Consider the following 144,179-nt stretch of genomic DNA (forward strand, 5'->3'; position numbering starts at 1 on the left):
TGTTCCTTATCTCTTTCCCATATTGGTTATGGAGAGCATGGGAGAGTGTTGAAGACTTTTTGTGAGAGTTGTTCTTGCAAGTTATTGATTTATGTATTGTGGATGTCCTTGATACTATATAGATTCACTTCTATGAGATGTTGTGAGTGGAATGGTTATAGATTTCACATTATTTCTTGCAGTGGGAGCTTCTTAGTATATATCTGGCAGGTATTTCTCTTGAGACTTGTGATTGCATGTACAAATTGGATATGTTGATAATGCGAGATTCATTTGGTATGCCTTTAGAGATATGGATAGTTGGACAGGTTGGAACTTATTGTGTGGGTGTCATTTTACCTATGTATTTTGACAACTATAGATACATGCGATTATCTTTGGGTCATGTTTTTGTGCTTGGCATTTTAGTTGGTATAAGATTTTGTGATTCTTATGTGATAGGCTAGGAGACTTTCTCTTTGGATGACTTCTATGGCTAGTGGTAGTGGCATAATAGGAGGTGGGATCATTTATGTTCAAGATGCTGGATACTTTGATTTTGTTACAACTACCTAGATGAAGCACATGGTGTACTTTGATCCATGATTGTAGATGTGCTAGGAGGGATTATTCCCTTGTTCATTTATGTGGCTACGAATTGACCCTATTTTTAACATACACAAGAAGTGAGAGATTGTTGAGATTATGCCTGTTGTGATATTGCTATCAGTATTTAACTGTGTAATTTTTGAGTCAAACTCGTTGACCCATGTTTCATGAGCAGTGATTCAACATGAATCCATCTCTCATGAGAATAAATGGAACACTTAGGACTCATTGGATCTAGGTGATGCTCACAGGGGTGAAGTATTGGAGTAGTACTGGGATGGGTGACCTCTCGGGAAGTCTCGGTACTTCACCCCTGTGAGCATCACCTAGATCCAATGAGTGCTAAGTGTTCCATTTATTCTCATGAGAGATGGATTCATGTTGAATCACTGCTCATGAAACATGGGTCAATGAGTTTGACTCAAAAATCACACAGTTAAATCCTGATAGCAATATAACAATTTGACTTGCTGTGGAAATTATCTCCTACTTATTATGCATGTTGTTTGCATTGCATAATATGGTTTATATTATGTTATTTTATTTTATTATGCTATGTTGCACTAGGAGCACCTAGATGAACATGCAACACGTAGAGATTCTAATAGAATATTCTTGATGAGTTGTAGTGATAATATTTGATGCAATTATTTAATGTTAAGAAAGATGAATTGAATGTCCAATATTAAATGTGGGTTAGTGGGGGTTTGGTAGCACATGGTTTTAGCACATGATTTATAGAATACCACTTATTGGTTTTATGGGAGCTTGCTACTATAAAAGCAACCACAGGAGTAGTTCTTGAGAGAGTGAGACAAGGTGAGATAGGTTAGTCAAGAGTGCGTTTGTGAAGGTCGGAAGCATGACATGAGATGTGTGGATTAATGCTTATTCACCTAGATTGTTTGGTTGTGGCTATGGCTTTGAAGGCTTCCATGGTTGTATTATAATGGTTTTTTCCTCAATAATACATGGTGATGGATGCTTTTGAGTATGTCTTGTGTCACATTTTTTTGGGTATGTTGTCTATTCTCATGCATGTGGATTTTAAGTGTTTATTTGATTCGGATCTATTATGGGTTATATAGAAATGGTAATTTTTTTAATCTTGCAAGTTTCTTTACAAATGATCCCTGAAACGACGCATCAGGCCCAACGGGAAATGCGGGTACAGGATTTTTTCCTAGGTATGACATTTTCATCCCTCGCCCATCCTCGAGATGACACGTCGCATGACAATAAAAATGCCAAAATACATTTATTTTTTATTTTTTAACTTTGATCATGGGCCCCACATGGCTTCTAGTGGTTTCTAAAATATGTAAAACCCTATTCTAAGCTTCAAAACACTAATATTACAAGTGTTTTTTTTTTTTTTTTTTTTTCTCATTTGTGGTTTTGTCAAACTTGCTAAGAGGAAGAGGAAAGCATAGAGAAACAATAATTGTAAGTTAAAATTGCATTTTGGAGTTGCAAAGGAAGGTATTGCATTCATATCTAGGTATGTATTTCTTTTTTCTTTTATTTTTTCAAACTTTGTAGCTATTTGTTGTTGTTTTTCAAAAAAATTATTACATAGACAACACATTTTGAAGGAAACATTGAAATATCTTTTTCTCCAATAACTTGCAACACTATATTACATTGTAAAATCTTATAAATAAGACTAGTAGTAGTGAGAGTGAGTATGAGGAAAGTAGTGGTAGTCATAGCATGAAAGTTATGGAAGAAACTCAAAGTCATAAATCACAAATAAAATAGTGTAGGGAAAACATTGGGGCTTCAATTAATGTGGATGCACTTAGTATTGCCATATTTTATGGATAGGTGGACAAGGGGTGAAAGGATGTAGATTGATCACACAAGAGGAAAAAAATGAGGCCACTAGATTGCAAATGGAGGGGAGTTGGGCAGATGTTGAAAATGGAGAGTCCAAGAGAGAATGTGTAAGCCAACATGCCTATGAGTAACACAATCCTCACAAACACAACCACTACTAGCAAAGGAAAGGGAAAGAAGAGCAAAAGAGAAACTAATGTTGTTGAATTTTTATTATTATGGCTACAAAAAAGAAGGTTGAATAATCTATTGGTAGGCTCCTTATTGCTCATGGTATACCACTCCATGTATCACATTCCTCATTTTATAGGTAAATAAAAAAATTAAAATGTTGTTGGTCTGTTATTTGTACCACCCAGAGAGACAAAAATACACATCATTGTCCTTGATAAAGAGTCTTCAAAAGTAAGTATTTTAATGGAGGATATGAGACAAACATGGATGATGGATGGATGCTCTATCATCATGGATGGGTGGACCGATATCAAGCACCAACCACTTATTAATATTATTGTCACTAGCACAACAATCTCTTATTTTCTTAGAACTATTGATTGCATAGGAAATAAGAAGGATGCACCATTCCAATTTCATAGTTTGAAGGATGTTATAGAAGAGGTTGGACATTCAAATGTTGTGCAAATAGTCACTAATTTAACCCAGGTGTGTAAGTTAGTTGGAATGATGGCGGAGAGTACTTATAGACACATTTTTTGGACCCCATGTTGTATACATGCATTGAATAACACCTTGAAGGACATTAGTAAAATTGATTGTATTAAGGCTTTAGTATGTGAGGTTAGAGATGTGCAAATATTTATTTGCAATCATCACACATCTCTTGCATTATTTAGGACATTTTCAAAGAAAGAATTCCTCAACTTAGTGGAAACTATATATGCTAGCTACTTCATTTTGTTGGAAAGGATGCTTGAGGTCCAAGAGACCTTACAACCCATGGTGGTCAACAGAGAGTGAAATATGTGGTGTGAATCAAGAACCCCAGACAGAAGATGTGTGAAACAAAAAACATTGGATGATAACTGGTGGACCACAATGAGGTAAACAACTTAAATAATTTTTATCACCAATTTGATAAAATTATTTCTAATTTTAGTATTTTTTGAATTTATTATTTATTATTTACGATGTTTCTCATATATAATTTACTAATTTACTAATCACTAATTACTTGCATTTTCAATTACATTTGCTCCTTCATTCAACCTATTATGGAGGTCATTAGATATGTTAATATTGACTCTCCTATCTTTGGAGAGATTTATGAGAGTTTTGATAACATGCTTGGGTAGATCAAGCATATCAAGAACACCAATTTGGCATTTTACGAGGAGCATCTAAGCCCATTGTGATGAAGAGATGGAACAAAAGAACACTCCACTTCATATGGAAACCTATGCTATTAATCCTAAATGGTATGCACCAAGGCCTGATAGAGTGCCTTCATCTAGGGATGAGGAGGTGAGTCTCAATTCTAAAATCTCAAGTATTTAGTTTTACTTTTGAATTTAAATTTAAATTTCTAAATGCTATTGTTGTTATATGGAAGTGTTGGGAAACAGATTTGTCCTTTCTTGTTTCCTATGAAAATATGACTCTTAATGCCTGAATGATGAACAATATCTGTTTACAACAGTTGAAAAGCCATTCTCTGATTATTGGCTTCTCTCTGAATTGGTAGTTACAACTCCCTATGTGAATGATGTTCAAGGAATTATATTTTGTTCCTAAAACTAATGCGGGGTATGCTCTTAACCCGAGAGCAGAAGAGGCAAACCAAATTAAGTCTAACCAGAACTTAATTTAGGCAAGAAAAACTTACTAATCTACAAACCAAGCAATAGAACTCACAAATCTTATGAATCCATATACTCAGCATCAACTAAACTACAAAAACTATCAACAGAAATATAGATGAAATGATCAAGAACTTCCAATGAATCCTCTCCTGAATATCCCAAAGCACATCCTACTTTGGTTAATTCATATCCTCGTAACAAAAGAATGAAACATCTTTTCTTTCCTTCTATAATTCAGATTCAAAAGAAAGAAACATAGAAGCAACAATTAACTAACTAAATGGAACAGAAAATCATTGATATAAAACACCCTTCTATTGACTCTGCAACATCAAGTCTATTACATCAACAATTTGTTGACCACCCGCCACCCCCCCCCCCCCCCCCCCCCCCCCCCACCTTTTTGAATTCAAAAAGATCAGCAATAAATAATTTCTCAAGTGATTGGTTGATTCTCCCATGATCATTAGGTTCCTCTACCTCTTCGGTTATTAAAATTTAATCTTGACAAGCTCTTCATTTTCTGAGCATGCCACATGTCACTTTGAGATTTCAAAAGCTTTCAAAAATGAATCACCATACAATGTGTCGGCTCTTGTTAATTAGCTCTGATGTAAAATGTATGATATTGGCATCTGCCCAATTCAATCCCTCTTTAACTTCATCAAGACACGTGCCTCTTCAAATGTTACGACTTGTCAATATATTATATGCAGATTTCTTACTATTAGAGACATCTCGACATGTTGGAGTGATTAATCCATGATGGAAATCCATTACTTTTATGAGCTTTGGTAACTATTTTACATCCCACGAGCCTGCACTTTTATGAGAACTTATATCTCACTGATCATTATATGTCTCTTTTTGGAAAATGATGTTGCACACAAGGCATATTGTCAAACAAATAATTGCATTCTCCTCATGCGGGCCTATATTATGTGTTTGTAGATCCTTTATGGCTCTGAACAACTCCAGACACTTATGCCTGAGAAGATGTTTCGACAACATGATGTAGGAGAATCACACAATGTGAATATGCAGATCACAAGCAATATAAACTCGTATGCCATGAGCTTCCTCATGAATCTTCCCTAGGCTAGTATTGGCATTTGGTCGAACATTTCCACCATGTCTTCTCTATCACAATCCATGCACTTTGTCTTCACTCTCCAAATAGAGCTAGGCGAATGCTAAACTCTTGTTCACATGTGAAAGACTTTGAAATTTTAAGATTTTCTTTCGTGGTTTGCATAACTTCACTAATTGTAGGCTGATGACTATGGCTTTAGATTTGGGTATTGAAATTTTGCACCCGCAATCTCATGCTCATCCTTCTCCACGACCTCAAGCAACAGAGGCATCTTTCTTAGTATACTAATATCATGCGAAGTGCATGTTCCTTAGCAACCCATAGATGTTATTGCATGATTCCTCCACTGGTGGCTCTGCAGATTTGTCTAATGCATTTGTACAATGTGTATTGTGTATGATTAGAGCATAATCCTCTTCACATGGTCGTGGGTCTTCCGTGGTCTTCAATCACATTCCCCAAAACACTGAGGCTGATTCATCCTTTGTATAGCCGCGGGTCTCTTGCAAGCTTGTATTAGCATTTGGCTAGACATATCGACCATATCTTTTTAATCATTTGATTCTTGTATTGTGCATCATTGGTGCTATGAACTTCGGGCTCGAGTATTGAAATTTTGTACTCGCAATCTCATGCTATGGCATCCATCGAGTTTCACATGTATAGTTTTGAATTTGTGCAGGTGGTTAGTATGAGGAAGAACATTTTGCTATTCCACTATGGACTTGTTTTAAAGCTCCTATATACATTGAATTAACTACCTGATGGAGATTATAGGCATTTAGTCGAACACTTTGAGCGACTCCTTTATGTCGCTCATACATGAATCATCCTCACCTCAAAACAAGATTCGATGGGAGTTTTTCGATTCATCCATGTCTTCACTGGTTGCGAGTATATTCTCTCAGACATTAGTGTAACAAAACAGAAACTTGCGCAAGACAAAGAATGAAGTCAAAACATTGGATCTCGATCTCCTTTGGCTTGCGATAATCCAAATAATAGTAATCATAAGGAAGCGGTGTCTTAGTTGAGGCTAGCTTGTCCACTTTTACCTGCGGCTCATCACCCTTGAAGTGAAGATAGACATTATCCATATCAATTGTTGGCACACCTAGCATTTTATTCTCATAGCCTCTGCACATTTCCAATGGTTGTGTATTTCAACTAGCATATTGTGGAGTACACCTGCATGGTCTTCTCTTTGGCGAAAAATGAACAAAGAGCTTCTCCTTGTGAAAAATGAGTAAATAGCTTCTCCTTGCGGAAAATGAGCATGTGAGTGCATTTTCTGCCAAGGTAACCTCTCTATGCTTGAGTCATTTTATTTGCTATTTTAAATGCCAGATTTAAGTGTAGGTTTTGCATATGGTCAAACATTTTGACCCTTTCCCATTTACTACAACCTTTATATCTTTATGGCTCTCATGCCTTCGCTAGCCATGGGTGTGTCTCTTTGAGCGTGATTACTGGCAGTAGGATCCGCAAAGTTATGAGGAGAATTAATTTTACCAATTTCAACTATTGACCCAATCCTTATGTTTTCTCACTAAAAAATCGAGGGTGGATGTGAGTACCTTCATTGTTAACATTATCTTTTATGTCTAAAGTCCAAGAATTCGGTTATGCCTCCATGTCAAACTGTGCTGGAAAGATGTGCTCGACATCTTCATAATGTATTCGATGCCCTTGATTATAGTGAGCATGGACATTTTCACAAATGAGTATAACATGGCTTATCTAAATTTTGACATTGAGAAAAGAGACCATATCATCTCAGGGACCGGCTCATTGAGAGATAACTTTTACTTCAAAAACATCATTCCCTCTTTAACTGTATATCCAAACTTGTTTTAGAAACTATACTCTTGAACTGGCAAAACTATACTCTTGAAATTGTGAACTGCAATGATCATATCTTGAGAAGGAATTGAACCTGAATCTGCATTATTTGAACTTTGGGAAAGCTTGCAATGTACATTTTTCATTGAAGGATCCCAACGGGAATATGCACTTTTACTTCTCTACTGGCAAAATTTTACCTTCAGAGTTCATTTTCCATTTTCTCTGTTATAAGTGAAATTTGAATACATATCCATAGTCATTATTCTTTGATCGTCAAATCTAGAAGCCTTTGATTGAAACCTAATATCAAACACCCTTGATCTTGGAACTTGCATTAATTCTGGTAATTTAAGCCGTGAGTCTAATCTTTGAATTATGAACTCCTCAAACATGAAGAATTTGGAATTTTACATTTTGGATCTTCAAACCAATTCGACTTCATGAGATCACATTAGTAAAATCAGAGAACACATTAAGGGAATTTCTTTTCATGGGAAGTGAATTTTAAAGTTTAAAAATGGTGTACTGAAAGTGCACCTATAGGAAGCAAGCTTTAAGTTTTCACTTTTAATTTTAAATGCTATTGCTATCATTAACCATGATTTATTATTTATTTAGTAGACATTTGGTAATTTTACTAATTTAATATATATTTTATTTGTTCAACATAGGTGAAGGATGACTTCTTCAAGGCCCTTACAAAAATGCATAATGATAGAGATGCTAGTATTCTTTAGGAGCAGTGGCTTGACTTAGCCAATCTTCATGGTACAATATTTGGTTGGCTTAAGGCCAAGACAAATAGAGCTCCATTAGCTTAAAGGGACCCTATTAGATGGTGGACGTGGCATGGTAGAGATTCGCCTAAGTTGAGAGTTTTTGCCATCTATCTTCTTTCACAAGTCACAAGTTCCTCTGTTGTAGAGAGGAATTGGTCCACATATAACTTCATCCAATCATTTAAGAGGATCAACCTTACATCTGAATGATAGGAGAAGTTAGTGACTATTCACAATGTATTGCACCTATAGGATATCAAACTCCCTAGTATCGTCAGAGTCCAACATTACGTTGGGATGTTCATCTCGAGGATGCCATGTAGGTTGAGGAGGATGACACATCTCCAAGATTGGTTAGAGTTCCATTGGATGAGAACCCTCTGCATATAAGATGCTGATGTTGATTTAGATTTAGACTTAGATTTAGATTTGTAAAGGATAATCATATACTTGACAATGACATATATTATTTCACATTTGTAGATACATTATTGATTTTGAACCACGATTCTTGAATCATGATTTTTATAGACATGAGACATTTCTTATTAGTATTTAAATTAGATTACTATTTATATCATTTGATTCATGTATGATACTTTGAGCCTTTAGACATTTCTGTGATATGAATGACATATATATCGTAATCAATTATGAATATACATAGTATTTTAATTTTGTTGATTTCAATTTGTTATGTTACATGTACATTGTATCAATCTATTGAGCTTTTCCATTTTAAATGTCTATGCTGAATGATTTATTATTAATGTTATGTTACGCATATTCGAATTGTTTTATACATAGAAAAAATCAGTTATATTTTTAATCGCCATCTGTAAGGCCTCGTCCCTTGAATATGAAACACATCCCGTCTCCTAAACAGTTCCTGTGCCAAAAACTCTATAGAGCATAGATCTAATAAAAAAGCAGGTATAGAAGATACATAAAACTTCAGTGATAGAAAAATAAAATAAAGCAAAGCAAATTAGGGCCCGTTTGGTTGCAAGCATAGGAATTGAGAATTAGAATAGAAAATTTGAATGAGAATGGAGAATGAAGAATAGGAATGGAAAAATGCAATCCAATCTTGTTTATCCCTTGTTTGGTTATGCAAGCTTAAATTGGAATAGGGTTAACTTGCAATCGGCACCATTTGAAAATATTTCTGAAGATGCAATTGGTGCCATTGAAAAATTGCTGAAATATTTGAAAATATTGAAAACAAAGTTCCAGCGCTCACCCCAGGTCAAAGCGGATTTGAAAATTTAATCAAATTTGAAAAAGTTAAAATGAATGCAGGAATATCAATTCAAATTACAGGTATTTTTTAGAATGGACAAAAGCTCATTTTGGGGCTAAAATGAGAGTACGTATTCCTATTTCCTATTCCTATTCCACGCACCAAACAAAGAATACAAATCATATTCTAATTTCCTATTTTTATTCCAGTTGTATTCCAGCCACCAAACGGGCCCTATAGAACTTCGGAAATTCTAACGTTATAAAAAATTGTGCACCTTTGGAAAACCAAAGAGAAATCTTTTTTATATTTCTCCTACGATTTTATTTCTACGATCTTTCCATTCCTGACATTTCGAACGATGCAGATGTTATGGAACAAAAACAAGAAGCGCTCACGCCCGCTGCCCCCGCGCCCATCAAATCTCCCTTTCGAAGATGAAAACGAAGCACAACTTGAGTCTCTGGCTTCTTCACACCCTCAACCTCCTCATGATTCAGAGCAGAATTTGGCGTTATCAAAACAATTTCAAGCCCAAGGCGACGGTTTAGCTGAGGTAAGTATTTATGTTCTTAGCTTCAATTTTCAGCTTTATAACCCTGTGGTAAGTATTCATGTCCGAATCATAATTTCTTATCGCGATGGAAAAAATTCAAGCTTTAAAAGGATCATAGTAGGTTTTGGACGCAGGGAGTGGAGGAGGAATCCTCCGGTTTGAAGTGGATTTTGTAATTCTGATAGAAAAATCAGGCAGAAAACCTTGGTTCCGGGAACTTTGATAAATTTTTAAAAGTAAAGAAGTCTGGGCTTGGCCTAGGGTTCACTTTGGAAAACAAGTCAGCTTACAATAATGCCAAATAAGCTTCCTTTTCTAGATTCTCTAAATGAGTTGTAAAAATCTACCCGATCAGTATTTTAAACAGAGTAGTAGGAGCCAAGCTGAGGGTATCTTAATTATCCGACGGTAAAAGCATCGCCGTTAAAACCGAAAAGACATGTGTAATCAATTTAGAAAACAGACAGGATAATGGTGACCCAAACACATTTTTGAAAAACACGCTAGTTGAACTGGCAAAAAAAACAGTTACAGAAGTTATAAAAGAATGACAAAAAAGTTAAAAAGAAAAAAAAGAAAAAAGAAAAACAAGAGATTAACAAATGGAACAATATTGAAAGGAGCAGAGCTCGTATGATGTTTAATCAGTTTTCAACTGCATAGTTTAGTCCTGTAAACAAGACCAAACGGTATTTTAGTTGGGTTTATTTGTGTGGCCGCTATGCTTATCAGTTCTGATGTGGCCCTGTCAATTGTCACCAAAATGCTCTTCAGGGTTCTGGTTTTCTTGGAATATGTGGGCGCTCCACTCTTTCCAAACTTCCCAAATTGCCGAGGAGGGACTTACTTGCCAGATACCAGAGAAAGTAGTCGCCTTGTGGATCCAAAGCCAACTTTGGAAGCATTCAACAGTGTTCCAAGCAAAGGACGTTACCAACCCAACTTTCCTGTTACAACTCTCCAGCACTTCTGAGTGAATTCACAATGAAGTAACAGTAAGTTCAGAGTTTCTTCATTCTTGTTACGTAAGACACACCTAAAAGGGCTTAATCTTCTTCAATCTTTACCCATTGAGATTCCTTCTTTGCAAGGCCAACCATGAGAAAGATTCGGGCTTGGGTAGACAATGCTTATTCCGTCAAAGAGTGGATGATCATCCTTCATTTGTTAAACCTACCTCTAAAATTTAATAACCTATTTCAACTGAATAATTACCTCGTTGAGAACCACAGAAAATGATATTATCTGGTTCTCCTGTTGGTTGTCTTATGAATGGTTCATAAGGCACAACACTTGGTGAAGGTTTTGCAAATGGGGTTGCAAGCTTTGGGTCTAACCATGGAGGAAACTGCGTAGTTAAGTGCGCTCAGGTTGGAGCAGTACTGGGATGGGTGACCTCTTGGGAAGTCCCGGTGCTTCACCCTTGTGAGCATCACCTAGATGCAATAAGTGCTAGGTGTTCCATTTATTCTGATGAGAGATGGATTCATGTTGAATTGCTACTCATGAAACATGGGTCAATGAGTTTGACTCAAAATCACACAGTTAAATCCTGATAGCAATATCACAAGAAAATATCTTTTAAAAGAGCAGCATTACCTTTGTTCAGACCAAGTTCCTTTACTGATTTTAATTCTCTTTTAATTCTTCCATCCACTCGAGAAGATTTCAAAAAATCAGCAACCTTTGATCTCTGTTGATCCTTACTGACTTGCTTCATGAGGTTGAAATTTGCATCTGTTCGAAGGATCTCCAACCCATCCCAAGAATCTTCCCAAAAATATGCCACTTTACCATCTCCAAGCATCCAAAAAATGTGCAAAATTATTAGTGGATGACATGACAGCATAAAATCCCAGATATCAAACCCTTCGATTGAGTCTTGAATGCTAAAAATTCTCTCCCTTGCTGAGCTGTCCAAGTACTTTACTTGCAAAATTTTAACCCAATTCTGATTGGGATTTCTGTACATGTTCCAAATAAGTTCATCCCGTTTTCCAGTTCCCCAAACTTGCACACCCTGCTGTCTTTGGTTGACAAATTTTATCGCAGGCCAAAAGTGGGAACTTCGCATTTCTGTGTTTAATAATTCTGACCACTTTAGAAGGACTTTTCAGGCACATCATGCAGAAAATAGTAATCGCTGAAATGACCGATTTCAGTATTTAAATCTAGCCAGTACATATTACAAAGTAATTGGTAAATACTTGCTTGATATTAACAGAGACTGAAAGGTCAATTTATACAAAAGAATGAGATGATGTTTCGTTAGGAAACGATTGTAAAGAATAGAAACATTCTATTCTAAAGAAAGCAAAAAATGAAAGCAAACTAAAGCGTATTAGATATTTACAATAGATAACCATTAACTAATAATAGACGACTTATCTATTATTATAATACCCTCCCGTAACGGTTTATCTATCTAACACACCAAGCTGTCCTTTGAATTTGACAAACTTATCAGGACCAAGAGGCTTGGTGAAAATGTTTGCAGTCTGATTTGTGGTAGGAACATATTGCAAATCTATAGTCCCGTCTTCAACTAGTTGTCGTATGTAATGACAGTGAACATCCACATGCTCGGTTTGTTCATGGAAGACTGGATTTCGTGCTAACTTGATAACGCCTTCGTTATCAACAAAGAGAGTAGTCGGTCCTATTGGTGACATCTGCATATCACCAAGCAGCCAACGAAGCCAAACAGCTTCACATCCTACCTTAGTAGTCCCTCTATATTCGACCTGTGTAGAAGAGCGAGAAACTGCCTATTGCTTCTTACTTGTCCATGTGACTGCACCGGATCCCAAACTGAACACATATCCAGACGTTGACTTTTTATCAACAGAGCTTGCCCAATTTGAATCTGTGAACTTATTGAGTTTAGGATTAGAATTTCGAGAGTATAAAAGTCCATAATCTGAAGTGCCCTTCACATAATGAAGCACATGCTTTGCTGCCATCCAATGATCAGCCTTAGGAGCTGTCATAAAGCATGAAATATAGTTGATTGTGAAGCTGATATCAGGCCTAGTAGCAGAGAGGTAGATGAGGTTGCCTACTAGATGCCTGTATATAGTATCATCAATGGAAGGAGAATCAGACTTTTCGGATAACTTGAGACCTTTCTCCATGGGTGTAGATGCAGGTTTGCAATCTTGCATACGGAATTTGTCTAACAGGGCCTTGGCATATTTGTATTGACAGATGAATATACCAGAAGACTATTGCCAAACTTCAACACCTAGGCAATAATGCATGAGCCCAAGGTCAGTCATATCAAAAGATTGACATAGATTCTGTTTGATTCCTTGAATCAAAGATGCCAAACTGCCAGTGATGATCAGATCATCCATATAAATAACCAGAAGGATAATGTCACTGTCAGTAGTCTTGATGTACAGATTTGAGTCTGAAGAATTCCTCTTGAAGCCTTGATCACTGAGGTACTTATCAATTTTTATGTACCATGCCCGAGGGGCCTGCTTCAAATCATAGAGAGTTTTTACCAATCTGAGAACCTGATGGTCTTTACCAGCAACCTTGAAACTAGGAGGCTATGTCATGTAGACCTCTTCATGGAAATCACTATTCAAGAAAGCACTCTTGACGTCCATCTGATGGACCTTCCAGCGAAACTGTGCTGCTATGGCTAGGACTAATCTGATGGTGCTGATCTTTGCAGTAGGAGCAAAGGTCTCCTCATAATCAATGCCCTAACGCTGAGAAAAGCCCTTTGCCATTAAACGAGCTTTGTATTTATCCAAAGTACCATCCGATTTGTATTTGATTTTGTAGACCAATTTGTAGCCAATGGGTTTCTTCCTTGGTGGAAGATCAGAAAGGATCCAAGTGTTGTTCTTCAGCAGGCTCTGGTGTTTAGATGTTTTGGCCTGTTCCCACTTTGGAATTCCTTTAGCTTCGAAATATGTTTGAGGTTCAAACACATTGTGAATGTTGGCCATGAGAGCAAAGTTAACAGAATCTGTAGTTTTGCTCTTTTTCCGAGCAATTCTCCCATCAATGAGCTCATCATCATGAAGATCAGTGTCTTAGCCCACCACTTAGGCCGGATAGGAGAATGACCAACATTAGGACTAGGAGATGCTTGATCAGCAGGATCTTCATCAGAAGAATCTGGATCAAACTTAGGTGAAGCATCTACAAAACGAGGTGATCCTGCAGGAGAAGCCAGAGGTGTCTGTACAGGTATCACTGGTATAACTGGTGTTGTAGGAGCTACTAGAGACCTCTCATCAGGTGGACCTAATGGAAGCCAAACTCCCAAATCATGAGCCATCATAGGTTGGTCTGCTGGATCAGGAACAAGAGAAACAGGCATGAATGGTCCTCGTTGCTCATCAAAGACTACATCTCGACTGTAGATCAGACAAGATGTCTCAACATCAATCAGGCGATAGGTTTTGTGAAGACTGCTATATCCAACAAGCGTGGGTTTCTGACTCTTGGCATCCAACTTGGTGCGTGATGCATCAGGGATCCAAACAAAAGCAAGGGAGTCAAAAACCTTCAGGTGACTGATTCTGGGCTTGCAACCTGACCAAGCCTCTTCCAGAGTTTTACCTTTGACCACCACTGTGGGTGACCGGTTCAACAGATAAACTGCAGTGTTAACTGCTTCTGCCCAAAACTGCTTCGGAACATGCTTGTGTTCGAGCATGGAATGAGCCATCTCGTTGATTGTCTTGTTCCGACGTTCAACTACACTGTCTTGTTGTGGCGTGTGGGGTGTGGTTAATTGGTGTTTGATGCCATGTGTATCCAAGAAGCTGGAGAAAGCATTAGAACAAAATTCCCACCCATTGTCTGATCTAAGGGTAATAATAGATTTCCTAGACTCTTTTTCAACTAAAGTTTTAAACTTCTGAAATACAGGAAATGCATCTAATTTCTTTTTAAGGAAATACACCCACTTTTTTCTATTGAAATCATCAACAAACAATAGAAAATACCTGGACCCAAGAATAGGAGTGTCCATAGGGTTGTAGATATCGACATGAACAAGCTGAAGTACCTGAGAAGCTTGCCATGAATCGCTATTGGTGAAAGGTGTGCGATGTTGCTTCCCAGCTTGGCATGCGTCACAAACTCCAAGTTGTTGAATCTAAATCAGAACAAGCTCATCTCGAGCAAGCTGTGAGAGATAATGCACATTTAAGTGCCCATATCACTGATGCCAAAGTGTGTTGACAGAAGATCGCCGAGCAGCCATAGCTAAGTCCTAAGAATCACTAGAATCAGTAAGTTCAAAAAGACCATGATCCTCAAGACCCACTGCAACAGTAGACTTAGTCGCTCGATCAGTGATGGTGCACTGATGTGAATTGAAGGTGACTGCCAAGTGTGGAGAATGTCACAGTAGCTAACTGATTGAGAGTAGATTTAGTTCCATCCCTAGAACGTAGTACACATCAAGGAATATGAGATTCCTCTCAATAGACTGAATCTGAATGTTGCCTTTATCGACAACTGTGTACTCTTCTCCGCCACCAAAAATAACAGAGTCTAAATAAGGTTGGTAGTTAATAAACTAGTCCCTGTGGTGAGTGAAATGACGAGAGGCACCTAAATCAATGTACCAAGTAGATGATTTCACATGATTTGTAGGTCTTTTAGCCATGAAGGCATAAAAGGCAGATTCCGCTTGCTCAGTGTGCTCTGCACTGTTCGCTTTCGGCTGCGAACCTGATTGCTTAGACTGTGCAGCTAAGCGCTGCATGTGTCCAAACTTGTGGCAGTAGTTGCATGGAATGTTCTTCTTTTTGGAACCATCTGATGCTTGAGCATAAGACTTTTGCTGAGATGGCTGTTGAAACTTGCTTTTATGTTTTTGAAAGGATTTTGCAGCAAAGGCTTGCTCTGTGGAGGTGGAACTGGAGCTACTACCGAATTGTTGTTTTCATCGATCTTGCTAAAGCAGCAGCGTGCAGAGATTAGTGAACTTCAAATCAACACCAGAAGATGTGATGTTGAGAGTCTCGATAAAATGCTCATAGGGTTTTGGTTAACTCCGAAGAGTGATAACCACAATATCCTCTTCCTCCATCTTGCGACTGATGGCAAGTAATTGATCACGGATTTCTTGAAGCTGATTCAAGTGTTCTTGGAGCGAGGTGCGCTCATCCATGACAATAGAAAACAAAGTGTTTTTAAGAAAGAAGGCTTTGCTTTTGTCAGAAGTCTCATGAAGACCTTTGAGATGTGTCGAGATCTCGTTTGCTGTCTTGCCGGATGGAATCCGAGAAAGCTGATCATTAGCCACGGATAATTTGAGAAGCATCACTGCCTCTTGATTATTCAGATCCCATGTATCTTGATCAGGACTCGGAGAAGTCGGACATTTCGTAACACCCATAACAAGTTGATCGGTGTTTCTATATTCAAAAATAGCTATGATTTGCTGCTTCCAGGTGTCATAATTGCGATCATTGAATTTGGAGTTATGCTTGAGCAGAATATTTGTCAGAGATGCCATGTCACATTTTTCAATGAAAAACTGTGAAAATGTGTGAAGGCACATTCTTTGAGGCAAAAATACGGAATACCCAGAAGAATCAGAGAGTGACCTAGAAGAGAGCTGAAAAAACTCAGAAGGAATATACTATCGGTTTTTGATCCGCTGACTTGAAAATTGAGTCACAAAAATCGAGGCACCCAAAAAAATGGACGACAACCCAATTGAGCTCTCGAAAAACCCACCAAGAATTTGCAAACAAAAATAATTTCCAAGCTCAAAATATAGGGTTTCATGCAAAACCCTAGCCGACGGATTAGAAGGTTGGATTTGCAGAAAGAATGGTGGTTTTCTTGAAACAGATGGTTGGTTTTTGTTCCAGAAAGAGACCCTCAACTAGAGACGTCTGTGTAAGAGAGAGTATGAGCAAAAAAAGGCACGATTTCGCTGTTGCAGGTGCGCGAAAGAGCCAAACCTTGTCTACAAAAAACAACTACAAAAAATGCCCAAAAAAACTCACGACTTTAGGCGGAGACTGTGCATGAGCTTGTTGGGATGTCTGTAGCAAACAAAAAAGGGCACATTCTTGCTAAGAAATGATGGTAGAAATTCACAGTTGAAGACCAGATTGCAGCACAAGGAAAACCGATTTTGGTTTAGGCAGATTTCTCAAAAAAATGCGATTTTTATCATAGTGGGATTTCTCAAAACTAAAACCCTAAACAAGTTGTAGAGAAAGTTGCAGAAATGATTTCAAAAAAACTTAGCGAATAACTTCGAAAGAAATTATAAGTATTGGCTCTGATACTATACTATGAAGTAATTGGTAAATACTTGCTTGAGATTAACAGAGACCAAAAGGTCAATTTATACAAAAGAATGAGACGATGTTTCCTTAGGAAACGATCATAAAGAATAGAAATATTCTATTCTAGAGAAAGCAAAAAACGAAAGCAAACTAAAGCTTATTAGATATTTACAATAGATAACCATTAACTAATGATAGATGACGTATCTATTATTGTAATAGTACAAGTGAGCCATTTACTCTTCCATCTTTCCATCTTGCCAATATAGTTTTCCAACAATCTCCTCCATACAAATACAATTATCCAACAATCTGCTCCATACATTTGACTTACAAGAGCCAACAAACAGAGGTATCCCTAAAATTTCCCAGGCAATGAACCTGATTTGATGTCAAAGATTCTCGAGATTTTCTTGCCTTTTTCCAGTGTTGGAGACTTCTTCCAGTTAATCTTCTTCCCAGAAGCGCTACTGTAACATTCAAGAGCAACTCTCATAATGCTTGCTTCTTTCAAAGAAGCCTTCCCCATTAAGAAAGTGTCATCTGTGAATTGGAGGTAGGAAATAGGTTCAACCCCCCTTGCCACTTTCACAGATTTTAAGAGCCCCACATTTCTCTTTGTAGTTATGAGCCTGCCCAGAACCTTCATTATGATAAAGAGAAAAGTGATAAAGGATCACCTTGTCTCAGTCCCCTTGATGCTAAAAGGTACCTTTGGGGGCTACGATTGACAAGAATAAAGAAACATGGGGTGTTGATGCAGTTCTGGATCAATGAAATCCATTTTGGCCAAAAGCAAAAGAACTCCAAGGCTTTCAACAAGAATGATCTATATGATCTATCCACTCAGTCATAAGCCCTCATAATTTATAATTTCACAAATATTTTTTCCATTCTGGTTGTTTTGATTGAGGGGATAGCCTCATGGGCTATAATTATTCCTTCCACAATAGATCCATTGGTGGTGACACCGCTTTGCTCCTCTGAAATGATTGACCCCAAAGTCTTCTTAAGCCTCTTTGTAGCAACTTTAGAACTAACTTTGTACACTATGTTGCTCAAAGAAATTGGTTTGAAGCCATCAAAGGACTGAATCTTTTTTTTGTGGGAATTAAAGCTATTTGTGTTATTTATAGTCTTTCAAGATGTAGCTGACTTTTGTTGATTCCTCTAAAATTGCATGTAAGTCATCTTAAGTCCCAAAATTTGTGGAAGAAGACAACCAGGAAACCATTAGGTCCTAGGGCCTTCTCACGATCCATGGAAAAGAGGGCTTTTATCACTTCCTTTAAAGTGATTAGTTCCTCAAGCATATTATTTTGAGCCTCTGACATCAACTTGGGAATATTAAGAATATCTTCATTTGGCTCCAAGTAGTCATTGTCATCCATAGATAAGAGATCACTTCCTTCTTGATTTCCATGTTGTCCTAAATCCATTGACCATTTGAATTCTTGATTGAATTGATCTTGTTAATCAACCTTCTAGCATTCACTAAATTGTGTTTTTTTTTTTGTATTACAATCTCCTTCCTTGAGCGAATTTTGTCTAGTTTTTTGTCGCCAAAAAATCTCTTCCCTTTTAAGAATTTCAGAATATTGAGAATGTGGGGCCTTTCCTTCAAGAAAGTGAGCCTCTATTCCTTCCCTAATTACTTTGTTGTTTGAAGCGTCCAATTGCTGCTTTGAGTGCAATTGAAAGCTAGTAGTGGTCGAGTCTTCCATAGACACAGTTGAGTGGCTAGCCAACTGAGATAGTTGATGCTACAAGGGCGTTGGTACAATAGGAGATGTCGAGTGAGGTGGTTGAGGTGACTGAGCGAAGTGGTAGGGACAGAGCTGGTGGAGCAACCAATATGGATGAGGGTACAGATGGTGCCGGATGTGAGCACTTGGCTCAGCTGCTTCTAACTTACACCTATGGGCCTTTTTGGAACAAACATCCTATCTTTGCGATGCCATACACCATAAGATATTGTGGACTTGGAGGAAGAGAGTTCACCTATCGGACAATTGGTGGAGAGTTCACCTCTCTGATAGTTGGTGGAGATTTTACTGGTGGTCAGATAATTGAGAGTTCACCTATCGGACAATGGCCTTGACTCAGGTACAGTGTTAGGCAGTAATTGATCAATAGGTGGAGGAGTTATTGAAGTTTGTTAGGACGGGGTGCACTCAGGGTTTCTACGGCTTCTTTTAGTCCCAAGGGTGGCCAGCCATGGAGAATTTAGATATGTTGGAGAGTTGGGGTCTTCCAGAGGCTTGGGGCCATTTGCAAAGTGGGGAGAATCATATTCAGTCTTTATTGCAAAAGATGGAGCAGGTCTTGAGGTAGGGCTACTATGAGTTGAGGACGACTCAACACATTGCATTTGGAGCTGAGGCCTAGCGGGTGGCAACAGTGACAGTAGGGAGGAGTTAGCCAATGGTCCCCAAGAGATTAACGAGTACTGTTGAGATAAGTTGGCCTTGGAGAGAGCTGCATGGACAATTGAGAGGGTAGTTTTGGTAGCTTAGTTGGAGGTGGAATGGAGAGAGAAGGCTGCTATGGCAATGTAGTTGGAGGAATAGTGAGTAGAGAGAGCCATGATAGAGACCCACTTGGCTAGTGCTTTGGAGGCAACTGAAAAGAAGGATAAGAAGGTTCTTGAAGCAACTTTTATGATGCAAACTGCTATGGAGCAGTAGATGTTGGCTAAGCTCATCCAATAGTTGAAGACAGATTGCGTGTATGAGTTGAGAGATCGACTCGCAACATCGTCACTATTGCCAACACCCTCTTCATTAGGGAGGCTCTCTCAACTAACTTAGCCTTGATTTTCTTCTTTTGTATAGTTGCATAGTTATTTTATTCCCATTTTGTTGTGTGTTATCTGGATTAATTTCTTTTTTGGGGGCATGATGTTGTCGGGTAATTACATATTATTAGTAGTTGTTAGTTGTTGAAGGGTAGGTAGTTGGGAATGGTCACGATGGTTGGTACTAGCGTCCCTTTGACCCTTATATATGTTATGTACTACATTCGATGGATATCATTATGGTTGTTGACATTGTTGTGTTGTCATTGTTGTCCATTGTAAAGCTTTTGATGGAAATTGGAATTAATGAATGAATGAATGAAAGATTTTTAATGACATCCACAAGGCCATAAGCCTAAGGGACCCACATAAAACTCCTAATCAGTTTGATGTGATTTCTCCAGACTATCTCTTTTGTTGTGAATCTGCATAAGTAAGATGGCCCCCTTGAGGAGTCTCGGTCCTTCGAAAAGGTCTTTTATGTTGTTCACTTTTAAAGTTTCTCGGTGCTGGTTGCGAATGTCTTCATATGCTGTACAATCCTTAGAATAGTGTCCTCATATGAAGAAGCGATTATGAGTTATCGGATATACTGTGTTCAGTTACATTTACTATTATTCTCGAATGCTTTGCACTAGTTATCCTATGGGACAAACAAATATCTTTGAAATGGAGCCTATTCGTGAGATGTCCAAAGTACTGATAATAGAAAAACACAAAAACATTACAAGTTTGTAGGCACAATTTACATATCAATAGATTAATAATATGCTGTTGCAATCAGATTTGTCGATGCAATCAAAATATATATCCGATGATATAGAGCGATAGGTCTTCCATGATTGGTATCCATGTTAAAAAGCATGGATACAAATCGATATGTTGAACAAACTTCTAAAGCAATCAAACTATTTGGTTACAAGACCTCCAATTTGATGATATGAATGAAGTGTTGTCGAGTTGTGATGCAAGATGAACTTTGATAGGGCGACACAAACGATATTGTAGGTTATGAATGAACTGATGTGGATGCATCATTGATGATATGGTGAATTACGATCAACACAAAGGTGGAGTCTATCAATAGTCTAAAATGTGTTGCATAGAGGTGTCTTCGGATGTGTAGATTGTTGTATGTCGAATTAGGATTTGTGTAATCCTACTGAACATGGTGATAAGGGGGATGCTTGTTATGACACACCAATTGTTTTGTTGCAAGGATTTTAGAATGTTAATGTTGTAGATCACAAAGGGATGGATGCAATGCGGAGACTAATTTGGTGGCGCCATAGTTGATGCGAATTCATGAGCTACATATTATAGTTTACTGTAGGTTGAAGTATGTTCGCTCGAATGACACACTATGAATGCTTCTTTTGATTGCAAAAGATATTATTGTGTTTGCAATGTATTGTTTATGGAGATCAGCTAAGAGGATCTCTATTGTGAATGTTGTCGTCTTAGTTGTGGATTGGAATTATTGTTTACTCTACAAATATGGAGCTTGCTAACGACATCGCAGTGTAATTGTAGAGTATGATGCTGTTTGTTGTTTGATGGAATCATAATGATAATGAACGCGATCTAGATTTCGATGGTGAAGCTTTGCAAATGAAATGAATCTCCAATGTAGCACCACCGTTGATTTGCATAAAACAATTATTTTGATTAGTCCAATAAGGTTATGAAGTGACTTCACCTTGCTAGAGAATCCAATAGGCTAGGGAGGTTCTATTACCTTTGAAATTGCTTTCCAATCCTAATGCCTCAATCAGAATTGTTAAGACAAGAAATAATATGCTAGAATTGATGATCATGAACATCCAACATGTTTATTTAAAATATGCTATTCTAAGTGTTAAAGAACTCAAATTCGGTGGTCCCAAAAGTGGGCACCTAAAATCAAAATATGGAAATATGTCCTAATTAAGACAAGGTGGCACTCTAGTGCACTCCCTTGAATGGGCTCCATAGTGTGGCTAATTACCTTTCAAGGGACCAAAAGAGCTAATAGCAAAATAAAATAGGTGTAGCCTAAAGACAAGACATGACAATCTCCTGTTCTCGAGATTGCTTGCCCTTGAGCAATTTCAAATTAGGATACATCAAAATCTTCTTGTTTGCCCACATGACATCCTCAACTGAGAAATCTTTCCATCAAACAAGGTACTCCTTGATTGTGCGTGCCTGAGCTTCCTCTCCTTGAAGTCAATGATCTCAACAGGCTCCAACGCAAGTTTGCCTCTCATCAAGAAGCTCATTGGAAACTGACATGCTGCTTGACCGTCTTCTTAAAGCAAGAGACATGAAATGCATTGTGGATCTGATTGGAAGCTTCAAGTCATAAGCAACCTCGCCTCTTCTCCATATCAACTTAAAAGGCCATTACAAGTGAGGATTGAGCTTTTCGGCCCTACTTCTCTTCAAGGATGACTGTCTATAGGATTGCACATGAAGATAGACCAAATCTCCAATCTCCAAACTCTTTTTTTGATTTCAGCTTGCTGTAGATTATCTTTGAGGGATCAAAGTATATCTATACTCTCTTGCAACCAATTCTTAGCCCTAGGTGCTCGACTATCTCCCAATCAAATCAACCAATGATGCAACCTTATAAACATAGCGTACTTTGAAAGGCAACATGCCCATCGACTTGTGGTAAGTAGTGTTGTAGTCAATGGGTCCATGTCTTCTCCTATGTTGCTACATAGCTCCTCAAATAGCGCTTTAACTTTTGTTCCATAATCTCTGTTTAACCATTTGTCTAGGGATGGTAGCTAGTACTCAGAGTCAACTCAGTCCTTGGTAATCTGAAAAATTCCATAAAAAAACCACCCAGGAAACAATTGACTCTATTATTGACTATATTCCTTAATATAGTCAATTCAAAGTATCTCTTGAAAGAACAACTCTGCTTTTAAACTGCTTGAAACTCTGTAGGAATGGGAAAGAAGTGAGTGTACTTGGTCAACTTATCAACCACCACATAGATGCAATTCTTTCCTCTATCTTGGGATGCCTGGTGATGAAATCAATCGAAATGCACTTCCCCTTTTGTTTGGGAATAGGTGACGACTGAAGTGGTCCTGTTGGATAGTATGCTTAGATTTGTTCTGTTGGCAAGTGGTGCACTCCTTGGCATATCGCAACATATCTTCTTGAGGCCCTTCCATGAGAACCTCTTGTGAATCTGCCTATATGTCTTGAGGTACCTAGATATCTTGCTAGGGACGACTCATGAATCTCCCTCAAGATTTTCTCATTTGTCTTCTATTTGGGCACTAAGAAAATCTTGTCCTGGTTGTAGTTGACATCATCCACCTTCTTTTGTAGATCATCTTGATTTTGTCCATCCATATACTGACAGGAAAAAATGTTCTTAGAATACTCCACCAAGAAATGAGCAATCCCTTGACACTTGAGACAATGAGTATATGTTGGGTCTCTTGAATGCATTGGCCTCCACGTTTGTCTTCCCTTTCACATACTCAATGTCAAAGTTGTGGGCCTGAATTTTGCTCACCCACTTCTGCTGCCTTTCATTTACGTACTCTAAGGAATGCTGTAAACTATTGTGGTTAGTCTTTGCCACAAATCTTACTCCAAGTAGGTATTATCTGCACTTGGTCAACATGCATGATATCATCTTCTAATTGTAGATTGAGTATAATCGCTCAACTCTTGTGAGCTTTCCATTCTTAAAGGCAATGTGACGATGATTCTGCATCAAGACTTCTCCACTGCTCTCCCCAATGTATTGCACCCAAGAACAAAGGCTTGAGAGAAATCAGGCAATGCTAGAATTGGGCAAGTATTCACAGTCACCTTCAACTTGTCAAAAGCTTGCTATGTCTCATTCTAATGAAAAGCTCCCTTCTTCATGAGATCTGTCACTGCCGCTCCAAGTTGTAAGAATCCTTTCATGAATTTCCTATAGTAGTTACATAAGGTACCACACAACTCTGTGAGCATCCTAGGTGTGGCCCAATTAGGAATTGCTTGAATCTTCTCCTGGTGCACCTAAACTTCTCGCACACTAATGATTGACACATGTATAGGATTTTTGTCATTTCAAATTTAAATTTTCTTTAACATTGACTAAAGCTCATTTTCATGATAGTATGCTTGCTATCCACTCAATGGTTTGGTGGGGAACAAACATTGTGTTGCACAAATGACCTCATCATGTCTGAAAATTGCCTTCATGTGCTTTGCTGAATTCTCCCTAGGGCCTCCAGTGGAATATCGCTATGGGGGTATCCCTGGTGGAATATTGCTAAATACCAAACTGTGCCTGCTCTACATTGATTAAAGCTCATTTTTGTGATAGTATGCTTGCTATCCACTTAATGATTGTGTTGCACAAATTACCTTGTCATGTCTGAAACTTGCCTTCATATGCTTGGCTGAAATCTACCTGGGACCACCAATGGACATTCCTCTCAATTGTAACAAATGCTTGGCTGAAATCTCCCTGGGACCTCCAATGAACATTCCTCACAATTGTAACAAGCACTAAATTATAACAAGAAGTAACGGCTAGTGTAACTTATAGATGATATCGAACTTGAATAAGACTTGAAAAGTAAATTACACTAACATGCTAATATATATATATATATATATATATATATATTTTGAAAAGCAATTTAACAAACACTTGAAAAGCAATTTAACAAACACTTTCAAAATAATAAAAGAAACTTTCTAAAAGTATTCTATTTATGTAAACATAGTTATCGTCGTAGAAAAATTATAAATGAAGGAAAGATTCTTTCTATTCACATTCAGTGTCTGGTATACATTTGTCTTTCATTCTTTCCATTTTGCAACATGGGGGGGGGGGGAGGTGTGGGGAGTTATTACTGGAGTGTTTATCCACCCAAACTTGAATCAATTACTGATCTCCCTTGCTCACTTCCTACTCGAAGTGGCCCACCCCTTCACAAGGGATGTAACTGGTTATGTCAAGTCATGTGGGAACTGTTGTAAGACCTTACAACTATAGTTGGTCACACCCTATAGTTAATGCTATCTTAGTATGACTCTTGACTAGGATTGTATCTGGAATCTTAAGAACTGACAAGTAGTAGCACATGGTTAGTGCACCTTGGCCAAGGATTCACTCTATATGTTATCATATCATCTAAGTTCTCACCCTATCCAACTTGCACACTTAAGCACACAATAGGCTAATGGAAAGCTCAAAGGGGAAGAAAAGTTTTCTTTCTTCTGTCCTCTATACATTCTGACACACTTGTCTTGCATACAAATGTTTGATCATTCTTTATTTGATTTGTTATTGTTTAAACTAAACCAATTATAGAAACGTGACCCACTCAGCATGGAGCTGCACAACGTACTCTGTCAAGCCCATGTACTCAATCATGATCCTTGATCCTAAAGAGTACATGCACTTCAGCTCTTGCTCAAGTTGTGCTCTGTCCATTCTAATGTGCTCATGGAGTAGTTCTCAAATCAGAAAGTTTAAACCACTGCAACAGTTTCTCAAATTGAAACTACTAAAAGGAAGTCTCTTATTTAAACTGTTCTAATTCTGACAGCAGATATTGGGTGAGATATCTCCTGTATCTTTATCTCAAGGTAGAGCTCGAACCCTGTCTATAACAGCAGAATTATCCACTTGTTCTTTTAATGTTGAAAGAGGTGGTTCTTATGCCTACATAATTAAATCTTGAGAACATTCACTGTACTTTTCCTCCTAAGTCCTTAAGGAGATTGCAAATCTTATTTAACATTTCAGCTATGTCACTATGCAATGAATGACAGTCTATAGGCATACTCGACCAGCTGTAAGGTTTGCTATATTTTGTACTCAATACACAATTATTTCCTTATGAGAATTCATCAGAACTTTAATAGCATGGTCTAGATAGTATCTTAAACAACTATTGAATTTAAAGTCCGAACCTGCACCTATGTTTCCAGAATTTTGACTTTCACAGAACTTGTCACTTAATAAGAGAGTTTTGCTTGACAGTAAAGATAAACCTTTTCTTCCATTCAAGTTTCCAATTCAGTTTGGTGCAAAAAAAATATTGAAGTTCTTTTAGAATCGAGAGAGTCAGGAAATTCTTAGTTCTTTCTTGCATGCAAAAGCTTTACATATTTCATGAAGCTAAAAATTCTTCTCAGTTATAAAAGATTATGCAAGCAATTTCTAGCTATACCTTAAGCTCACTAAGTAAGGAGAAAGATAGCAAAATCTCAACGTGCCTGAGTCTGAAAACTGCTGTTCGAAAATTAAATGGTAGTCTTGTCTCTGCTACACTGGCTGGAATTCCTTAGGCTGAACCAGCTACAACTTCCTCTCTAGTGCATGAGTCAAGAACTTCCTCAGCATAATCCTTGCTAAATTATCATTGCCATTCTGGTTCCAGAATGACAGCTGCTAAGAATGTCCTGTGATTTTCATTCTATCAAAAGCTAAGCAAATGAAATGGATGAATTGTTCAGGAAACCATTCTCCTATATACATCCCGCAGATATTCTCCTACACAGTTTCGATCAGTTGGCTCCACATTCTTGCCACTCATACATGGTGGTTGATGAACAAATGGACCTTCAGCATATCTGCATGGTTTAATCGCTGCAGAGGGTTATATAAATTAATTAATGTTTCCTTGCCAAAGTATATAGCCGAAATTTTATTGATTCTTCACTGGTTGGTGTTCGCAATATTGAAGCCATTGAATAATTTCAAATTTAAAACTTCTTTTCCTTATGAATAATAAACTAGATCAAAGATCTAAGGTAGGCAGTGGACTCAAATGCTAATTTGATAATTAGTATCAAAATTTTATAAAATTATATGAATGTTTAAATGTTTTAAAATGACCAACAAAAAAAAATGCAAGATAAATTCAGGAATGTTAAATGTTAACTTCTACAATACAAGTGGCAAAATGAAAACAAAAAATGCTTACTCGTGAGGGGATCTTGACTGCAAGAGGTTGGAGGCACATATAATCTTGACCATGGACGCACCATTATGTAGTAGCATCCATTTTGGATTGGTCCTTGACAACACAAGGAGTATGATTTTTCTTGAGACAAACAAGCCAAATTCTTGCCTAACACTTGTCTCCACTTTTGGATCTTTAAAGAGTCTACCATTCCCCGCTTGTACACATTAGCAACATCAAAATCTCTATATAGTGGTACTCTCCATGGGATAGAAATTACATAATTGCTATAGTACCTCATAGATAGGGCATATGCAAGAAGGTGCAATGGTGTGGTCATCTTGTCCCAACGATAAAGAATGATCGCTTCCACCCTTTTGAAAAAGGTTTCATTAGGAACGTTCTCTTTCTTTTGTATTACTGCTTTTATTTTCTCCAACATCATGGCGATACCATTATGGACATGTCCATACCATTTTGGACATCCCCCAAGCATGGTGCACCTGTTTTAGCAAGCCAAAATAAAGACATGATAGGTTCGGTGAATTCCAATACATATTCCACATGAACTCACCAATTGTCATCCAAGATTAATGACTTAACCTTTTGGGTGCTCTTTGAATTTGATTGCTTCTATTTAGCTGAAATATCCCTAATCGGATATTTACTCGATTAACCTCAGAATAATGTTTAGATCATAAAAAACATGAAACTGTATCATAAATAAAACCAACAATGTAAACCATAGGAAATAACCCAACTGATAGTTATCTGGTTGTTTCCTAAAATTGATATTCAACATTTGAATACAGGCAGATGTATTGCAGAACACAATAGAAAATAAGAAGATTTACCATAAGATATTAACCTGTTCTTCTCATAATAGTATTCATTATTCAAGCATGAAAAATGCGTTACAAACCAGTAATATAAAAGACCCGTAAACTCTTATACAACTCCTTAGAACACGCTATTGCATTATACAACAACAATACAATAACCGACTTCCAACATCCAATCCTAAATATAGCTTAACAGTCAGATTGGAAAACTTAAGAAAAGAACCTGGTAAGCACATGCAAAACACTTGAATTGATGTCCCCTCAGACAATGGGTTTGCGTCCATTCTCTGTTGGAAGAGGGGCTACGTCCTCATACTAGTTGAAAGCTGAAGCTTTCCAAATACTCTTGTAAGAGAGAAACTGAAATCTGAAATAATAAATCCAAGCATGCCTAGGAATGAGCCTCTTTCCCTTTTTTATACACAAACTAAGACTCTTCGACTTCCCTTTGGCTTTCGTCCTATTCTCTTGTGACTATTCAACTTCCCTTTGGCTTTTCGTCTTATTCCTCCTTGACCTTTTTGCCTCTCTATAACATTAAATTGGCCTTTTTGAAATTTGAATCTACACTCTCCTCGTCAATTTTAACATTATATATAATAAGACTTCAATATTTCTAATGTCCCAAAAAGGGGACATTACAAATCTCCCCTCCTTAAAATTGCTTGTCCTCAAGCAATCAATACTAGGATCCCATATGAATTTGTATGTAGCCCTGTAGCCCAATTTGAAAACAAATTTGGCCATCCTGCGAAGCAATGTGTCACTCTGCAATCCCTCCGGCAACCGGATCCCTAGATCCCATATAACTCTATGAAATAATGCTGCACCTGTAAATTGTACAACTCTGATGATCACTATATCCAACCTTAGACTGAATAGAATTACAACAAGGTCCTCAACAAGCCATAAATACATACGATCAACACGTGGATCCCAAACCCTATTGTCATAACCAACCGATATGATAAGATAGAAATGTATCAATGAACTATGCATAACCCAGTAGATGTCGACAACTCGACCTAAATAGATGATGTAATAAACAAGCCGCTCAAAAACTGAGTGTAACACCCTGGGCGCAACAAATACTATACTGTCATTTTCAATCTGGAGAACCTCCGAGTACATAGGTACTAAGAATAAGAATGAAGTTGAAAAAGCATTTCCTATGATCAACACATAACTCTCCTCAATACTACACCAAAAATTATCCAAAGGCTGATGTATATAATTCAACCAACTCCTGTATGGTGTGAAATCAAGAACCCTATGTGGACTGATCCAATGATGCACAATTGTAGTCGAATCACCACTCCCATCTTGTGACTAGGTTTCGCTGTTAAGAACTGTAGCTTGATCCGAATCTCTTAGGGCCCATTTGGCAACGTAAATACAAGTGGAATAGGCATATGTATATTCTTAAAATTTTGAATTCTTTGTTTGGATACACCAAATGGGAATTGGATTAGGAATAAAATTGGAATACATATTCCAATTTTGGCCAAAAAATGAGCATTTGCTATTCCACTTAAATAGGTGGAATTGGAATACGTATTCCTATTCCAATTTTTTTATTTTAGAAAACATAAATTTTTGAGTCTGTGAATTCCGCATCAAATTCTGGGTGAACCAGACAAGAATAGGAATACGTAACCCCATTTTTTATTCAAGAATAAGTATTCCTATTCCCATTTTTATATTCCCACAGCTAAACGGGCCCTTAAGTCAAGATCATCCTCTTCTTGGAATCCAAGAGGAACTCTCTCCTCTATCGGAAATCCAAACAACATCTACCTCAAACAGAGGGTTGTCTATAAGCTAAATGTGTTCTAAAGTTTTGGAACTTGATCGCTTGGGGCAACTATCCAAAGCATACGTCTGCTGAATGCTATCAAGTTTATCAATTACCTCTAGGAAAAATTCCTACCTCTCTTTATCCTCTTGTTCCTGAGAGTGATTCATGATCATAATCTGATTTTCTGCTTCCTGAAAGGAAATCCGAGCATCGTTAAATGCCTCTTGAGTTTCCTTAAGCTCTCTGTTGAGCTCCTTAATCTCATTCCTTTATTTATTCAGCTGATTAACGTGTTTCAGCAATCTTAAGAATGTTATCCTTGTCAGAAAGCAAATACAAATATTCTGATTTCATAGTTTCAAGAGCTGTTTTGATCACTTGCAAATCAGAAACAAGCCATTCTTCTTCCACTCCCTTTTGAACTTTCTTGTAGAGATCCTCAACCATCTTGTGAGTGCTGTCATAACATACCAAAGACACCACAACCATGTCTTCACTAACCTTCCGCTGGTTCTTTAATGTATGCACTTTATTATCGTCATGTTGGAACGGTTCATCGTCTTGCAACGTCATCTTAGATTGTTTCACCAACTTCATGTCATGGACATCAAGAATATATGGTTCATCACACCCCTCAAAATCATAGGCCTTCTTGCCCTTGTTCTCTTGATTTGTATGCAAAGACCCGAATGTTACCATGTTATCATTTGTAAATAAAGGCTCATCAAACCAAGGCCCCAATCTATTCATACTTCTTGTGCAACCGTTCTTCTCAACTTGCTTATCAAAGCTAACCTCCAAATCCCTAACGTAGAAACTTGCATCCTGTGTAACATGTCCTACGTGATCACGAGAAGGCTGTAAATCACTGGTAATTGGTTGCTCTTTTGTTTTAAATCTCTTTAAAAGCTGTTTATGATCTGTTGGAAACTCTTCATACAAATTTTTGCACTGGTCTTTTCCAAGGAGATCCTGAACCAATTCAAAGTACTTTCCTTTTGCCTTATCCGTCTTATTTTTCTGTTCTAGATGAAGCTCCATGTAATCATTGAATGGTAAATCATTTTGAATTCGGGTAGGAAGTTTCTTATACTCTTCATAAATGTCGAGTATTTTTGCTCTTATAGCGGATTCAAAATTTTGGGCTAACTACTCTTGTGGCTTCATAGTACTCTTTCTGATTTGTCCAAGTCTTCTCCTAACGCTGAATGTTGTTATCATGTTACTGTAAGTCTGACATAGCTACATTCTGCCCCAAAATTGCAAATAGTCAAACTATCTTGATTGCCATCTTTGTATTGAAATGCCTTTCGGTATTATGGTCACTTTGTTTAGTGTCTAGATGTTTAAAGTTACTGCTTATAAAGTCAACCACGGTCCTCTAATCTTCATTATGCTCATTATACTTCTAGCCTTTATTTGGTTTTCTTTTGTAAGGCTTTTTGTTCACAACCCTCCAACATTGGGTGGTATTGGCTGATTTAATTCTCTTGGATGCTAAATACCCTGCTTTTGGTCTTCTTTGTCTCACCCTTAAACTACTGTTTGCTCGGTACTGGGTTACTTCAGTTTTGGATATGAACATAAGAGTTAATCTCGGTGCAGTGATGGTCCCTTATGGAGTATATAATCTTACTGCCTGTGTTCACGCACAACCTTGTTATGTGATTACTTGCTGTGAGTGGCCCGATTTTCCAAATATGTCCAAACTGTAGTCTTTTGAACTCACGTTATCTCTCCTTACTTGGCAATGGAAAGTCCGCCTATTTGGCCTACCGTTAACCTCTTGTGATTCTAGCTTGTCTGCCTTAGATGCCAACGTGGACAATTGATGGTTCCTGTTTGCATACGTTATTAAGTTACTATTTTTAATCCTTACTATTGGTTACATCCCCGCTAAGACATGTTACATAACTTATGCCAAAGAGGTTTGCATACTTATTACCACCTCTTGTTGCAACCAATCATCAAGCGCTTCCACTGGTGACAATTACCACTTTAAATTCCGTTGATGATAAGGAGATGAGACATGCGACACCAGGAACGAGACCCGACTTCACCTTCCGCTTATAGTCTAGGTTCTTCTTGTCTTGACGCCCAATTGATTGCCGTCATCAATGCTCAATTCAAAACTCTGAACGTGGCTGCAGGAACTGATAGGACACCCGTAATCTTCATTACCCAATACAATAGCCAAGCAATGCTTCCCAACTTTGGTTAATGTGTATACAACACGTTCATAGACTTGAATCTCGGCAAGGATTAATTGGTGTTACTTTCACAATATTATTTCCTGTTGTAATTGTCAAACAATACTCCTGACAAAATATATCAGAGTGAATGCATAAAGCCCGTTGTTGGTTCCCAAATCCGCAGATTGGAAATCCAAGAGATTGCCACTTCTCCGATAGGACTTCTCAATCAGTTCTGGCCAACGAACAGGAATACTTCCAGATTCCCCTGCACTTTAGGCTCCACTACACCCAGGCGGGTAAACCTTCACCTGAAACGCTGACTATTTGGTTCAAGGCTTTTATATAGTGAATTTAAACTTTGCGAGTTCCTCGACTGGCAAGGTCCTTGAACTCGATCAGAATGAAACTGGATGCTGAGGATTTGGATAAAATTTTAATAATAATGAATTTGATTTTTTTAAAGAGGGATATTTTAATTTTTCTGAGTTTAATAACAAAAGACCAGTGCTTTGTTAATCTGGGCGATAGAGTCAACTTCGGTGAGCTTTCACATACAACTTCATAATGTTCAATGCACTTATATTGCCAACAATTTTAATAATCCAGATGTGACAGACCAATTATAATGCAATTTTAAATTAGTCCAGATTGAATTTTAACTCCACTGAGAAGGAGACAAACTGGACAGAGGTACGGAAACAATTTAGTATTTCACAACACCTATGATGATCAAATCTAAAATGCTAATTGACCATGTCCACTTATCTGATATCAAAATTATATACAGAATTCTAAAATATAATTATGAAGGACGATCCGCCTGTAGTTTAAATCTCCATGCCATTAATGATAAACAAAGAACATTTTTATTTTATTATTAAAATAAAATAATTTTATAATAATAAAATAATGAAATTTCATTATAAAGTCATATTGAGCCCTTATTCCTCCCTTATTCCTCCTTACAAAATATATAAGTATAAAAATGCTTCTTCTTAATATTTGAATGGATGTGTATGTTCGAATGTTCGGATATGTCTTCTACAAAATGAATAGCTCTCCTTTTATATCTTGAGAACAAACAAATATACCTCTTATTTTAAACAGGTGCACCGCTTCACCTTAAGAAACTAAGATCATTTACATATAATAAATATAATTATATTTGACTTTAGCACCTTGCCGTAATTAATTTTAACATCATCGGGCTTTATTTCTTTATCCTTCACAATAATATCGATTAGATGCTATTTTTAGTTCCTGCCTTTGGCAGGAATACTTATGCATTCATGTCAGTGCTAATATGACATTAACACTGATCAATCAAATCAAAGAATTTAAAACATTATATAAAATTTCAAATGTTTATATATTTTTTAAATTTTTCATTATTTTATAAATCACATTTTTCAATCATTCTATTGGTCCATACTATTTTTGGTGGGGAAGAAAATTAATTTTCCTCAACAAAAGTACAAATATTTTCTAACAACTTCATCTTGCATTAATGAATGCATTAATTACAACTTTATCCTTTCAACATTTGTGACAAGTTGATAAGATTTTTTTTTTTTTCAATCATTTTATCTTCCACCCCACACATGTCTAATCAATATTAATTCTCAATAAAAATATAATTTCAATATTTTATATCTTTCTATTTGAATTTCTCATTTTTTTAAAACTTTGATTTTTTAATAAAAGTTGTTAAATTATTAGTGTTATTTTACTTTTGTACAAATAAATTAAACAATATTATTTTTTAATTATATTTTATAATAGTGTTTGTAATATGTATAATTGATAAGTGTTACAACAATTTGTAAATTATATCATTTATTATTATTAATATTTTATATTTAAACAATTTAGTTTAAATATATTTAAAACTTAAATATATATTTTGGTATTAAATTAATAATCATATTTTACATAAAAAACATACTGAAGGAAATAACCACAAAAAAGAAATAATTCAATTCTAAAAGATATGTAAATTATTATTAAGTTTTTATAAACTATGTATTAAAATTAAATAGTTATATTCTATTTCTTATTTATTATATCATATTTATTCATCAACATCAAATTTATATGTATTGATCGTTGGGGGGGTTTTTCCAACTACTTATGGTTCTCTAGTAGCATGCATAACATGCTTAAACATATAATGTGATACTCCAAATGCTTCATCACTTCTTCACGTTCTATAATTCAAATATTGGTATGGATAACTTTCCTCATTGCACAATGTAGAAGGTGCAAATTTGTCTAAAGCATATGTATTGATCGTAGTATGATATTAGGTACTTAGTGCCATATTGGGGACTTTGGCCTCTTATTCTTGGGCTTAAATGCCCAAATATATAATAACACGAGAACTTAACAACAAAATATGAGCCATCCTATCAGATCACAAGTGCATTTCTAGGCAAAAATTAATGCATTCGCAATGTTAATTTAGAACTATTTAACCTTGTTCTCACTCATCTATACCTCTACAACCATTATGCATTGGGCAGGAACTATGACACATTGCGTCTCTTGTCATATTAATGTCTCCAAGAAAATATCGATTGGAACATTATCGATTTTTCTCCCTATACCTTTATTATCCACCATATGAGATTTTATATGATTTCAATCTCTAAAAATCATAGGTATTTGGTATTCAATATATTTACTCCGTAGTAGTAATCCACCGCTCCTGACATTAGTATATTTTCTTTACTGAAAATACCTCTCTGGCATATCCAGTCTGCATCTCCAGAAATTTATTCTTTCACAGGGGCGGCTTCTTCAACTCGATATTGTGCTTGAAGATTCTCGTGCATTTAGAAACAGCATGCTTATTCTAATGCCTTCGTGTACTATCGCAAAGGAGAAATATTCCATCATTTGTAGTTTGAGAAGAATTCTGAATAAGTGCCATGGACTGGTGCTTTTGTGCGGAATAAGGAAAAGTCTGCTCCTAGAGATCTCCAGGTCATCGTTGCTGAAGAATAAATCGTTTGTGAATTCTTTATCGCTGCTATTATCTGGAGATTATGCACCATGCGATGATGGGTTCCAGCGACTCCTTTGTATTGTCAAAAACAAGTTAATGGGTCTTTGCCGTGGATGAGAAAATGCCCCTCTTGCATATTGCAAGCATCCAGTCCTTGCCTCTATCATTTCATCTATTGTTTCCATTTTGAGCCCACTCCAATATTCCTTCCGTAGATGCATACTTTTCTATTCAAAACTCCTTACATATAGTTGCTGCTGAATTGGTCCTTGTCACCATTGACGTTGCATGTGGAGTGAATATGATGATAAATAGCTAAACTGATCTGAATTCAGAGGTGCTTCCAACAGTGGGACAAAGGGCTGGAAGCATTATTTGAATCAATGGTGATTCATGTAAGAGATCTGCCTTACAATCACCCAACCTGTGATAAATAATAGGCTGTGAAGAACAAGCAGAAGGAATGTGAAGTAGTCCCTTTCCTCATACTTAGCAAATTTTCTGGTGCTGATGCCACAAATCTTCATCACATTCCAAACCAGAATGCCCCAATATCACACTTGCTGTTAATACTTCTCAGGCAGTAATCTATATACAGATAAGATATCTGGTTATTCTGCAACAGGGATTAGGTCTGTCTGTATTGGTATTTGTATTCTCTTCATATAAATTGTTTGATGAATTGCACAAGCCACTTTGGATAGTGCTGAAATGCATGCCTAGATCAAACAACTTCCTTTCCCATATTCCTTTAACCATAACCTTTTGTATTTTGAAGCATATTGTTTGAATGGGTAAGGTCTGAAAATTAGCCCCTTGACGTGGTGGTTGGGACTCTAAATTTGCCAAAATTTAGAGTTCCATCACCCGTTATGGGCTTAATAATTTGACTTCAGTGATGCTCAGGATAACTAATCGCGTGCTAATTGTAACGGCAATGACCTTTGGATTTCCAAGGTATAGTTCGGTCTCAAACATCAATGTGCCTTTCATAGCAATATGGGCAGCCCTCAACTGTATCCAATGCAACGCTGCAATTTTTATTTATTCACAAAGCACAAATTTGTCTATAGTCGCAAGCTCTGGTTGCAATAATTTGTAACACTTCAATAAACAATCCATATAACATAATTTTCCATGGCAAAATTTGAGAGGTCGAATGAATTATTAAATTTCCGACAGCCCATAGAGATATGTGGAATGCGACATACAATATTAATATAGTCTTTAAAATATCGGCCCAATGAATGTTTCTATGGGAGTGCGACATACAATATTAATATAGTCTTTAAAATATCAGCCCAATGAATGTTTGTGGCACATAGTATCAAACATTAGACTACAAGAAATGGAACGGGCCCACAATATCATCAATCATCTGAATAAATTGAAATGTACCTCCTGACAAATGGAATTCTGGTTTCATAATGAATAGGCATGCAACTATAATCTTGAAGATTATATTTATTTCCTTCCAAATAATGTCCCACGACTATAATCTTGGCTCTTAAAATTCATTGTCCAGATTGAATATTTCATTAATTCCAAGTCACCGTGGCAACAACAATAATCAAGCAAATTAAATAAAATCTCCGCACCTGCTCTTGATTCTTCTCTCCGCATAGTAGATACGAATCAACATTGCTCCATTTTGCTAGAATATTCAGAGTTTATAACATCCTTTCAGACTATCCAAAATTTCTCTAGTCGGAATAATGCTTGCAAGGGCAGACTTCAAAGCTGAAAAACAGGTTTTGCTTGTCGAACCTAGATAAGGCTAAGAGAATTGTAAAACCTTTGTGTTGTTAATTTGAAACTCACAGGCAACCAAACTTGTTCTGATAAGCCTTTTTAAAATCTACCTCTGCTAAAACTTTGGTATGCAAATCTGACCCTTAAGGATGGCAGCATGCACGGCTTTGTTATAATTTCACAGGGTGGTAGAAAGACCAGCTTTGGTACCACTGAAATATCCCTAACTAGATATTTATTCGATTTCCCTCAGAATAACGTTTAGATCATAAAAAACATGAAACCGTATCATAAATTAAACCAGCAATATAAACCATAGGAAATAACCCAACTGATAGTTATCTGGTTGTTTCCTCAAATTGATATTCAGCACTTGAATACAAGCAGATGTATTACGAAACACAATAGAAAATCAAAAGATTTACCATAAGATATCAACCCGTTGTTCTTCTCATAATGGTATTCAAGATTCAAGCATATAAAATGCGTTACAAACCAATAATATAAAAGACCAGTAAACTCTTATACAACTCTTTAGAACACGTTATTGCATTATACAACGGCAATACTATTACGAGGTAATTGGTAAATACTTGCTTATTAATAACAGAGACCGAAAGGTTAATTTATACAAAAGGAAGAGACGATGTTTCCTTAGGAATTCAGATTGCATGGCCTGTTCCCACTCTGGAATTCCTTTAGCCTCGGAATATGTTTGAGGTTCAAACACACTGTGAATGTTGGCCATAAGAGCAAAGTTAACAGAATCTATAGTTTTGCTCTTTTTCCGAGTAGTTCTCCCATCAATGAGCTCATCATCATGAAGATCAGCAAGTGTCTTAGCCCACCACTTAGGCCGGAGAGGAGAATGACCAACAGTAGTACTAGGAGATGCTTGATCAGCAGGATCCTGATCAGAAAAATCTGGATCAAACTCAGGTGAAGCATCTTCAAAACGAGGTGATCCTGCAGGAGAAGCCGGAGGTGGCTGTACAGGTATCACTGGCAGGACTGGAGCTGTAGGAGCTACTAGAGCCCTCCCATCAGGTGGACCTAATGGAAGCCGAACTCCCAAATCATGAACCTGCATAGGCTTGTCTGCTGGATCAGGAACAGGCATGAATGGTCCTCGCTGCTCATCAAAGACTACATCGCAGCTGTATATGAGACGAGATGTCTCAACATCAATAAGGCGGTAGGCTTTGTGAAGACTGCTATATCCAACAAGCATCAATTTCTGACTCTTGGCATCCAACTTGGTGCGTGAAGCATTAGGGATCCAAACAAAAGCAAGAGAGCCAAAAACCTTCAGGTGACTGATTCTGGGCTTGCGACCTGACCAGGCCTCTTCTAGAGTTTTACCTTTGACCGCCACTGTGGGTGACCGGTTCAACAGATAAACTGCAGTGTTAACTGCTTCTGCCCAAAAACGCTTCGGAACATGTCTGTGTTCGAGCATGGAACGAGCCATCTCGGTGACTGTCCTGTTCCGACGTTCAACTACACTGTTCTGTTGTGGCGTGTGGGGTGTGGTGAACTGGCGTTGGATGCCATGTGTATCCAAGAAGCTGGAGAAAACATTAGAACAAAATTCCCCCCCATTGTCTGATCTAAGAGTAATAATAGATTTCCCAGGCTCTTTTTCAACTAAGGGTTTAAACTTCTGAAATACAATAAATGCATCGGATTTCTTTTTAAGGAAATACACCCACATTTTTCTACTGAAATCATCTACAAACAACAGAAAATACCTGTACCCAAGAACAGAAGGAGTGGCCATAGGGCCGCAGATATCAGCATGAACAAGCTGAAGTACTTGAGAAGCTCGCCAAGAATCGCCACTGGGGAAAGGTGTGCGATGTTGCTTCCCAGCTTGACATGCGTCACAAACTCCAAGGTGTTGGGTTTGAATCTCTGGCAAACCAAGAACAAGCTCATCCCGAGCAAGTTGTGAGAGATAATGCACATTTAAGTGCCCATATCGCTGATGCCAAAGTGTGTTGATGGAAGATCGCCGAGCAGCCATAGCTAAGTCCTGAGAATCACCAGAATCAGTAAGTCTGAAAAGACCATGATCCTCAAGACCAACTGCAATGGTAGACTTAGTCGCCCGATCAGTGATGGTGCAGTGATGTGAACTGAAGGTGACTGCCAAGTGTGGAGAATGTTGCAGCAACTGACTGACCGAGAGTAGATTTAGTTCCATCCCTGGAACGTAGTACACATCAAGGAATATGAGCTTCCTCCCAACAGACTGAATTTGAATGTTGCCTTTACCAACAACCGTGTACTCTTCTCCACCACCAAAGATAACAGAATCTGAATAAGGCTGGTAGTCAATAAACCAGTCTCTGCGGTGAGTGAAATGTCGAGAGGCACCTGAATCAATGTACCAGGCAGATGACTGCACATGATCTGCGGGTCTTTTAGCCATGAAGGCATAAAAGGCAGATTTCGCCTGCTCAGTGTGCTCTGCACTGTTCGCTTTGGGTTGCGAACTTGATTGCTTAGACTGGGCAGCTAAGCGTTTCCGACATGCAACCTTCATGTGACCATACTTGTGGCAATAGTTGCATTGAATGTTCTTCTTTTTGGTACCATCGGATGCTGGAGCAGAAGACTTCTGTTGAGATGGTTGCTGAAACTTGCCCTTATCCTTCTAAAAGGATTTCGCAGCAAAGGCTTGCTCAGTGGAGGTGGAACTGGAGCTGCTACCGAACTGTTGTTTCCACCGATCTTGCTGAAGTAGCAGGGTGCAGAGATCAGTGAACTTTAGATCAACACCAGTAGATGTGATGTTGAGAGTCTCGATAAAATGCTCATAGGAATTTGGTAAACTCCGAAGAGTGATTACCACAATATCCTCTTCCTCCATCTTGCGACCGATGGCAAGTAATTGATCACGGATTTCCTGAATCTGATTCAGGTGTGCCTGGAGCGAGGTGCGCTCATCCATGACAATAGAAAACAGAGTGTTTTTCAGAAAGAAGGCTCTGCTCTTGTCGGAAGTCTCATGAAGACCTTTTAGATGTGTCCAGATTTCGGCAGCTGTCTTGCCGGATGGAATCTGAGAAAGCTGGTCATCAGCTACGGAGAGTTTGAGAAGCATTACTGCCTCTCGATTGTTCAGATCCCATGTATCTTGATCAGGACCTGGAGAAGTCGGATGCTGCTTAACACTCAGAACAAGTTGATCGGTGTTTTGATATTCGAAGATTGCGATGATGTGTTGCTTCTAGGTTCCATAATTGCGACCATTGAATTTGGAATTATGCTCGAGCAAAATATTTGTCAGAGATGCCATGGCACGTTTTTCAATGAAAAATTGTGAAAATCTGTGAAGGCACGTTCTTCGAGGCAAAAATATAGAAGACCCAGAAGAATCAGAGAATGACCCAGAAGAGAGCTCGAAAAACCTAGAAGGAATCTGTTGTTTTCTGAATCCGCTGGCTCAAAAATCGAGGCACAAAAATCGAGCACCCAGAAATAACGGACGGCAACCCAGTTGAGCTCTCGAAAAACCCACCAAGAATTTGCAAACAAAAATTTTTTTCGACCCAAAAAATTAGGGTTTCGAGCAAAATAGCAGTCGGCGGCCAAAAAGGTCAAAAACAGCAAAAATGGTGTTTTGCAGGGCAAAAAATGGTCGATTTGGATAAATGAACACCCGAAAAAGGAAGACATGCTGGCAAAGAGGGGCGTGAATGCTTCAGCAGTGATCTTCGGCGTTCGAAATAGTCGTTTTCTGCAGGCGTTTTGCGGGTCCAGAAAATCGCGTCGTTTTCTGCATATATTTGTTCAGATTTGCGCTGCCATGTGACGCGATTGCATGAGGAGACAAGGTCGCCAATGGAGGAAGGATGCTTGCAGGCCGCAAATCTCAAAAAAAAACACCAGGAAAAGAAATCTGCGATTTCAAAAAAACGCCCAGAAAAATATCCGCAAGTCTGCCAGAAAAAATCTGCGAGTTTAAAAAAATCTCAGACAAAAAACTATTCTGAAAATCTCAGGGTTTTTAGATTAGGAAGCAAGGTTCACATAATAGTTTCGAAAATTGGTTCCGATAATTTCAGAAAAGAAATTATAATTTTCGAAAAAATTAAGAAAGATGCTCTGATACCATATTACGAGGTAATTGGTAAATACTTGCTTATTAATAACAGAGACCGAAAGGTCAATTTATACAAAAGGAAGAGACGATGTTTCCTTAGGAAACAATCGTAAAGAATAGAAACATTCTATTCCAGAGAAAGCAAAAAACGAAAGCAAACTAAAGCTAAAGATATTTACAAGATAACCATTAACTAATAATAGACGTCTTATCTATTATTGTAATAAATACAATAACCAACTTTCAACATCCATTCCTAAATACAGCTTAACAGTTAGATTGGAAAACTCAAGAAAAGAATCTGGTAAGCACATGCGAAACACTTGAATTGATGTCTCCTCAGGCAATGGGTTTGCATCCACTGTTTGTTGGCACAAGGGCTACATCCTCATACTAGCTGAAAAATACTCTCGCAAGAGAGAAACTGAAATTTGAAATAATAAATCCAAGCATGACCAGGAATGAGTCTCTTTCCCTTTTTAATACACAAACTAAGACTTTTCGACTTCCCTCTAGCTTTCGTCCTATTCCCTTGTGACTCTTCAACTTCCCTCTGACATTTCATCTTATTCCTCCTTGACCTTTTGCTCTCTTTATAACATTAAATTGACCTTTTTGTAATTTGAGTCTACGCTCTCGTAATCAATTTTAACATTCTATATAATAAGACTTCAATATTTCTAATGTCCCAAAAAGGGGACATTACATTAGCCCATTGGTTACTAATAACCATTTGATGCAATGCCTCTCGGACCTTCTCAAGTCATCTCATAACAATTGTATGAGACGCAAAGTGGATTTCAACAACCTAAGAACATGTTAGTAGTAAATTAATAACACATTAAAAATATGTAAATGACAATTTTTTTTAATTCAATTTTGTAAAATATGACATAATGAAACTAAATAAATTAAATTTACCTTCAACAATTCCATTATGAAAATTGCTTGTGGCATATGGTGGTTCGTCACAAACATATGGATCTTTTCGGCCTCTTGGTGTATTTCTTTCACTCACTCTCTTTGGGTGCCAATTACACTCATCACCAAGTTGAGGGAGCGTACGATGTATAGTACCCAAAAAATGTGCTCATATCTTGCCTCCACCAAAGCACATGTATCCTTGCAAACTTTTGCATTGCCCATAATTACTTGGACCATATTCTCATTAGCCATCATCTCTATGGAGTCAATTAGGAAAATGAACTGGGCATCTTTGACTTCCCCTTTACAATCAACTATCCTCAAAAACATTGTCCCCTTCAGGGACACCGCAATAACATTTATCAATGGATGGTTTTTGCAACCATTCCATCCATCATAAACATTAGAAACACCTTATTCAATGCAAGAAACACTAATTGGTTTCAGTTGGGCCTCTACATAATTCTTCTCTTTTTGAAATAAGGTATTACACATCTTTTCATACCCAAGACCCTTGAAACCAGGAGTACCTTTTCATGCCTAGGACTTGTGAATTTAGGAGGTGCACTATTTATTGTTGACATCATGTCCTGTCAATATGGTGATCTCATCATGTTGAATTGAAGATCATTGGCATAGATGCAACATGCAAGTATTTCTTTAGCAATATCTCTTGCTTCCATTTTAAATGCCCTATCCAATGGACCTCTCTTGTGGGTTGGAATTTCTTCATCTTTGTCTTCCTTTAGAGCGCATAAGTAAGAAGGGATGTTTGGAGGCCATTAGTGTATGAGAGAGTACTTTCATTGTTTTTTTTTTTCAGAAGTATAAGTGCTTTGTTTTCCTTTTGCAACCAATTTGTCAGCATCTTCTTGTTCTTTAATGAATCCTGCTATTTCTAAAGGAGGCAACCCCTTCTTATTTGGGTCTTCACACATATTAATCCCTTTGCCACCAAGACCCATAAAGTGAAGTTTCACTAGGGAATAAGAGCTGTTACATTGTACATTACAAAAATCACACTTCCAAATACATCCCCCACCTCTAGGAACTTGTGAAACTCTTGTGGTATGTCTCCATAAAGGAGATCCTAAATCAATCTTGAATTTTTGGCTTTTTTGCACACTCGCTAAACTTTGACAACTAGCCATCTAGCCATTGTTGCATTATATAAAAAAATAATGAAGATTATTTGAAAAATTTCTTCACAAAATTGAAAAAATTCATCAAAAGACTAAAGAATAGGGTTCAAATGATTACCTTGGACACTTAAATCTCCTTTCTGGAAGTTGGTACTCTACAGATGATTTTCTTCATCAAAACCCACCTCGCTCAAAACACCAAAATGGAGAGAGAATATGTTGGCAGCAAAATAAGAAGAAAAATGATATATTTCTGTTTTGGAAGGCCTCATAAAGGGCCGTTTTAGGGTTGAGGAGAAAAAACAGAACACTTTTTTATTACTTTTTAAAGTCACTTTTTAGCTCACTGCCTGCGGATGCGTCTGGGTGTGGGCTGGGTGTACACAGGATGTGTGCCCAGCCCTGCACCTGAATGTGTGGTGCTGCACATCTTGGCGCACTTGCAGGTTTGGGTGTGTACCCTGTGCGCAACCAAAAAACATGCTTGTAGATGTATCCTGCAACATAGCTATAATGGATACTGGTATAACTTCCCCTACTGATGTTTAGGAAATTTTTGCAAGTTAGTTGCCCTTTTTCCTGATAAAATGGTCCCAAGTTTTTCAAAAAGTTGTCAGCAACTCAGTAGAATTGCTTGCCTCATGATTACTTTTGAGTTCTGTGAGTAGCTAGGTATTAGATTAATGGATTTCAATCCAAGTTTATTTGCTTGCAGAGTTCCAGAACTGTGTGACCACTCGCCAGGTGTGCGTAATCATGAGCTAGATATGCAGGCAACTTGCAATAAAACTTGGTATAGAGTAATATATAAAATTCACTACCAGTTTTTTTGACATTTCTCACCAAAACACAAAGAAAAATTGTTATGACCCACAACCATGGCAAACTTGGCCAGGTATAAAATGATTTCTTGCTGGACTTCAAACACTTAACAGGTTTGTTTTTTCTTAATGATGCATGAAAAATTTGTAGGACATGCATTGAATGAAACATGGTCAAATTTATCAGAGTGCTGATGTATAGGCTGCAGTGAAATAGATTTGGTTGTGGCTCATATCAAATTGCAGGCATGTATACTCCATGTATAGGTAACATAAAGTTTGGCTTTTATTGGTATCCTTTCTTTGGTGCTGGAATGAAACATATTTGAACAAATATAAAATTTTGCTTATATCAGTCTCCTTTATACAATGCTGAAACATAACATATTTGAACAAACTAAAATCTTGATCACATATTGCTTTTCATTCAAAATAAAATATTTGAGCAAATTAAAATTTCTTTGTCTCGTAGTTGTGCTCATTACTTATACCACAAGGTAGACATTATAGTAATAGAAGTGGTTCACATTTTGCTTAAGCTGTTTCAATATAAGTACTGATGTACAAGAAAAAGTTATGAAAGAAACTTAGTTAATGAGAACCTTGAATTGGTAAATTTAAAATTTCAGTTTTCAGAAGGAAAATTTTAGGAAAGGAGTCAATATTAGACAGCAAACAATTGACTGCAGATTTTGACAAAAGAATATTTAAAGCAGAAAATTTGCTGCAAATATTTTTAACCAAGAGAATTCCAGAATGAAAATGTGAAATCTGCAATCAACAAGGCCAATACCTGTATTACTGTATTCTAAAATCCGTTAAATACCTATGTTGATTTGTATCTTAGTTGTAGTGCAAAGAAACCAACTTCTAAGCATAAATTTGAAATTTTGAAATAAACAATTTTTTAACAGAAATGGAAAAAACTTGTTTGCTAGGTTATTGGTGTACTTGATATATGCTGAGAATATATTGAAGGCCGAATAATCTGAAAATTGATAGCCTAACAAAAATTCAGATACGAGGAGGGTTGTTTATTAGGCTTTGTGGTGGATATATGCAACGAGGATATCAAACACTTGGCAATTTGAAATTTGATAGCTTGCAGAAGATTTAAGGTATGGAAAGGCTTCATACCAATTGATATGATCATGTTGTTGCTGAATGCTGAATGTGTTTCTTTTTGTTGAAATTACTTAAGTTACCAGCTTGGGTTCAGGCTCTAGATTGGGTTTGACGGTTGGGTTAAATTGTTTTGGGTTATATATGTTGATAGATATGTGTGTGTGTATATATATAACTTCATTGGTGGGTACTACTATATCTAATCCTATTGGCTCTCAAACATGGACTCAACCTTGAACTAGGACTGGGGACCCTACTATTGAATCTATATCTGTATCTGGGGAACTAGCTTTTGATCTAATTTGAAAAGGAATGCTGCCTCTATTGCCTCTCTTAATGTTGCCTTTCTTTCTTCCAATGATTCTTCTATATATATACATATGAGATTTTTCTCTAATAAATAATAAAATAAAAATAAGTAATATCTATTGTATAAATATATTTAATATAATTTAATATACATATGAAATATTAATAATAACTTATTAAATTTTTTTATTGATATATTAATATATGAAATATAAAACTATTTAAATATAAAATAATATTAATAATATGATATAGTCAATAATAAATATAATTTATATTTGCATTAATTGAAACTTAAAGGACTATGCTTCCAAATAAAATGTACTATTTGGAGGCATGCATATGGGATTTCAAACCTTGGAGATAATGGAGACAATACATTCCTTTGATTTAGAGGATCACAAAGGACAAACTTTGGATGTGATGGTGGGTGAAGTTGAATACCAAAATGTGGAGTTCGCATACCCATCGAAGGTGGAGACCAAGATTTTCCACGATTATAGGGCAGAGGCAAAGGCTAAATATTTGAAGGGCAAAGGCAACAAAAGAGATCTGGTTATGAAGATGACTGGATCTAGTGATGCATCAATAATATATTGAACAAATGACGAACAAATAACTACCTAAAAATAAAATAAAATAAAAACAGGCTAAATTTGGCATTTTTTTCTTTGACAAAACCAAAGACAGGTTACGTTTGTCAGGGTGAAACCCACAAACTGTGGCCGAAATTTGCTTCGGATCCACAACGGATTGGACATGGAGCAGAACTGGGTTGATATCAACGATAATGATTCAAATTTCCAGTGAGATAGATTGGTTGTGGGCTTCTAATTTGATGTATTTGATTCTCAGGGAAGTTGACAAGGGTAAAAATGATTTTCGCATAGGTGAGGCTCATGAACAAGTGCTTAATTCCACATCACCTCAGAAGATTGAAATCTTTTAATCGATTCTTTGCTATTGTTCTAATGGTTCATCTACTTTTTAGTTAACTACTATCTACTCTTGACAGTTGTTCCAATTGAACTTTTAACCTTACAATTGTTCCATCTTTTTATCAACTTTTTATCTTGTTGCAATCTATACTTTATGGGCCATGGCTCTTCCATTTGTAAACTTCTTTAAATCTAGCTACCCATACAATTCTTACATTGTTACTGCATGTGGACCGTAGTTAAATTTCTAACTACATAATATGTCCTTTTCAAATGATTAGACTTTCATTGAGCTTATGCCCAGAGTTGACAACCTATATATTAAATAAAAGGATAACCATGATGTAATGTTCCCTTCTACAAAGTCACTCCTAGAGGACTTACTAGCACTCCAGGAGGATTTAATTCAGTTAGGCCGTTGTTGGGATTAAGGGAATTAATTCATTTAATTATTTATTGTTATCCCTCAAAAGTAACTAATTTAATGAAGTTATAAAAGCAACTTTAATGGTACTTGTTGCAATCTATACTTCATTGCTCTTCCATCTATAAACTTCTTTAAATCTAGCTACCCATATAATTCTTACTTTTACATTATCACTGCATGTGGACTGTAGTTAAATTTCTAACTACATAATATGTCCTTTTCAAATGATTAGACTTTCGTTTGAGCTTATGCTCAGAGTTGACAACATGTATATTAAATAAAAGGACAACCATGATGTAATGTTTACTTCTGCATACTCACTCCGAGAGGACTTACTAGCTCTCAGGAGGATTTAATTCACTTAGGCCATTGTTGGGATTAAGGGAATCAATTAATTTAATTATTTAATGTTATCCCTCAAAAGTAACTAATTTAATGAAGTTATAAAAGTGACTTTAATGGTAATATAAGTGAGAATTTTATAAAGTCACTTTATTAATTTGCCCAGCTCAAATTTGAGTAAAAAAGAGAGGGTAAACCTAAAAAGTGTCTAGAAGCATCTCTGGTTGTTATAAGAGAGCAGCTTGGGCCTCATTTCAGTTGTGCTTTATTATTTCTTATTTTGTTTTGAAGAGCTTCTTGGAGCTCTTAACACTAGGACAAAAACCCTGAGGCATTGCTGATTTCGATAGTGAAACTATCTACCCTAGCCAGAGTTGGAGATATCATTTAGTTATTCAACAATGCATTATGGACAGAGTTTCTCAAATTTGTGAGGTCCCTGTCTGATACAAATTTGCAGATGTTGGAGGTTTATCGATAATTTAAAATTTTCCTATTCATCTAGTGAGTAAATTTTGGATGAATGAGGAAAATAAAGATTACCATTTATTAACACAATATTGTAAGAATTGATTTAATAAAGGGCAGACTTATTATTGAGCTGAATACTCCTTTGTCATGTCTCCCTAAAGAAAGGTTTGGGCGGCTTCTTTTTTTGATCGATAATAATTGATTTTATTGAAAGATAAGAAATTTAGTACATAACCGGACCATCCAAATACTACTTGGCCATAAGGACTACAAAGCATCACCAAAAGCAAACCCCACTAAATTGGCAGATTCACCTATACAAACAGTACCCACAAGAAAATGCCACTGAATTGGCCGCATACAGTACAAAACCCAATACCCGTACACATTGAATACTGCAATGCATGCAAACAAACAATGGTAGACGAAATAGGAACAAGAATACTAGCTTAAAAAGTCCCCATCACCAAACCACACAATCGATTATTTGAACCAGCCGGCCACTTCCTCCCTAGAAAAGCTCAGACTGCCCACCATTGCAGGACCTCCACCCGCCTCTACACCACCGTTACTTCCAACAACACCACCACCTGACATCACTGTCTCCCGAGCCGAGCCGCTAGACTCCCCGACCTCACGAGCACACTACCACTTGGCTTCTTGCCATCCTGAGCTCTCACCTTGAGTTGCCTACACAGCAAGGGCCTACCATTAGCTCCACGAGGTGTCATGGATCTCACTGGCATCACTTTTTGCCTTTTCCTCGCCACCAACACCACAGCCCGATCCTCCTCCAAGTCATGCAGAAAACTCAACAAAGCATGCCATCCCTTACGAGCATTCACCATATGTTTCTCCTAAGGCCGAGTGGAAGTGAAAACCACTAGAGGCTGAAGTTCTCCTTTGCCGCCCCCAATTAAACATCAAGGTCGTTGGTACATGTGGAGACCTGCCCTGACCTCAGCTTAGTTAACAATTCTTTCCAACCCTCCAACCCACTTCGGCTCCAAGAATGCCCGAGCCACCCTGAGCACTTCCTCCCAAGATGAACCAACTAGAAGCACCAAGCCTAGAAACATTGATGAAATATTCAAGTTAGTCCTCGGGCATTCGTACGACGTATTTAGAAATTCATCTCCCAATATTCCCACTGCCACTTCCGAGAACTACACTTGATCAAACTTGAAAACATTTCTCATTGTGTGGACTGAAATGGGGCCGGTAAAACTAGGGATTTGGCTAGAAGTTTCTAGCGAAAAGTTGGCTTCCATGGCGATAGTGGAGGGCACAGATAATGCAAAACTAGATTCATTGCTTGACGAATGAAAATAACCTCCAAATCATCCGATTTAATGGCGGAAGGTTACCCTTGCCAAGTACAGGCTCTAGTGAACCGATGCTGCCTGACGCATCAATGAATGTATGTCATGATGACCACCATTAGTGCCTCGACCTTCCCCCCTCCACACACAATGTAGCCATCACATCGCCCACCTTGGGAAGTACAGACCCACCTCCATTTACATAAAAGCCATCATCACTCAATGAGGTAGGAGAGATTGCCGCCTGTACTGCTTGAAAGATTAAATCAACAAAAATCTTCCATATCCAAAAATTGAAAATCTTCAAGAAGTTCAAATTTTTCCTCTAGGGACCCATTGGCTTCAATGTTAGAAAGCTTAGTTACCACCTTGTTCGCTTCTCTCAACACATGGGAAATCTTGAACTCATCAAAGCAAGCTAGCAGATTTCTAATTCGCTTGCTGTGCTTGTTAAGATACCAAGTATCCATCTGACCTTTGGTGATGCTTTTCACAACCAATTGAGCATCTCCTTCTAGGTGCAGTTTTTGTATCCCAAGTCGTTTTGCAAGTAGTATTGCTCCTACCGCAGTGAGACATTCGGCCTCACTGTTTGTCCCGTCTGACAACCTCTTCGGGCCTACTGCAATGGAGCCCTATGGGTCACGAGCTACATACCCCGCCCCAGATTGACCCGGATTACCTCATCAAAGTTTATTTTGTTCCACCCTTCCTCCGGAGGGCTCCAATTGCAGATTGAAACCTGAGACTTAGGGTGAACCCTTGAGGACCCATTAACGGGTGAAAGGTTTGGGCTTCTTGAAATATTCAAATAATGAACTGAGGGAGGATATCTGTGTCAAGTTTGAATTCTGCTACTTCATTGCTGGAAAGTAAACACATATTTCCCTGCTGTTTGGATACATGGTGGCTTTGTGAAGGATGACATGAATATGCTCAACTTGTGGGAGCTGTTGGAAGCATTTGGTATATGTGGTGCCATTACTAGTATGAATATTGTGGCTCTAAAGGGGCAATTGAATTACTGCTGCTTTAAACTCTGGTTGCATCCTCAATATAGCTGCTTCAAATTTCAGTACTTACCTTTCTCATTCCATCGTGGGTACCTTGCTGATTATATAATTACATGAGGATAAGCAAAGGATTTACTTGTTGATCTAGCTCCTTTCAACTCTGCCTTGGAGATATCATTGTATGAGGACATCACTATCAAGTAATCTGCCTTCTCAGTTTTTGATATTCCCAATAGAGAGGTCAGATTTGTGTTAACTCGCTTATTCTGAAATAGTTTAATATCTGACCGCTCCAGATGTTGATATATAATTGTTTTGAAAATTATATTTGTTGCCTCTGTATTAAGTTTGTAGAACAAATCCTGCTCAAACTAAAAACATCCTTAAATTATAAATCTGCGTCAGCAAGAACAGAGGAACATATGGCAACAGAAATCAATGCCAATGTGAGAAAAATTAAAATGGCCTGAAGGAAATTTTACATGAGATATGTTGTTTCAAATTCATTTTGTAGATCTCAATCTCTTTGAAGCTACTTGCACTTTTCACTTTGGTCTCTCTCCAGTTTTTTAATTAATTTCTTGCTCCTTTGATCAATACTACAGGATCCTAAACAAGCCAGATGTGACGTAGAATAAAAATAAGGGACCAGTCCTTCCTTCCATTAAAACTTTGTTTTGCTAGGCCATAGTCTAATTTCTGATGCCATTTAATGGTTCAAGTTTAATTTCACATTGTGCTGCTGAAGTCTGGGTATACTGTGGCTGATTTATCTTGGAACTTGTAGGGAGATCTAAAGCTCTGTTCGAAACTTTTGAGCAAAAAGTGGGATAAAGCTAATAAATAAAAAGATTTCATTTTCTTGAGGCTTTATATCCCATAAGGCATTGTAAGAAAACATCAAAATAAATGACAACAAATTTATATAATTGTGAGGAAGTATGATTAGATGAATGAGTGTTGAACTGTCCATTTATCTTTTTTCTGTTGCATTGCTCTTGAACCTTAATATCCCATAAGGCATTGTAAGAAAATATCAAAACAAATGATAACAAATTTATATGATTGTGAGGAAGTGTGATTAGATGAATGAGCGTTGAACTGTTCATTTATCTTTTTTCTGTTGCATTGCTTATGAAAGTCCAGCATTATTATTTAACCTCTTCAACTGTGCAGAATGGAAAATATGATGAGGCTCTTGGAAAATGGGAGGCGGCAATTTCAATAACACCTGAAAGGGCAGTATTGCATGAACAGAAAGCACAAATCTTGCTTGAGATTGGCGAAACATGGAAAGCGTTGCAAGCAGCCACACGTATGTCTTTTCCATCAAGTTAGGCTTCATATATTGTTATCTTTCGGTAACTCAACTTCATTTCAAGAGCTTTATGATTGCAGCTGAGAGAAAAACATGTTAAAATGCATAGAAGTAAGACTTAAATATAATAGATCAGATTACAAGTTGTTATGGATAAGAACTAATCCTAGAATAAAGTACAAACTGAAATCATAAGTTTGAAGAATATTATAATAATTTGACATGTTTCAAGTATTTTAAGAAGCAGATTGCCTTTAGCATATATCTCTTAGATAGCTGTAAATTTTAAAGTTGGATTTGGCATGAGAATTAGTAGTAAGTTCCTTTTCTGCTTCTTAACTTTTTTGAAGACATGTAATATGAATTGAATGATGAGAAAAATAAATTTCTTTAGGGCATTGAATGCTTTAAACATGGGAATTTGTAGTAAGTTCCTTTTCTGCTTCTTAACTTTTTTGAAGACATGTAATATGAATTGAATGATGAGAAAAATAAATTTCTTCAGGGCATTGAATGCTTTAAACACGGGCTGGTTTGTAATGATATTCAGTAGCAGAGGAGTGCTAGTCAAATTTGAAGAGCTGAATCCTCAACACAAATACAACAAATACACCAATAGATTTTAGAGCATATGTTAATCTAAAATCTTATAAATGGGTGGGGGACAGATACTATTAAGATTTTCTACGGTTTGTTCATTAAAGCTTTTGCTAAATGTACCTTTTAGTGAGTTGCATGTGATTTTTGGGTACAGACCCACAAAATTATGTACCACTGCAAAACTAAGTTTTTATTCCCTTTTCATCTCTTGTTAGTCAATCTTTAACTTTGCATCAATGCCAAGATAATTTTTGTGTTCTCATCAGTTGCCAAAGATTGCTTTGTTTGGATCTTTCTTCTAACAACTTTGCAGGGTACAAAGGGTCATTTGAGCTTGATAAATGGGAAACAATGATGATATTCAAGGAACGAAAGAGAAGTGGGAAACGATCAAAATAAAAGGGTAGAACATTGGCAAGTTTTCAAGGGCAAAGATGGCATTCACTTTCATTGTTTTAGCCATGAAATTCCACCGCCATACATCAGCAAAATAAAGTCATATTTAGAATGTGAACTACAGTAATTTAAGGAGAGATGGCAAAGCTGGTAGAAAACCATGCCTAGAACTTGGCAAACAAGTTAATAATCAACACTCAGCAATAAGATCCTAAAACAGCTCAAACATGGTGCAAAATGGATGGAAATACCATGGTGAATGTGTGCTAAAGGTGGTAGATAGCTAGGGAAAGTGTGCCAAAGGAAGGAATAATAAACTGTATAAGCAAATTGCCATTTTGAAGTGGTTCCAAGTGAAAGCTTTGTAGTTTGTGTACGATGCTTATTTTAATGGTTGATAAAATTGGTTATCCATCAATCTATTAATTGTCTATTGATTGTCACTCTCAGGTAGTTGTTAGTGTTATTTGGTTGATGGTTGTGTCTCTTGGTGACCATTGGGTCCTTTAAATATGTTGTGTACTGCTAAGGAAGGTAGTAATGTAGAGTAGAATGAAGTGTAATTCTTGGCTGACCATCTTCTGTCTTCTTCTTTGTAAATAATTTATGAGCTAGTAAATATATATTTTACTACTATCTGGTATGCACTGCCATTTGTATTATTATTTCATGTATGTAATTTACCTAGTATAACATGAATGTTTGGCGCCATTGCCTTAAAGAAATCAGGTTCATGCTCTTAGATCTCAATAAAGGCAAGAAGAAGCCACAAGGTGGTCAAGACCAAGTGATCAGGTGATCTTTAAGGATTGTAGAACAAAGAGAATGAAGAAGAAGATTCAGAGAAATTGCCAGAAATTTACCAGTCCAATGAAATGTACTGTTGATGCATAGCTTCGTTCAGATAAATTGGATGATAGTATAATAACATACATGCACACATAATACATGTTGCTTATTACTCACACACACATATTAGAATGCAGGTTATTATAGTATCAACTATCTTCCACTAAATCTGTTTTTCTCCTTCTAGTATATTGATCTGTTCATACGGATCTATTAGTACGACATTTCATGTTCTTATACTGATCAAGTCATGATCATGTAATCTGCTTATAAGTATATATATAATCAGATTGAAGTCTGATTAATTTCTTTATGGAGATAGGTGACATTATGTAGAGGTTTGATTAAATTCAAACAAAAAAACAAACACCGATTGAAATTGGTTTATCTGCATAATTAATTGCACTTTATGAAGAGTCATGTCTTGTATGGACATGTTTCTACTTTGTGGAGACACGTCCATCCAAGATGCGTCTCCCATTAGATATATATGCTTATAATCGGCCAAGCAATAGAGCATAGAAATCAATAAATACTCTGCTCCATTTAGACTTGTGCGATCAGACTTTAGAATTCAGTATTTATAAATATTGAATCAAATTCACATGCAATTGAAATATTAAATTCAAGAGATTCAAGACCAATATATTCTGATCATAATCTGCAAACAAAAGACAGAGATTAGTTATCACAGAATTCTGATATAAAAAACTCAATCTGATATAGATTTAATTCACATTCACATGGTATCAGAGCCTAGTTAAGGAAGATCCAAATTAAATTGAGAATTCAGATTACAGAAAACAAATCAAGTAACCTCCTTTGAGCAGATTGAATCTCTTGTGATACTGCAAGATGGACAGCCTGCAACGTGTTTGGGGTGAGTCATAGTGACGTTTAAATAACAAATCCCTTGCTACCTGGAAGTGAGCAACATTTTTCTGCACCATCAAAGCCGCAAGTATTGAGAGTTATTTCGGAATTCATCCCAGCACATGGGCAGACATAACACCTTGTGGAACTAAGCTCTCTGGATTCATTATCGAAGATATTATTTTCACAGCCAACTAACTTTGATATGTAACTGTATGTGCCTTTGTGAGACTAGCAGAGGAAATGAAACTGCAAAGTGAAATTACACACAGACGGAGTTTCTCTGAACACATTAAATGGCATTCATTGTTGGGATGCCCCAAATTGGAAGATCAGGAAATTCATACCACAAATTTGGGATAACATAGAAGGTTTGTAAGGTCACAAATTATTTTGGAGCCTCCCGTGCTTGAAATGGTAATTATATAGAAGTTTGTGAGGATAAATTGAATCATTGAATCGCATTTTTAGATATGGATGTAAACTAGAACACCTACGTTTATGAGACCAATTCCTGCCATGTGTGTATGAATCTTGCCTTAGGAATCTAAGTCCAGAGAAACAACCACAGGCTTGTAAGAGGAGAACATACCTGTCAATGATGAGAGGGGGCCACTTCATCTGCACACTTGAGGCTACAATATGGATTGCTGGATGTCAGAGATGAGTGGCATCAGTCTGATGCAGATAGTCTGAGATCTTGCAAAATTGTTAGATGTTCACTGGACCAGTGATTGCTCCCTTGTTGATGTCGTGACTACCAGGTGGACTCATACAAGATGTTTCTCAGTCTGTGTTAACTTTACATACAGTGTTGTCTCCACATATCTTGGGTATTTAGTGGTGGCTTGGGATGACTTCCCTCACTCCTTCCTACAAAGGAGGATGAAATCTCCATCTGTCACCATGATCGAGGAGGCTATCTGAATTTTCAATTTGGGTCGAAAGAATTGCTGTGGAAAGACCGTATTCAGGCATTGCTGTGTGACTGGGAATGTATCACCTAAAGCATTGTTCTGTGTAACATTGGGAGTCAAAATTTAGACATCCTATGAACAAAGTATAGGACTTCCTAAGATGGCTGTCAGCAACTGGATTGATCTCATGTAGAAACTGGAGAAGATGCCTCCTCACATCGTTTGTGATTTTAGGGCCTTTTGTGATCATGATATATTTTCTATAATAACAGGTCCACTCATTGTCATATCAGGGGTATTTTACTATTTTTCCATAGAGAGGATGCCACCATCTAGGGGATGTGCTAGACGACCTTGTGGCTTCTCTTTGTAAATTTACAATTCTTCTCAACCCATCTGTTTTTGTTGAAGAGAGTGCTCTTGCCCTTTTCGATGATAAAATAAAAGTATATTATTCTGCAGGATGTTTCAGATACTGTTGTTAATTCACCTATGAACAAAGCAGCAAATCTATGAACAATAACCAATGTTCCATTTCCATTTGAACCATCCTTAGATGACGACGTACTCAAATTGTTTGACAAATGCCTATATGGAGGTATTTTTGGATTTGATGCATATGGACCTTAATTGGAGCAACTTATATCAAGGAGGATGATGGATGTTCTTATAGGAAAAAGAAGAATGGTGCATTAGGTATGCTATCGAGGCATTGTAGAGGACTCAATCTTAGGATTGTAGCTCCAAAGTGGCTTTTGAACTTAGACGTATGTTGATCATGCTAGAAGATGTGAGTCTATTAAAGAAAACTATCTTCTACGATTGGAATTACGTAAGAAGGATATCTTTCCATGACAAGAGGTAGTGTTAGAATCTGAAAAGATTAATAACCCAGAAAACTAGCGCAAAGAATAAAAATCTAAACTATGAATGCAATATTGATTAAAAACTCCAAATATGCAAGTTGGTTGTCAGATTTGAGATTGAAACCCCAAAAAAAAAACATTTTTGTCAAAACTTTTTTGATTCTCAAGATCATCCAAAGATGCAAGAGAAGAGGATACTTCATTTTTCAAAAAACTACAATAAAATTTATTAGCCCCCCTTGAATCTCTCAAATAAAGAAATTAAAATCTACTCTTGCACATAGAAAAGCTCTGATACCATGTTAGAATCTGAAAAGATTAATAATCCAGAAAACTAGTGCAAAGAATAAATATCTAAACTATGAATGCAAATGATACAAAATCAAAATAGCAACACAGAGTTAGTCTCCAAGAGAGTAATGCAAATGCTAGAAGCAAAATAGCATTAAGAGGATGCAAAAACAAGAGATGCAAGTACAAGCCAGGTAGCATGCTTATATAGGCTAGGAAGAGGGAGGAGGTGGCAACACCAACTAATGAGGAGCAACCATCTATCGGACTAAAGATAGCAAAGTATCTTCTCAAGATAGCTAATGGATGCTCACATGTAGGAAGGTGACACCTCACAACCATTCACCTAATAAGACATGCTTTATTAACCTAAGCGAGATTATTAAAAGTGTAGGAAAAACCTAGCAAAATAGGAAAAATAAAAACTACACTAACAGGTAGTAGCTAGAGGATGTGATTAAATTGATCTTCGAGGATAGATGGATACTTAAAAGCCTACAGTTATGAGACTAAATTGATGGCTGAAACATTTTCGAATTTACAAGGACTCTAACATTACATTAGAAGCAACCTTGGACGAGGTCAAGAGGTTGTCGAATGTACTTGAAGCTTTAGAAGGAAGCCAAATTAGCATGAATGCCTGATTTAGTCAAATTTGGGGATAAATCCACAGTTCATTACATTCACTCATGTTATCATGGAATTAGACAAGTATATTTGTGTATGAGAAGTTGCTCTTGTGAACAATGTTGTGATTATTAAACTAATAGATCATGTGCCTGATGACGAGTATCTTGGAACAAGATACTTTCCACGATTGGAGTATATTAATAGGACATGCCTCTGTGATAGAGGGAGCAACTTAAGGATCTTCATCTATTGACATCCAATGATATGGATTTAGAGGGAGTAGACCATGTCGAGATGGTTTCTCTAACTTTCAGTTAAGGTATATTATCACTAAAGAACAGACAACCAACATTCTTGCCAAGCCTCATGCTAGACAGAACAAGCTTGACACGTTAGAGAATGAAGCCTTTGCTGAAAAAGGAACTTCAACATCAATGATCTATTATTCGTATCCTTGCATATTCTTTCCTTTGAGAGAAAAGTTTGACTGGCATTGTTTTCATCCTATGGATTGAGCCCATAGTGGATCCACCTTATGATATGATTCATGGTGGATGCCATGTGTCTGAGTCCATGACTTTATGGGCCCCTTTCTGTCCATTATTAAAAGGTGACGATCTTTCAGATAATATACACTTGTATCTAATATTGTAAGGTGATGACTTTACAATGATTAGTTCTCTATCATGATGAATATCATGTGACTTGATATACGTGACATATCATGATAGTATCTCTTGGACATTTTGATAGATATCATGTGACTTGTTATCAGTTGTAGATCATTATGTTCTTTATGAGATAAAATCATGGTGGATATGCAATGAGTTGTTATGGTAGACATCATGAGACGTGATGTTAGTGCACATACCATAACTTGGATATATATAAGAAGAATTTCATGTGACTTGATATTCATTATATCCTCCAATATCACGAGTTCGGTGATATCTCTTTTCAATATATGTATGTGTATATACATATACATATACATATACATATATGTGTGTGTATATATATATATAATAAGCAAGATGTATTATGTGTGCATGTATGTTAGTTTTTTTTGATTGGTAATATCGTTTTGTATTGATATTGAAAAAGAGAGTACATTATACTGGTATGGCATTAAGCCTTGCATTTACAACTACCCTTCCCCCTATATATACCATTAGGTAAATATAACACAAAAAGGAGTATTAACACTCCGATAGAACAAACACCCACCCATACATTAACCAAACCTTAACCTAAAAAGTAGTGCCACCACCTCCATCGTTAGCTACACCTTGAACCAATTGGCTACTTCCTCTCGAGTAAATATTGGGGTAGCATGATCATCCTCCACTGAGAGTCCTTGCCGCAACCTGTGACACTTTCTCTTGCTTTTTTCCTCCTCTGGCAGCAAAGAGGCATCAACCCACATCCCCTCTGTAGTTGACACCCCTTCTTTCAGTTGAGATTTCTTCACACGCTGGTGGTGGAATTTTTGACTAGGGGCCAGAGTGCTTTTTTTCACCGTCGCCTTCATAAAAGCACGCCCCTCCTCCTTCGGTTCCCAAATGTTCGTAGCCATGTAATCCAGGATCAATTTCCATCTCTCCACAACTTTTGGGATATGCACTCCTTGCGGGTTTGAAGACGGCCAAACCACCAACGGTTGGATAGAGGAATCGCTTACGCCAATCAAATGCCCGACTTTGGTGCCCATTTCAATTCCCACTCCTAGAACTGCTCGTTCAATGATTTCGTCTGGACCCAAAAGCCATTGCCTGTCAACGCTTGCAGCAACCACCCTTCGAACTTCATCTTTTGATTCCCACACCAACAGAGCATGCGCCACAAACAAAGAGGCTACGTCCAGATTGGACCACCTCTTCCAAAAATAATCCAAATACTCTGGCCCAAATAGCAGCTGAACACCCTTCATAAAGCTTGGATCCTCAATAACGAAAATGTGTTTCAGTCGCTGAGAGAAATCCGACCTTCATAAGTTTGAATTTGCGAATCTGAACCAAGAGCGAAATTCGCCTCTATTTTTGTCTCTGTCAAAAACAATGACTTTTCCTTGTTTTCCACCTGGTTTTAACACCCTCAGAACTCTTTGGAAACTTTGGAAAACGTACCAAAGCCAACCAAACATTGCTTTGCCATGCGTGAGGGATGCTTTGGTATCATGATTGATTTTGCTTACCCTGGGGTGGTTAATGCCCTCGTGAATCTAAATCATAATGTTTCAGACATCCAAAATGCAGTACCATGAGTGGGATATTTACTCTAATGGTCATCTACTTTTCTTTCTTAATTTACTCTCAAAGGTGGCGAAAGTCCTGACAAATTACATATTGAGGACCCAATGTTGAATTAGCACTTAAGTTGGCTAGCCGATCCGCCACTTTATTCGCTTCCCTGTAACAGTGAGAAACATTAAAATTCTCAAAGTCCAACAACAACTCCTTGATTTGCCGTATGCTTTGATCCAAATGCCATGCTTCCATCTTTCCTTTCTTGATGCCATTGATGATGATTTCTGAATCACCTTCCAAATGTATTCGTTGACCTTTAATTTTTACTCCTAATTCCAAGGCTTCCTTGGCAACTAAACATTTTGCAATATTATTTGTTCTGCCCGGCAATCTTTTGGCTCTAAATGCAATGATATCGCCTTTTATGATCTCTTGCCACACATCCATACCCAGATACACCTGGGTTGCTCCTTGCAGCCCCATCAAAATTAATTTGACCCATCCCTCCTCTGGAGGTATCCATAACCCCTTCTCCCTTTTCGAGATTGATGTGCATGTATGTTATTATACTATCATCCAGTTTATCTAAACAAAGCTATTCACCAACAATCCCTCTTAGCTAGGGAAGTTAAAGAATTGAACCAAGTATATGTGTGTGTGTGTGTGATCGTCTATATATATATATGCCTGCTGGCAATGCCACCTAGCCATCTTTTTTAGTTGTTCGAACTCGACATCTCATATATTCTCTACGTGACACACCCCTATCCATAACGCCCTCTGCCTTTTCGAGATTGATGTGCATGTATGTTATTATACTATCATCCAATTTATCTAAACAAAGCTATTCATCAACAATCCCTCTTAGCTAGGGAAGTTAAAGAATCTAACCAAGTATATATATGTGTGTGTGAGTGTCTATATATATATATATGTATATATATGCCCGCTAGCAACGCCACCTAGACACCTTTTTTAGTTGTTCGAACTCGACATTTCATATATTCTCTACGTAACACAGCCCCTGCATTTGCAATTCCATACTAGGGCAGTGACATTATGAGTGGCCCTAACGCCTTGCCTCGTAAGCCCTTTGCACCTATAGAATGGTAGGGCATTGGCATTTAGGTCTATACAATTCTACGGGCCCTACTATTCTAGATAATTCTAAATAAACGCCCCCCTACAATTCTATGATGATCTTAGGATGAAGAGATGTCTTTGCTTACCGGATAGATGTCGCCCCGGTCAAGCCCCAACAACATATTTGCTGAGGGGTAAGGGGGGTGGGTGGTAGGATATAGGGCTAATCCTCTCATTGCACCTGGAATCTCCCTACTATGATATATATAGACACACACACACATATATACTTGGTTAGATTCTTTATCTTCCCTAGCTAAGAGGGAGTGTTGATGAATAGCTTTGTTTAGATAAACTAGATGCTAGTATAATAACATGCATGCACACATAATACATCTTGCTTATTACTCACACACATATATATTAGATTGCAGGATATTATAGTATCATCCACTAAATGTGTTTTTCTCCTCCAACAATATCGATCTGATTATACAAATCTATTATATGACATTTCATGTCATTATACTGATCGAGTCATGATCATGTAATCTAATTATAAGTATATATATATTCAGATCGAAGTCTGATTAATTTCCTTATCTATGTAGAGGTTTGATTAAATTCAAACTAAATAACAAACACCGATTGAAATCGGTTTATCTGCATAACCAATCACACTTTGTGAAGAGACATGACTTGTATGGACATGTCTTCACTTTGTGGAGACACATCCATCCAAGACATGTCTCCCATTAGATATATATGCTTATAATCGGCCAAGCAATAGAGCATAGAAATCGGTAAATGCTCTGCTCCATCTATATTTGTGCAATCAGACTTTAGAATTCAGTATTTATAAAAATTGAATCCAATTCACATGCAGTTGAAATAATATCAAGACCAATATATTCTGATCATAGTCTGCAAACAAAAGGCAGATTAGTAATCAAATAATTCTGATATAAAAGACTAAATCTGATATAAATTTAATTTATATTCACATGTAACTCACCAACCAAGCAAGACAACTATTTGTATAGTTAACGTCAAACAAGGAGTGTGAACAAGGAAAACTTGAAATGATGCACATATTGCATGAGATTGAGAATCTATCCATCTTAATAGAACCAATGCTTAGAGTATTCTAATTGAAAACCCTCTGTTGAACAGGGCACAAGTATGAGTTAGAGTCAAAAAGTACTTGAGGTGATAGGGCCAGTTGTTGGAATAGTCCACACACAAGGGAGCAAGCAGGCCGGAAAGATGGTGACTCCTTCAACAAGTCCAAGCTTGGATTAACAAAATCTGTTGATGTTCACAGGGAACGAGTTAGGAGACCCTTTGAGACATAGGAAGACGCGCAAGACCATCTAGGTGCAAACAATCAAGTTGACAAGGACTATTGGCTGACAACATTTCTTGCAATGCTATAGGGTACAATCATTGACTAGTTCATAGAACTAGATGCTTCATCCATAGCCTCTTGGGATGCATTGAAGAGGGTGTTCAAAGCCGATTTTAAATTGCTGCAAGGCAACAATGTGAGTGTTGCCTAAAATATAATACCAAACAAGGGAAGAACGAGATTGTATAGGGTTATAATAGTAGGCCCAAGGAATTGCTATGCAAGTTGGAGACTCAACTAGCTGATGGGTTGACAAAGAGGTGATTTATTGAGGGGTAGATTCCCTCCTTGTGCAAGAAGATGAAGCTAGTGTCCCCACCCTCGTACTCCGATGCCTAAAATCAGGTGATGGACATCAAGAGTGAAAAAAGACATCTTCCTAGGGGAAGAGGAAGGTGCATGATGACAATATCATTGAGGGTAGTAGCAATGATGAATTGACAACAGTCTAGGCCCTATGACGAGATGTGATGAGAATGATGAAGGAACTGAAAGTCAAGAAAGAAACCAATAAAGAAAGTAATGAACTATGTGAAGAGCACACGATTATACTGAGAGGGGGGGAGGGGGGCTGAATCAGTATAATAAAAACTTTTGCCAATTTAAAACTTTGTATCCAAATAACATTAAATGCTGAAATGATCAATTATGCGCATAACACGATAACACAACATTTTACGTGGAAACCCAATGTGGGAGAAAACCACGAGAATAAATGCTTTTATATAGACTTTGTTCTTTTACAATGTTTTGTAGGCTACGACCTACTAGAGGCTATAACCTCTATGTTTATGAGCACCGACTCAGTGGAAGCTCCAACTCCCACACTTTGCAGGCACCGACCTACTGGAAGCACCAAATCCCCACTGTCGTCTTTGTGAGCACCAACTCACTGCACATGATCTTCTTTTCCACCTCGTTCATGTTGCTTGTTCAACTGATGATGGATATTGTTAATCTCTGATTCTGTTATCCACACTTGTCCTTCCTTCAAATCAATTACAAGTCTTCTCATAGAGATCTTATGAAATGACTATAAGTCTGTCATAATTTCCTTCATTGATTTGCTATAAATCTGATATAAACTTGTTCACAAATATGTCATAAGAAATCACAGTCTGTTCTCTTTAATCTATTCTTATATGAAAACAGTAGTCTTTATAATATACTCCCTTCAATGTATATCTTCTATAAATTCTCCAAACACATTTTTATAGATCATATATATATATATATCACGTCTCTGTTTTATCTCAATTTTCTATCATATCCTTTTCACAACTTATTTCAGTCTTTTATTCTTTTTAAAATTTTGCATCCACCGCTCTGCTCTGCATAAATCCACTGTTGTTAATCTTCTATCATTCACAGCTTGCACTTTACAATCCTGAATATATATATTTATATATCAGACTAAAATCTGAACATACAAACAAATATCTTTATCTTCTCTTGTTTTTAATCACTGTTATCTCTTACATGCTTTAACACACATCTCTGTTTTTTCTAAATTTTCTATTATATCCTTTTCACATCTTATTTCACTCTTTTATTCTTTTTAAAATTTTGCGTCCACTGCTCTGCTCTTCATATATCCACTGTTGTTAATCTTCTATCATTCTCAGCTTGCACTTTAGAATCCTGAATATATATATTTATATATCAGACTAAAATCTGAATATACAAACAAATATCTTTATCTTCTCTTGTTTTTAATCACTGTTATCTCTTACATGCTTTCTTCTGTTTCTATCCGCTTCATTCTTCTCAAGAATTCATTCTATACTTATATGTATTATAAGGTCACATCTCTTGCCCAAATAAGACATTGGTTCAAACTAACTTTTTAATTAATCTTCTTAAACTATAAGTGTAGCCTTTGTTTTATCGACCAAGTACTGATGTTGTGGTCTTTTAAAAAAATAAATCATTTTACTAAAGATGGGGCTTATGTTTATTACTTGATATCACCGTGTATTGCAAGTGTGCAATTCTTATTTGATGGCTGAAATTATTTCGTCCAAACTTATTTTCTTTGTCTACTTCATATCACTGGCTGAAACTCCATTTAGATTTCTTTGTCTAGATTACGTTGATTGGAATTTTGTTTCATATCGATAATTATGGGTTTGTCGTAAATATTATTGCGAGCTACCATATCCTTATTCAAGTAATCTTCATGTATACAATTGTCTGTCATATTGGTGTATGAAAGAAAACAAACAAACTGACTTTATTCTACCTCTGTGAATGATGTGGCAGCCTTATTTGTCTTTAGTGAACCTTTATTTGATTCTCTCCTTCCTGGGGGGGGGTTTCTTGTGTGGGTCACATAGGCTACTCTAGCCTCGTGGACGTTATTAAAATCTTTCATTCATTTGCCACTCCTGGGTGATGTGGTAAATTTTTTGTTTTTGTTTTAATACTTATCGCTGCTCTTTCTTTGACTGAACAAGGTGCATGAGACAAAATTGGTATAAGACAAATTTCATCTTTTATGACTTCAGAATTTTGTTTTGTATGCTTCTCTTTCGTCTTTGCCTCTTACAACCAAATACAGATATTAATTAAATCATTTCATGCTGACTTCTGCAATATTGTTTCTGAATTATTCCTTTGTCTGAAATGCTGAAAAGTCACAGCTTCTTATTGTATGAGTAACTCCATATATCGTTGTTTTTATTGTAGTGATGATTAAATGCTGTCTTTTGCTGAGTTATCATCTGCCATTGATATTTAACACTGAGGTATCTAGTTGTTCATTGTTCCTCTGTCTTTAATTGATTATCGCTGCTGCTATATGTTATCATTTCCAACTCTGTAATGGCTTCTTCAATCTTAAGTATCTATCACTGCCAGTATTTGTTCATGAAGTCTTTCAATTTGGAGATGCATAGTTATATCCTCACTGTTGCTGAAACTGCTACATTATAATCCCCACTGTTGCCGAAATTGCTACATTATAACTTCCTCTTGATGTAAGTGGTTGTTATGATCTGTAGCTTACATCAGGCAAACAACATCGTATTATAAATAGTTCAATCACTGTCTTCTATTTTTTTTTAACTGTAGCATATTTATAATTAATTATGTATATATATATTCTTGATGATCTTGTGTACCATATGTCTGAAGTCTTTTTGACATCAATGACTGTCGTCGGTAATTATTGTGTAGCCGACAGGGTGTGTTTCAAGATGTATCCCGTTGGTATATGCCCTTCAGGAAGGTTCTTGTTATGTAGCCGACAGACGCCTTTGGGAAGGTTCTTCGGAAAGTATTTATACATCCTTGGGGATCATTGTAATCATCATCAGAAGCATAATGTAATTGGCATATGCGAATAATAAAAGGAGTACTGCTGTGTTACTCTTCTTGTCTATTGTTTGTATGCATTAAACTGTTTACCCCGTACGGTAAACATTTGGCGCCGTTACACAATGACAATGTCCATCATTGTGGTATATTGAGTGCAAAATTGGAGGGCAAACGAAAGGTAATTATCCTAAAATGATATTTTGTAAGATTTTCCAAGTGATCGGTCATTCACTAAAGGAGTTTCCAAATCTAATTTGCAGACTGGAAGCACACAAGTACTCTTCACATAGAGAGAGGCTATTGCATTGAAACAACAAAATGTATCACCAAGCAATTACAAAAATCAAGGGTGAAATTAAATAGAGTACAACATGAGAGGACATCCTCTTATACAATACCGTAGATGCAACATATGAGGTCACTTTGTTGCGGGACTGTTAGAGTGGGTAGAGCAATGGGAGTTTTCTATGCAAATACTGTGGTCTAGGTGACAATGAGGACACTTGTTGCCCAAAGAAAAAGGGAATAAATATGCTAGACATAGAAGACTGAGAGGAGGAAGTATTGGGGATCACCAAACTCCAAACCAAGAAGGTAGTCTATCTCAACCCTCCTATGGAGAAGGAAAGACTTTAGGAAGCAAGAGGTGACATTGTATAGGCCACAAATGATGTCCGCTAGTACCCCACTGCGGTCTAAGTTTGAGAAAGTGATCATGAGACAAATGTTGCAAGCCTTTGTGCCCATACAAGTATTCAATCATTTGTAGACTATGCCATAATTAAAGATGGCCAATTGAAAGATTCCTAATTCCGGTGACCATAGAAATTACCGTTTGTTTCAAAATCTGAATCTATGACTAGCATTTGTTACCACTGAATGATCTTAGCTTAATTCTGATTTCTTTTTTTCTTTTCCTTGTTTTTGAGTTTTTTGGGGTTTTTCGGAAATAAATTAATTGCATAACAAATAGGAAATAAATAGCACTTAAAAAATGTAAACATATGCTGCAAATTTTATCATTATTGAATTCTGAAATAGTACATACCCAAACCAACCAGCAACCTGATATATTAACTTCAAAGAGGTCACTGCCAATGTACAATATTGTCTTAAACAGGGATCAACACCAGCTATAGGGAGATGCTTTGAGAATGATTCAACCCTAAAGAAATTGCTGCAATGAACTGTCCAACGCCAAAGGGAAGCTATGGCATCCAATGTTGAAAAGACCTCCAACCCCCACGTGAGCTGCTGCAATGAAATGCCTGTTGCCAAAAGCTGGCCGCCCAGTTGCAAGTGCCCTACTCCACTCAAATGATAATGCCAAGGTAAATCGACCACCTCCTCTGTCAATCTGAATGCAATGAAAGACAACTCTAGTACCAAGACTTGTTGAGATTTGTGTCCCAACAGTCCAGACTCGAGGGTTTTGTCCCAAGGCACAAATCGCCCTTCCAGAAGAATTTCACAATTAATAACAAAATGCCAAAAGATAATGAACAATTAGGTCTTCATCTCCTTATAACTCCTCCCAAGTGCAAATCGAACCCTAAATGAGAATTACACTTTGCACTTTATAATAAAATAACATTTTCCCAAATAAAGGCTTCTAGGCTATAGGAAAAACATTACTTTATTAAAATGTCATAACTCAAAAGCGCCAAAGAGTCTCCGGATAGCGAAAATAGTTTATAATAATTCAAGACCTTTCCAACGACCTATAACACAAGGGCACATTTGACCTAACGAAGCCATATTCCCCTTATTACTCCGAAATGGCTTTATAAATAGCCTTATTATAAATTATTTAAATGCTAACTTAGGAAATATTTAAATATATTAAAATATCCCCCATTTTGTTTTTGAAAGCCCAAACCACCAAATAAATGTGAAATTGACCATGTCACTTGTCTGTGACTGATACCGGACAAGATGGGTCAACTGGCAGTCCCTTCCCTATAATCTAGGGATGCTCCTATAAACTAGGGAACGCATCCTGAAAGTGAAACCATGGAATGGTCTTGTGGAACCTCACATCTGGAAATTGCCACATCCTCTTAACATGTAGGGATAACCCCTAAAATCAAGGAGATGCACCCAATTGGCTCTCAACTGCCTGTAAAGTCAAGCCTGGTAACTGAATATCCTGTATGAGTCTCTATCCACAACTGCTAGGCAACAAGACCCCTATGATAGGCTAAGTCCCATAACTTTGCGAGTCAGACTAAAGAGGGGACATGGCACCAATATTAACATATTTGGCAATGACACAATTGGCTAGGACCATGGCAATCCAATGGAAGTGCCAACAAATGGTTTGGTCATTGACCCAAATGCCATTGATGGTAAATATTAAGAGGAAGCTGATTGTCATCAAGATGGAGATAACAGGATGAAAGATGACAAACACCATTGTTGACAAAGGATCTAGCATAAACGTACTACCCAGCGGAGACATGGATGTGTTGATGTGCATTTTATGACCTACCAACAACGGAACAAAATATTGAAATATCTTGATAAAAATCATGTGTATGCTAAGATTGTGTACCATACAATTGATTCCAAGGCTCCTTTTATGCAAGTTCTTGACTGTGGATAAGCTTAAAGGTAAATGTGATATGCTATTTATCATGAGGGGCCTTACATTTACATTAGTCAACTTTTGCTGATATTGGATATGGGAGTTGTTAGATGATTTGCAATGGAGTACTTTGGATTTACATGCTTTCGCAGAAAGCAAAAGGGAATAGGGTTGAGGAATTTTATTTTACTTCTAAGGTTAATGACATTAATAGATACTGTTTTGATGGTCAAATTTCAAATTAACCAAGCTCTACTTTGCCAAGATCAACTACAACTCTACAAGAGCTGATGCAGTCTTCAGTGGGATATGCAAAGGATTTTCATACCGCAATGAACACCATTAGAATGAACAATGCACATTTAATGACAAAAGTTAAGCATCCATAAAAGGGAAGGCTTAGGCTAGCTTTACACAACTACTTACAGTCAACAGACCATCAGAAGTATGAGTCATATAATTCATCTGACATCGCTAGATTCTCCATAGAAATTAAAACATTTTATCTAACGAATCTAATCTAATGGGAGTACAAAGAGAACATGCAAGCACTAGGAGAACAAAGAGAACATCCAAGCACTAGGACACATCAAAGATCACCAACTTCAATGATAACTTTATTATCTCAGTAGCCAATGCAGCAATCTCCAAATTACATCTTTTAGAAATGGGAAATTAGGCCTTTAATTACAATGAGTGGCCTGAATTGAAAGCAAAACCGATGGTCCAAATTGTGCAACCTCAACCCTAATTAGGGTTAGAGCCCGAAGAGAGTATCTATAATTAATTCACGGGTCCATATGGATCAATCTGAAAGAAGACCACCTTCTTAGTGAGTAATAAATGCCCACTATGCACGTCCATTCAGCAGGGGAGTTGGGCTACATGAATGTCCACTATGAGCAGGGGAGCATGGCTACATGAATGTCCACTATGTATTAAATGCTCCTTTGCCGAGAATAGCCTATGTTTGACTTTTCCGTTTGAATGTACAAAATCTGTCAACATGGTCCCCAACTCATCCACATTGACACTTGGTGCTGTTTCCTGCTTGAACTTCAGAACTGTCATCTCTTGCTCACGTTTGGTCAAACCACTCCCCCAATTTGGCAACGAGTCCTAGGTTGTGTGCATGACATTTGAAAAAATATAAAAATTCTCAAAATTGTCCTTAATGAAGCAATGCAACCAAAAGAATTCCTCTAGTTTACTTCTTAGGTTGTCCACAATTATTTCACTCTTAGCAAATCTCAATGATGAACACATAAATCTATCAATTGAAGACTTCATCCTGGTTCATTCTTGAACCCACTCAGTTCAAAGGTTTAATAAAAGTACGATTACAGTCGAACCTGGATGAGAAAAACAATTTACAACATCAATAGGATCTGTTCTTTGACTGCTTGTCTTATTGTCACTGTAAGATTGCAAGAATAAATACTCATTTCAGATTCAGCAGCCCCAATCAGTATCATTGTCTTTACAGGTATATAATTAAGGATTGCATCAGGCCAGGGGATATAATTGTAAGAAACATATCACAGTAGCCATTACACACTAAGAAGAGAATTAATTAATAAGATCATCTCATTAAGATTGCATCTAGTTGTCTAAAATCAGAGATAGTAAGTGGCTTTGAGGCTTGTCATTTGGCAAAACATTGATTGTTTTGGTCATCAATTCACAGAATTGATAGTAGATTCGTGATTATACTTAATAGTAATAATAAATAATTCAAGTATGGTCCCTTAATTCCAAGGTAATCAGACGGGACATTATAATTGCCTATTTTATTTTGAAATACACTCTCCTAGTTGAGCTAATAATTTGTATTTATTCAAGTAATGTAATGTTTCTTTAATGGTCATCTTAGTTTAGGTAGCTTCTATTTATAATTTCTGTTATGTTTGTTTCTTCCAACAACATCGTAATGTCATTGTCTGTATATTGTAAAATCAATTTTCATTCTTTGAATTACCATTACATTGCATTAGGGAGTGTCGATGGGTTTTTTTAGAGTTTGGCAAAATTTTAATAAAAAATCATTTGTGGAAATCCCAAAAATTTCTTGAGTTTTTTAGTTAGATTATTTTACCAACAAAATTGAAGGTTGTTTATTACTGCAAATTGCGAAACTATATTTTTGCTTTGAGGTTTTTGTAAACCCATGTCTTTTCAGTCTAAAAATTGCATAGGAGATTGAAGAATCTTGCACAAGGGCTTTTGCGGGCATTTGACTAGGTTTTTCTTCTCTTCATCATGTTGCATTTTTGTGTTCTGCATTTGCAGAGGAAAGGGTTTTTAGATAACACATGTTTTTTGCTTGCATCAAGAGTGGATTCTCCAGCCTGCAAAGACTTGTTTTGTTTTATTTTGTTTAACTCTTGTTTTTTAGCACATGAGTGACCTGATGTTTTGTTGAGGCAGCCTGCAAGCAAAATGCGACCTGTTTAGCCTGCCAAACTTTTGTTTTTGTGGCCCATGTTTTTACAGAGCTCACGTCTGGTTCTGAAGCACATATGATCTACTTCATGTCCAAGTTCTGCTTTCAACAAGGTTTTGTCCTGCTCTATTGGGCATTTTTTTCCCCTGCAGGTAGGGGTTTTGGAGCTATGGGTTTTTCACATTTTCCCCTAAAAATGTGCTGTCTTTTTTGGGGTTTTATAAAAATTACATTGGGGTTTAATATTTTTTTTCCTCAAAAAATTATGCTATGTTTTATAAATTTTTCCTTAATTATTCTGTGTTTTTCTTACATCATCTAATTTTGCTCGATTTTTCCTTAAAAATTATGATCGCACATTTTTTTGTTTTTTGCCTTTTTTTCATACAAAAATCATGTGTTTTTCTTTGTTGGAGCGGTTTTTTGATTTTCTTCCACAGACAATCATGTCTGATGTTTCAGTGTCTAGTTTTCATAGTTTTTCCTTCAAAATATAACTGTAAGGTTTTATAATTTTTTCCTAAATAAATCACTATCGGGTTCTACAAATTTTCCCTCAAAAAATTATTGTAAGGTTTTAAAAGTTTTTCCTCACTGCTCCTGCTGGTTTCTTTACTTCACTGTACTGTTGTATCTTTCAGTCCCTTAGACCCTTGTTGATCTCTTGTTGGACATTAATATCATTATCTTATCTTATCTTATCCTCAAAAAATTACTGTTGGGTTTTATGATTTTTCTCCCTAGAAATCAGGCAGTTTTTCATAAGTGATCTGAGCATTACATCAAGTGTTTGATGATTTCTCCACAAAAACTGTGGTTTCTTGCAGTTTGTTTCGGCTTGTAATGCTCATCTGCAAAAGGTTCTGGTAAATATTTGATCAAAATCGTGGCTTTTTTTTTGAAACAGTTCGGGTTTTGCAATTTTCTCTTCAAAATTGCGGTTTCAGTTTGAGAAGGTGTTCTTGGTATCTTTGCTTATAGGGAGAGTGATTTTTGTTTCCCAACATCAGGTTGGAAATTTTTGGTTATCTTGGTCATTTATGGAAGTTTTGCAGGACCAAGGAGGGTCTTATCAAACTCATGCCGTAGAGCATTCTGCAGAGAAGGGGGCGACCACCTATGTATTTATCACCATAAAACTTGCAGATTGTCTTTTGTAGGGTTTGTAGAATGATGACCATCGTGGTAGTGTATTAAATTAATGTAATTCTTTAATGGTCATCTTAGTTTAGGTAGTATTTATATCCAACCTCTGTTTACGTTTTTTTAAGAAACATCGTAATGGAGCTGCCTAAATATTGTAAACTCCATTTTCATTATCGAATATACAATTACCATTATATTATTGGTCCGCACTCATTCAAATTTTGATTGCTTTTGTTTTCCAATACTTATTTACTTTGGAAGCTATTGGATTGTACACATTTTATATCTGACAGCATGTTACCTAATGTTTGTCTACGCTTTTTAAAAATTATGTCTCTATCTTTGATTTTGCCTCAATCACATGCCTAGTTGGTTTAATACATTGAACATTGCAATAAGATAGTAATATTTCTCTAGTTGAAAAGGTGTCGGTGCTGTATCTTTTGTTATGTCTCACAATATCATTTGGAATTAGTGGCCTTAGCAATTTTTTAAACAACATTCCTTCCAGAATCCAAGTCTTGTGCTTCAAGTGTTCTGTTGAAGCTTGCTTCTCTTTCAACAATAAACATTCCAAATTGATTTACCATCAAGTGAGTATATTGGTATCTATGTTGAATCTCCCTGTGCTTGTTTATTTATTTATATTTACGTCTTGCAGAAAAATGCTAAAAATTAAAGTGTAAGTTTCTAGTGCCATATTTCTGTCATTATGATTCATTCATGCAAAATATTGCATAATTAGTGAATATTCCTGATAACTTCAGGGATAACTGTCTAAGGCCATATTTCCCTGCTAAACAAATATCTCTTGAGAAAACTTAAAAACTGTTTTGCTGTAACTCTTTTGGGTTCCATCTTGAAGCGTGTAAAGAAACTTTGATTTTTTCAATAATAGGTTCAATCTATCTACTTTGTTTCCAGTCTTGTAGATTGCTAACACATCTTGTGTGGTGGTATTTGTGTTTTGCAGCTGCTTGATTTTTGATTAGGCTATTTCTCCTTGTGTACAGGTGCTACAGAGCTGCAACCGTCTTGGCCAGAGGTGAGCAAGGTGATTTTGTTCTGTTTGATTCTTTCCTTATATTATTTGAATGTCAGGGGTGCAAATGTTTTTGTCATTCATCTTTTTAAAATTTTCTGTAAATTAATCTGGGTGAATCTATGCTTGGTTTAGGCAATATTGCATGGCGTTTGGTCATTGTATGTTCTAGCAATATCTCAGTGATTGTTTGCAGTGTGTCAGTGAGAATCTTCTGGTTCAGACTGGTTTTCTTAACTAACTGTAAAGTCAATCATTCTACACTAAATCAACAATGAATAGATTGCATGATTTATGTGTTGTATTCATTTATCTAAAATGTCCCATTTCACGAAAGAGAAATGAAAAGCTAAGTTTATGGAGGCAGAAATGACCTGGAGGATTTGTTTCTGTTGGAATTGCATCAAATTCATCAAAATTGTTATTTGTCTTCACTTCTTAGTAGCAAATGCCATCTTTTCTTCAATTTTTAAAGTATTAGTTATCTTTGTTAAATGATCAAAGAAATTTTGACTACGGTCTTGGAAATCTCCACCTTGAAATCTTTGAAAGACGCACATCAGATAATTTATCTATGCTAGTACATAATTATAGTTATATAAGATGTTCTTAGTGTAGGAAGAGACTGTGGAAGGCCAATTGGTTGAAAAATTACTTGTAATTACATGCCAAACTTGGAATAATTAGTTTCATCACTAGTTGTGAATTATCTTTTGTTTTCCCCTTTTTGTGCTTGTAAATGAAATAGATAGCATTTAGAAGTCATGGAGCTCCTTTTTAAGGTTGTAGGCTTTATTTTTTATTTTTCTTCAAGTTTTTTTCTTCTTTTCCAACACTGTTCTGGTTGCTGAGTCTGGGGCTACAAATTGGGTCTGAGTCCATGGGACTTCTTTTATGCTGCTCAAGTCTCTGTCTAGTCTTGTAACCAGTGTTACCAGGAGACGGGGAGACTTAGAGGTCTCCGGTACTGGTACTAGTACTGGTACGGCTATTTTTCAAACAGGAGATGCAGGTACTTTTGGAGACGTCTATTTTTTTAAAAAAAATTTAAAAATTCCTAATAACTACCATAGATTCATAAATAACATAGTGCTTTGAAAACAAGAATAATGAAAAGTTATAAATATGAACATTCAACATAAATTGAAAAAGTTATGAATATGAACATTCAACATTAGAAGTAATAATATTGTTATTGTGAAGGCAATATTAAAACACACAAAAGAGTAAAACCGTAAAACATTATGTTTTTTTATTGTATTTTATATAGGAGACGTGCGCGAGACTTCAAATTTCCTGATTGGAGGTGGGGAGACTGTGGGAGACTCCATCACGAAGTCTCCACATGTTTACAGTGTGTCCGGAGACTCTAAAAGTCTTGGAGATGCATCTCCATCTCTGAGACGCATTTTGGAGGGGGGGAGACACATCCCTCGGTAACTGCTTGTAACCCTGTATTTAGTCATTTCCATGTGAATAATTCAAAAGGAGCTGAAACTCTACCATTTGCTCTCTTATCATGGTCATTTTGCGTGAAATGACTATTGCAGTCTAGAGGATGGTAAGTAAAATTTTTATTTTCATTGGAAGCATACTTAAAATCATTAGCTGCTTAGGATTGGACAATTATTAGCAAACAATTTCTGTGATTTCTGTTCATATGGAGGACGATAAACTCATGAAGATAATGGGAGAACTACATTGGAGTTACAATTACTATAATATCAAATCTAAAGAGTTAGTTTGACTTACATCTCATTTGTTTACCACACAGGTCTATGATCATCTTTAAGAGGGCTCCTTCAACTTGGCCATCATGTTTTAATGCTGAGAGCCATTCTCAAATGGTAGCAAGGGGTGGGGTGAAATAGTGTGTGCGCTAACAAAATCTTTGTCTTAAATATGAAGCAATTTACGCATCAAAATATTAGTATTTAATAATAAACATAATATTTCCAAAATAAGCAGTACATAAAATTTGTATTTTCATAAATGTAGTAAATAAAATGGCTCCCAAGCATATATATATATATATGTTAATGTAAAATAGCTCCAAATTGATGAATCTCTCAGCATTTTTTAGATAGATGCATTTAAGATGCATATACTAGTTACATAGTATGCAAGCCTTTAGGCTTTATTAATCAAATAATCTTCTGTATGTGCTTTTTTTTCTAGTGCTTATGTTTAGAAACTTATCAGTTATTTTATTTGTTATGGTGTAGCTTGAACCATGAAATAAATGTTATTTAGTTTTACAAGAAAATTGATACATATGGAAAGAAAAACAATGGGACACAGATTGCAGCTCATGAGTTCACACATCCCTGCCCAAACCTCTACATCAATAAATGTAATTAGCCAATAGGCTATTTACTGTGGGCATTGCCCACCGGAGTTCAATTCCTCATGCTGTTAAATAATTCTGTCATTAAACTGTCAAATGGTTATTTTTTTTGTAATCACGAGTCTGCAAGGTTTATCTATTTGCGAACACCACTGCCATGGAAATTTTATATGCGTGGACCAGTTTTGACCTTTGTATTCTTCACACAAGGGGACGCTGAGTTGCTACAATTTCTTGGGCTTAGCGTAAACCACTTCCAGGAGAATGTTTTTTTGTTTTTGTATCCGACTTGATAAAATTTGTAAGTGGAAGCTTGTGTCAAAAGAAGTGTTCTTAAAACTCTTACCAACTACTCCAATCTTAGAGGCCTCCATTTCAACGAGACTTTGTCAGGGGGCATATGAAAGCTTTCTCAAAGCCCATCAGAATTGTACTTGAATAGGAATCGTACAATTGGTAATATACCAGAAGAAATTGGAGATGCATGAATGGAGATTCGTTCTGTGGGTGAGGGCCATATCAGGTTTTATTTGACATCAAACAATGTTGCAACCCCACTATTCCCAACATCGCCCCTCTTCCGTCCATTCTTTCTGTATTGGTTGGTACATGGAAGTGGCAAGATCATATGCATCAGGAAGGGCTTCTGTTCTTGAACAGGAAAGGCTTTCAGAATGTTCTGATTGGCTGTGAAATGGACAACTTTGATATATGAGTAAACTAGATTCTGTGAACAAAAAGCCCCAATAAAATTTGGGATTAACTAGTATTTTTTCCCTGGGCTTTGAACATCTTAATACCTATCAACGAAAAAAAATAGAGAGGCAAGAATGATCCGATTGCCATGGGCATGGCTCTATGAAGGCTGTCTCTCATCGTGATACGTCTTGGAAAAATACCAACAAATAGATGGTTTTTACCTCTTTTGCTTTTCTTATGTTTATTTTTTCTATTGACTCTATCCATTTCTTCTTGAATTGCTTGGTGGAGTGTGGGGGCCTTTTTTCTTTGTCAATTTCAGTTCGAAGTCACATCTGTTATTTGTAACAGAGGTATGACCTTTTGTTCAAAACTCGATGATTTTTGTGTATGGACAATTGATTGTTGGGGAAAACTGCCTGCAGATTAGAGAGGATACATTCAACAAGCAACGGGTATACAAATTATGATAACATAGCTAATTTTTCTGATCATGGGGTGTGAATCTGGATAACATACTGAAACCCTGATCAAGATTAAGGTTTTGTTTCTTTAATGGTGCGATAATTTTTTGTTGTTCTAGCACATATGGGGAAGAGGAAAGATTGGCAATTTTTCAGATTCCTTAGTACGGTGGAATTGTTGGGATAGTGAATTATTCGAAGGATAACCAAAATGGCTGTAAGACATTCAATACTTTTAGTATTTTGTTAAATTCCCATTGTCATTCTCATCGACTGTGGAGGTTATTATTTTTCCTTGTATTATTTTCCAATTTGAAAGATTAATGAAAATTGCAGAAGAGTCCATTAGAAAAATAACAGGATGTTTACTTTTAGGGTTTGGTTTATATTGACTTTCTACAAATTAGTGTTTTTTGGATCAATCCACCGCGAGAGTAGATAAATGCATTCCCACATCACCCACAAAAGATTTGAATTTGCTAAGCTCACGTTTTCTCAAAATTACCTTATCAGCTTGTATGTGAAGTGTGGTAGTTTGGTTGGTACTCGTAAAGTGTTTGTCAAATATATAGAACGAGATGTGATCTCATGCAATATTATAATTGCTGCTTATAAAAGATATGTGTATCCTCATGAGCCATCGACATTGTTTCTATTATAAATTATAATAGATAAGCTTCTATTATTAGTTAATGGTCATCTGTTTGTAATCTATTATAAATATTAGAATGTTTCTAATATTTAGTTAGCTGTAGTTTTTTGTCACCTTTCTTCAGCTTTCTTTTAGCTAGAATAGAATATTTCTATTCTTGATGATCGTTTCCCAAGGAAACATCGCTTTATTCTTTTGAATCTTTAGACCTCTCGGTCTCTGTTAATAACAAGCAAGTATTTTACCAATTACATCGTAATATGGTATCTGAGCCACTTTAAATTTTTTTGAAAATCATAATTTGTTTTATGAAATTATCAGATCCTGATTTCAAGCTTTTTACAGCCCAAGACTTTTCTATTCGAAACCCTAATTTTTGGGCTCAGTTTTTTTGTCTTCTAATTAGAGATTCTTGGTGGGTTTTTCAAGAGCTCAACTGGAATGCTATCCAATTTTTCTGGGTGCCTCAATTTTCCAGCCAATGGATCCAAAAAACGACAACATATTCTTTGTGGGTTTTTCAAGTTCTCTTTTGGGTTACCTTTCAAATTTTTTGGGTCTTCCATTTTTATGCTTTGAAGAACACACCTTCATAGATTTTCACGCTTTTTCATTAAAAAACGTGTTATGGCATCATTGACTAATATTCTGCACAGTTACAAATTCAATGGTCGGAATCATGACACTTGGAAGCAGCGGATAATAACAATTTCTAAATATCGAAATATCGATTAGATTGTTCTGGGTTTTACATAGCGTTCGACTGCCCCTGGTGCTGATCAAGATACATGGGATTTGAATAATTGGGAGGCGATGATGCTTCTCAAATTATTCGGCAAGACCACAGGTGTGATATGGACACATCTCAAAAATCTTCATTAGACTTCTGACAAAAGCAGAGCTTTCTTCTTGAAGAACACCCTATTTTCTATTATCATGGATGAGCAAACATCGCTCCAAGCTCATCTGAATAGGATTCAGGAAATCCGTGATCAGTTGCTTGCCATTGGTCACAAGATGGAGGAAGAGGACATTGTGGTTATCACTCTCTGAAGTGTACTGAAGTCCTATGAGCATTTTATCGACTCCCAACATCACATCTTCTACTGTTGATTTGAAGTTCACAGATCTCTGCACACTTCTGCTTCAACAAGATCGGTGGAAACAACAATTAGGTTGTCATGCCCAAAAAAATCAAGGCAAAAACACACCAACACTTTTTTTTAATGGTAACAACAACTAAGTTTAATACTTACTAGCATCGAATACGTTGTAGAAAGATTGTTCTGGGTTTTACACAGTGTCCGACTGCCCCTGGTGCTGATCAAGATACATGGAATTTGAATAATCGGGAGGCGGTGATGCTTCTCAAATTATTCGGCAAGACAACTGGTGTGATATGGACACATCTCAAAAATCTTCATTAGACTTTTGACAAAAGAAGAGCTTTCTTCTTGAAGAACACAACATTTTCTATTATCACGGATGAGCAAACATCGCTCCAAGCCCATCTGAATAGGATTCAGGAAATCCGTGATCAGTTGCTTGCCATTGGTCGCAAGATGGAGGAAGAGGACATTGTGGTTATCACTCTCCAAGTGTACTGAAGTCCTATGAGCATTTTATCGACTCCCAACATCACATCTTCTGTTGTTGATTTGAAGTTCACAGATCTTTGCACACTTCTGCTTCAACAAGATCAGTGGAAACAACAATTCGGTTGTCATGCCCAAAAAAATCAAGGCAAAAACACACCAACAATTTTTTTTTAATGGTAACAACAACTAAGTTTAATACTTACTAGCATCGAATATGTTGCAGAAAGATGACAACGTTATAAGGTTAGATTCGAGTCACAAGGTTTAGGCAACAATTGAATTCCGATTACATTTCATAAGGATGCAAAGTCGGTATCCAAACATACTGAACTGGTTCAAAACCATAAGTTATAGTGCTACAGGAGCACTTAGTTCAAGTTGATTAAGTTTGATAGATTAAACCATAGGTTCATGATTACTAAGGTATGACATCATGTTTGAGAAACATTTTAGGGTTTCCAAGTTCTTAAGTTGAATTCAAGTTAGATAGGTTTAGTTTTAGTAAGGTTTGATTCACATGTTTTCATTTCCGACATGAAGACAGGAAAACACCACAACATAAGTAAAGGAAACCTATGATCTTTGTAATTTATTTTTGTTCCTTGGGATTAAAATATTGTATAGATAAAATAAAATGGTGAGTGAATAGGAATGTAACACTTTAAAAGTATACAATGTTATCAAGCTATTGGGATACCTTTGACCTATTATGGGTTAAAATGTATTGTTTTAGTAATCTTTGGAAAGCAAAAAAGAGCTCAATTTAAATCTGCAAGTAACCTTTGGGAACCTCGAACGATATGATAAATTCAAGAAGCTAATTCAACAAGTGAGTTAGTTAGGAGTATCTCAGTCTATTATGAGGAATAGAACCCTAACAGAGTAATAAATTTATATGAATATGATGGTAAGAATGTAGCTAAATGGTGAGAAGTATGTAACATATAATTAACATTTTATTTAGTGCTATTAGGCTATGTTGACAACTAGAATCAAATATTATTAGACTAGTAGTATGAACCTTCAGTGCATAATTAGTTTCTTCTAGTGGATTGACCTAGTAAAGTGTAATAGGGGATAGTATCGGATTCTAACCTAATGTAACTTAAGTTATTGATCAAATCAAATGATGTGGAATGCATTATAGTTAAGTAAGGTTGACTTAACCGTTTAGGGTTTCCAAGATCTTGAGTTCGAGTTAGATAGGTTTAGTTTCAGTAAGGTTAGGTTCACATGTTTCATTTTCCGATATGAGGACAAAAAACACCTCAATCTTGACACATTCGGGTTTTATAAATCGAACTAAATCAACTCGAACTAAGTGTTCTTGCAGCACTATAACTCATTGTTTTGAACTAGTATAGTAGGTTCCAATATTGACTTTGCATCCTTATGAAATGTAATCAAAATTCAATTGGTTAACTAAACTTTGAAACAAGAACAAAATCCTTTATGAGTACTTCAACTTACCCTTACCCTAATCGAGGGTTTAATTAGAGACCGAAACCCTAGAACTCTTTAAACGAATTGTGCAACCTTGTGACTTGAAACTAATTTTATCATGTCGTCATCTTTCCGCAACGTATTCGATGTTAGTATGTTTTAATTATAGTTGTTATTACCTTCTTTAAAAAAAAATTTGTTGGTGTGTTTTTGCCTTGATTTTTGGGCATGACATTGGTAGCAGTTCTAGCTCTACCTCCACAGAGCAAGCCTTTGCTGCTAAATCTTTTCAAAAGGATAAAGGCAAGTCTCAACAGTCTTCTCTGCGGAAGTCCTTTGCTCCAATTTCAGAAGGCTCCCAAAAGAACATTCAATGCAACTATTGCCACAAGTTTGGTCACATGAAGGTTGAATGTCGGAAACGCTTAGTTGTCTAATCTAAGCAATCAAGTTCGCAGCCCAAATCAAACAGTGGAGAGCACACTGAGTAGACAAAATTTGCCTATTATGCCTTCATGGCTAAAAGACCTGCAGATCATGTAAAGTCGTCTGCTTGGTATATTGATTCAGGTACCTCTAGTCATTTCACCCACCGCAGAGACTGATTCACTGATTACCAGTGTTACTCAAATTCTGTTATTTTTGGTGGCGGAGAAGAGTACACTGTTGTCGGTGAAGGCAACATTCGTATTCAGTCTGCTAGGAGGAATCTCATTTTCCTCGATGTGTACTACGTTCCAGGGATGGAACTAAATCTATTCTTAGTTAGTTAGTTGCTACAACATTCTCCACACTTGGATGTTACCTTCAGTTCACATCAGTGTACCATGACTGATAGGGCGATGTAGTCTGTTGTTGCAGTAGGTCTTGAGGATCGTGGTTTTTTTTGACTTACTGATTTTGTTGATTCTTAGGACTTAGCTATGGATGCTTGACGGCCTTCTGTTAGCACACTTTTGCATCAGTGGTATGGGCACTTAAATGCGCATTATCTCTCTTAGCTTGCTCGAGAAGAGCTTGTCCTCGGTTTGCCAGAGATTCAGACTCAACAATTTAGAGTTTGTGATGCATGTCAGGTTGGGAAGCAACATCGCACACCTTTCACTAGTGGTGATTCATGGCAAGCTTCTCAGGTATTTCAGCTTGTTCATGTCGATATCTGTGGCCCTATGGACACTCCTATTCTTGGGTCCAAGTATTTTCTATTGTTTGTTGATGATTTCAGTAGAAAAATGTGGGTGTATTTTCTTAAAAAGAAATCAGATACATTTCTTATATTTCAGAAGTTTAAACCTTTAGTTGAAAAAGAGTTTGGGAAATCTATTATTACTCTTAGATCAGACAATGGGGGGGAGTTTTGTTCTAATGAATTCTCTAGCTTCTTGGATACTCATGGCATCAAACACCAGTTAACCAAACCCCACACACTACAAAACAATAGTGTAGACCAGAATAAAACAATCACCGAGATGGCTCAATCTATGCTCGAACATAAACATGTTCCGAGGTTCTCGACAGAAGTAGTCAACACTGTAGTTTATCTTTTGAACTGATCACCCACAATGGCAATCAAAGGTAAGACTCCGAAAGAGGCCTGGTCAGGTCGCAAGCCCAGAATCAGTCATTTGAAGGTTTTTGGCTCCTTTGCTTTTGTTTGGATCCCTGATGCGTCACGCACCAAGTTGGATGCCAAGAGTCAGAAACTTATGTTTGCTGGATACAGTAGTCTTCACAAAGCTTACTGCTTGATTGACATTGAGACATCTCGTCTCCTATACAGTGGTGATGTAGTCTTTGATGAGCAACTAGGACCATTCATGCCTATTTCTCCTGTTCCAGATCTGCCATACCAGCCTGTGAAGGGTAATGATTTGGGAGTTAGGCTTCCATTAGGTCCAATTGATGGCAGGGCTCCAATAGCTCTTGCAGCTTCAGTTATACCAGTGATCACTGTACAAACACCTCTAGCTTCTCTTGCAGGATCACCTCGATTTGTAGATGCTTCACTTGAGTTTGATCCAGATTCTTCTGATGAGGAGCCTGATCACCAAGCATCTCCTGATACTAAAGTTGGTCGTTCTCCTCTCCGACCTAAGTGGTGGGCTAAGACACTTGTTGATCTTTGTAATGATGAGCTCATTGATGGGAGAACGGCTCGGAAAAAGAGAAAACCTACAGAGTTTGTTAACTTTTCTCTCATGGCCAACATTCACAGTGTGTTTGAACCTTAAACATATTTCGAGGCTAAAGGAATTTCAGAGTAGGAACAGGCCATGACATCTAAACACTAAAGCCTACTGAAGAATAACACCTGGTTCCTTTCTGATCTTCCACCAAGGAAGAAACGCATTGGCTGCAAATAGGTTTACAAAATCAAATACAAATCTAATGGTACTTTAGAATCTTGGATAACTACAAAGCTTGTTTAGTTGCAAAGGGATCTTCTTAGTGTTAGGGCATTGATTATGAGGAGAACTTTGCTCCTATTGCAAAGATGAGCACAATCAGATTAGTCCTAGCCATGGCAACACACTTTGGTTGGAAGGTCCATTAAATGGACGTCAAGAGTGCTTTCTTGAATGGTGATCTCTACGAAAAGGTCTACATGACACAACCTCTTGGTTTCAAGGTTGTCGGTAAAGAACATTAGGTTCTTAGATTAGTGAAAGCTCTCTATGACTTGAAGTAGGCCCCTAGAGCATGGTACATGAAAGTTGATAAGTACCTCAGTGATCAAGGCTTCAAGAGGAGTTCTTCAGACTCAAATTTGTACATCAAGACTACTGACAATGACATCATCCTTTTGGTTATTTATGTGGATGATTTGATCATCACTGACAGTTTGACATCTTTGATTCAGGGAATTTATGCTAGTCTTTTGATATGACTAACCTTGGGCTCATGCATTATTGCCTAAGTGTTAAGGTTTGGTAATAGTCTTCTGGTATATTCATCTCCCAGTCCAAATATGCCAAGGCTCTGTTAGACAAATTCTGTATGCAGGATTGCAAGCCTGCATCTACATCCATGGAGAAAGGTCTCAAGTTATCAACCAAGTCTGATTCTCCTCCCGTTGATGATACTACATATAGGCAACTAGTAGGCAACCTCATCTACCTTTCTGCTACTAGGTCTGATATTAGCTTCACAGTTAGCTATATCTCACGCTTTATGACAACTAAGGGTGATCATTGAATGGAAGCAAGGCGTGTGCTTCTTTATGTGAAGGGCACTTCAGATTATGGAGTTCTTTACTCTCGGAGTTCTAATCCTAGACTCAGTAGGTTCACAGATTTAGATTGGGCAAGCTCTGTTGACGATAAAAAGTCAATTTCTGGATATGTGTCCAATTTGGGATCAGCGCCGTCACATGGACTTGTAAGAAGCCATAGATAGTTTCTCTCTCCTCTATAGAGGCCGAATACAGAGAGATAGTCAAGGTAGGCTGTGAAGTTGTTTGGCTTTGTCGGATGCTTGGGGATAGTGGATGTCACCAATAGGACTGACCACTTTGTTTGTTGATAACGAAGGCGTTATCAAGTTAACGCAATCTAGTCTTCCATGAACGAACCAAGCATGTAGATGTTTACTGTCACTATATATGACAGCTGGTTGAAAACGAGACAATAGACTTGTAGTATGTTCCTACTACAAATTAGACTGCAAACATTCTCACCAAGCCTCTTGGTCCTGATAAGTTTGTCAAATTTAGAGGACAACTTGGTGTTGTGGATAGATTAACCATTAAGGGAGGATATTACGATAATAGGTAAGCATCTATTATAAGATAATGGTTATCTGTTTGTAATCTATTGTAAATGTTAGAATGTTTCTAATATTTAGTTAGCTGTAGTTTTCTGTTAGCTTGCTTTAGCTTTCTTTTAGCTAGAATACAATATCTCTATTCTTTATGATCGTTTCCTAAGAAAACATCGCTTTGTTCTTTTGTATATATAGACCTATAGTTTCATGAGTCAACGAACAAACGTCCAAACCGATCAGTTCAACTTTGTCAACGTCCTACTTGCTTGTGCCAAAATAAGGGATTTGAAACAGAGTATGGACGTCCATCAACGCATAATGGAAAGGGGGTTTGTTAGTTTTATGAGGATCGCTGCAAATGTAATTGCATTGTCTATTCGGTATGTGTTTTTTAAATGGTAGCGACCTCTTATATATATAATGAGAATAAGCCATGAAAAGACATGTCCCTTCATGGGACATGTCTATTCTTTAATCAAATTATTAATATATTAATAAATTTAATCATATATATATATACACCATAATTATATTAATTTCTCTCATATATCAATATACTTGTATCTCAATTACATCTCATATAATTATATATAGGTTTATTCGATAGAAGTTATCAAACTTCAACACTCCCTCTTAGCTAAGGAAAATAAACACGACATACATTACACCATTGGTAATATTAGGAATGACAAATTTTAAGGATATCTTTGATCAGAAGATATCCACCATTTTGATATCACATTTGATACAAGAGTATTGTTCTTCCAAAATATCAACACATGATATTCACTTAGTACTCAAATAAGGTTTGATATCACATCTGATATCATGAGTATTGGTCTTCAGAATACATGATATTCACCAATTACTCAAAAATGTTTGATATCACATCTGATATCATGAGTATTGGTCTCCTAGAATAGATGATATTCACCAAATACTTTGAGTAATTGCCTTCCAAATTGTTGAGATGCAAGATATTTACCAAGTACTGTGAATAATGGTCTCCTAGAACATCAAGTCGCATGATATTCACCAAGTACTCCATGTAATGGTCGTCCAGAGCATCAATTTGCATAACATTCACCATGTACTCAAAAGATGTTTATAAAGTATGTGCACACATTCTCATAATGATTACCATATAAACATCCAACATGTAAAGTATAATCTATCATGATTTGCATAGACTTTTGCGAATACAAGCGACATCTTTTGGAAGTCGTCACTTCCTCATGATGTATACAGGGAGTAGGCCCATTAAATTATGCAGTCACACACATGATACCAACAATTACATGAAGTCAAAACTCCCTTTGATTCTGATATTGTTAATTCTGTAACTCTATAATCATACTGATTTGATGAAGCAGACCCTACAGATCTGATTATAGATATGATGCCTTTGAAAGGCCTATAAATATGTTATACTGTCCTCTAGGATAATCGGCGTCTCTCTTAGGTTAAGTCTTGTTTTTTTAAACACTAACAAGATTAGTTAACTTAATTGTTATTTTGTCTAACTCCTAAATGGGCACCGATTTGGAAGAGACAGTATTGGCCGACCTAGAGAGGGACATGTCCCTTTTAGGGTCATGTTCCTTAAGCGCCATATTTATAGAGGTATGTTTGTGGATAAAGAGCACACAAAACATTTCAAGTTTGCCTCTTCAGCATTCATTCCCTCAGCGATTTATTGCAAGATATAAAATATTATTTGTAGAACTATTATCAGCAAAGGAAGATCTCATATTCAATCAGAAATTGAACAAGACAATCTCCATTTAGGAAAAGGTATTAGATCAGAGATAGTTGCAGAATATTACTGAATATTTTCCATTGAAATTTGCAGAAACTTTACATGGTATCAGAGCTTTGGTAGTCGAACCTAGGCTCTGCAAAATTCAATAATCAGACTTTATATATATCTAGCAACTATCTCCTATCTACAATGGCATACACAATCAAACCCGAGGACAAGTTTGATGGGAAAGAACACTTTGATGCTTGGAAATTCAGAATCATGATGATTCTTGAAGAGAATGATGTAAAACAATTTGTTGATAGAGCATCCAAACAACCTCCAATTGAACCTCGTAAATCTATCTGGAGCAAAGGAAATAGAAAAGCCATTCAAATTATATTAGATGGAGTAAAAAATGATATCGTACCCATGCTTACAAAACATCAAATTGCATTTGATATGATGAATGCATTACGAAATGCATATGAGGTCAACAATACAACTAGGGTTCTCGCACTCAAAAGGCAACTAAATCACATTTAGATAAATAAAGGAGAATCAATAAATTCTTACTTCCTAAGGGTTGCCGGCATTAGAGATGAACTGTAAAGTATAGGAACCATTATTAGTGATACCGAATTAACACTAATGGCTATAGATGGATTACCGGATTCATGGGAGACTTTTTCACAAGGAATAAGTGCCAGAGATAAACTTCCTGACTTCAACAAACTTAAGAACGATTGTCTTCAAGAAGAATCCAAAAAATTAAAGGAAGGAGGGAAATTGAAACAAAAGATGAAAAACTTCATATTCTTAATACAAACTCTTATAAGGGCAAGAAGAAACATTTCAAGAAGAAAAGGGGAAATCAAAAGAATGGAAAATCCAAGAAAGATCTATCCAAAATAAAGTGTTTCAAATGTGAAAAGTTTGGACACTACAAATTTAATTGTCCTGAGAATTCTAAACAAGTGAACTGTACAAATGTTACTAGGGAAGAAGATAATTATGATCCTGAGAATTGTGTATTATACTCATCACTATCAAATGAAATCTCAAATAAAGCATGGGTAATTGATAGTGGATCTTCTAGACATATAACAGGATACAAAGAAGCACTATACTCTATTTTAGAAAAGGTCAATGATGAAGTTACCGTTGGTGATAATTCAGCACATCCCGTTGAAGGAATTGGAAATTGTACTTTGAAACTAAAATCTGGAAATTCTCTTCTTCTCAAAGGTGTACTCTACGTACTAGGAATTAAAAGAAATCTAATCTCAATTACAACACTTGAAGATGATGGGCATAGTGTTGCATTTGTGGACGACAAAGTAATAACTTGGGCAAATAACTCCTCAATCAAGAAAGCAAAGTTGATTGGTCAGAGAAAAGGATATTTGTATGAATTGAATTTTGAATCTAATCGACCTATTCAAGCCTTAATTCATGAAGCTAAAGACATAAATGAAATTTGGCACATAAGATTAGGCCATCTAAACTTCAAAACTTTATCAACTATGGAGAAGATGGTTATTGGTTTACCTAAACTCAATAAAGACCACTCAAGCATATGCAAAGGGTGCACACTAAGTAAGAACACTAGAAGTCCATTCCATGATAGCACTAGAAAAACAAATAATGTTTTAGAATTGATTATTCAAATTTATGTGGACCTATGTCTATTCCTTTTCTTGGAGGATTCTGGTACTATATTTTGTTCATAGATGACTTCTTTAAGAAAACATTGATTTACTTCTTAAAATGCAAAGAATCAGAAGAAATCCTAAAGAGATTTAAAGAATTCAAAACATTAACTGAGAACTTATTAGGACATAAAATTAAAACTCTTAGAATTGATAATGGAGGGGAATATACTTCAGATTTGTTTAAAAGGTTTTGTAAAGAATCAGGAATTAAAAGGGAGTACACCTTTCTTTATAATCCAGAACAAAACAGGGTAGCAGAAAGAAAGAATAGAACAATTATAGAAGCTACTAGAGCTATGATATTTGGTTAAAATCTAGAATATTATCTTTGGGTAGAAGCCTCTTGCACTGCCACCTATATTCAAAATAGAAGCCCACATTCTTACATTAGAGATAAAACTCTTGAAGAAGTATTTACTAAGGTCAAACCTAATATAAGTCATCTTAGGATTTTTTGGTGTCCCGTATATATCTATATTCCAAAAGAAAAGAGAACTAAACTAGAACCCTCTGGGAAGAAAGGTATTTTTGTAGGGTATGGTGAAACATCTAAGGCGTATAGGATTTTCATACCTGGATAGAAAAGTATTGAACTTAGTAGGGATATAATTTTTGAAGAAAATCTAGCATTTAAAAAAGCACTAAGTTCTGAAGAACCTTCTCCTTTGCTTAGTTCTGAAAGAAATAGTGAGTCTGAGTCTTAGAGGGAGAACTTAGAAGAAATTGAAGACGAAATTCAAAATCTAAATCTTGAAGAAACTCAAAATTCAAAGAAAAGACCACTTTGGGCCATTAAAATAGTAGAGGAAGCACAAGACTTTGCTGCACCTTCTAGAACAGTCAGAGAAAGCAAAAGACCTAAAATATTTTTTAGTTATAAAACAAACATGAGTGATTTATCCAAAATAGAACCAACCAATCCTTCTGATGCTATTAAACATACAACTTGAAAAGAAGCTATCACAGAAGAATACCAATCTATTATGAAAAATGATGTTTGGGAAATTGTTCGAAGACCTAAAGGAAAATCTGTTGTTTCTTCCAAGTGGATATTTAAAATAAAACATGCTGCTAACGATAGCATTGAGAAGTATAAAACTAGATTTGTAGCTAGAGGATTTTCTTAGAAAGAAGGGATTGATGATGAAGAAACCTTTGCTCCTGTTGCTAGATAGGCCTTCGTAAGAGCAATCATAGCAATCGCAACATCAAAGGGATGGAAAGTACATCAGATGGATGTAAAAATAGCATTCCTAAATGGAAAGATCACAGAAGAAGTATATCTGGAGCAACCTGAAGGATTTGAAACTCATGATCCTAATGTTTTTGTTTGTAGGCTCAAGAAAGTTCTCTATGGGCTTAAGCAGGTTGCTAGGGCTTGATATGAAAGCATTGATAAGTATCTCACTGGCTTAGGATTCTCCAAGAATGAAGCCAATCCAAATTTATATTATAAAAGAGATAAAGATGATATGGTAATTCTGATATTGTATGTTGATGATTTACTAATAATAGGTGATGATCATCTTATAGATCAATGCAAGAAAGATCTAACTAGAGAATTCGAGATGAAAGACCTTGGACTCCTTCATTACTTCCTTGGACTAGAAGTACGACAGAATTATGACAATATCATACTTAATCAAGGGAAGTATACATCAGAGATTTTGAAGAGATTTGGAATATGGAATTGGAAGTCTATGTCTTCTCCAATGGAGACTAATCTACATAAACTTAAAGAAGCAACAATAGAATCAACTTCCATAGATTCTACTCTCTACAGACAGATGATTGGGTCCCTTATGTACTTAGTAAATACAAGACCCAACATTTGCTATGCTGTTAATGCCTTATGCCAGTTTATGTGTGAGCCAAAGGAGATTCACCTAGTTGCAAATAAGCACATTATGAGATACTTACAAGGCACTCTTAATTTTGGACTCAAAAATGAGAAAGTTGATCTAGATTTGCATGGATTCATTGACTCAGATTGGGGTGGAAGTGTTAAAGACAAAAAGTACTTCAGGATGCTGGTTTAGCTTAGGGTCAGCGATGATATCTTGGATATGTAGAAAGCAGTCTTTAGTAGCTCAGAGTTCCACAAAAGCCGAATACATTGCAGCAACGATGGCCTCTCGAGAAGCAGTTTGGCTAAGGAAGTTACCTGTGGGATTATTTGGGCAAATTATGAATCCTACGATTATTCATTGTGATAATTAGAGTTCCATCAAGCTTTCGGTGAATCTAGTGTTTCATGACAAGTCCAAGCATATTGAAATTCCTTACCATTATGTAAGAGATATGGTAGATAGGAAAATTGTAAAATTAGAATACATTTGCACTGCAGATCAGACAACAGATATACTCACCAAACCTCTATCTAGAGTGAAGATAGATCACTTCAGGAGAAGACTTGGTATGGTTGACTTGTAATCCATTTGTATTCTTTAATTTATTAGCAAAATAATTTTATTGTCAGGCTATTGACTGTTATGGGCTCCACCATTTGTATTCATTATTTAAGAGGTGACTATTTCTGATATAATGAACACTTGTATAAAAGACATTATGAGAGATGATGATCTCTTAGATAATGTGCTAAACAATAGAGTTCTACTGTAAGATCTAGATGAGTTCAAGATCATATTGTGATATAGACATTGCGATGTCTATCGCATTGTCTATAAGTCACAATTTGGATAAAGGAAGAATTTTATTCTCCGGGGTTTATCCTGTGTTCTGGTAGATCTTAGCTCAGGAGCTTGTTGTGATATAGAAGAGCTAGTACCTATGAATCACAACATGGATAAATGAAGAATTTCATTGTTCTTTGGATTTTATCATGTATATTGCTTTCATGCAATATCATTCTATAATACCTCATGCTTGAGGATTCAGATAGATATAGAGTATCATTCTATGCTTATTCATATTATTTGATGATGCTAGATATGTTATCTCTCAGTATGATTATCAAGTTAAGAGGGAGTGTTAATTCTGTAACTTTATAATCATACTGATCTGATGAAGCAGATTGTACAGATCTGATTATAGATATGATGCCTTTGAAAGGCCTATAAATATGTTATACTGTCCTTTAGGATAATCAGCATCTCTCTTAGCTTAAGTCTTGTTTGTTTAAACACTAACAAGATTAGTTAACTTAATTGTTATTTTGTCTAACTCCTAAATGGGCACTGATTTGGAAGAGACAGTCCTGGCCGACCTAGACAGGGACATGTCCCTTCTAGGGTCATTTTCTGTAGGCGCCATATTTATAGAGGTATGTTTGTGGATAAAGAGCACACAAAATATTTCAAGTCTGCCTCTTTAGCATTCATTCCCTCAGCGATTTATTGCAGGATATAAAATATTTATTTATAGAACTATTATCAGCAAAGGAAGATCTCATATTCAATCAGAAATTGAACAAGACAATCTCCATTTAGGAAAAAGTATTAGATCAGAGATAGTTGCAGAATATTACTGAATATTTTCCATCAGAATTTGGAGAAACTTTACAGATATGGTCAAGATCTTCAAGGATCAACTGAAACATATCATCTATATGCTCCTTTAGATGGATGTGTCAGACTCCCTCTAAACATCAATCTTCTGAAATCCTCATCCAATGTTGCCTCTGATGAACTGTCTGACTTTCTTTCTTTTCCTGTAAGAACATTCTCACAGGAAAAGATCAAGGCAAATAATTCTTATAGTACGTATAAAAGTAAGAGAGAGACTGAAATAGATAAATGTAATATTTAAAGAAATATACTTAATCTCATATGAGTCAAGTCATAAACTATCTCCACATGTGTTATATAAATTTCAGTCTTTGGATTAATATAAATTTTAAATTTCCCGTGTCATTTTTCAAACCTTAGTCTTCAACATATATAATATCATCATCTTTAACTTAAGACTGGAATGATGTGACGAGGTATTGATGGCGGTCCATTGTTATGCCCTCCCTTTTATTACTTTCACATAAAACCGGATCGGATCAACAATTCACATGGATAAAGTTGCATTTCTTACCATGGTTTTATTGCTTGTAATGTGTACTTATATTTTACTTTCCTTTGACTATTGTCCACCTTCCATAGGCTGCCTTTGGGTATTGGTTTGTTATACTCTTTACTAATGGTGACTTCTACACACATCAAACATGTCCACCAAACTCTGACCACATTACCAGTCTCTTTGTTACAATTGGCGGAAGGAATGTTGTGTTTATATAACCAAACATATAATACCAACGACAGTTTATACAGTGCCATACTCTTATTTTATTGCCACTCTTGTCATCATCGGATAAGATTAACAAGTTTATGCAAGTCCACTTCTTCATAATGATTCCTTACGTAAAATTGCTTCATTTGTTGTCATATTTTACTTCCCATTATTTTGGCATACGTAAAATTACTCCATTTGTTGTCATATTTTACTTCCCATTATTTTGGCATACTCGACACTTGTCGGGCTGTTTTTGACTTCACATGGTTTTGCCACCTATTGCTGAGACCTTCAATACTTCGCTAGAATTATTTTCATCGCAATGAATGTAATGATTGTGTACACGGCAAAACCAAGTATTAAACAATCACTACCCACTTTGAATGGACTCTTTAATGACGTACATTATGACAATCCATGAATCTGTCATTCTAGACTACACAAGAAAATTTATATATAGAACAACTATAAATGTGCCTTGGTTTATTTTTTCTATGCAGAAACCATCAAATCCTCGAGATAGGAGATTGATAGACTACCCAAAGACTTCTTGGAAGAAGAGTGCATCTGTAGAGAAGACATGTATCTTGACGCTGATCAATCCACCTGTCCAAATAATTTCTATGAAAGATGTGACTGCATTTACAAAGCTCTCTTATTTCATCATCTTTCTCAAAGAAGTTCAAACAGACTGCGCACAAGACTTCTTCCTCAATCTCCCTAAATTTCTCGGCAAATATGAGGAAGGACAATTTTTCTCTGATGATTTCTCTGTACACTGGAATTTTCAGATATTTCTTCCGAGGAAGATTCTTCCACTAATCCAAGTCGAGAGAGAAGACAGAAAGCCGCTTTGTTCACTTTTTCTAAAATAGAGATATAACTGAGTAGAAGTCTTGGGACCAAAAGACCATTCAATTTATGAACCAACAATCTTCCGTGTCAGTAGTGGAAACAAAGAAACTTCCTTCAGATGAGAAATGTAGTACAATTGCAGCTTGGCTCTGATACCATGTTAGTTTTATGAGGATCGCTGCAAACGTAATTGCCCTACCTATTCGGTATGTGTTTTCAAAATGGCAATATTCTCTTATATATATAATGAGAATAAGCCATGAAGAGACATGTCCCTTCATGGGACATGTCTATTTGTTAATCAGATAATTAATATAATAATAATTTTAATCATATATATATATACATATATACATACAATTATTATATTAATTTCTCTCATATATCAATATACATATCTCAATTATATCTCATATAATTATATATAGGTTTATCTGATAGAAGCTATCAAATATCAACACTGATTTCGTCAGATGTAGTAATTGTAAATGCCTTGATATATATGTATCCAAAATGTGGAAACATACTCAAGCTGCGCAAACTGTTTATTAAAATGCCTGAAATAGATGCAGGCTTGCAAAGCTGTAACTTCTCTGATATACTTGTATAAAAAATGTGGAAGCCTAGACAAGACATGGCAACTGTATGATACAATGCTTCAAACAAATGTAGTTTCATGAAATGGGATGATTGCAGGATATGCACCAAGTCGATTTTTTGATAATTCTAGAAACTCTGAAGCAATTGCAATCACATTTGCCAGTGTCCTCCCTGCCTGTACCAAAACAGGATTTGCTGAATATAAGGCAATTGAAATGTTTGACAGAAATAGCACAAAGAGATGTCATCTCATGGACTGAAATGATTGCATGATATGTACAAAATGGTTGTACACAAGGCCAAGCAAATGAAATTAGCAGATGTAAAGCCAATCGTAGTGGCTACCAAGGCATCTCAGTGCATTTTAAAGTCCAAATTTGTACCAGCTCATTACCTACTTAAATTTTTAACACTTTTATACAAAAATATTGATTTTAATACGAAGCTTAACTTGTCATGGATAGATTAGCACCAATATTGATAAGATAATCAGCCAAAGCCAAAATTCAACGTCTGATCGTGGCAGATGAAAAAATAGTGCCGCAACATGGGTGAAAAAGTTGTGGCAGTGACAAAGCTGAATCCGGTGCTGCCTTGGACATTTAACCGCCCTTAGAATTTGTCTGTATTCAATTAAGGCATCCACAAATTCGTGTTTCTAGATTAGCAATGCTACAATCGAGATGGATTTGAGGGTGAGGGCTAATGAATGTGAGAATGTACAATGGAGAAGAATGAGATGCTGGTGTGTTTCTATAGAAGATGTAGAATGGATAACCGTATCTTGGGAGTGTATGCAAAGGAACACAAAACAAGTAGAGTAGATATAAGTTAACATGCAAAGGAACACAAAACAAGTAGAGTAGATATAAGTTAACTGAAAAAAGGTTTCGAGGTTTGAAGATATCCATTGGTGGAAGATTTTTTTTGTTAGTTTTTTATTTGCAAATGTTTGATGGATTAAGATACGAACAAAATGGATTATCCCAAGCAAAACAGCCAACTGTTTGTAATAATGTCTCAAAGTTATATTAAACAAAGAAGGATGTGACTTAGATGTATGGAAGTTGTGGAAGGACCATGCCCACGAATTGTCTGAAAGAATGTGTACAAGAGATGTGATTTCTTGGATTGGTAGAGGTGAAAGCCACATGGCCTTTGAACTGTTTGAAATAATCTGCTATCTTTGTCGGTATAGGGAGTTTTGTATCAAGGTATTTGGTGTCAGATCTTAATAGCAATTGCCTCTATGTTCATGTATGCACAACAAAAATGTTTAAAATGAGTTTCTTGAAGACACCTGAGAAACATGGAAGTGTTTGACAAAACGCCTCCATGAATTGTGATATCATGGAAATGACATAGTCGCAAAATTGCAAAATGGATTCACCACAATTTTGATGATGATGATGCATATTTAAATGATGGAACCTTGACTATTGGTGGGATGATAACAACATGCCTCAATGCTAATTTACTGAAGGTAAAGAATGAATGAATGATTTTATTGACATTCACTAGATTGAAAGGATCCAAATTTTAATGAAGGTAAATGAATAAATAATTAATTTATCCATTAATTTATCAGTTAGTTTTTGAATATAGTTGTGTGTTTTTTAATCAATATTTCAGATTATTACTTTGTATTTTATTATCAAGATATTAAAAAAGAGACATGAAATCAAATTCAAAAACGACTAAATGAAATAAATAAAAGAATGTATGTTTTTTGGAATTGATAATCATTGTGCTTCTGTTGACATTTTTGTGCTCTTGAAAATTTTACAGAAAGCATATCTTACTATTGGTGTAACGATTGCACCTTGTTGGTGCAAGCACTACTATAGTCTCCAAGAAGATGGTACATGAGATACACGACTCCTAGGGCATCTACGAAGCGTGAAACGTTCCTACTAAAGAAGGTTTTGATATTAAATAAAACCCCCAAAAGAGTTTGAAGAAAACAAAGGATTTGGACTTGATAAAATTTAAGCTGCTAGTTCAGATTTGGGTTCAACATTCGGGTTCAAAATTTGTTCTACTGTTTTTTGGGGTGGGTTTGAATTTGTTTTTGGTTCGTCCGTGCAAAAACATATGTTTTTTAATACACACACATATGTATGTATGTATATGCAAAAGCAAAGGTTCATACACTAATATGCTAATAGTAAAGTAACATAGGAAAATACACCACCATATATATTAATGTTTTAGTCCAAATAACATTTGTTTTACCTTTTGGCCTTTATAGTGGTCTATTTTAGGGTTGGATGTATAAGATTAATATCTCCAAATTTCTTATTTATTATTCTTTTAATGGTCAATATTTTGTATCTTGTAAAGATTTGAATGTTTCTAATATTCTATTATTCTTTCATTATTAGAATGTTGTTAATAACAATGATTGCTTCGTAAAAGAAACATCATGTTTGTAAACTTATATGAGTGTCTTGCTCATTCATTAATCGATCTATTATTTTACCAATTGTCTATGTAATATGGTGTTAGAGCTGAGTTATTTTTTTTGAAAAAATTATAATTTCTTTATAAAATTATTCATCTCTATTTTTTTGAAATTCTTAGTTAAGACTGCAAATCTTGATCCTTCTATTCATGGCTAGGGTTTCTTGCACTCTTTGTGGGTTTGTAGGGGTTTTTTTTCGAAGTTTGCAGTTCGTCTCTCAGGACAATACTTTCTCCAGCAAGCAAAACCTAGTAAAATGCCTCATTTTTTAGGTGCCACTTCAATGTAATGTGACTCTCTTTTGAAACTCTGTGACAAAGATCTTCAGACACAACTCGTGCATTGAGTCACATGACTTTCTTTTGCATTGTTTCTCAATGCAACGAATTTGTCTCTATGCATATACCCGTTGCTAGTCCTTTCTCATTCCGTGACCATCAACAACCCTCACAACGCTCCTCTTTGTGATCTTTACAACTAATTTCAGCCTCTCTTTTCCTATTTGTTGACAAGTCATTGCTCATTACAAGATCCTGCAAACTTCTTCTTGCATCCGTCTACCTTTTTTTGACTGGTATTGTGGTCATCATTACTAATAAGAAGGCTTATCTTAACTACCTAGGATCTTTATAAACCCTATGTATTTCTTCTGTGGCCAAGATTTTGGACAATCAACCAGGGTTTTTCAAAATCCTTGTAAATTTTTTGTTGGATTCTAAATCTGATTAGAGATTCTTGGTGGGTAGTTGGAGAGCTTTTTTGGGTCACTCCAAATTTTGTAGGTCTTCTAAAAATTTTGCCTTCGTCCATGCCTAGATATTAAGTCTCAAAATTTGTGATTGTTTTTTGCCTCGTCGTTCCACGTGTTTTTTGTGTTACTTTTCTTTTGCCTCAATATTCATGCCACTATTCAGTCAACCATCTTTGACATCAATCTTCTACAATGGCATCTTTGACAAATATTCTCCTCGAGGTCAGTAAAAGATTCAATAGAAGAAACTACAATACTTGGAAGCAATGCGTGATGATGAGTAGGATCTTTGAATACAAATGTCTTGACAAAATTGTATTGTGCAAGACTACTTGTCCTGCATACAAAGTAAAAGGGCAGGATAAATTTGATGAGCAAAATCAACTAGATGTCATGCTGATGAAACTCTCAGCCAATGATGATCAACTACCTTAGGTTCCTTTTGGCAAAACAAATACAAAAAATTGGAGCTATCTAAAAGGTTTGCATGAAACACCAGATAAGAGTTGTGCATTCTTCCTGAAGAACATGCTCATCTCGATCATGATGGATGAACAAGTGTCCTCGCAAGATTACCTCAACAAAATCAAGGACATCCAAGATCAGTTGAAAGCCATTGGATGTAAAATCAAAGAAGACATGGTGGTCATCACTTTGAAGAGTCTACCATCTTCCTATGAGCACTTTGTTGAAACTCTCAACATTGCTTCCACTCATTTTGATGTTTTTTTCTTCTGATGTTTGCATAATGCTTCTACAACAAGACTGTTGGAAACAAGAGTCTGGCAATGGTACTAGCTCATCTTTAGACACACGCCTTCTCAGCTAAATCCATAGGCAACTAACCATAAGTTTGGTCATGTGAATTAGGAATATCGTAAACACTTAGTTGCTCAAGCCAAGCAATGTAGTTCACAACTTCCAAGCACATGTTGTAGAGTGCATTGAGCAGGGCGATTTTTGCTTTTATGCCTTTGTGGCTAAAAGACCTACAAATCATGTAAAATCCTTTTTTTGGTATATTGATTCAGGTGTCCTCTGCCACTTCACTCATTGTTGGAATTGGTTCTCAATTTTTCAGCCATTTTGAATTTCAGTTATTTTTGTAGGGAAGAGTATACTATTGCCACAAAAGGCAATATAAAGATTTAGTCTAGAGGAAGGAAATCGATTTTTCTTGATGTGTACTATGTTCCAAGCATGGAACCTAACCTTCTCTCAGTCGTTCAAATTCTGAGACATTACCCGTATTTAGACACCACCTTTAGTACACATCACTGCAATATTGTTGACCGGGAGGCTTAGCCTACTATTGTTGTGGGACTTGAGGATCATGGTCTATTTAGACTTGTTGAGTTTGGTGATTCTCAGGCTCTTGCTAAGGCAACCCATCGCTCCCTTGTTAGTACACTTTGGAATCAACGATATGGACACTTAAATGTGCACTATCTTTCTTAGCTTGTTTGAGAAGATGTTGTCCTTGGACTACCAAAGATTTAGACTAAGATTTGTGGAGTTTGCAGAGCATCTCAAGATGAGAAGAGGCATCGCATTCAGTTTTCTGATGGCAACTCTTGGAGAGCTTCTAAGGTATTAGAACTGGCCCATGTTGATATTTGTGGACCAATGGTTACTCATTTTATTACTTGGTCCATGCATTTTTTACTTTTTGTTGATGATTTTAGTCGTAAAATGTGGGTATTTCCTTTGGAAAAAAATAGAGGTGTTTCAAAAGTTCAAAACATTTGTAGAAAAAGAGTTTGGTCAACATATTGTTAATCTTAGAATTGACAATTTTGGGGGGGGGGGGGGGAGGGGGTGGGGGCGGATTCTATTCCTTTGCCTAATCCCTCTCTTGTGAACATGGCATAGAGCTCTAATTAACAACATTCTGCACGTGTTAGCTAAACAACGTCATTGAGTGTAGAAAAATGGCCTGGTCTATGCTTGAAAATGAGTGGTCCAAAGAAATTTTGTGCTGAAGTAGTCCACATTGTTCTCTATCTTCTCAGTCGCTCTCCTTCAGTGGTTGTCAAGAAGTAGACTCTGGAAGAGGCCTGGTCATGCTATAAGCCAAGAATCAATCATCTCAAAGTTTTTGGCTTCATTGCTTTTGTTTGGATTCCTGATGCTAAAGGCATGAAGTTAGATGCCAAACAATAATATTCACAAAGCCAACTAATTGGTTGACATTGAGACTAATCGTCTCATCTTCAGGTGTGATTTTGTCTTTGATGAGGAAGGAGGGCCATTTCAACTCCTCTAGTTAAGGATTTAAAGGACCTCGAGATTCAAGACTTGGGTGTCCATCTTCCATTAGGCCCACTTGATGTGAAGGCTTCAACTTTGAAGGTTCCAATTCTTGTTCCTTCCTCTCCACTAGTCTTTTCTCCCACAAGCGCATCCAGACATGTAGCTACACCACTTGATTTTCCTTAGCATACATCCGATCTTCTGTTCGATGGTGATGATTCAATTACACCTCCTACTTTTGATGTTGGCACTTTTACTCTTAGGCCTAAATAGTGGGCTGAGACAATTGGTGATGTTTATGATGATGAGCTCATCGAGGGCAAAACTACTCGAAAGAAGAGCAAACCTTCTAATTTTGTAAATTTTGCTCTAATGGCCAACATTCAACATGTGTATGAGCCTCAAACATACATAAAAGCGCGAGGAATGCCTGAGTGAGAAGATGCTATGAACATTGAGCATCATAGTATATTGAAAAACAACACTTGGGGTTTGACAGGTCTTCCTTTAGGAATGAAACCTAATTGATGCAAATGGTCTACGAAGTCATATACAAGGTAGATAGTACTTTAGATAAATATAAGGTTCATGTTGTTGCCAAAGGCTTCACTCAACATGAAGGGATTAATAATGAGAAGACCTTCGCTCTGACAACAAAGATGAGCTTCATCAAATTAGTCCTAGCCATGATAGCTTAGTGTAATTGGAAGCTCCATCAAATGAACGTCAAAAGTGCCTTCCTAAATGGTGATCTACAAGAAGAGGTGTACACGACACAATCTCCTAGATTCAAGGTTGCGGCTAAAGTACACTTGGTACTCAAACTGGTGAAAATCACTATATGGCCTTGAATAGGCTCCTCGGGCATTGTACATGAAAAATGATAAGTACCTCACAAATTACGGTTTCCAGAGGAGTCCTTTTGACTCTAATCCGTGTGTGAAGAGTACTAGCAGTGACATCATTTTGGTTATTTATGTTGATGATTTGATCATCTTTGATAGTTCAACATGTTTGATTCAAGAAATCAAACAAAATTTATGCAAGTCTTTTGACATGACTGACCTGCATTGTTGCCAAGGTGTTGAGGTTTGACAATAGTCACATGGCATCTTTAACTCTTAGTCTAAGAATGCACATGCTCTTCTTGACAAATTCAAAATGTAGGTGTGCAAACCTGTATCTTCACCTACAGAGTTTGGTCTAAAGTTGTCAATTAATTTTGGTTCTCTTGTTGAGAATGAATCTGCATTCAGGCAACTTGTGTGCAGTTTGATCTATCTCACCACCACACAACTTGATTCAGCTTTGCAGTGAGTTACATATCTCTCTTCATGACAGCTCCTATTTTTAATCATTTGGCTGTAGTGAAGCGCATCCTGCGCTATGTCAAGGGCACACCAGACTTTGGTATCCTCTATGGATGAACTGAAGATCCTCAACTCATGGGTTAAACAGACTTGGATTGGGGAGGCTTTGTTGATGACAATAAGTCCACTTCCTGGAATGTCTTAAGTTTGGGCATTGGTGCTATCACTCGGACTAGTAAGAAGTGACGGGCAATATCTTTTTCCTTGTGAAAGTTGAATATCGGGGTACAGTCAAAGCAGGTTGGGAGGCAGTTTGGCTTCGCAGGATGCTTTCCAACATTTATGTCTAAGGCAGCCTCTTACCTCTCTTCCGTGACAATCAAATGATGCTTAAATTTGCCAAAAATCCTGTCTTCTATGAGCAAATCAAGCATATTGACCTTCATTATTACTTCATCTATCAGCTAGTTGAAGATGGATCCGTGGATTTGCAGTATGTTCCTACAGGGGACCAGACTGCCAATATTCTCACTAAGTCATTCCTTTTAGATAAAATTTTTAAGTTTAGGGGGTTCCTTGGCGTAGTTGATAGATTGACCATTAAGGGAGGGTATTAGAATAATATCTCTGGATATCTTATTTATTATTCTTTTAGTGGTCAATATTTTGTATCTTGTAAATATTAGAATGTTTATTATATTCTTTTATTCTTTCATTATTAGAATCTTTCTAATAATAATGATTGTTTCGTAATAGAAACATCGTCTTTGACCAATCATAAAAAAAAAGAAACATCGTTGTTGTAAACTATTTATGAGCATCTTGCCCATTCATTAATCCATCCAATATTTTACCATTTACCTGTGTGATAGGAGGGACCAATTGACTAAAATGGACCAAAAAAAACTTGAGAAAAGTCCAGAAGGTCCATTTTTTGGCCAAATTCAGCCCAGGTCTGCCACGGATTTGCAAATTAGCTGTAAAAATGACAAATTTTGTGCTGCGTTCGTCTGACAGAATCTGGAACAGATTTTGGGATTGCCAGGGAAGAATTTGGCAACATAGGATAAAATTACGCATGGAGAAGAAATTTGTTATCCGAATCCCCCTTGAGACACAATTGGGATGAGAACCATCACAGATGTCGTGGTTTCTCCAGGCTTTTATTTGTGTTGTTTATTGTGCTAAATGCAATATATCATATGGTCACTAGTAATTATATGGTTTCCACAACATTTCTTTGGTTACAAAACTACAATGTGAGAACATCTAAGACATGAGATTTCTTTGCAAAATGGGTGGTAACAGAAGCAAGTAGTCTGGTACCTTTTTGGTTTGCATCTGTTATAAACAATTTAGAAATAAGAAGTTTATTTCTTAAGAAGAGACTCAGTTTTGAATTGGCCAACTTTATTCTGAAGTACTGTAGTATTTCTCAATTTTATTACTATTTTCCCTGGTTCTATGGGGATGCATCCCCCTCGAAAAACATGGTGTTTCTGAGATGAGGACGTCATTGAGATGCGGGGGCACTCCTTGAGAATCTCCCCTGTCATGCCTCCACCACCAAGCACTCGATGCCGTCCCTGAGATATTTCCTCTTCTAGGGGACATCTCTCAGACATTTTGTGCACCAGAAATACAGAAGGGGATGCTGGAATGCTCTCAACACCCAGGCTATGTGACTAAGTATCCTGTGACAATGCCCTTTAAGTAGTTTTTTTAACTTTTTTTTTTAAAGTGGACACAAGTCACTTAAAAGTGACTAATCCTAACCCTAACTCATCCCTGACCCTCAAGGCCTCTCAAATAAGTTACGAGACATATTGTCTCATTCTTAATCACAATTTCATACAAAACTGGTGGCTGCAGTCTGAGGAGGAAGAGTGAAGACTGAGTTTGAACTTTGAGCTGCAAGGAGACTTATAAGAGAGCAAGCCAAGAGTATTTTGTTCATTCTTGCAAGAGGAAGAGGGCAGCGAGATTAAAGGTAAGCATTTGCCTTTCTTTCAAACATTTTAATTTTTTGTTCATTGATCATTCACATTTTTCACTGCAAATTGCAGCTGTTAGAAATGATGATTTTCGATGTTCATTTAAATTTACGAATGATTCTCATTGAGAGATCAACAATGAACATTGAAAATTAAAAGTTAAAACCCTGCTGAATTCATGATTTTCATTTTTTTGTGCCTGAATAATGCACTCTTGTTCTTTGTTCAAAATTAATAAACTCATTGCAATGTTTTTAATTTGACACATTTGAACTTAATAAACTATGACAACAGCATATTGGTTTTCAGATTTTGTTTTATAACATTGTTTCTTGCAGTTTACTTACGAGTTCTCACAACAAGAGTGAGGATGAGGGTCAAGAGGCTGATGTAGAATTTGCATAGGAGTGGGAAGTGACTCTTAACACTCAAATTGTATCAAGTTCTATTGCAAGTCAAACTTATGGACGCCCTTCTCAAATTCTCCAAAAATAGGCGAAGGGCCTCTTTGATCTAAATTCACCTCTAATAATACAGTGTGCATTTAAGGTACCAGCAAAGCCTGGGACAGCTGGGGGCAATAAAAGTGGAAGTGCTACATGTGCAATCTTGAATGGTTTGGCAGCATTACTAGAACTAATGCTCACTTCTTGTTGGAGGCAAAGGTGTATATGTATGAAAAAAAATAGGAAGGAACTGAAATATAGGTCTGAATTATTAAGATCATTGTGTTGTAATAAAGATGAATTACCTGCATCAGCTTCTTTGATACAAAGGAGTAGGGACAATTAGATTTATATTGTTTCTACTTTTACTTTGCAGAGTCTAAGGCCACTGAATCCATCTAGTTCAGGGGCAGAGCCCAAGGGAAAATGTAAGATGGCTAGTCTGTTTTCGCATCCATTGGCAGATTTATTCAATGTGCAAACTGATGATGCTATTGGCAAATTCTTCATTGCCAACGGCAGTCCATTCCATGTGGCTTCCTCCTCTTATGAGGAAGCTGTGTCAAAGATAGTAAGGATGGGACCATCATATGTCCCAACATGGAAGATGAAATTGTGGACAACAATCTTGCATTAGTGGACAGACATTAGGCATCCTCTGCTTAGCAATATCATGATTATTTCTGCAGAAGGCCCTTATTTTAAGCTCCTCTCAAATAGAATGATGAGTGTTTAATTGTGGTACACTTATGTTGTCAATGGCACCCCAATAAATAAAGCCTCTTCTCATGCATGACTGAAACATGAGAGACCACTGGCTAGAATATTCATGATCATGTTGTGATTAACTTGATGCTTCTTGATTCTTATGCCAATTGGCCTTATATTGTTTGATTATGCTTGATCTGAGTCACTGACATAAACACCTCTTAAGCTTAACAAGATTTTAAGATTTAGTTTTTTGGTGCTTATGTTGTCATTTGTGTTTTCAATTGCATGGTTTGTCAATATATTTTAGCTCTACATGAACCATCAAATTTTAAGTATTATTTCCATATTTCTCTATGGACTATAGAAGCTGTATTTAACACAGAATTCCACATAAATATTCAAATCTTTTTTCATCTCAAACTGTATTGAGCCAGATATGCATTGAATGGATGCCCGATACGTGAATTTGAGCTCCCCTTTCTGCCATTAATTGCTTAGTAATTTTACAGATTAGTTTGTGGATGATTGATAGACACGTGTGAATGATTTTGTACAGGCATGGGTGACCCTCTCCCGAGCTCAGCTAAATTTTGGAGAGCCAGAGCTTTCTATCCAAAGCTCTAAGAAAGCATTAGAACTGCAGGTATTGTTAAAACTAGTTCATATAATCTAACAGTGATTTTCTGATTCTGTATATACTGCAAAATACTGACATTGGCGAGTTCTTTTATATAGCCAAATTTCAAGGATGCTCAGGTGGATATGGATGTTGCTATGGATCTTATTGCTAACAAGAGACGGCTTAGACAGGCAGGTGTAAGAGTAGCTGAATATCGTTATACTGTTGGTGACTCTGAGAAAAGACCTTCCAATTCAAATGACGATTCAGAAAATGCATCACTTAAATCTCTAGAAATCTTTTCTCCAGAATCAGCTGAAGAAACATTATATGTAGCAAATATGGACAGTCCTAAAAATGCAGATGAAAGTTAAGTGAAAGGAAATTTTCAAAATAATGGAAGAGATGTCCTGAAGAAGGATGATGTTGAATGCAACCCATTGGAAGTGTAGAAATTCAGGAATGTAAATAATGCAACCTGAATATGATTTGTGCACTAACACATAATTTAGAATATTATTATGACCTACCTATGATCCATGCAAAATTTCAATATAACCTTCTCTTCCTTTTAATTTGGTTTTAAGTTGCTGATCTAATTTTCCGCGTCACATCCTTTTTCCCATGGATGTTACCGCTTATTTCTTTGCATACTTCACCTCCTGTTCAAGTTTTTTTGGGGTTGTTGTCCCTCCCATCTTCCATGTTCAACTTCATTTTAGTTTTAAATTTTTGGTTTCTGTGTTTCGCAGGTTCACCTTCATTTGGCATCACAAGCACTCCTTGTGGAGTTTCCTTACAATCCTGATCTCATCTTTCTCATTAGTCATTGGATTCAAAATATTGATGTTGAAGTTTAATGTACAATTTTTTTTTTTGGGGGCTTTCTAACTTAATTTCGGGCACCTTGGAAATTTTATGTTTATTTTTCAAGTGTAAATATGTGGATCATTGGTCTTGTACCTTGGGGGAAAGCCCTTGTTCAAAGTTATTCAATTAATTTTCTTAGAATGTATCTTTCTAAATCCATTGTTGGTTCTATTGGTATGAAGTGATTGGTACTGATTTTGCCTGAGTAGCCTTTGTATGCCTTTGTATTGGAGTAAACTTTTTGGTTTTGTATCTACATGAAAATAAATGAAATGAAAGGATTTTAATGATGTCCACGAGACCACCAGTCTAAGGGACCAAAAGATCAACTAAGCAGCTTGCTGCAGAAGGTACATATTCTTTCTTCCTATGTTCCCCCAAGTTTTTGGTACAGGGACGGCGGGACGGGTTTCCGGGATAGCAAATTTCTTTGGCGATTTTGGGGACGGGGGGGGGATGGGGACAGCTATATATATATGAAAATTTTAAAATATAGTATATACATTGAAATTTGTAAATATACATGTCATTCATATGAAACTAAGCACAAAACATGTCATTTAAACATTATAGAACCATAACATACAACATTTGAATGCAATCTATGAAATAATATTCGATTTTAGTATTTTAGTATTTAGTATTTTAGTATCCAATTCTCAAAATGCATATCAATACAATATCAGAGAACATTGAACAATGAACATTAAGTTATTAACCATTATCAATATCATAAGACTCATAATGATAAGCATGATAAATCATAAATTTGAAAATCAAAATCAAAACATGCCCAAAGCTATAGGCTGCCATAAAGTAATAAGTATCATATAATCAATGTATCATAATCATGTTCATGTTCAACATAAAAAGAAAAACATAGAAAATGAAGCAGACTGTTGCTCCTATTTTGCCTCTACTAATTCATGGCATCAAAATCAGAATCCTCCTCACTGTCATCCTCCACAGGAAGCGTAGTCTCATCTAATGGAACTCCAACCAGTCCTGGTGCTATGTCATCCTCATCTATTTGGGCCACATCCTCGAGCTCAACATCCCATCGCAAAGTTGGTGTCTGCCTATACTTTGGAGTCTGGCAATCGGCAAGTCGAAGAGCATGATGCACTGTCACTAGCTTCTTCGCTATTTTAGAGGTAAGTCTATTCTTCTTAATAGAGTGGATATATGAATATATTCTTAAAACAAAAAAATCACATGTAAGTAAACTTATAAATAATTTTTTAAAATAACTTAAAGTTAAAACAAACTAAAAGTAAACTATAATTATAATTGACATACCTTGTCTCGGCTGGTTTGAGGAACTCCTTAGAGAAGGACCTGAATAGAGCAAGTGAAGTGTGGTGGTTGCAAACAAACATTTGCACTTCTCTAGCTTCTAGCATCGCTTGTTTCACCCATTCAATCTTCCCTATGTCCTTCAATGCATTGTTCAAGGAATGAACACAACAAGGGGTCCAAAATATGTGCCTATAAGCACCCTCTATCATCAAACCTGTTGATTTGAACACAGGTGCAAAATATGTGATAACTTGTACAACATTAGAGGGCCCAATCTCCTCTATGGCATCTCGCAAAATGGTGAATTGAAAATCTGCATCCTTCTTCTTTCCTGAGCAATCTATGGCTCTCAAAAAAAAGAGCCAGCAGGAGATGTGACAATGATATTGATGAGTGGTCGATGTCTAACATCGGTCCACCCATTCATCACAATAGAGCAGCTTGTCTTAACCCAAGTGTGTCTCATATCCTCAAATAATAAAGCAACCTTTGAGTACTCTTCATCTAGGATAGTGGTTCGTAGCTTATGCTCACCGAGGGGCACAAATGAGGAATTCATGCTCATAATATCTTTCACCATTTGTTTATAATAAGTGAAACGAGCTACATTATATGGGATACCATTAGCAACAAAGAATCTACCAATGGATGCCTCACACTTCTCCTTTGCCTGTGCATTAAACATACTTTCCATCAAGCCCTTTTCACTACTAATCTTTCTCTTCCCTCTAGACCCACTAGGGCTGCCACTAGTAACAATGGCGGATGAAATATGCCTAGATGATTGTGAGGGAATGGATGGTGATGTCACTGTCAAAATTTGCCCCTCCATTTCAGCCTCTAAGTGCAATCTTTGACATTCTAATTTTTGTTCATCGGTTAGGTTAGGACAAGCTTTGACTCCTTGGCATGTAAAACCTTAAAAATGTGACTTCACTCTTGTATAGCTGCCCCTAAAATTATCAAGACAAATATGACAATTCCACACCCTAGTCCCTCCCGAATTCTTTTTATTTTTTGGCCTAGGTGTGACATATTGGAGAAGATGTTTTTTCCTATTGAAAGGACCCTTTGCAAAATTCTTCATAATGTCGGAAGGGCATTTAAACAAATCAGCTTTAGGATTGGGTTTTTGCCTAGTGTCACTATTAACAACATCAATCTCTACATTTTTTTCTTCATTACTACTACTTGTACTCCCACTGCTACTCATTGTGTTTAAATATGCAATTGAATAGATATATGAGCTGAAACAATGAAAAATAAAAATAAAATCAGACTTTGCAAGCTACAAATTTATTAAAAAAATGATAGATGAAAGCACAAAGAGTTTTATACTTACTTGGTGGATAAAATAGAAGATCAAACCCTTGGTCAAGCTCTTGGAAGCAAAACTATTACTTCCTCTACTTGCAAAATGAAAACTTCAACCGGCTACAACATAAAATGAAAATCAAAGAATGGTTAAAACAATTTAAATGTGTTGAGTTATATACATTTTAGGGTTTTTGAAAGAGTGGGGCCCACTAGCCGACCAAAAAAGACACAACAAATATTTTTTTTTTTAATGTTTTGAGCTTGCAAAAAAGGGGGACGGTCGGTCGTACCTGGTACGGTCGAGGGACGGCTAGACGTCCCCTTTCCCCAGTCGTCCCCTTTTGTCCCCCCCCCCCCGTCCCCAAGTTTTGGGGACGTCCCTTGCAAAAAAAGGGAATTTGGGGACGGCTGGGGGACGTCCCATACCCGTCCCCTTGTCCCCGGGACGTCCCTGTCCCCAAAAAGGGGGGTTTTAGGCCGGGTACGTGTCCCCGGGGAACATAGCTTTCTTCCCACCTCTCCTTAGGCACCTTCCATCTACTAGTTTCACATCGTGAATGATGAGAGCTGGTTCTTAACTGGGCAAAATTTTTTTTGGCCTTGCCTTTAATTGTGGATCCTAGATATGCTTTGTCTCCATGTTCTCCTGTGTGATTAAATTATTTGATGTAATATGCTTTTTTCCTACCTAACATATTAGTCCACATGACAGATCTGAATTTCTCTAACATATATTTCTTTATCTCTATATTGGTGCATTCCTATGGTTTAATGTTCCATTTGTTCAACTACTTGTTGTTGTGTTTCCAACGTTCTAGCTCCTCCTTAACCACCAGTTTAGGCCATCAATGATTGTCCATATTTCCCACTTTGTTTAAATAACTAAGCATTTGGATAATAACTGATGCTTCAACCGGAAACATGCCCGCCTCTGCTAAAAGGATCTCATAAGACACCATTGACTTGACCTTGAGGTTAGACGTAATGAGATGCTTTTGAATTCTTTCTATTTGCCACCATTTATGGTTTGATACACCGCTCCCCCAAACTTCACACCCATAAAGAATATCCGAAACCACCAAAAGACTAAAGAGGATCTTCCCAGTTTTCTAGTCCCATAGTTTTGCTTTCTTGCATCGTATTTTGAAGGAGGTAAGAGGCCTTCCATCCCCCTTGTATTCTTTTAGATTTGCATGTCTCCCAACTTAATCTATAGTGAAAATTGATTCCCAGATATTTGTATTCCTCGACCATTTCTAACTTGTTGTCCTTGAATATGAATGTGTTGTTGTTTGTTCTTTTTCAAAGAAAAGATCACGTATTGACTTCCACACCGACTTCCAAGCAGAAGGTCTAAATTTTTCAGATGCTCTCTCAAATCGTGTGCAGATTTTGCAAAAAGGATAAGGTCATCTGCATAAAGGAGCAATTTTATCACATAATCTTCTAGCTGCATGCTTTCTCGATTAGCCTTGTTTAGCCACTCTTCTAGCTTGTCAATGTATAGACAAGTAGTGTAGGGGACACATGGCATCCTTGTTTGACCCCGATGCCGCTCCCAAAACATTCAGACATACCCTCATTAGTTTTGATTTTTTCTTGAACCCTCTCATACAGTTCATAAACATCACCCCTATAATCTTTTGGTACATCTAATTCTTCCATTCATTGCCAATGATATTGATTTTTTTTGTTTGTGATGCAAGGGAGATTTAGGTTCAAGGTAACATCCTAAGCTTATTGTGAAAATATTTGCAACAAGTGAGAATGAACCTCTCTCTGGATGCATACAAAGAGGAAAAATAAATTGTATCCAAGCAAAACAAGTAATCACTGTCCTCACTTTGCTTTTCTAGTGCTTGTACACTCCTTGTTTTGATCTATACATGCTTTTTGTTTGGAGTTAAATAAAAAACATTTTGATTTAATGTGTATGCAAGTTTTACTTCGCTTTTTACCTATAAATGCATGCTATAATCCTCTTTCGTAGTGCATAGTTTATCTTGAAAGTGCCACTTAAACATTGAAAGATTACTGCACATAATTAATGCCAGCTAGTGGGTAAGGTAGGACCTACCTCCTATGTTCCTTATCTAAAATGTGATAAGGCATTTTGATGTGAAACATCTTTGGGTTGAGATTGAAAACTTTATATCAATTCCATTCTTTTTTGCATTGCATTTCTTGATGGTTGTTGTCACATCGCTTATTTCCTTTGGGACATTGGTGTTTTCTTTTGTGATCAACCAAACATACATCATGGATGAGACTTGTTTTCCTTTTGTTGATTCTCAACGGCATTTGCCATGCTTCCTCATTGTCTCTGCACTATTGGTCACCATTTTTATTTAATGTCTATATCCCAAAATTTTCACCACCTTTTTAAATATTTGTAACACCCTTTGTGTATCCTAATGATTTGTGTCCTTCTTGAGATCATGTTGTGTTTATTGGATATTGTAATGCCTTGCCAAGGGATCCAAAAGAACTAACCTAAAGTTTCACTAAGTTTGTCAAACATTTAAAAAAAAAAGAAGATAACATATAACAAAAAAATAAAGTGGAAGCAATAACATACAATTGCTCATAAACAAACATAACAGATTACATTCTTTAAGGATCCCAAGATGTTGAGTCATATTTCATTTTAATTAATACTAAGTCTAATAAATAACACATCTACATGAAAGAATAATGACAAGTCCAAGTCCATTTAAATAATATACATTTGTTCCAAATGCCACTTGGCAATAAAATTCGAAATGCACAATCATCCACTGTACATGTCACAGGGTAAAGGCTGAAAGAATATATATTTATAGAAATAGAGTACATCATCCGTTTCGGATCAATTAAACAAAGTACAATACAATAAGTAAGAATCATCCACCATAGAGATATAACAATCCATCATAATACGCATTTGCCATAGAGATATAACCATCCATCATAATACGCAAAGAGAGAATGAAAGGAAAAGCAAACAAGAAACTCCAGCCACAGCAACAACAGACGGATCTCAATGGTAAGAGTAAAAAACACTACCACCCAACCGCGTGGTAATTGAAAAAGTCCACTCCCACCGCGCTGAGGAGATAGTCTCAAGTCCCAAACAGGATATCAATCTGAAAATCAAATGTAATAACTAAGTCAAAGAAAACTTTAAAAGTAATCTAACTCAAAGGTTCCAAGAGAAAATCAACATCTAGACCCAGAGGCAAATAAAGACACATAGGAAATCTATACTGCTAGTGGGCAAGTGTCATCGCACCAACCAACTCTAGGGTTACCCAGCTAGTCTTTTAATCCTCTAGCCCCCTAGTGACTCTATGCGGCACTAGTATCTTTTTGTACTGACAAGGCATATTAACGAGTCAATTCTAAGGTTACTCGACTAGTCTTTTAATCCTCCAGCCCCTTAATGACTTCCTGTGGTACCAATATCTTGTTAATTCATTTTAAACCCATTTAATGAAATGTTATCACTTATTGAATAACCTACAATGGGTTACCTTTGCAGCCACTTTGGGCCCCAATCTCCATTGCAAGCAACTTCCCAAGTTAACATACATATTACCTATCCTAGGCTAATAAAAATACAAATCAAAGAATCATAGTATTTCCCTTAGTCCTATACAAGTGTGGAAAGCATCAAAAGATAATTCACAATAATTCATCAGTTCTTTACAAGCAACTAGAAAACATTCCAAAAATGCTGATCAAAGATTTCAAAAGGTTAAGTCAAATATGTCATACCATCTCTCTCAGTTTCACACAAGAACACAAAAACAATAACGAACAATAAATCCAAACTCATCATAGAGCATACCAAACACATTACTATGGTTGAGTTTAAAAAGATCAAATCATCATCATGACATCACAAACATAGAACTCCCGAGCCTCTGGTAACATCCTAAGATTTGACAAATCTAAGTCAAACGCCGAAATCCAAATCATAAACAACATACATGTAATAGTGTAGGTTTCATAGTTTGGTTTAATTTTGAAAACACATAGTTTTAGTTTACAATAAGGTTTCAATTTTCATTGTAGTATAAGTTTTCGAGTAGATAAGACTTAAAGTTTTACCCTTGCAATTTAACTCATTCTCGTTTTTCGAACAATTTGCACAATTTACCCTTAATTTATGAAGTCACAATTAACCCCATTAAATATCGCATGATAACTTAAGACAATTATCTATCAAATTATTAAATTAATAAATATTGATTATTAAGTAAAATACTCACGATTCTATTAATAATCAATTTATTAAATAATAATAAGGTAAATATGATTTAACATTATTAATTGAAACTCATCAATAATAGTCCAACTTACTAATTTAATAGTTATTAATTAATTAATAATTAAAACTTTTAATAAAATTTCTTTAATAATTAATATTTATTAACTATTAATTAATTTAATAAATATTAATAAAAACTATTAATAAATTTTATTAATAAATCATATATAAAATTATAATAAATAACAATTACAAATTTTAAATAAAAAATAAATTTAATATAAAATAAAATATATAATTAAAATTATTACCTTGCATATCTTTTAAAAGCCCGTCGACTTTAATGACTGTGCAACTGCCATAGGAGCCTGCGGCCACGACAATATAGAGTACTCCCATTGTCGCAGTACCCTGCGGTCAGCGGCAGCTAAGGTCGTAGGAAAGGTAAGGGGGGGGGGGGAGGGGTAAAACCCCCTCCCTTTTTTATTTATTAATTTATAGATTTTTAGTTCATGCCATGGGCAGGAATACTTATGCATTCATATTAGTGCTAATATGACATTGACCAATCAAATCAAAGAATTTAAAAGTTTATATAGAACTTACAATGTGTATATCTATTTTTAATTTTTCCTTATTTTATAAATGACATTTTTTTTTCATTCCATTGGTCTATACCATTTTTGGTAGGAAGAAAAATCAATTTTCCTCAACAAAAATTCACATATTTTTTCCAACAATAATGATGTCATGCGTTAATGATAGCTTTATCTTTTTCACAATTGTGACAAATTAATTGGAGTTTTCCAAAAGTAATTATTTTATCTTCCACCTCACTACCTAAGACATAAATGCATGTCTAATCAACATTAATAACTAAATCATTTTTCACAAAAGATTGTAAATATATCAATCTATTATTTTTAACATCTTGTGAGTTTAAGTTTATTTAAAATACTAATTATCATATCATTTTAAAATACATTTATTTAATTTTTTCTTTACAATAATTTAAAATTATTTTATTCAAATTTTAAAATTAAATTTTTATTCTAAATTATAATTAAATTAATAAATAACAAAAATATATTTTTAAGAATATAATTATTTGATAAATTTTTACTAAAAATATTTATAAATTTTGTTACAAAAAAATTTAAATTTAGTTTTTAATTTTTTATATTTTCTATTTTAAATATATTTATTATTTTTACATTGTTCCTTACTTTTGTTAATCGTAAAATGCTAACTTTTTTCACACTATGTTTAACTAGCTATTTTTTCCAATCCCGTTTTACTTCTTTTTTGCATTTTAAAATCTGTAAAACTAATATTGTTCTTCAAACTTACTAACTCTTTTGTTGGTTCGGATCAAGTAGTCAACAATTTATTTTTTAAAATTTAATATTTGAACTTATATTGGAAAATGTAGAAACAAATACTTCATTGATTTAACTCAATTTTATAATTGTTATTTAAATATTTCTTAAAATAACATAATCCTTGATTAAAAAAAGAAATTCTCTTCCAACTATCTCTATTTCGTATCCCTATGATAACATGTCATTCTCTCTCTTTTAAATCTCTTCATATCCTTCATATCTTTCATTTCTATCTAGAAATCTCTGTTATCATTATCTCTCTTTTCAATCTGTTATCCTTCTTTCCTAACTATTGGTAGGAACTTTGACGCAATGCGTCTCTTGTTTGCTATTAAAACGTTTTTTCATAAACAACAATACCCCTCCCCTAATAAAATTAAAAATAAAATAAATTTTTTATAAACATTTGCAATTTTAGTCTGATGGGAAAAATACAATCAACCATTCGAATTCCCAATCTAAAATTTTCATTTCTTCAAAACCCTTCCCGGTTTAATTTTCAATTTTAAAGTCTACTAAAAGAGGGTTCTAATGATATTTTAATCTCCACATATACAGAAGAAACCCACATGCATACCAATAATTCTAAAATACAATATTTAAGAATTCGTCACAATGAATTTTAGATAAACAATTCACAGTCACGAAGAAGACATAAATATTTAAATAATGTAATTAATTGGGTGATCAAAACACAAGGATCTACTTGGTTTTGATGCTAAATTCGCAACACCCAAAGATTGTGAGAGAATTTTTTTCTCTCAAAACCTTATCTCTGAAAATTCCTTCTCCAAAATTTCTGGTTCTCCCAAAACTTCCGTCCTTGGGAAATGAACTATAATTTGTTGATAAGTAGTTCTCTCCTAAATTCGAGGTACTGATTGTGCGATCACCCGAGGGAACTCCTTGATCACAACCTTTTTAACTCTTTATTATCTTTTCGAAACTTCATGCATACTTTATGCAATTTTAAATATCTTTATTAAATTGATTTTCTCTTTCACTTTTTAATTAATATTATTATATTTTAATCTCATGCATAAACTTTATGTAATTTAATTAAAATAAACTTTATTAAATGATTGCTTACTCTCTCTTATTAATTTTCTGAAACATTTTTAATATAATATTTATTAGCTTAAGTAATAATAATATTTAGCACTTATTTAAAAATGATCACCTAAATATTTTATTATTAAATTAAATAAATATTATTACGCCCTCTAACTAGACTATAATTTTCTCTTAATATTTAATTCTTTTTATTTAATTAATTTCTTAATTAATTAAATATAATTAAATATTGAAAATATCATAACAATCTTCCATTAAATTAAATCATTAATAAATCTTTTAATTTGACTTAATTAATAGAAAAACCACCAAAGACCTATAAGATGAAATGCAAAAACCCATCATAAAATACCACATACAAGATCAAACTCAAGGGTTATAATCATGAATTTACATCATACGACACATTCAAAAAGGTAATCATCTCAGATACTTGTTCTAATATTTTAAGACAATTGGTTTAAAGGTTGGGATTTGGACTCAAGAATTTATCTCCCCTCTCACCATTGAGATATTGCGATAAGGTACGCTCATCCTGGCAATTCAGGGAAGTCGATACCCAGTACTTATAATCTGCATAAAATCCATACATGTACAAACACATATATTCTAAACTAAACAGGCAATGGTAGGAAGTATTGCATCATGTGGATCCCGATTAGCAGGTGATTACAACTCCCTTCCTTAACTACATCAAAAATGTCATACATAAAGAAAACATACACACACACACACACACACACCATACACATGCAGTATGGGATAAGTATCCATAAGAAAACACGTATAAATAATCCATCTAACTAATATCATCAAATAACTGAAATCATTGTAATAATCACCATCAAAGTATAATCATGCATACATGAAGTAAATAATACCAAGTAGTCTCATCATAAAATCAACCAAGTGTGAAACAATATCTGATAATCTGAAAGATAATGCTACTAATCATCAAGAATAAACTGACCTAAAAGAGTTCGTCAATAATAACAAAATGCAAACTGGGGGCAGACACTACAAATATATTTGTCCAAAGTTCCAAGGTACTCTCTTGTGTAGTCTTGTTTTTATCTCCAAAGTTCCAAGACACTCTCCTATGCAGTCTTGTTTTTATATCTATCATAGTAAATTTGGTGGGTTTGTTTAATTTGTGAGTTTTATCTATGTGCTCTGGTGATTTTTGTTGACTTTAGGAAGCCCTTTGTCATTGGGGCAATCCTTGTATTAGGCTTTATATCAATCCCTTTGCTTTTGCCTTTGTTAATGATGCAACCAACTACAAATCACAATATATTACATCAATCTGTGTAGTCTTTCCAAACCTTTTGATAGGATTGTGATTGTCTTTGGGAGTGGCTCATGTAGAATTTGTAAATCCAAATATGGGTTGTGATGTGCATCTCCCATGTAGATTTGAAATAGAATAGCCAAAACTTAATGAAGAGTTTTTTCATTTAGAAAAAGACCTAAGGGTCACTTCAAAAAGACTTATTCTCCCCTTTTATTAATAATTTTTTCAAACAAACTAGCCATGAAGGCATGCCGAAAGTTAATGTACTCTTTAGTTTTTTCAGTTATTCCCTTTGAATATATTTGTCCTTTTTCTTCCCTCCTCTTGTCCTCTATATAGAGTAATGCATGTATTTGTGAATATTTTGTGGATGTAGTAGACTGCTTTGTCAATGTAAATTGTCCGAGTAGTTGATTGGGTAGAATTGAATGCTCACATCGAGGACTGCCAATGTGGATGTAATACCCCCTCTTAGGATATGTTGCAATATGAGGACACTTACTTCAATTCCTCATGCTTACACTATCTAACCCTAGCAAATTAACTATGTAATGGAGGAACAATATCACTTTCTATTTCTGATATATACAATAATATGTATGCTGAAAATAAATTGATATTATTGCACCAAGTGAAATGATCTCTTAGGATCTTTGCTATGTCAAGTATGAAAATATGAATATGCAATGAGATATGATGTTGGTTGCAACAACTTGTATATGCTGGCTTTGATGTAAACTCTTAGTATACGACATAGTTGAAAAATTCAGTTTTGGCAATATCTCAGTTAGCTCAATTTTTTTGAGAAACTCAAAATCGACAAAAACTCCCAAAACAATTCGGCAATAAATCAACACTTTTATCAAATATTTGTAAATATATAATTTTTATCAATATACATTTATAAATTATGAAGGCTATAAATAAATATATTTGTTCTCTATAATGAGTTTATAATTTATAAACACTATAAAATTATAAATGTTAATAAAAAATTTATACTAATTTATAACTCTTTATAATAAATTTATTAATATATAATATTATACTACTTTAGTATTAATATATAGTATTATAAATCTGTATTATACAGTATTATAAATTTGCAAATCTAGTTCAAATAAATTAAAATTTGTATATTATAAACTTGTCTTTAAATTCAGGATCATCAATTCATAATTTATAGTTACATAAATTTTCAACTTATAGCTCTATAAAAACATAGATATTGATGTTGATGTGTATACATGAGCATAATAGTGATGTGTATATGAGGAGATCTGGCTACTATGCGTTGACTTTCCAAGTCATTCATTGGGGATGAATTCAACATTCTTGGACAAATTTACATTAAATTTCCCATGTTAAAGAGCAAAACCATTATGTGTGTATCCTACAATCAACACTCCATGTGATGACATCTTTGAGGCATATCGTCAAAATAGTTCCCGTGTCTGAATATGTGCTTTTACTTTTTCTCAATAGTCTAAATCTTTGTGCCTTAATAGTCCTCAATAATCACACCTTTCCTCAGCAACCATTGCAACCCTTTTGTTAGTTGTTGCAACCTGCGGGAAAATGGAAAAAAATTAAATGTTTTTTAGAAAACATTATTGTTTTTCAAGTCTACTTGATCAACGGTTTTTTGAATAAAAAATCGTAAAAATCGTATTTTTCATTCCAAATGTAGTGTGATTTTTTTCAAAATATCGTTAGCGATTTATTTGGCAATTATATCGGCTAGCAGTTTTGCTCACAATATCTCATGATATTAGCAATATATCCCAGCTTTTAAAAACTATGGTATACACAATATAGTTGCAATGTTTGATTCTGCTATAATAACTCGCAATGTGGTTCATGTTGTTTCTAATACATGCTTTATTCACTTGCATCAGTAGTAGTGCCTTCTTCCATTTGTAAATATGTGCTTTCAATTGATAATGATTTTATTTTATCTTGGACATGTGGATGATCGATTTTCTTATTGCTACTTGACGATCTTCACTAATAATGCTAGTATCAATGATACATCTATTTTTGTCTACTTCTTAATTGATGGTTGACATGGAGTCTCCTCACCCTTCAGTTGACATTGTTGTTGTTCTTTATTGGTGTTACCAATTTATCCTACCTCCTAAATTGCTAAGTTAAGCTTGCTTATATATTGCACTATGTGTTTTAAGTTGCTGATCACACATATTACATAATGGTTTGGATGCTGAATATGAAGTACATAAATCAATAAACAAGAAACATTGATCATTTTTTATTCAAGATATATACAAGTACCAAAATAATACACTTTATTGAAATATATTTCAGAACTTTTTTGATAAGGTACAAAGTGCTCAACTTTTAAACAATACTTGATACAATGCATTTAGATACCACACAAGCAGTCACAACTTCTAATACAATATCTGAATAAACACATTACATAAAAAGAAAAGAACTAGAGAAATAAGGGGAAAAGCCTCCATTGCCTGAATGGAAGCATCATTGATTTGAACGTTGAAGAAGGTTTGAGTCCGCATCTCCATCTGGGAATATACCTACAAAATGTAAAAGAAAGGCCAGTTCATACAAACTGAGCAATGGAAACCATTCCAATTATCTCTACACTACTTAATGTTCCTACAACATGGTTATTTAGATAAAAACATTAAAAGATGCAAAGACAAGAGAAATATCTAAAAGCAAAGCAGGTTTATGCTAATAAGTTTGTTTCATGTGCAAGTACAAGTATGAAGTTTGAGGTTGTTGAAGGATCATGCATAAGTTACACACATGAAGCCTTTCAACTGAGATTTGTATAGGTGAAGACTGAAGACATGAGGAGACTATCGAAGGGAAACACATAAACTACAAGCGCGAAACCTTTTGGTCAAATTATGTAGAGGAGAAGACTGAAGACATGGGGAGACTATTGAGGGGACACACATAAACTACAAGCGTGAGACCTTCTAGTTGAACCATAGTAGAAGATTGAAGAAACAAGGAGATTGTCAAAGGGACATACATAAATTACAAGTATGAAACCTTTCAGTTGAATCATAGAGGGATTGGAAGTCTACAAGTGCACAATCAAAAATTAAGTTTTTCTGTTAAAAGGGAAAAGCTAATTATAACAAATTGGATTAAATTTGATAGCTGGTTCATATTAGTAAAAATACAATAGCAGACATATTTCAACATTCTAGAAGGAGGTTTCAGTACTCCATAAACAAGGGACTATGGTAGTAATAGGAGCAATATTATTGTATCAAATATGTTAAGGCATGAGTTATTGATGACTTAGTAATATAGAGACATTAATCTTCATAGAGAATCATCACAAGCAGACAATAACAATAAGTTCATATTGAAGAACAATGTTCAGTTTTATGTCAATGACCTTATGGTTTGTAAAAAGCAGTAACACATCCTACAAATGACTGAACCATAATCATAAAAGACATGGTGAAGTAACATCTATCAATCTATGCAGATTACAACTAGCTTATATATATATATGTTGTGAGTCATCCTTCTCGAGGCACCTACTTTAATTCATATCCTTGATTTTTTTTTGTAGGTTAGGATTTAAATAAAATAGGTGCCTCGAGAAGGATGACTCTCAACATACATACATACATACATACATACATACATACATACAAGCTAGTAGTAGTCACCGTGCACCATGGAAGATATTTTTAAAAGAAATCTGGATGGTTATGGTTAGGAGCAAGTTACTTCTTTATTATTAAATATAGTTGTATAAAGTTACTATAAAACTATTCAACATTTTATATTTGAATTCTATATATGGTGTTTTATTTGCATAACTTTATTTTGTTTTTATTTTAAGGATATTGTTATGTAAAATGTTACAGTTATGAGTAGAGTTATGGTTAGCGTTAGGGTTAGAGTTATGGTTAGCATTACAATTAAAATTAGGATTCAGGATAGGGTTAAGATTAGGGTTAGGGTTAGGGTTAGTTATAGGGTTAGGGATACAATTAGAGTTAGAATTAGAGTTGCGATTAGGGTTAGGGTTAGGGTTGGAGTTAGAGGTAGAGTTAGGGTTAGGGTTAGGGTTAGGGTTAGGGTTAGAGTTAGAATTAGAGACAGAGTTAGAGTTAGGGTTCAGGTTAGGGTTAGGGTTAGAGATAGAATTAGGGTTAGAGTTAGGGATAGAATTAAGGTTACAGTTAGGGTTAGGGTTAGAATTAGAGTTAGGCTTTGAGTTAGAGTTAGAAATAGGGTTAGAGTTAGAGTTAGGATTAGAATTAGAGCTAGCATTAAGGTTGGAATTAGAGCTAGGGTTAGAGTTAGAGTTAGAGTTAGAGTTAGGGTTAGGGTGAGACTTAAGGTTAGAACTAGGGTTAGGGTTAGAGTTAGAAATAAGGTTAGGGTTAGGATTATATTTAGAGTTAGGATTAGAGTTAGGGTTAGAATTAGAGATAGAGTTAGGATTAGGGTTAGGGTTAGGATTATAGTTAGAGTTAGAGTTAGGGTTAGAATTAGGGTTAACATTAAGGTTTGATTTTGAGTTAGAGTTAGAACTAGAGCTAGAGTTAGGGTTATAATTAGAGTTAGCGTTAGAGTTAGAATTAGAGTTAGGGTCAGAGTTAGGGTTAGAATCAAGGTTAGGGTTAGAGTTAGGGTTAGCATTAGGGCTATAGTTAAAGTTTGGGTTAGCATTAGGGTTAGGGTTATAATTAGTGTTAGAGTTAAAGTTAGAGTTAGAGTTAGAGTTAGAGGTAGAGTTAGGGTTAGGATTAGTTATATAATTAGAGTTAGAGTTAGGGTTAGAGTTAGCGTTAGAGCCAATGTTAGAGTTAAAGTTACACTTAGAGTTAGGGTTAGGGTTAGGATTATAATTAGGGTTATATTTAGGATTATATATAGGGTTAAGGTTAGGGTTACAATTAGAGTTAGAGTTAGAGTTAGAGTTAGAATTAGAGTCAGAATTAGAGATAGAGTTAGAGTTAGGATTAGGGTTAGGGTTAAGGTTAGAGTTAGAGGTAGGGTTTGAGTTAGAGTTAGAGTTAGAAATACGATTAGAGCTAGAGTTAAAATTAGAGTTAGAGTTAGGGTTAGAATTAGAGCTAGCATTAGGGTTGGAATTAGAGCTAGGGTTAGAGTTAGAGTTAGAGTTAGGATGAGAGTTAAGGTTAGAGTTAGGGTTAGGGTTTGTGTTAGGATTAGATTTAGACTTATAGTTAGAGTTAGGGTTAGGGTTAGGATTATGGTTAGGGTTAGAGTCAAGGTCGGGGTTAGGGTCAGGGTTAGGATTAGGGTTAAGGTTAGAATTAGAGATAGAGTTAAGATTAGGGGTAGGCTAAGGATTAGAGTTAGAGTTAGAGTTAGATTTAGAATTAGGGTTTGAGTTAGGGTTTGACTTAGAGTTAGAGTTAGAATTAGAGATAGAGTTGGGGTTAGAATTAGAGTTAGGGTTAGAGTTAGAATTAGAGTTATGGTTAGAGTTAAGGTTAGAATCAGGGTTATGTTTAGAGTTAGGGTTAGCATTAGGGCTATAGTTAAATTTTGGGTTAGAGTTAGAGTTAGAGTTAGAGTTAGAATTTGAGTTAGAGTTAGGGTTAGAGTTAGAGTTAGTTAGAGTTAGAGTTAGAATTAGAATTAGAGCTAGGATTAGAATTAGGATTAGAGTTAGGGTTATATATAGGGTTAGGGTTAGGGGTAGAATCAGAGTTAGAGTTAGGGTTAGAGTTAAGGTTAGGGTTAGTGTTAGAGTTAGGGTTAGTGTTAGAGTTAGGGTTAGTGTTAGGGTTACAATTAGACTTAGAGTTAGAGTTAGATTTTGGATTAGGGTTAGGGTTAGAATTAGAGATAGAGATAGAGTTAAAGTTAGAGTTAGACAAAGATAGAGATAGAGTTCTAGGGTGAGAATTATGGTAAGGGTTAAATTTAAGGTTAGAGTTAGAATTACAATTAGAATTAGTGTTAGGATTAGGGTTAGAATTTTTAGACTTAGAGTTAGGGTTTGAGTTCAAGTTAGAGTTAGAGTCAGGGTTACGGTTAGGGTTAGAGTTAGAGTTAGAAAGAGTTAAAGTTAGGGTTAGGGTTGGAGTTAGGGTTTAGAATTAGGATTAAAGTTAGGGTTATATATAGGGTTAGGGTCAGGGTCAAGGGTAGAATTAGAGTTAGAGTTAGAGGTAAAGTTAGAGTTAGGATTAGAGTTAGAGTTAGAGTTAGAGTTATGGTTAGGGTTGGGGTTGGGGTTAGGGTTAGGGTTAGGGTTAGTGTTAGGGTTAGAGTCAGGGTTAGGATTAGAGTTAGAGTTATGGTTTGTATTATTATTGTGGTTAAGGTGATTTTTGGGTTTACTACTCGTATCATGATTGACATTAGTGCTATTATTACAATTTAAGTTAGTGTTATGGTAACTCTTAGGTTAATATTTTATGTGTGTTAGTCCTACTTAAATGTTCATCATTAGTGCTATTGTGACACATTATTATATATTTTTATAATGAACTCACTCCTCCAATCCCTTCCCACTCTCTTTAAAGATTTCCTTTAATCACTGTTCTCTCTCTCTCTCTCTCTCTCTCTCTCTCTCTCTCTCTCTCTCTCTCTCTCTCTCTCTCCCTCTCTCCATCTCTAATTTCTAGAATTACCCCCCAATACCTCTCTCTCTCTCTCTCTCTCTCATGTCTAGATAAACCCCATTATCTTGCTCTTCCTACTCTTTAGATACAACCCATAATCTCTCTGTCCCTCCTGATACTTCTCTCTCTCTCTCTCTCTCTCTCTCTCTCTCTCTCTCTCTCTCTCTCTCTCTCGCTAGATACACCATCATATGCCTATCTCTACCCTTCTCTCTCTTTAAAAAAAAACATAATATCAACCCCCTCTTGTCTCTACATATGCCCCCTAATCTCTCTCTCTCTCTCTCTCTAAGATCTCTGTAAAAAAACATAATATGAGCCCTCTCTTGTCTCTAGATATGCCCCCTAATCTCTCTCTCTCTCTCTCTCTCTATACACCAACTAATCTCTCTCCCTGTCTCTCTAGATACACCATCATATGCCTATCTCTACCCTTATGTCTAATCTCTATAAAAAAACATAATATGAGCCCCCTCTTGTCTCTAGATATGCCCCCTAATTTGTGTGTGTGTGTGTGTGTGTGTGTGTGTATTCTCCGCTATTAAAAATATAATATTATTTTTATTTAGTAGTAGATGTAGGGTTAAAGTTAGGTATATAATTTACTAAATGCTTAGTAAAATCACATATAGAGTTAGGATCCAAGGTTTACAATTTTATTTATATGACACTTAGTGTTATTGTTAGGGTTGACAAGTGGTTAAATACTACACTAAAACAAGGGACATGGTTAAGGGAAGTATGAGATTCAGGTGTAGTGTTGGAGTAGAACTATGGTCCAAATTGGGATATAAGTTTTAAAAATGACTATTTTTAATTGTATCTTGTTCATGAAAGGGGAATTATAAGTCCCAACACAACTATTTAGATGTTGTAAAAAGTGTGAAAAATAGATAAGAATCAATATTATGGAAAAGACTTCTCCATGATGATGTAAGAATATTATATATTGTTGAATTTTTAATAATCCTAATGCAAGTTTTATTGCAATGATTAAGAATTATAATCAATAAACATGTCTATCATGAAGGACATCTATGTCGACTTATGATTTTCTTTCTTAATTAACATATTTAGTAGTCACATCCATTGAAGACATCTTTTATAAAAATAAATTTATTTTTTCTTGTTCTCTTCTTCATGAAAGTTACATAGAAAAATGGTGAAACACAACTCCCAATACAAGTAATTAGAAGAAGTAAAAGTCTGAAATTGGAGACAAGAATGAACTATATACATAACATTTATCTGTAATGGTGTAAATACATGTCACTTTCTTCAATGATTAGGATTGTATTGTGGCCTTTATATGAATAATGATTGTGAAAGATTTCTTTCGTCATTTAGGGAAACCCATCCACTTTTGTAGATGTGTCACACATGAATTTTTCTACATCTTTCATCTGCATTATTTCCATTTCCTCAACATAGTCAATTGACAATATTGCATTCTCCACAACTTTAATTATATTTGTGTGCAACTATTTAATTATTTGTTAGCATTTGTCAAACTCTATATTAAAGAAATTATTTGAGGCTACTGAAGTAGTTAGGATAGTATCAATAATGTTTGATTCTTCATTCAAGGCATCCATAACTCAAAAATTAACCTACATAGATAAATAAAAATTAAAACTATTTTGAATGAAACATTTAGATTGTAATGTTTGAAATATGGTGGCATTGTCTTCCAGTTTTCAAACATTACAAACATAAACATTATATACAATTTTTTATTGAAAATACTTAAATTAAACACATATGTAATCTAATTAAATAATGACAAAATATAAACTAAATATATGATTTGTCTATTTTAAGTAAATTATTAACTTTAATAAAATAAACATTTCATTGGTATGGCGACATTGTCATCCACATTAATGATAACATTTAATTATGAAACATGAAAATATAATTTTTCTGAAACATGCCAATGTAAAACTGCTATGAAACATACAAATCTAAAATGTGCAAAGCAAAACTATTTTGAAATATGAAAATCTAAAACTAATATGAAACATGCAAATCTAAAACTAATTTGAAACTTGTACATTAAAAACATGCAAATGAAAAGTACTATCAAATATATAAATCAAATAGATTTTGAATGCAATTCTAAATCTAAATCAAACATGCAAGGCTAAACTAATATATGAAAATCTAAACAATTTTGAATGCAATTCTAAATCTAAATGAAGCTAATTAAAATTGAAATCTGAATCAAAGTAAATCTGAATCAAAGTAGAATACTATAACTGATTTTAAAACTAAATCTACATTTAAATCTAAATACATAACTAAATCTAAATCTAAATGCAAAACTAAACTAAATTTAAAAAAAATTAAAGTAGAAATCTTAGTTGCAAAAAAGTTACTCCAAAACTTTAATCAATTCCTCTTCAAAAACTTTAATCTACTCCTCTAATAATGTCCACCTCTTCCTCCCTCCAAACAAAAAATGAAAAGAAAATGATGAGATTTTTTAATAACTTGTGAGAGGATCCTCATATCCCCCAATGAATGTCTCTTCACATTCCACAAATTTGTTTCAAATTTCACCACTCCCCAAAAAACATAAGTATGAATGTGCATAAAAAAAATTAAAAATTAATGAAATTATTCAAGGCTTATTTTTTCGACCGCTATTTTCTCAGGTCTTATTTTTTTGGGTCCTATTTTTTCGGGCCTAATATTTCAGCCTCCATTTGGCTTCTTATTATTTTAGCCAACTATTATTTCGTGAATGCTTTTATTATTTAATTAAAATTTTTGTAACTACTCCATTTTCTTTCTTATTGACAAAAAATCTATTTTAAATTGATTTCTAAATATAAATTTCGTTTGTAACTCCCATCAAATTTATTTTTTATTTCTATTTGTTAATAATTATGATTGCTTAATGCCATTACACATTTTAATTTTGTTTTTAATATTTTTGTGAATGTCAAATGACATTTGCTGTTTTAAATTAATTTTTATAAATAAATTTTGTTTCTAACTCCCATCAAATTTATTTTCTATTTCTATTTGTTAGTAATTATGATTTTCAAATGGCATTACATATTTTAATATTTTTTTAAAACATTTTTTGTGAATGCCAAATGACAATTGCTATTTTAAATTAATTTTTAAAGTAAATTTCGTTTATAACTCTCATCAAATCTTTTTTTCTTACATGGATTATTCCTTGAAATATTCTTGTGTTAGAAATTGTTGCTTCCATTGTATATGCCTCTCAACATAATGAGTAGAAATAATATCAATGTCAAGTCACAATGATCTTAGGTGAAGATATAACAAATATTAGACAATTTGATCCAAATTACTTATATAAAATGGTAAGAAGGGATCCAAAACTAGAGAAGACTATTATTGTTTCAATTGATGAAGAAGATCATCAATCAAATTTACCATATATTGAAGAACAATACTCATAGCATCAACTGTAGTCAAAGATAAAGTAATCACAACATATATAACAACAAATAATCATGGCATATATAACAATAGGTAATGAAGATTTCACCAAGTAATCAAGAACTAACTAGTAACTAGAGCAATCACACCATAGAACAAGCAACAATCCAGGTGTAACGTACAACATAAAGAATGAAGATGTAGGCATTTTCTGGCATCAAGCATAGAATTCAAACGTCTATCAATCATGACTACCGTACAAAAGAAGCAACGAATGAAGATGGAGAAACCCAAAATAATAAAAGGTACTCACAACTTAGAGAAACTCAAGAACACCAACAATTATAGTGTCCACAACTCAAATACACCAGCACTCATGGCATCTATAACCAGCTAATATGACACCAAAGGATAAGAACCAACCCTCATGACCACACAAAAGAAAGAAGAAGCCCACTCATGGCATCACCCACGTCTGAAGTAATAACCCAACACAACATAGACCCATAAAACAACAATGGAGAGTCTCGATAGTTGAAGGAGAAAGAAATAATGAGCCATGAAAAGATGGAATCTCATGGCTATAGAAAATCTCGAAATATCAGTAGAAACCCCATGGAATTGTAGAATAAGAAAACTCATGTCATGACCTCTAGATGAAAGGAGCCACAAGATGCAGGAAACCCATGCAGCTCATGTCAACCAACAACAATAACCAGTCACAGCTTTGGGAGCCACATAATAACATAAGGAAATAATAGTGAAGTTCATGCCATGAAGAACAAAGCTCACGACATCAGTCTACAATAACATGGAATGATTAAACACCAAGCATGAAGCTCACGCACCAACAATCATGTCAACTAAGAGAAAAGCAGAGCCAGAAGCAAACATCCATCCAACTCAAATGGAGTAGAGCAAGAAGAAATCACAAAGTTTCTCCATGTTGGCTAGGGTTCTCAAAACCCTCCTCTTTCCTTCATTCGTTTTCAAAATAACATGCAAATGTCAACAGACATAACCTTATGCCTCCCTTTTAACATTCCTTTATGATATTTCATAAACTTTCGGGTCCCTGTATAGGATATTAATTTATTTTACAATCATATATCATATATAATTTTCTGTGAGGCCTCACCCCAACCCATCGTAGCATAGTGATACCTTATTATTATTTTGATACTCATGACTCGAGATGTTGGGACATTATCTGATGCTTTGAACATAGTATATTATTTCATGTTGTGTGATGTTACTTTCAGATATTTGATGTTCGTCATTTAATGTTTTATGCATATGTATGTTGATGAAATAAGTAAATGTAGGATTAACACTTTGATTAAGAGATTTTAATGGTTACGAATTGAGTAGGATGAGAGAAACCCTGACTGATTTATAGATGTATCTTTTAATTTATGTGATTTCCTGATACATATATACATATGTGTATGTGATTTTATGGGAATACTGATGTGTGCAATAAGTGTGCAGGATATTTTAGCCGAGAAACCCGACGGAGGAACGAAACTGATCCCTATGTGCCATTTGTGGAAACCTTGTTGTTTGTAACTTAATTTTATTGTGAGATGTATAAATGTATCTTTTCGTGATCAGTAAATGTTATGTTTCGTAACTATGTTCTTTAGTGTTGCTTGACACTCGTGAAATTTCATATGCATTCTAGCAAGCTAGTTAGGGTTATCTGTGTAACCTTTGGACCTAAGTTTGACTAAGTTAGTGACCTTTTTGCTAATTTGGCTCTTAATCGAGTTTAGTCACCCCTAATCCAGATTAGTGCTTAATCTGCATTTTTAGAGTTGTTAGATGGTCCTAAATATTTCCTAGCTTTTGTTTGATCCCAAATCTATTCCTAAGGTTTTAAAACATGGAATTTTTATACCCAAGGGGTATGGGTATGGGTTGGGGACATTTTCCAACCCCTAAGCCCCTTTTATTGACTTTTGAGGTCACTCAAAAAGTCTATTTTTGCCTTTGTGCGAAAATTGAATATGGCTACCATGAGTTGCATCACCTCAACTCCACTTAGTGGATAACCTTAGTATGGGTTGCGTTAGAAACTTCTAGATTTGTAGGTGGGTGGGAGAAGTAATTGCCCTTTTTGGTGGTTGAGTTTGAGACTTAATTAGAGGTCCTTCTTGAAGTAGTTTTGGTTGTTACCCAATCTCTACCTTTAGAGAGGAGTCTTGGAAGGTTGAAGGAAGGAAGGAAAAGCTCTTCTCAATTTGATCATTTACCATAACCTCTTTGTGAAGGTAGGAGTTCTTCATCTCCTTGTTTTCAGTTTGTTCATGCTTGTTTCATACTTATGCTATTGTGTTGTTATTGGTATGCTCGTATGTATGTTGGGTATGTTTTGGGGAAAGATTGAAACCATGTTTCTTGAATGATTTTCTTTCATGTTCTTATTTGAATTTTGAAGTTTTCTTGTATGGGTGTTTTGACATTACTCACCTTGGAGAGGGCAGAAGTGGCCAATTTTGGGAAAGGTCTTTTTAGTTGGACTCCAACAGTGTAGAGTCTCTTCTCAGGATGAAAAGAGGGAGAGAGGGTAGGGTGTTATGGGCCCCTACCTGTTAGCACAAACCACGTATGAGTTTTGGCATGTACGAATGGAAATTCTTGAGTTATAGCCCTGATTGGGCAGCTGGTTTGGTGTTGTGTTTGACATCTCCTATTGGAAAAATACACCTTTCCCTAGTTTTGATTCATTGTGAATCCTATTGTGACAACCTTGTATGAATATGCATGCTTGATTTGTCTCTTGGTCATGCTTGTTGACACCTGATCAGATTCTGTTCCCTCCACGATCTTAGCAATGTGTTGCAAAAAATGATATTGATCCCTTGATAAGGGACTTGAAGGAAATTCAATTAAATTGTTGTAATTTTGGGATTGGAATCCTATGTAGTTTGTATTTCAAACCCTTGTTGTAATGGAAACGACGCCGAGTTTTCTTCCTAGTTCTTTCTTGACTGAGCCTTTGAATGAGGTTTGCCAATAAAATGGTGATTGAGTATAATTGCTTATCATAAGATTTAATCGTAATTTTTAGTTATATGGATGCACATCAAAATAGGATGGAAATGATGTTGATTCAATTAGGCAAATTTCAAGTTTTCTTATATGTTGGAAATGAAAATTGTGTTATAAATGAAAGTTCAATTTTGTGATTTTTATAAACAAAAAAAAAATCAATCTTGCAATGTTATTTTAAGTAGATATTAGATTTCTGGTTTAACTAGGTGTTAGCAAAAAATAAATTCAATGACAAAATTTGTATATATATATATGCCCTCCTTTGATAAATGAATAAAATTGGTAGTCATACTTTAAAAATAATAAAAATCTCCTCTTGGTCAATATAATAGCTTCAAAATGTATACTTAGAAAAATTATGACTTCAAAAAAAATTTTGTTTGCCCAAGAGCAAAAGCCCTCTGGATTTTGTATGGGCTTGGGATTTAATTGTCTCTTTGTAACAAAGAATATTCTTATATTTAAAATTAGATATAAAAAAAAAAGAGGGAACATAGATATATATGTTTATAATAACAAAGTAAATAGCATAAAAAAAAGAGAGTCATAGAACTTACCATCTAAAATATCTATTCTTACCTAATAAACTTTTTGCATTAATCTCCCCTTGGGCGTGAGTTTTGGTTTTGCTTTATAAAAGGGTTTTTATTAAATAAAGTCAATTGTCATCATAAAGGATGACATCACCCTATCCCCTCATAGGATTTCGTAGACCTTAGGTATGTCATGTATTAAGGAGGATTAAATTTGTTTGAATCTTTTGTTTTCTCCTTGCAAACTTAGTTGACACCTCACTTAGTGGGGGGGGGTGTCAGCATGTACCCCCACTTGGGCAGTGCGTTGTCCCAAGTGCAACGCTTGGGAAGCGCAATTGATTTATGCATGGAGTAGGGTGTAGGGGGAGTATAAGAGGGGGAAAGGGTTAGTATAGGTATGTTTGTTGAGGGTTAGTGTTAGGTTAGTATTAGTATTAAGTTTAGTATATGTTATGTTATAATTAGTTATTTTTTTATATTGTTAATAGTATTGTTAGTTAAGAAAGGTTAGTTTATATTAGTAGTTAGTTTAATTTATTAAAGTTTTAAGTTAGTTATTAATTATGTTTGTTTAAAGTTATTTGTTTTAAATTTTAAAATATATTTAGTAGAATTAGTTTAAGTTAATAAGGTATTACTAATGTAATCTAGTTTAGATTTTGATTTATTCAACTTTCGTTATATTATTATGCCATCGTTATCTTAGGAAAGTTCTTAAAATTTTAAATGTATTTAGTTTTAGTAAGTATAATTAGTTTTAATTTAGTAGTAATTTTACACATTTAAAGTTTTAGTAAACCTATTGTGAGCTATTATCTTGTTTTATTACATTAGTATATGTTAGTCAAATAGAAAATGTTAAATTGTTTTTCTTTATCAACTAGTCAAATTTAAGTGTAATTTATATTGTTAATATCTTTAGAAATGTTTAATTCTTAATAGCATTATGGGCTTAAATAAAATTGAGATTTGAGTAAAGTTAATTAAAGTATATATAGATGTTTGGGTAGACGTGATATTTCTTTTAATTAGTTCTTGATTAGATATTTCAATTAATTTTAACCCGAATTCATTTAAATTGTTATTTAAATAATTTTGGTATTTTGTTGTGAAGTTAATGTAATAACGTAACTTATGATCGTTATCAACCTAATAGCGAAAGTTCAAATCTTAACGATGTATTCCTCCACAAGTTTATAAACTTAAGATGAAATGTAGAGAACCTTTACTTTAACTATGATCGCAACCAAATTGAACTTAGAGCATTTTAATTATTAACTTAAAATTTTTTTTTTTTTTTTTTTGTGTTTTTGCCTCGTAGTTTGGGCATGACACTTTCATTATTATTATAATTTATTATTATAATTTTTAATTTATCAATATTAATATACATAATATAGATTAAATGATACATCATTATTTTATGTATATTAAATAGATTAATATTAATAAAATAATAATAATCATCATTTCCTTGCATAATATGATTGTAAAATTGATAATATCAAGTGTTAAATTTATAAAATACTTGACATTTATTAATTATTTTAATATGCAAGATGAAAGGGATATGATTGTGAATGTGAGGTAACTTTTAGTTTGTTTAGAAGTTCTATTTTTAGTAGAGGAAGATTTTTTAGTCAATTGGACGTTACATAAAGTTCATTCTCAGTTAAGGGCATTTTGAATTTTCCATGCAATGATGGAGCACTTTACTGCTATTTTTGGCGAGATATGGAGCAATTAGTGCTAGTTTTGCATGTAGTTTGGTTTGGAAGCCTATTTTAGACAATTTTGCATGGTTATTGATGAGTTTCACATGCTATATTTTTGGGGTTGATTTTGAAATCCAAGTTAGGGTTTTATGCATGATTTTGAGGAGTTAGAGGCAACTTTCTAGTTATCTATTAGTTGGACAAGTGGTTGAGAGCAATTTTTAGGCATTTCTTCATAGTTTGGATCAGTTTTGACTTATTTTTTTCATGCATATTTTTGATATCCAAATTAGGGTTTTGAGCTCTATTTATTGTACATTCACCTCATTATGAGGGATCTTCTTTTGGGCTCAGATTTTTTGCACATTGCAAATTTTGAGTTGATTGTAAGAGCACTTTGTAGCAGAGATATTTCAACATTGGTTATATAGATTCAACGATTCCTTCTCATTGATTCTTTTTGCAATATTGTGGGTTCTTTGTTTTTATGTTGTGTTCATCATTCATTAAAGCTATATTCCTTATTGAAATATTATAATCTCAATACTTGTAATTGCAGGTCTTTGTTTGTGTCCTTATTCTTTTTGCAAAAAAATGGTAAAACCTACATTTTCCTTTTAAAGAAGAAGATTCCGGGTCCTTTCATAGAATTATTTTCTTAGTTACATGCTTGTCTGGGTATTGTGAATCATTTGTATCTTGCGTAATTGATGTTAGTTAAATTGAAGTTTCATACAAATCATTAGTGTATTACCTCATTTAGGTTTAGTATCCATTATTTTCATCCACTTCTCATTCCTTTTCCCGCATATAATTTAGGTTTTAGGTGATCACTATTTAGGAACTGACCTAGCTTCCAGAGACTGATCTCTCATTTTAGGACAACCCACCACCCAAGAGAGTTTCAATGTTTCAACAAGATAGCTAGATTTTGCATCTTTCTATAGGCACAATCCTGATTGACAACAATTAGTCTCTTGACACCTAACTTATGATGAATACCATACAACTAGTTGACACTTAATTGACATTATATTTGATGATCTAGATGACCACTCTTCCATTCACAACAACTCTTTGTAATATAATTAATCGATCTTCTCATGGTAGTATGTTTTCACTGTTCTCTAATATGTTCTTCATTTGGTGACTACTCCAAGATATCATATTGTTTGACCCTTACAATTTTTGATAGTTAGATCTACATGATACAAAGTGCATGCTAACATCTTGAATGAACATAAGACCGTGAAGTTTCATACTTGGTATGATTTACATGTTGCTTACTATCCTTTGGAGTGATCCTTATTACTTTGAATGCAATTAGAAAAATTATCTTATTCAAAAGACTTCATGTTTTTTCAAACATATTCTTTTACTAACATATATGTTTATATACTTCTATTTCCTACTAATTAGTTGTAGGTGCTCAAGGAATGCTACTCCCTAATCACAAAAATACTTAATGGCTATCATGAAAATATCATGCTAAGGATTGGATCATTATGCAAATGACATAGTTTTCATAATAAAAGTTCAAATTCCTACACTATTTGGCTTGCGACTCATAGAAATTGATATTTTTCTATTGTGATATAACTTGATTGTTATTGAATCTAAAAGAAGAATTTGTGTTTTCAGTTTGACCATATATGTTGTTATAATCATTCACTATTTGTACATTTATTGAGATAAGGATCACTCTTATTAATAACCACAAAATAATGTTACATTCCCATTAACAATCAAATCATTGGTGAGATAAGATAAGATAAATCTATTGATGTTCAACAAAAGACCACCAAGGGTCTAAGGGACTGAGAGCTTACAAACAAAGAAGCAATAGACTATAAGACACCAAACAATGTTTGGGAAAGAGCAAGCGAGAACAAAATAAACAAAGCAACAAAGGAGTCGATAAGGAGGCAAGAACTAGGGATCCTTCCTCCATTGAAAGAACTCCAACACCAAACGAGATGAATCTGGGCAGGAAGGACCTCTAGTTTGTCGCTGTGTGTTGTGTGAGTGGTGCCGTTGAAGAGTAAGAGTAGTAGTAGTATTAAACTTGGTGCAGGGTGATAGGCCAACACTAGGGCAAATAATAACAAAATAATTAATAATTTTATAACAAAGTTCGGCTGGTCTATATGTGTCAATCCGAGAGCGTAAGCTTGCAAAAGGTGTTCGAGCAATATGCTATCAAGGGGTGCAGCTTGTGATATGAGCAATTATGAATGCATCTACAACACACGAAATTGAATCTATGAAAAACTAAGGAAATCCCAGCAACAGGAACTGTCACTTCCTGGTGACAGGAACAACAGAAACAGAGATAAAGATTAATCTACAAAAATAATAATAAAAGAAACAATTTATAAAATAAATAACAGTAACATTAATATTTATAAAAATATAAATACCAACTCTAAATACACTTATCTAAAAATCTAAATTAACTAATCTAGAAACATGAATGTTGAATACACCAAATAGACTAATTAAGAAGTAAAAATCTAAAAATCACACACTAATGAAATACATCACCGTGTTTCACCATGGAGCAGGCTCTTATTCATGGCTTGCACGGTGGATAGAGAATAATCAAGTTCTACACTGCTGCAACCATGCACAAACTGATGTTTTTATTTATTTCAAAATAGTGCAGTCCAGAGCTGTGTACAATAATCTCTTCCTGCAGAATTGTGTGTATTACCAATCTTGAGATTTGACCATATATATAGGTCATTGCTTATAAAAAATAGACTTAACAAAATATTTATTAGATATCTACATAGATGGCTTACGACCAAGAAGATATAACAGAATAAGGCCACATGAATCATATTTGTAACTGCACGTAAAGATAGGAAACTGAATACTAATAAAGTTTCCCATGTGAGTATGTGCAACAGAATTTTGCCTTGGTTATTTGCTATTGTTTCCCTTGCATGGCTGGAGGTCATCGTGTGATGGAAACAAAGGTAGATATTAAGTTGTTTAAACTCCATATAGATTGTAATACATGTGTCCAACCAGCATAGATTCTCAAATGAGATTGCAGTAGTAGATATTTTATTATGGAAGAATAATAGTTCACGTCCAAATGTGACAGGAAGTTATAGTGCCAACTAGCAGGCGATAGGAAGTTGTAGTCCCGACTAGCAGGTGACAAGAAGTTGTAGTCCCAGTTGGCAGGCGACAGGAAGTTGCAGTCTCGATTGGTAGGAAGATCTATGCCACAAATAAACATGCTGCAATAATAAAGATTAGTAAAATGCAATCAACAATGAATTTTCCATATTTTAATTCCAAAATAATAGTAAACATTACTTATTTATATTAAACTATATGCAACGTTATAATGGTAAAATTGAATGAAATATGATGGAAATGGAATGAAGAAGTAAGTAGGAAAGTGCATAAGATGGATTAGAATAGGGCACTAAATAAGTTATAATTGGCTCTCATCATTCCCCCCAACTTAGCTTATTGCACATCCTCATGCAATCATTATGATCATCAGGTCTTTAGTTTGAATTAAAAGCACTTAGATTTATGGATTTAGACTTTCTCTCCACCCTAAACCATGATAACTCATAGATGAACACAAATCCCTTTCTTTGCTTTACATGACAAGCTTTGTTATTTTTCTTCTTCAATAGGGATATCACTTTCGAATTTTCATAAGGTGTTTTTTCTTTCTTTTTCTTTTTTTCTTTTCCTCTTTTTTATAGCATCGTGGTTCAAAGGGTTACATGTAGGAGAAATTTATCTCAATTTTCATAAGAGGAGTTTAACTGGGTAAAATAGGAGAGATGAGAGAGTAAACAAAGGTTTTTTTATGATGGATAAAAGGGATAATATGATGGGTTTAGTAAGGGTGATGGATGGAAGATAATAGGGTGACATTCCTCCTCCCAACTTAAAGGTTTACCATCCACGGGAAATGAGGAGAGGCTAGGAAGGGGTGTTGCACAATGATCAATATAATAAGTAATACAAATAAAGTTAAGAGATAAAATAAGGAAAAACAAAATTGATTGTTTTACCAACATGCATGGGCAAAGAGACCAAAGCTGGAACAGAGAGTAACTCAGCAACTTGCACCACCAAAAGCGATGAATCATCAATAAGGAATGAAGAGGGCCATCCAAAACTGCAACACCACAAAATACCACCATCTAACTAAAAGCATCAAAGAGAAGACCATTGGAAGGAACCAAAAAGCTAGGAGAATGATTGCAATTTGGAGGGACCACCATCATCAACTGAACTAGTATAAATCATATAAAAAGTAGCATACTCCACTGAAAACACCTCAACTGAGTAGGCAACTTGTACTAGGGGTGATCAAAGATTTGAGGATCACATTGAAGAGAAGTAGAGTTGCAGGAGTGAGCAATAGAAGGTGCTAAAAAAGGAAAGAAGAACTAAAACCAATGAGTGTTCTTGAAAAGAAGGATTAGCAGAAAAACTAGGAACACCAATTATTGCATTTTTTCAATTTTTGCTTCTTTTTTTTTTTCACATTTTGATAACGACAAGTGACTGTTGGCAAGCCAATTTTCAATCACTCACCACTTAATGGCACTGTTAAAATAGTTTTCACCACTAAGAATTTATTTTGTAGTTAACATCCGCCAGAAACTGGTTTTCAGATATTAACTAGCCAACAATGCCCGAAGGTTTTCATTGTTGGATCTTTTATTGCTTTTTTTCTTTTTCTCTCTCTCTCTCTCTCTCTCTCTCTTTTTGATTTTTTTGATTTTTTTGAATTTCTCAATAACTACATAGAATGATCAAAGAAATGAAATCCAAACATGGATGATGAAAAATGATACCATCCAAAGCTTGATTTTTGACCATGACCATGTAGAAGGCAATGTTGAGACTTGATTGCATAAGGAACTGGAAATGATCACCAAGAATAACCTCATCAGAACTTCATTCCCAAAAACATGAGTATGGAGTGCAAATCAATAGTAGTCACCAATGTGTCCATAGAACTCCAAAGAAACACAACTCAAGGAAGTAGTGTAGTAGTTGACACTTATGCCACAATCTTCTTGTGATGTCCAATTGTAAAGGACAAGCAAAACTGATATGCACCAGATAGCTAGCAAGCCCACATAATGTGAACAAAGCCAACAAAGTGTATTATGAAATGCTTATATAGAAAAGCATCATCAATTGGCATTGGTTCTAAGATTATTACACCACAACAAGATACCTGTAATCATATTCTCAAAACCAAGCATATCAAGTGTAGTAAAGCAATTTTATCCAATTGATAACCCTACCATTAAATGCATTTATACAAATGGTAGGTAGAGTAATTAATATAAGCACTTGATAAAAATAAAAAATGTGTTTATAATGATTATACCAGTGTCAATCAACATAGGAATACATACCTTGAATTGTTGAGATGTCACATGGTGAAGTTGGCTAAAAAGGCCAATAAAACAATCAATGAAGCTTTATTAAAATCATCCAAGAACCACAAGATTGGAGGAATTCCCCCCAACTTAACTTTAGGCTATAAGGTCATGAAATTATTAGGATAACCAAAGGAATTAGGTAACCCAAAGAGAGTAACACATTTGTTACAATTTTGTGAGCCTTTTTGAATGATAGATAAATAGTTCAATACTCCCAAATTAAGTCTAGGTCATAAAAGCATAGGGAATTTGAATTATCCAAGGAATCAAGAAATGGATTTAGTACTTGTTATCAATGAATGATCATCGTAAGATACAAGAACTAAGAATGAAGGATATGTGGATATTAATACCTTGATCCTTGTTTAAACAAATCATCCATAGTTTATTTTCCCATCTTAAGACAATTGAATGAATCAACCATGAGGAATAACAATCATCCACTTTTACCATTTTGGTCATTAATGCATACAATCCCATATGATTGTGCTTAATCAATTATTGGTCCCAAATCAACAAGTATGTGAGGGATGCACATTTTAACCATAGGCCTCCAAATATCAATATGCATAAGTACAAAAATAAAATATAGATCTTGGAGGATCTAGTACCGTGTTTTTGAAATATGGAATGTATATGGCTTAATACTACTTAGTGAATGATTAACATGAACATGCATACTCATGAGTCCATTAATTAAAATTGATGCAATTTGATGCATGGGCTCATTTGTGGGTATGTTGAATTCACTAAGTAGAAAAGAAGAACAAAGTTGATTATATTTCAATAAATAATAATATTGTTCTTCTAATTTAATTAAACCAAAATCCCATTCCTTAAGTACATCGATATATTCCAATGTTGATTTATCAATTTCAAGCACATCATTATATGGTAAAGGGATCCGTGAAAGTTTATAGGTACTATTAACCACCTTATTATGAAGTGGTATATGAGGCAATATAGTTGCCTTTGGTGGATATGGTAGAGTGGGAAGAATATGATGTGAATGACATAATGAATATGGTAAGAAATGTGAAGGAGATAAAGTTGATGGTAATAAGTATGATGGGTGGAATAAAGATGGTAAGGATGGATATGGTGGTTGTTGTGAGTATGCATGATTACATTCGTTGTGCATGCAAGGTGGAGAAGTACATTTTAAAGAAATATGGTGGTTTTGTAATGAATTAGAGTGATGATATATGTCACCAACATAGTGCATACCTTGATCTTCTTGGGTTGGTACTTCAAATAGTTCATAAGTTACAAGGAATGCTTGTTCACTTCCTCCCTTATCATGGTAAGGATTAGAAATAGCTTGCACCTCATTCAACATGTGCTTGGGGTTGTTCGAGCATATACATTGGTTATCTTCCCTATAATAGTTAGAACAACAATTTTTTAAATGCTCATCCTCAAAATCACATTGCTCTAAGAATTCATCAATGATTTGCTCATGTTCAAACATAGAGATAGAATTCTTGCATACCTGTGATAAGGGAAGATCAAGATAAGAAAAGATGCATTCATTAGGTAGAGAGGGTATTAAAATATCACCTTTGATCGGCACGTTTTCCCCACCAAGTTCTTCTTTTGTTTTTAAATTTGAAGGCGGGGGTCTGGGGGCGGCAACCACCAGTGGGGTCAAGGGGCAATGCCCCTTGTGGGGTCCTGGGGTAGCACCCAAGGTGCGCTCCCTGTCGTAGTACAAAGTGGGGTCGAGGGGCAGTGCCCCCGATGCCAAGCACATTTTGCCTCTTGTGTTTCCTTCAAATTTTGCATTTTTGAAGCAATTTTCAACCAAAATTGATGGACTTGAACAACCTTTAAAATGCATCATTTTAAACATTTTTCTTCAAAATAGCTTATAATAACTCACAACAACTAATAATAATGTAAAATTTCTAAGACAACTAGTGAATCAAATGTCTAATGCCTACTTGCAAACTCTAAAACAAACTTCTAAAGCAATGCATCTATATGATTTACGCAATGCAAATTGAGATTAATTACTTAAGCAAGGCTAGCAGTTGCAAAAGTGTTCATCCCAACACATTGTTCCTAACTCAAATCAGCAAACTAACATGCCTTTGACACCTTTCTCTGGCAATGGTGCCAAAATGATAGGCCAACACTAGGGAAAATAATAACAAAAGAATTAATAATTTTATGATGAAGTTCGACTGGTCTATACTTGTCAATCCGAGAGCGTAAGCTTGCGAAAGGTGTCCGAGCAATATGCTATCAAGGGGTGCAGCTTGTGATATGAGCAATTATGAATGCATCTACAACACACAAAATTGAATCTATGAAAAACTAAGGAAATCCCAGCAACAGGAACTGTCACTTCCTAGCGACAGGAGCAACAGAAACAGAGATAAAGATTAATCTACAAAAATAATAATAGAGAAACAATTTATAAAATAAATAACAGTAACATTAATATTTATACAAATATAAATACCAACTCTAAATAAACTTATCTAAAAATCTCAATTAACTAATCTAGAAACATGAATGTTGAATACACCAAATAGACTAATTAAGAAGTAAAAATCTAAAAATCACACACTAATGAAATACATCACCGTGTTTCACCATGGAGTGGGCCCTTACTCCTGGCTTGCATGATGGATAGAGAATAATCAAGTTCTACACTGTTGCAACCATGCACAAACTGATGTTTTTATTTATTTCAAAATAGTGCAGTCCAGAGCTGCGTACAATAATCTCTTCCTGCAGAATGGTGTGTATTACCAATCTTGAGATTTGACCATATATATAGGTCATTGCTTATAAAAAATAGACTTAACAAAATATTTATTAGATATCTACATAGATGGCTTACGACCAAGAAGATATAACAGAATAAGGCCACATGAATCATATTTGTAACTGCACGTAAAGATAGGAAACTGAATACTAATAAAGTTTCCCACGTGAGTATGTGCAACATAATTTTGCCTTAGTTATTTGCTATTGTTTCCCTTGCATGGCTGGAGGTCATTGTGTGATGGAAACAAAGGTAGCTATTAAGTGGTTTAAACTCCATATAGATTGTAATACATGTGTCCAACCAGCATATATTCTCAAATGAGACTGCAGCAGTAGATATTTTATTCTGGAAGAATAATAGTTCACGTCCAAATGTGACAGGAAGTTACAGTGCCAACTAGTAGGCGACAGGAAGTTGCAGTCCCGACTGGTAGGCGACAGGAAGTTGCAGTCCCAACTGGCAAGCGACAGGAAGTTGCAGTCTCGATTGGCAGGAAGATCTATGCTACAAATAAACATGCTACAATAATAAAGATTAGTAAAATGCAATCAACAATTAATTTTGCATATTTTAATCCCAAAACAATATTAAACATTACTTATTTATATTAAACTATATGCAACATTATAATGGTAAAATGGAATGAAATAGGATGGAAATGGAATGAAGAAGTAAGTAGGAAAGTGCATAAGATGGATTAGAATAGGGCATTAAATAAGTTATAATTGGCTCTCATCATAGGGTCTCATTGATCTAGAGTGGCCAGCCATGGGGGTACTATTGGCACTGGAGGTCTGCTCCACCCCCCTTGTTAGAGATAGGGGGGGAGAAGAAGGTGGTGATAAGGGGTTGATCTATGACCTTTTGAGGGGTCAAGCACTATAAAGTGGAGTCTTGGAACTACATCGCCTCCTTGAGATAGAGTGCCAAACATCTCTGATATGTATACATGAAGAAAGCTGTGAGGGAACTACACTCTCTGAATAGACAATAGAATCTCCCTCTGATCTCATAGTAGGAAAGGTAGTGGAAGATGAAATGGGTCTCTATCTCAGCCTCTGACAAGGAGCATAAGTGATAGATCCGGTCCTCTCTACTCATATGATGATCGATTTGGATCGATAACGGTGGGAGCCGACTTTGAAAGATCCAAGAGAGATGTGTAAGGCATGAAACCAATGCCATGATAAGTAGCTAGGTCATGCAATAATCCCATCAGTGATAACGAAGAAGTTCTTAGCATAAAAGGCCATCATAGGACACAACTCATTGATCAGGTTACTCTAGATCGTGGTGATATCTTGTTTGTAAATATCTATCCTAACATGCCCATTCAACTCCTGTGATGATAGAAGGAGATGCATAGGAGCATCCAAAGAAAACTGGAAGGGAGGGAGGTGGTCAATATCAATCCCTATTGAGCTCAATAGGGAGGTCACCTGAGCATACCATCACCGATCTCTAGGGGAGGAATCTGAGGCAACACTGACATTATAGGAGCAATAGGCCAAGTAAGAATATCGATGATGACCATCCATTGAGTCTGCAAAGCCACGAAGACAGTGAAGAAACTAAACTAGATAAAAAATAACACCTAGTTTGAAAGGATGAGCTTCAAATTTTGCCAAAATAATGCCATGTGACGTGAATCTATGGCATCTAATAATGCATCTATGAAGTAAATTCTGAACATGCTCCATAGAGGCCCAATCTAAGTTGAGAAGAGATGGTTGCCAAACCACTAACCATAGAGCACTGTCAGTCTAACCAAAGATTCCAAAAGGGACAACTTGGACATTGTGTCCTGGAAGTGGTGTCTGAAGCATTGTCTCTCTAATATAGAAAGGGAATATATCCCCTTGTTAACTCTGGGCTAGATGACTGGTCTCATACTAAAGTGATGTCCAAAAACTTGACACCAAGATATGTGTAAGAAGAGGTGATCTCAATCTCCTTTCCCTAGAAATAAAAGTGCAAATTGGAGTTCTTCAGTCGGTTGAATACTGTAACCTGAGTCTTACTCAGGTTCATAGTTAGCTATCACAAGTCATAGAAGGAGCCCATACCATCTAGGAGCCTCTAAAGAGTATCGGGAGAAGATGCTAAAAGGACCACATCGTCAACATAGAGGAGAATGGAAATCAAAACCTAGTGTAAGTAGAAACCATCACCTAGGAGCGAAGACTCTCTGAGGAAGGTCTCAAGCTCATCAATATAAATGCCAAACAATGTGGGGAAAAGAGGGTGACCATGTTTCACCCCAATAGTGCTTTGGATAGGAGCCAAGAAACCCTCAGGAGTCCTGAATCTACCCATAATGTTCTCATATAACCTAATAATAGCAATCAATAAGATCTCTAAAATCTCAATGTCTTTGAGCTGTTGGAAAAGGGCCCCCTGCATGGTGGTGTCAAAAGCCTTACAAAAGTCTATGAAACAACAGTAAAATTTTGTAAAGAGGTGTCGAGCTTCCTCAATAATAACTTGTAATCTCATGATGTGGTCCATGGTCTGGTAACCCACTCGAAACCCAACCTGACCTCTAGCTCTACAATCTCTCTAGTAAGAATAGTGTTCAGTGTTGTTGCATAGAGCTTGGCAAAGGTGTGTCCAATCATGATAGTCCTATAGTTTTCGGGGTCCAAAGTCAGCTTGGACTTGTGGATTAGATAGATTACATGCCTCGAGAAGGAGTCTAGGAAGCCTATGCAAAACAATCTATTAAAGAGTGTGGGAAGAAAGGAGCACAACACCGAGACACCAAGCTTGAGGAGCTTTGCCTGAAAACCCTCCTTGTCAGCCACCCTACTACATCTCATGTATCTGATGGCCTCAAGAATATTGGAGGGGATAAAAAGATGGCAGTAGTGAGGAGGTAGGGTGAGGTGAAGGGGGGGATGGCCATGGATGTTGTACAAAGTGGAGGCATGGGTGGTGAAGGAGATGAAATCGAGGGAGGAGAGAGGGGTTAGTGGAACAATGGGGGAATAAAGTGTGCCAGAACAACTTGGGATCTTGAGAAAGTGTGGTACACAAAGAGCGACACTGGGAATTAATGAATGACCATTTCTTGTATTGAAGAAAATTATAGTAAGCAAGATGAAGGATGGTGGGAGCAGTAGGGCAAGTCTCAAAGGTCGAACACAAGTGGCAATGATAAGACTTACAGTCATCATCAAATCATTGGTTAATGGGGCATGTATTATGATACTTGGAGTGACAAAAAGGATGATGGGGGATGGAAAGGAGGGTAGACTCCCATATCGTAGTTGTGATCAAGTTAAATAGTAGCTTGGTCGATCTTAGAGAAGCTACTGGGGGGAAGAAGTCACTTGAGATGGAAGATGAAGAGGGTAGGGTCACTCTTGGGGAAGTGAAAGTGGGAAGGGGTACAGGTTGGAACAAGAGGAGGATGGGGAAGGGGAAGGAGGGGGGGAGGAAGTTGAGGGCATGGAAAAAAGCTAAGCAAAAGGTTTTAGAGAGTGTGATCGGCCAAGGGAAGGCATGAGATGGAGAAGTTGTGAACCGATAGAATGAAGGAGGTTGAAGCAAGAGCATTGTCCACAACATTTGCACCACCAGAGTGTGGCCAATGAGTGAAGAGATTAGAACTTTGGAAGCACAAAAGGCCATTTAGAATCACCATGTCAGTGGACTCGCACATCTGGAGGAGATGGCACCCATAATTGGATAAAATTCCACAACTATCTTTGGAGGTGTGCTAGAGCCCAAGACTGACTGGATCAATCTCTGAAGTGCAAGACCAATCCAAACCATGATCATGTAAAGGTGTTTGAAAGTATTTGGTTTGGGCATTAAAGTCCCCTAAAATGATGATGTAAACCATTTATGCAAACATGGAGATGCACTCCTATAAGTTTGTGAAAGGGTCTCCATCCTCAACACTATGAATAACGTACTAAGAAGTGAGAAGTAACAAGCATCAATGAAGATATCTCTCTGATGATGTTTAGTGTGATTGATATGTTTGATGTAGATCTAAAGGAATTTGGTATGGACATCAGTATGGATGATTGAGGTAGCCTTGAAAAGATCATCACTAATCAGAAAAGCCATGCCTTTACAACCTCAAACCCCACCTGAGTTACAAACCTCCTCTCTGTATATGGATAGCCACTAATAGCCTACAAACCCTAGAAGGGGACGGTTCAAACTCTCATGAGTCTCCATGATGATAAGGATTGCTACTAAGTCAATTGCTTCTTGAAATAGGCTAGGTAGGGACCATAGCGAGCCATTGCCTTTCCAACAGTTAACAAGAATAGAGCCAGAGGAGGGGGATGACCCACCCTTGTCAGACTGTTGGTATGCATGTCATTTTTTCTTTTTGGTATGTCTTGACACCCAACCACTAAGAGGGGAATCATAGATAACTACCTTGAGATTTTGAATCATGACCCACTTCCCACTACTTCTAGCCTCATCAACTAGGCCCCTAGAGTGTTTCAACTTTGCCACCTATGATTTAGTGAGATCTTCATCCAAAAAAGTTTTTGTAGGAAGAGAGAATAAAATCTTTTCTCTAAGAACTTGTAGTCTATCTGAGAGGGAGTGAAACCAGAGAAAGAGGGTGTCGTCTGGGCCTAGCCAACATTTGTCTAGTGAAATATCCAAGATACCAAGTAGGTCTATAAGGAAAGAGTGTCCAACAACAAGAGGGTTAGAAGTGGGAGGAAGACCACAAAATCGTAGGTTTAGTTCCTAAGCTCGTCTCACCCGCTCCTCATCTATCTTCCCTTGGACCAACTTCTCAACACCCGAGACAGGTGTTGCAGTAGTAGTGTTACACAAGGTTGCCCAAGTTTTTACCTTGTGTTCAGTTTTAGATGTGAGTAATGAATGTCTATCAACAATTTTAGTCTCTCTCTCTCCTTAATTGCTGTGAGGTCTACAGTTGTAGTGTTGAACCTTGCTAAGAGGTTATCAATAACAATTGTATTAGAGGCTATCATCTGCTTAAGTTCTAGGATTGATGCTGAGAGAGACTCGATCATGTCTTTGAGTTGTAGGTCAGATTTAACATGAGATTCCAGTGTAAGCACCCATTTTGTTAATTTGTGAGAGAGGTTAGATATAGTGAACATCTTTTAGTTTTGCATTATCTTTCTCTATTTTTTCAAGATGGCCAACAATATGCTGCAATGGGATTGGATTGAGTGGAGTTATTATGTCAAACAGTTGAGTAATTCATGTACTGTGGTCCTTCTCCAATTCTCCAATTGTGTTCTCAGATTGAGTGCGATTGTCGATGCGCAATGACTGGAGAGAAGAGGAAACAAAGAATGTGTTGTATAAAGGAGTGCCATCAACATGCAGTTCCTTGGTTACTCTACTTGAAGAGGCTTTTTGTCAAACACTTGGTCTTGCTCCACTGCCTAGTCTACAACTTTCTCTATTCACTTTCGACTCTACGTCCTACAAATGCAATTGATGATGCATCTCACAATCACTAGTCAGACATCCTATTAAGTGGTTCACATGCAATAGGATTAAAGAAAAAATCATTCCCTCAATCTTTGTTAAACCTTTCAAACAACTGACACCCAAAGATCAACCTGTAAGCTTCCAATATGCAAAAAATATGGCACCCATGTGTTAAAGGAGCAACAAAGGCATGAAAGGTGTGACATTCGACAAACACAACTCATGGTCTAGGAAAGCATGACTCAGTGAGAGAAAGTGGAGACAAAATTACTACAAAAGAGGGAATTTAAATTCCCTTGCAGGCTAGGAGTCTTACATAGGAGGTGAACTGAAGGGTGACCTTGGCAACATGGTATAGTATGCAACTCTAGTTGTTCTCTGAATTTTTCAGTTTTGGAATGTGTTTTAAGCATTGTTGTAATATTTCAATTACAACTACAGTACATATAAATATGAAATCGCTCATCTAAAAATTTCATATTTATTTTCCTTATCTGATTTTTCAATAGTTCTTAAATATAATGACAACCTAGATCATTAAATGACATAACAAATCTAAATCTCACATACCCACAAAATGCTACCAAGAAATAATTGGAACTAATCATGAAATGCTAAAAATGCTCCCAACTAAATCTCATATAACCACAAAATGCAACCAAGAAATAATTGGAGCTAATTATGGAGTGCTAAAATGATCCCCAAAAAGAACAATAGTAGAAATTTTCTATAGAAGCAAAGTGCACTAGTTAATGTAGATTATAGCTCTTACAAACCCCAATGACTACCCTAGGAACCTTACATGGCCCTTCTTGGCTAGGATTATTACAATTTGTATAATGATGGAAATAGAGAACAAGATCTAAGATCTATTCATCCTAATATCATGACAATGGAGTCTTGTCAATAAATGCAAGTGAAAAATAATATCAAATAGATAAAAAATTGCATTCAAATCTAATTCCTTTGCCCTCCTATCAACAAGATCCTTTGTCTAAATTATATATACTCTAAAAGTGCTATGCACAAGAGGTTATAAAAACTGCAAGTATGTAAAATGATCTTACAATGTTCAAAATGTAAGAAGACACATAGATTTCAAGATGCAAGAGGGTTAAGAAAAGAAAATGAGGAGAAAATGAATTTATAGTTGTCCCCATAGGGGGGAGAAAGTTGTAGGATAAACGTGGGATAAAGAAGGTAGTTGGAAACAAGTATTTATCCCATATTTACTAAGTGAATGCAAATGTTGGGGCTAGATGGATGCAAATAAAATGAGTTTAAGAAAGAGAGGATGTCTACGAGTTTATGTGAAAAGTCTTTAATGATTTAGGGATTATGAGGAATGCAGAGAGTTGTAGGAAAAATGTGGGATGCAGGAGGTAGTTGGAAACAAGTATTTATCCCATATTTACTAAGTGAATGCAAATGTCGGGGCTAGATGGATGCAAATTAAAAGGATTTAAGAAAATACAAAATGTTTATGAGTCTATGTGAAGAGGCTTTAAATATTTAGGTAGATTAGGAGGATTAAATGAATCAATAGAGGAAAACATTAATGAATCAATTAAATAGATAACAATATCAATTTAATCAATACAAGAAATATGATTAGAAATAAGGAAATCTTAATGTCTACATTTTGTCCCTCTTTGAGACAATGCAATTTGTCACGTTGTTTCAAAGAAAAAAAA

At 35.6% G+C, this 144,179-nt stretch overlaps 1 protein-coding gene across 4 annotated transcripts; it reads left to right on the plus strand.

The window, feature by feature from the left end:
- Nucleotides 1–9,461: 9,461 nt before the first annotated feature.
- LOC149555736 (Tetratricopeptide repeat (TPR)-like superfamily protein) lies at nucleotides 9,462–102,559 on the plus strand. Of its 4 annotated transcripts, none has more exons than XM_089829882.1 (5): nucleotides 9,462–9,763; nucleotides 50,485–50,623; nucleotides 71,293–71,333; nucleotides 101,922–102,008; nucleotides 102,113–102,559. In XM_089829882.1, exons 1-5 carry the CDS (start codon nucleotides 9,569–9,571, stop codon nucleotides 102,356–102,358), a joined length of 708 nt encoding a protein of 235 aa, XP_089686008.1. In that variant the 5' UTR covers nucleotides 9,462–9,568; the 3' UTR covers nucleotides 102,359–102,559. The 4 variants fall into 4 exon arrangements, with proteins under 4 accessions (XP_089686008.1, XP_089686010.1, XP_089686006.1 ...); XM_089829884.1 differs by having other exon boundaries at nucleotides 9,468–9,763; nucleotides 71,293–71,324; XM_089829880.1 differs by having other exon boundaries at nucleotides 9,470–9,763; nucleotides 102,101–102,559.
- Nucleotides 102,560–144,179: the final 41,620 nt, after the last annotated feature.

The sequence above is a fragment of the Cupressus sempervirens genome, chromosome 5 (assembly GCF_028749045.1).
Source record: "Cupressus sempervirens isolate cs-2001-9-10 chromosome 5, ASM2874904v1, whole genome shotgun sequence".
NCBI lineage: Eukaryota > Viridiplantae > Streptophyta > Pinopsida > Cupressales > Cupressaceae > Cupressus > Cupressus sempervirens.

Coding starts and splice junctions, on each gene's coding strand:
- LOC149555736 (XM_089829880.1), top strand. CDS start 9,569: ATGCAGATGTTATGGAACAAAAACAAGAAGCGCTCACGCCCGCTGCCC. Junction 71,334..101,921: donor CTTGGCCAGAGGTGAGCAAG/GTGATTTTGTTC, acceptor GATTTTGTACAG/GCATGGGTGACCCTCTCCCG. Junction 102,009..102,100: donor AGAAAGCATTAGAACTGCAG/GTATTGTTAAAA, acceptor TCTTTTATATAG/CCAAATTTCAAGGATGCTCA.